Source organism: Camelina sativa, chromosome 5, assembly GCF_030686135.1.
Source record: "Camelina sativa cultivar CO46 ecotype springtype chromosome 5, ASM3068613v1".
Taxonomy (NCBI): domain Eukaryota; kingdom Viridiplantae; phylum Streptophyta; class Magnoliopsida; order Brassicales; family Brassicaceae; genus Camelina; species Camelina sativa.
Window position 1 is genome coordinate 4,079,000 of NC_141884.1, and position 106,191 is coordinate 4,185,190.

A 106,191-nucleotide genomic window follows, 5' to 3' on the forward strand; every position below is an offset into this window, starting at 1 on the left:
AGTATTTTCAAATCTCTACTAAATTACTGAGTTAAGAAAAGTAAAAAAAAAAATACTGACAGAAAAAAGTTCAACAATGGAAGAGTGAAAGAAAAAAATGTTAAGTAGTGTGAATTTAAAATCTAATCATAAATTAGTTTGATACTTGGCCAATCCATTCATAGTTGACGCAATGAACCATAGTCCATAGAGTATACATTGTTATCTAAAGTAAAACAATAATTCTTTTTTTCACAATCATATAAATTCACATAAAACAGCTTTTTACATATCAATGAATGTGTCACATGGGAAATATTGTTTTTCATAAAAGTGGAGGTTTCTTCTTTAGGGAACCAATATCCTCGTTGACGTCTTCCGAGCATAGACCAAGAAGAATATGACATTGATTACTAAAAACTTATTTAACCAATTAAATAAAAATGATAGTATTGGTGAAGAATAAAGCTGAGTTGTTCTCAAATCGAATAAGATAAAGTAAAAAAAAACAGTACAAATAGGAATTTCAAAATTCTACTCTCTTTTTTTTTTTCTTTCTTTGCTCAGAACCTATAATAAAAATCCTAAAATAAACTCAATTTGAACTTTGTTGTAGTGTGATTTGGCCAAAAAAAAAAAAAAAACTTCAGTTGTTGTTACACCATAGAAAATCGCACGAATGTCTCGCACACTCAGTAAAGAAAAATTGATGGATTTGACCAAAATGGTCACTAATTGAATGAATGGGTGGATAAGTTGTCGGGCCTCCATGAATTCTTTCAAGAATTCAATTCGATGCACCAATGCCACCAAACACCAGGAGAATAATAGTAACAAAATAGATATTCTATCACAAAGGAACCTAAGTTTCTCTTTTATTAGCACTTATTGGTTAACTGATAACATATGTATTTGCATAAACAATACTAATAAGTTGCATGTGAGCGGTGACCCAAATTGAAAAACATAACTATCCTGAAAGTGTAACAGAATAAGAACTATTAGTCAACTTATGTTGTCGAATCTGAATGGTCCAGATGTTTAAGTCCAAACGTATCTTGTTGAGATCCCTGTTGAACCAACAAAAGGAAGGCAAGCGTGGCTAATCGAATAAAGAAAGATTAATGGTGAAAATTTGATCAAAATATGAAAGTTTAGTGGAAATCCAAAAATAAAATAACTAAAGAGTAAGTGGACCCATTTTGCCAATGGACTTTGATTCAACAATTCCTATTGTATTCCATCTTCAAGTATGTCGTTTACATAAGTATGAACATAAGTGACTTCTAATGTTTTATCTATCTTTTCTTGGTACATCAAACATTAATGACACATTTGTTCTTGTAAACATTAATATCAGACTTGTCAAACATTATATAGACCATAACAGATTAACAGATATCCTACTTTGTGATAGTTTTGTGTATTACTATAACGTTGTATAATGCATGTTGTTGACAAAAACTTACATAAAAATATACTCACATGATAAATTATGTAAAATAACTTCACAATTAGCATCAAAAGTTAAAATATCAATAAGGATATATCGTCAGATATGTATCTAGATATACAATGCTATGGAGTTCTTGTCAAAACTGTAGTGAACTAGTGGTGTGTCGTCTCTCTCTTTTCTTGGGACTTCAAGATGAGTTAAAGCCCCCATACGAACGGTCACTTTAGAATTTGTTTGCTAATGATCAAATTCTCAATTGAGAACCAAGAATACTACTATTACAATCAATAGACAAAATAATTGCACATAAAAAGACAAAACAAAAATATCAAAAACATGACGAAAAAAATAGAGAGGGGAAAGAATGACATTTTGAAAAGTTGGGATTTGAAGGGTCGGTCAATCCATTAGGGGAGGTGGGGAGCAATGTGAGATAATATTAGATTATAGAAATGATGAAGTTGCCATTATATGTGTAAGTTGTATTTTTGATGAAATTATGGAATTTGAAGAAACTTTTAGTATTTTTGTGGGTCTTTAATGTCATATTTACGATACTAATCACTCAAAAAAGTTTGGAACATTATGAATCAAATTTCGAAGGGCAAGATATGTTTGTCTCTTGTCTAAAGTATAACGACGGGACTTCACCCATCTTTTTTGCTTTCCAATATTTTTGATTCAAAGTTTTCTATAAGTAAATAAGTATAAGATACACTCCTTTTTTTCTTCTGGCGGCTAGACGTTATTGTTATAATAAGAAAATAAAAAGTTGAAGCTAGCTAGACAACAAATAAAAGGTCACTCTACATTTCAATATTTCATAGGGGTCGAAAAAGTGTAATAGTATTCTAAACATGATCGATGGAATTATATGTCTAGCTTATTTACTCATATATCAAATGAATGGACCATTCAGAATGGTAAGACGATGAATCGTAAGTTGAAGAAAAAATAAAAATTAATGAAGTTAAATAAACTAAACTTTATGCATGATCGATATCACATAACACACGAAAATTTTGTTTTTAGTGCATCAATATAGCTTTCATCACAACATTTTAAAGGCAGCAATACATAAATGCAATAAATATTAACATTTCATCTCTGTATACCATACAGTATATAGCATATATGTACATGAAGAACTTCAACCATAAACCTCAACTGATATTTGAAACATTTTTGAAAGAGTAGTCAACTATTCTTAGAATTTAAAACATCCACACAATAATGTTACATAATTGAGAGCGCAGTACAAGAACTCCGATGATGTCTTTACTGAAAGAATCATAGAAATTACTATTCATATATAACTAGTTATACTACTATAGTAGAGACTAGAGACTATATATAGAGGTATACTACTCGATTGCATATTGTTAGTAATTTGGTTTATAGTTTGAAAAGAGAGAGAGAAGAAGACAAGACACCAATAATAAAGGCCAAACCCACTACGGGCAGAAGAATCAAGACTGTTAATATACAATCACGGGGACCCTATAATCACGAGCCCTAAAGAACAAATCACGAGCTCCACTTAGCATCTTTACTTTTCCCATATATGGTACACTTATGTTCGTTCTCTCGCCTTTTTCTTCTTTGCCTTTTCATATCTGGTAAACTGTGACCCTAAGATATGTACGTAACACTATACATAATGGGATCATTGCAAAAAAAATAACGTCGGTTTATATATTTAGCCATTTGCATTTTAACTGTACTGTACAACATCGGTTTCCCCATACTATCTTAAAACTATCATGATCATATTTTTTTTTTTTTTTTTTTTTGAATAAAATGTAAAATTTATTCGAAAAAATATTTTTTTACATCAAAGTGCATCGTTTAACATAGAAATATTTTAGAGAATATCAAAAATATGGTAGAAGAGTGATCATCTGCTTCGTGTGGCTGTCCAGACGTCCGTGGAGTAGGAACAGGCAAAGAACAGGTGGTCACGTGTTTCCTGCGAGTTACGGCAAAGAACACAAGTTCCATCAGTCTGTATGTTCCACTTCTGCATTCGATCACTTGTTGTAAGTCGGTTTAAAACCGCCAACCAAACCGTGAAGGAAAACTTTGGAGTGGCATGAGAGAACCAAACACCCGCAGACCAACTCTTTTCCGGCTTAACAACTCGGATGAAATCCCATGTGTCTCTTGTGTGAAAGGACGTTTTGTACTAGTGGAATGACACAATATCAAACAAACACTACAAGAAAATAATTTTATTAAGACGAAATATTTAGTCACAATACAAAGTATTTAGTCACAATATAAACATTGTTACGAATTTATGACGATTTTTGAATGGTTGCAATACAATGGTCACAAATTTTTATTTGTAACAAAAACGTCTCAAGAGTTGCAACGAATATATTAGTAACTATTTTGTCATCAATAACTACGACACCAAAAAGTAACAAAACTGTCTTAATTACAGACTAACAAAATGTCTTTAAATCGTCACAATTCGTGTTTAAAAAATAACGTTTTAATTATGTATCTTATTGTTACGAAACTATAGTCTCAAATGGTCACAAATGATAATTAGAAATTTGTCACAAAATTTTAATAAATACTCAAAAATCATGATATTTTGTGACTATCATAATGTCCAATTTTATCATTAGAAGTTATTTTCAAATGGTGTTATTAATAAAAATTCATTGCATATGCTAAAAATTATAACTAAAAAATCAATCTCAAAACAATATTATTTTTTAAATTTATTATCATACAAATTTTTTACAATCATAAACATTAGATATACATTATAAGCTATCTTTATTCTTACAAAAAAAAAAATCACAAATTCGTCCAGATGAACATATTCGATGATAATTTCCATGTTATAACTCCTATGGAAACGGTTTCAGGCTTTCTGGAAAGGTAAGACTCAGATCTTTCCAACGGTTGGTAGATCAGCTTCTGGTTCAATTTGTAGCAGTGGGAAACGATTTCACAAGATGATTGATGTTAATTCGCGGATCTGCGCAGAATAGGTTTGAGAAAACATGTATAACTTTTAATCTACAAAAAAGGTTACAAAATCCTTTGGGGAAAACTTACATCTATGGGTTGGAAAATTGCTCACCAAAATTCGTCCATAAAAGAGTCCGTTCACCCCTTATTTTCCACCATCTCCTAGAGCATGTAAGATCTGTCCTTAATCTCAATTGTGACTTCTTGTTCTCTTTCTCTCAAATGGTTCACTCTCTCTCTCTCTAGGTTATGGAGGCACGAAATTATAAAGAATAAAACCCTAATCATCTCTTAAATAAGTCTTGTTAAATTAGGGTTAGAGACTTGGCTTAATGGGCTTTGTATAAATGACATAACAATTTATACTATTTTATGACTAATGTTTACTCATTTTTATGTCACAAACTGTGACTTGCATATCTTTTATAAGTTCATAACTAATTTGCAACAACATATTGGTCACAATGTAGTTATAAGAGTGACGATTAATATTATCGTAGCATATTCGTCACTAATTGTGACAAACTTTTGTTACTGAGTTTTTTCGTCATAATATAGTGACGAAAATACTATGAGTTTGTTACAAATAAACTTAGTCATAATATCGTATTTGTCACAAATTTGTGACGGAAATTTTTTGTCTCAAAAATACGTCTCAATAAACTTATTTTCTTGTAGTGAAAGATAATGAAAAAAAAAATATATATGTGCACTGAAATGAACTTTCACTAACGTACAATATAGGTGTAATAGATGTACATTACTATTTTTAACTTTTATATTGAAATTATGGCACATGATACTACGAAATGAAGCGAATAGCTAGAAAATATCATTTCATAATTCTTTTATTTTGTTGGAATGCTAAATATCATTACATAATTTCATATATCTTCGTACATTAATTGGATGTTTATATATACGCTAATACGCTTACGTATACATCCTGTCACATGGGATCATTATAGAACTCCTCTTTTCTTCATCTTTTTCCACAATTTGGCTTGTGTTGATTATGCTGATATGCATTCTGTAAAACAAACAAAACATCACAGCGCTGATTTTGAAAGTCAGAGCTAAACTAGGATCAGCGCAGTTACGAGAGAGGTCTGGGAGAGATCTCATGATTTTTATATCACTTTTAGAAAAGCAAAACCTTTGACAAAATAACATATCATATCGTGGATGGGTTTATTTTCTGCATGACACGTAAAATAGTTTGTTCCATGAGTGGGAGTCCCGTTGTGACTTGATAAAGACAACTTCGCTTAAATATTTGTATGATGATGACAAAATGAAAAGGTTAAACAAAAAAATGGGACAAATTAAATGACTGTATTTATATTAAGAGTAAATCATGTCAATTGATTTGATCAATCACTTCCTGATTACATGTTCATATCTTCTATTTATGTAAACTAGATCATGTAGATATTCTCTTCTCAATAATCTAGCTAGGTTTGTCCGTGTATATAAGTCTACTGTCTGTACATCATATCAATTATCAATTCAATAAACATTTACATGGTATCAAGAGCAAACGATCTCTATATATAAATTTTTCTTTCTCTTCTTCCTCTCCCAAAATTCCTCCGCCGTCATGGCTGCTCCCACCATAACCGATACTCTCAACCCCAATACTCCTTTTCTTCTCACGATCAATATGACAAATGTTACTAAACTAAGTTCCACAAACTATCTTATGTGGAAACTACAAGTTCAGGCCCTTGTTGCTGGCTATGGTTTGGTAGGTTATCTAGATGGCTCCACTGTTCGTCCTGCTCCAACGGTAACAAACAACAGTGTGTTGTCTGTTAACCCAGAGTTTGACTTGTGGAAACGTCAGGATAATCTCCTCTATAGTGCTCTCCTAGGGTCCATATCACTTTCCGTCCAGCCGCTACTCTCTCGAACTACCACCGCAGAGGAGATCTGGAGCACACTTGCTGCGACATATGCAAACCCCAGCCGAGGACATGTTCAACAGTTGAAGGATCAACTGAAAGTTTGGAAGAAAGGAGACCGTACCATTGACGAGTATTTTCAAGGCCTCACCATACGTTTTGATACTCTTGCCAATCTAGGTAAGCCCATGGAACACGAAGATCAACTTGAGTTTCTTCTCGATGGTCTGCCTGAAGAGTATCGACCTATCATTGATCAAATTGAAAGTCGGGATGTCCCACCAACCGTCACGTACGTTCACGAACGTCTACTGAATCGAGAAGCTCGGCTTCTCTCTGCCGCTGCTGCTGTCCCATCGCTGCTTCCGGTCACAACCAATATTGCTACGCATCGTCACCACACCAACAACAACACTCACACTACCAATTCTTCGCGTCACGGTGGTTCCCACCATTCCACCAAGCAACGCTCTAACTCCTCCAATTCAAACTGGCAGTCACAACAAAACAACAACAATAACACTTCTGTCAACAATTATCGTGGATCTCGTCCGTATTTCGGCTGCTGTCAGTTCTGTAATGTCCAAGGACACTCCGCAAAAAGGTGTCCTCAGCTTCAACAACGTTTGTCTTCTGCTGGTCCTTCCCAAGCCAGTCCCTTCACTCCTTGGCAACCTCGTGCCAATCTCGCAATGGCCTCTCCTTATAGTCCTGACCCATGGCTCCTGGATAGTGGTGCTACACATCATCTTACATCTGATCTACAGAATCTGGCCTTACATCAACCATATACTGGTGGTGAAGATGTCTTCATTGGTGATGGTTCGGGCCTCCCTATCACTCATACTGGTTCCACAACACTTTCTTCTCCTACAAGAAATTTTCAATTAGATAACGTTTTATGTGTTCCTCATATACACAAGAATTTAATTTCAGTATATCGCCTATGCAATTCTAACCAAGTCTCGGTAAAATTTTGTCCTGCTTCTTTCCAGGTGGAGGACCTCAGCACGGGAGCCAAGTTGCTCCAGGGCAAAACTAAAAACGAAATGTACGAGTGGCCGGTTCCATCATCATCCGTTGCATCCTTCTATGCGTCTCCTAGTCCTAAAACGACAGTCTCGTCCTGGCATGCTCGTCTCGGTCATCCCTCTGCCTCGGTGTTACAAACTGTTTTGTCACAATTTTCTTTGCCATTGTCTTCTTCTGCTCCTGTCCCTTTGTCCTGTTCGGAGTGTTTGCTTAATAAAACGCATAAGTTACCTTTTCCTTCATCAACCATTACCTCCGTCAGACCGCTTCAATATTTGTTCACTGATGTATGGACATCTCCAGTTGTCTCCGTTGACAATTATAAGTACTATCTTATTTTTGTGGATCATTATTCACGGTACACATGGTTCTATCCGCTATGTAACAAATCTGATGTTCACAGTGTGTTCATTGCGTTCAAAGAGCTTGTTGAAAATCATTTCCGGGAAAAAATTCAAACCTTATATTTGGATAATGGTGGAGAGTATATTGCTCTTCGTCGTTATCTCTCTGCTCACGGCATTTCTCACTACACGACACCACCGCATACTCCAGAGCATAACGGTATATCTGAAAGAAAACATCGACATATAGTTGAGACTGGTCTCACCTTGCTCTCCCAAGCCTCAATGCCTCTACGTTACTGGTCGTATGCCTTCTCAACCGCGGTATATCTCATAAATAGACTACCAACTCCTCTTCTCTCCAACACATCACCATACCATAAGTTGTTTCAGAATCCGCCAAACTACAACAAGTTGAGGGTGTTTGGTTGTGTTTGCTTTCCTTGGTTGCGTCCCTATACAACCCACAAACTTGATGCTAGGTCCAAACGATGTGCTTTTCTGGGTTATTCATCAACCCAAAGTGCCTATTATTGTCTCGATATACCCACTGGTCGGATATATGTGTCAAGACATGTTCAGTTTTTGGAATCGGAATTTCCTTTCCGTCGTTCTCTAGCTGCTCCGGTTGCTTCTGCTGAGATCCCTTCTTCACCGTCTCCTATTCCTCTTCCACTCTTACATTCGTTGGCTCCCAATCGCTCAGTCCTTCACCCCTCTTCATCAACAGATTCTCCGATTGCAACTGCTATGGCGTCCGATGGTCACTCTACACATTCACCGGCATCCACACAAACACCGGCTCCTCCTTCTCCGGCTGCATCGACGGTTCCGTCGCCGTCCCCTCAGGTACGAAATTCTTCATCTCTATCTTTCTCTTCGTCGACTTCTCCAACTTCCTCTGAGCCTACTGCTCCCACAGAAAATGGGCCGAGACCCACGGCCCAGACCCAACAACCAACTCCAAACTTAGCCCCAAATCCAAATAACCAAGACATGACCCAAACAGAAACACGATCTCCCTCTGAAAATTCAGTCACTAACCAAATTGAACCAGAAACACAATCCCCTACCCGGTCTGCTACATCGTCTTCATCTTCTTCCTCGGCATCGTTACCATTACAGCCCGTCGATCCGATTGTTCAGCCACCGCCTGTCAATGATCACCCAATGTCTACAAGAGCAAAGTCGGGGATTTCCAAACCAAACAAAAAATATATGTTCACTGCTTCTCTACCGTATGCTGCTTATGAACCTCAGACGGCGATTCAAGCCTTGAAAGATGAGCGATGGAGGCGTCCATTAACAGATGAGATGAATGCTCAATTGCGTAATCATACATGGGATCTTGTCCCTCCGCCTCCTTCCAGTGTCACGATTGTTGGTTGTCGTTGGGTCTTCACCACGAAATACAACTCGGATGGCTCGATCAGTCGACATAAAGCCAGGTTAGTGGCTAAAGGATACAGTCAACAACACGGTTTAGATTATGCAGAGACTTTTAGTCCAGTTATTAAGTCTACAACAATACGAGTTGTTCTTGGTGTTGCGGTGGATTGCGGCTGGCCAGTCCGACAGCTTGATGTCAATAATGCATTCCTTCAAGGTCACCTAACAGAAGAGGTATACATGTCACAGCCTCCAGGCTTTGTTGATCAAGACAGGCCTCACTATGTTTGCAAGCTCCGCAAGGCGATTTACGGACTGAAACAGGCACCGAGGGCCTGGTATACTGAACTTCGAAATTATCTTCTTGCGGTGGGTTTTGTGAACTCTATGGCGGATACGTCATTGTTCATTTTGCGTCGTGGCACCTCCATTGTCTATATGCTTGTATACGTCGATGATATCATCGTTACGAGTAATGATAATGCTCTCCTTTCTTATACGCTTGATGGTTTAGCTCAAAGGTTCTCTGTCAAGGATCATGAAGACTTGTCTTATTTTCTTGGCATTGAGGCTACCAGAACTTCCTTAGGTCTACATTTGAATCAACGGAAGTATACACTCGACTTACTTGCTCGCACAAACATGCTTCACTCCAAGCCGGTTAAAACACCTATGGCGACGTCTCCGAAACTGAAACTTCTCTCAGGGTCCAAACTCCATGATCCGAAAGAATATAGAAGTGTTGTTGGCAGTTTGCAGTATTTATCATTCACTCGCCCTGACATCTCCTATGCAGTGAATAGATTGTCTCAGTATATGCATGCTCCGACTTCTGATCATTGGCAAGCAGTTAAACGGTTACTGCGATATCTCAGAGGCACCGTTACTCATGGTATTTTTCTTAAACGCCACAACTTTCTTTCTCTTCATGCCTATTCGGATGCAGATTGGGCTGGAGATTCTGATGACTATGTCTCTACAAATGCATATGTTGTTTATTTGGGTCATAATCCTGTATCATGGTCGTCCAAGAAACAAAGAGGGGTTGCTAGGTCCTCCACAGAAGCTGAGTATCGTTCTGTTGCTAACACCACTTCTGAGCTTATTTGGGTTTGTTCTCTTCTTCAAGAACTAGGACTTCGCCTACCTTCTGCTCCGATAGTGTATTGTGACAATATGGGAGCAACTTACTTATGTGCCAATCCAGTCTTCCACTCAAGAATGAAGCACATCGCTTTGGACTATCATTTCATTCGCAATCAAGTTCAATCTGGTGCCTTACGTGTGGTTCATGTTCATACCAAAGATCAATTAGCCGATGCCTTAACTAAGCCACTTCCTCGTACGTCTTTTCTCCATCTGACTAGCAAGATTGGAGTTACGCCATGCCCCTCCATCTTGCGGGGGCATATTAAGAGTAAATCATGTCAATTGATTTGATCAATCACTTCCTGATTACATGTTCATATCTTCTATTTATGTAAACTAGATCATGTAGATATTCTCTTCTCAATAACCTAGCTAGGTTTGTCCGTGTATATAAGTCTACTGTCTGTACATCATATCAATTATCAATTCAATAAACATTTACAATTTAGTGGTTCTATTTCCGTTTTTTCATTCTCGAAACAGTTCATTTTGGTCAGATAGACTTGCATATATCTATATACATTTTTTGTTTTATAAGTTAATAGATTAGTGGTTTTATGGTTATAATCGAGGTAGAAATTTATGATTACTGTGGAAACATGAAAGTATATGAATATGATTACCCAACCTTATTACATATACAGTACTACTTCTCCTTCAATTCTATCAATCTTGTAATTGAATACGTTACAAAAGAGATAAAGGCAATATCATGGGCTTGTCCCATAAACCTTTTATCAACAATTAAGCCCATTAGTGTTATATGGACATGTCTCATGAGTGTTCCATGTTAGTCACCAAAATTAAAAATTGTAAACAAGAATGAGATATGGCATTGGAATCAATAAATTTGAACACGTTACAAGTTAATATTGGGATTTGGAATTTCATGTTCGCCGATTATAAAATAACGTGTGTCTGCACTGCAGAAAAGCTGGTCAAATTCCTAGTATAGTTCGATCGTTGTAAACATTTGGATTTTCTACTTTGTATACATATATGTTGTAACATTTGACAATATTTTGAATACTTTTTATATTTATTCTTTTCATTTTTTTTCGCCAAGCCTAAATGAGTTTAGAACTTATGCTGTGTACGTCAGACCACCAACTAAAAACAATCTCATCACCGGACATAGAGAATGTAATGATGAATAAATTAATCTTTCAATTAGCAAAACCCTAAATTCTTTGGCGAAAAAAACAGTTCTGAAAATGGGGTCACGTGGAAAAGCTGATATAGCTCACAGCCTCACACTAATGGCTTTGGTGAGAAAACAATATAATTGTAGTCGGTGGGGGTTCAGATCAATTATAGCAAAAACATATAATAATGATGATTATTTACTATAGAGCTACTAGTAAAACCATGATTAGTCACCCACCACATGGACGTCGTACCAAATCCTTTGTTTCTAAAAGCTTTCTTTATATTATTATCACTCTCTAAAAATCTTGATTTTTCAGAGGTTGGCTCTAGATTTTAAAATAAGAAAAAAAAATATTTGTAACTCTAATTAGGCTGTTATCAAATTAAATTCTAATAAGAAACAAATGTTGACCCCAAAAAAAAAAGAGAGAAACAAAATAGCATCTATAAATAGAGAAACTAATACTCTTGGACTCACAAAAATTAAAATCAAAATTATTGTTGGTATCTTCATGTTTATGTTGTTATGGACAGGAGAACTGTGAACTAACTTGGACTTAAAGCAAAACAATTATGAAATGATTGTGGCTACTCGGTTCAGTGTGTTACTTACTTATAAAATAATCATAAAACTTAAGAGCTAAGAGTTAGATTAGTCCAAAAACGAATGATCCGTTACAAATACAATAAATTGAACACTTTACACTTTGCTTCAAAATTTGGATAAATTATTGAATTTAAGGTTCAATTCGATTTTGTTTGGGCTGAATACTCTTTAAGCATATTAATTCTAGGCTACATTAATACCTTTGGTTTGGTCATTGCTTTTTGTTAACTTGCTAGTACTCCAACCCTACCTATCCCAAACCATTTGGTAATCACTATTTACGGTATATTATTGTAGTCTCAGGCCGAATCAAAATAGTACTTACTTGTTCAACTTCCTAATTCGATTATACGGTTCCATGTTCACAAAAAGCAAAAAAAAAAACACACACACACATACACACAATGGTCCATAAAGGCGTAATAAAACATTATTCTAACGTTTCCACGGATTTTCAGTTTGCCCTTTCAGCTGTCAACTTTATTTTGATTTTTGTCTTTATCCTGCTTTACTTGAATTCGCCTCTACAACTACAACGTTCAATTTCTGTAGTAATAGGTTTAAAAAGGTATGTATGTGGGAAGCACTTTAATAGAGAGTAGAAAAAAAAAGGCAAGAGTAAAAGCAAAAAAGTGAAGGAAAAAAAAAGAGACACAATCTCCTATTGAATTGCTAGAGATTTATCATAAAGTCATATGATCATTTTTTTCCCAAATTCATGATATACTCTTAAAGTCTTAACTACCTTGCCTCATCTAGCATTATATGGACCAGAAGACAACACTTCTCTAAACTAAAATCAACTACAACAATATCTATATATACATTTTTTAAGTACATTTTGGGTTCTACCTTTTATTTATATTTATTTACAAAGTTAATCCCTAAAAAATTTCTAAAAATAGCATTACTCCAGATTTTGTTTCCTAAACATTTCATTCCAACTAAAAAAAATTACAGCAAACAATATGGAAACAGAAACTATGATATATTTAACCACATTTTCTATATGTTTTGAAGAGTATTCCATCTTTGAATCCTTTGCAACAAAGAAAACAACAATTTGATTCTTTTTTTGTTTTCCAAAATCTGTGAGTTTTGATTCTTAACGTAAGGAGAACATCGATTCATATTTATTTAAATATTATAATTAATATATATATATATATAAACTTATTAAAATTTTAAAATATTACGAATATGTAAAAAAAAATACAGCAATCAATATGGAAACAGAAACTATGATATATTTAACCACACTTTCTATATGTTTTGAAGAATATTCCATCTTTGAATCTTTTGCAGCAAAGAAAGCAACAATTTGATTCTCTTTTTGTTTTTCAAAATATGTGAGCTTTGATTCTTAACGTAAGAAGAACATCGATTCATATTTATTTAAATATTATAATTAATATATATATATATATGAACTTATTATAATTTAAAAATATTACGAATATGTAAAATTAAAAAAAGTTTAAAATACTATATAATATGGTTATGTAGTAGATGAAGTTATAAAGAGGATATGTTGGAATTAATAAAATATCATTAAATTTATGCTAACACGGGTTAAACCCTTATTTTATTATTTGTCAACACTATTAATATTAGAATATTTGACATATAAAATCAAGTTGATTTAATTAAGATTGTGTAAAATAATTTAATCATTAAGAAAAATTTGACTTAATTATAGCGTATAAATGATTTATTATGTATTTAGATTCCTTATTTTTTGTTATAATAATTAAAAATTAAAAATAGAATTTCAAACACTAAACAAAACAAACTAAATATAACAAAAAAATGGTCATTAAGTATATTGCAGGTTAAAAAATTAATATAAAAATTTAGCCGCATAAACGGCCAGAAAATTTGGTTATTATTCTATTTACATAATATCCAATATTTAACAAATAATACAATATAAAATATAAACAATAATAAAAATTATATGCACGTGGTATACCGCGAGTTAAAATCTAATTTTGTAACATTTGATAAGTCTTAAGAAAAAATTAGTCTATTTAGATTAGGTTAGTGATGAATGATGATGATGATGATGTTGAACAATTGATAGATTCGCTTTCTTATAAATTAAAATAAAATAAAACCACAGTGGAAGAATTAGAGATTTGTTTAAGTAGAATTAATTAATAACAATCATCTGAAAGATTCTTCCTTTTTTTACAATATTTTATTAAACTTTTGAATTCGATTTTGTCCCAATTCAAGACCAAAATATAATGTTTATAAAACTTCCGTCGGTTCAACATTATAAAAAATAATAAAGTCAAAATACGCCAAAAAATAACAGTGATATCATTTACACATGTCAAACAACGATTAGTACACGTGTCAATAAGGTGAAAAAGAAAAGGAAGAAAAAGAAGAAGAAACCACGAACGTTGAAACCTATCAATCCCGTAACCTGAAGAAACCGGTAAGACAAGACATCGCACCATGTCCGTTATTGTTAACTTTGGTCCTACAGAGCCAACACAGAACAGAAAACGATGAAGAAGAAGAAAGATAGAATCATAGAAAGATCAGAGATTTAGATTAAGTCATCAGAAACCATGCGAAGACTTTAAGAAACTTATCACCAATGGGTTTTAGTTTTTTTACTCGATTCTCGATCACGTGATTGCAAGTTTCAACCTTTCTCTTCTCTTACCTCTCTCTCTTTCTCAGTCCGTGTCTCTCTCGCTTCTGAAACTCTCTCGTGAGTGTGTGGTTGGGTTTTTGGTCATTGGGTCAATGGCGGTTGATGTGAAATCTGTTCTTGAGTTTCTCCGGAGGAATGGTTTAACGGAAGCCGAATCTGCTTTGAGAGACGATATCAACGAGAAGAACCAACTCGCTTCTTTCGATTTCGAGAAGTTTCTTTTTCCTATTCCTCCTCCTATAAAAATCACGGCGAGTTCTCGTCCTTCTGATTCCACCGGCGAAGATTCCGGTGGTGGTGCTGATGCCTTGAAGTCTTCTTCTTCTGACGACGACGACGAGTTTGTCAGCTTGGACTCCTCCTCTTCTGGCTTCTGTTCTTCTTCCGGTGAGTCTTTTACTAACTTCTCCGATCTTAATGAAACAGAACTGGATGGTGATAGTTTGAATCTTGATCTGTATAAATGCAGGGTTTGTGAATCCGTATGGAGATGGTTCATCATCTGATGGACAGTCTCAATTTGGGACGGCTAGAACATATCCGGAGTGGAGCGAGTTTTACTTACACAACAACAATGAGACTGAAGATGAAGATGAGTTCATGTCTCCTGCGTTTAGAGAATCTGATTTCTTCATCTGTCCTGTAACTGCAGAGGATAAGTTCATAACAGATAACCAATTCAAGAACACGGTTGGTGTTTATGATAAGTCATCATCTCAAGGGTCTCAAACTGAAGCTAGTCTTGATTACTTAGATAAGTCTTTTCTTCTTAGCAATGTGGAGGATGTTGATGATGACTCAAAAGATTTCATTCGTCTGGATGATAAAACTGATGAGTTTAGCTGTGAAGAAAGGGATACAAAAGATAATGGTGGTGATCAGGGGAATGTAACAGATGAAGAAGAGGTTGATGTTGTTCATGAGTTTGAAGATGAATATGAAGTCTTTGATCTTAGAATCATTCACTGGAAAAACAGGTATGTGATCATTTGCATTGGTAAGTCTTAAATAGAAAGAAAGATGGATTTGTAATCGTTTCTTTACAGGACTGGATTCGAAGAGAACAAAGATCTACCAATTGTGATAAACACGGTGATTGGTGGAAGATACTACATTACTGAATACATTGGTTCTGCTGCATTTAGCAAGGTGGTTCAAGCACAGGATCTACACAACGGGGTCGATGTTTGCCTCAAGATTATCAAGAACGATAAAGATTTCTTCGATCAGAGTTTAGATGAGATCAAGCTATTGAAACATGTCAATAAGCATGATCCTGCTGATGAGCATCACATCTTGCGCCTCTATGATTACTTCTACCACCAGGTAAGAGTTCTTGAAAGACTGAATTATCAGTTTCACTCAACCAAGAAGTTTTCTAATTCTTGAAAATAAAATATGTAACAGGAACATCTGTTTATCGTTTGTGAACTTCTCCGTGCAAACTTGTATGAGTTTCAGAAATTTAACCAAGAATCAGGAGGAGAACCATACTTCAACTTAAGCAGACTTCAGGTTTGTTGTTTCCTAGACTCAAAAGAATGCCTAAAAATATGTTTTTGTTTATCTCTATTGATGTTTTTTTGTTTCCTCAGGTTATAACTCGTCAGTGTTTGGATGCGCTTGTGTTCCTCCACGGATTAGGAATCATACATTGTGATCTCAAACCTGAGAATATACTGATAAAGAGTTACAAAAGATGCGCGGTGAAAATCATAGATCTTGGAAGCAGTTGTTTCCGGTCTGACAACTTGTGTTTGTATGTACAATCACGTTCCTATAGAGCTCCTGAAGTGATTCTCGGGCTTCCATATGATGAAAAGATCGATATGTGGTCACTTGGGTGTATTTTAGCAGAGCTTTGCTCTGGTGAGGTACTGTCTGGTTTCCATCTATATGTTTTATCCTACATACTAAAGAAACTAGTAACACAAAATGTAACAATGTGTGTATGTCTGTGTGTGCATCAGGTTCTGTTTCCAAACGAAGCAGTAGCGATGATATTGGCTAGGATTGTTGCGGTTTTAGGTCCTATAGAAACAGAGATGCTAGAGAAAGGTCAAGAGACACATAAATACTTCACCAAAGAGTATGATATCTACCACTTAAACGAGGTAATTTTTTATTTGATATAAACCGAAAAGACTTGATCAGACTTATTTGCTTGAGTGTGACTCGTAGTTGTTGTTGTTTTGGTGTGACAGGAGAGCAATGAGATTGAATACATAATCACAGAAGAATCATGCTTGGAAGAACAATTACAAGTTAGTGATGAATTGTTCGTAGATTTTGTAAGGACTCTACTTGAGATCAATCCATTGAGACGTCCAACAGCTCTTGAGGCACTTAACCACCCTTGGCTCTCTTTGTCTTCTTCTTACGATTGATTGATTTTGTATTTTCTTTTTTGGCTTCTTATTGTGTTGTCTGTTTCTCTGTTTCTCCTGCTTCTTTTTTTTTTTTTTTTGGTTATGAGAATATGTGTATAGAACTGTTTTTACATTGATTTCTTCACATTGTAAGTAAAATGCTTGTGTTGTGCAATAAAAGAATTTTGATGCTGCATAGTTCAGTTACCGGTTGTTGGGTCTATATTGATCAAAAACTTAAAAGTTAAAACTAAAATATTGGACCACCATGATGTGCATTTTATGATGACCAAATATGGTACATTATTTTTGTTACCTACTCCTTGTACCAAATACCAATTACCAAATGCCAATTATGGATTTTAGTAGTTGGAACAAAATTCCAATGTTCCAACATATTGATACCCTTCCATACATCTCATAACCAATCAAGATACACAAAGGGAAAATGTCAAAATTAAAAAAAAAAAAAAAAAAAAAAAAAGTGAAGATGTCATTTAAAAACTTTTCTTAAAATTTTAAAACGAAATGTTGACCACTATATATTGTTATATATAAAGAAAATTCCAGATTTAATAATTAATATGACATGATATCATGTTTAATTATGATAGTTTATAAATTTATAATATTCAAAACTCATAAATTTACATTAAAAATGTTAGATTTTGTGCATCTTAAATAACAAAAAAGAAAACATATAAATGGTGGAAAATTTGATTTCTTTATATTTATGTAATACGAAATCTAATTTTAATTATGAATTTATTCAATCAACACGCATATTAAATAATTAGTTCATAATTTTAAAATAATATTTGCAAACTTTCCTTTTTCCAATAATGTTTTCCCATTATAAAAAAAAAATGTTAAAAAAGGAATGAACGCAGCACTTTCTTCTCTTACAAATCTGTCTCTTCCTTAAAAACTTCCCCAACCTTCATTTCTCCACGCGTGTCTTCCCACCTCACTTATACATTCGACGTGTTTCTCAGATTCCAAAAGAAGCGCGTGAATCGTATGTAATTAAAAAAAAAAAAAAAAAGAATTGACGTTTTGCCTCCTTTCATCAAAAAGCTTTGCGTGAGCAATCTTTGCTCTGTTTGTTGAAACTTGAAAGCTCTCGATTAGTTTAGTTCGATTCATGGCGGAATTGAGTCAAGCCGATTTGGTTTACTCTCCTCGTTCGGTTCAACTATGGAACGTTTTGGTAAACTGGCTCGATTTTTTCTATCGGTTCTTTCTCAAGATCCTTCGTTTTGATGCTCATCATTCACTTCTCTCTACCTCTCCTTCGACAAAGGATGGTTTCAAACCTTTGTCCGTCATCGATTTACCGGAGATTGCGACGGAATCACCTGTTTCCATTCAAATCGCCTCCGAGAAAACCTCCACTGAAGGCCAAGTCAGTACCATCCAGAAACTAACGGTATGCTCATATGCTCTTGTCTTTTGATTTCTCAAAATGTTAGTGTGCTTCAAGAAACTGCGATCATTTCTAGAATCTTTTAGCTTGTTTGGTTTGGATTAGCTTTGCTCAATTTTGATGAATCATTCATAGATTAAGCAATAACTTGTGTAGTTGCTGCCACTAGTATGTTATGTTATGGTACTTATATATGTTGGAAGCAAATGGTGAAAGATGATTATGTTATTGGTAGTGTTTTGAGTTATTCCGAAATATGTAGGTAGTTCTTGACTTGGATGAGACACTAGTGAGTGCCTATGAGACATCTAGTCTACCTGCTGCATTACGTACACAAGCTATTGAAGCTGGATTGAAATGGTTTGAGCTGGAGTGTGTATCATCAACCAAGGTGATTTTACTACTAAGTACTAGCTATCAAGTTACTTAACCAAGATTAATTTGGTTGATATGCAAATAATTAATCTCATTTTTTTTTTGCGTGAAGGAATGCAATGGGAAGCCTAAAATCAGCCATGTAACAGTGTTTGAGCGTCCAGGATTGCACGAATTCTTAGAAAATCTCAGCCAATTTGCACATCTTATTCTTTTTACTGCTGCTCTCGAAGGTCACTCCTTGAGTCACTTTACTACTTCTCTGTTTTATCACTCTGTTCTCGGTTTAAGCGTTTTTAACATGTTTATCAAAATCTGCAGATTATGCTAGACCTCTTGTGGATAGAATAGATACAAAACATGTATTAAACCATCGGCTTTATCGTCCTTCTACAACCAGCACGTAAGTTGTTGGTTTGAACAAATGATATGATTTTAGTATTTTACCTTTCTTTTTTTAAGATATGTTGTGAATGAGTGAGTGTATTCTCTGTGTTCCCAATATCAGGCACTATCGAGATCATGTGAAGGATCTGTTATGCGTATCAAAGAATATGTATAGGACTGTTATTGTCGACAACAATCCTTACTGCTTTCTATTACAACCTGTAAACGGGATTCCATGTGAATCGTTTTCCGCAGAACAGCCAAATGATACTCAGGTATGTAAATCCAAACTCAATTTAGTTCATGTAATACTGAAAACATGGTTTGTTCAATCGTTGGAATCTATCTAATGAGATCTTATGCAACCAAAAAACACATATGAAGCTACTAGACGTTGTTCTCCCACTTCTTAAGCAACTTTCAGAAGAAGAAGATGTAAGACTAGCACTTTACGATAGATTTCACATGCCTGAATGGTTTGAAAAGCAAGGCATACCACAGTCTTGCTGGACATCATCATCACAGGTACCTGAATCTAGATAGGTGGAATCTCTCTCTCATAGCTTACATATATAAGTGGAAAGTGTTTGACAAGTTTGGTTGGGACCAACCAACTAAATTGGACATACTACTGTGACTGTGTATTCATGTTTTGATTAAAATAAAAATAAAGATCAGAGTCTGATTTCGTCTATTTATGATCAATCCATTACGATTTACTAAACATGTCCAACATGTTTGTTTTTGCTTCCTATTTTATGGCAACTTCATGTTGGTCGACATGAAAACATGGCCATATCCAAAAAAAATTACAATCCACAATCTATCTTTTTTCAAATCAGCTCATGTTTTTCATATACCAAAATACAAAACCTATAAATACTAACCTCAAAAGTATCATGGTTTGACATTGAACGTTTTGGCATGTGTAGCCATGTAAAGTTATTGTGATGCACTAAAAAAATTCTTGTTACTTGATTTATAGATTACCATAGCATTTGGCTTTGTATGATTATAGGATTTGTATTACGTATCTGAATCCATCAGTCACCTTGACTCCTATTGGTAATTTAGTATTAGCACCTAACCTGATAACGTATTCTCTTACTTATATGACTTATCATAAGATCCTCGTGGATTGAATAGCGAAACAAACTCCCTAAAGAACCCTAGTTAATAACCCTGATAAATCCTTTACTAATTAACACCTTTTAAAAATAAAAATAACCCCAAAAAAAAATAAAGAGAGACAAAAACCCCAAAACACAAAACCCTAATTTGGATTCAAGAAGGCCGTCTTCAAGATCATCCCACTGGTTGATCTATCAAAGAAAATCTAACATAGTCAATAGCGAAGCAAATCTTTTGAGTCATTATATGCCTAAACATCCAAACAGTGATAAAATCGGAAGTCATCTTAAGACCATAATTTGCCACAAACTCCTTCCATCCCGAAGTTAAAACAGGTGTTCTAACCCCATTCCAGATCTTGAACTTCATCTGTTGAACTTCCCCGTCTGGTCCGTAGACCGAAACATCAAGCCCTAAGCTCGGATTCTCTGATTCTTCTAGAAAAGGAAGCATCGTCTCCTCCACTAGCTGCCTCGGTAACAAGAGCCTGCTTTGATATTTATCCACGTCGCTCAATATCAACTGCTTCTTTAGCGGTTTGCTGAATCGCCTCGTCACCTCAGCATCCTTGAATATCTCTACTGGATCAGGGTCATCTCTATACCATACCTGAATGAGCCTCAGAGTTTCTTCTGAAAAGAGCTCCTCCTTATTTATTTTCATCGTATTCTGATTGTTGTCAGCATATTTCCTCTTCCTAGACGGCTTTTGATGAGCTTGGCTTACTTGTGATAATGGAGTCGACTCAACCTCATCATCTATATCGTCTTCTTCTGGTGACTGATTTAGATATTGAGCTTGAGCTTGGTGTATGTAAATCAATGTCCAGGCAGCCACGTGAAGGTCTTCATCTTCTTCTTGTGTGAAAGCCATGATTTCTCAGGGTCTCCCTATCTTACCTTGCGGAACAGTCAATATATTTAGGGTTGTATTTTCTTTCTTTCTTTGATCTTGTATGAACGCTTAACTAAATATATTTTCCTTATATACTTAGGTTTTCCATTTAAATTGTATTTTCCTTTATTAAAAAGCAAATAAAACATTTATTCATGATATTGGGTAAAATTTAATTAAGAAGGTAATATAAAGCGAAAGTTTCTTGGTGTTATATATCATATATCAATTTAATTGAGTGATATATCACATATATCATATATTTTTTTGATAATTATATCATATATGATATATATATATATATATATATATATATATATATATATATATATATCACTCATGCATCTCCTACTTTCTTCAACGCAGAACACTAAGGCATTGAAATGTATGTATAGAAATATAGAATATACGGAGCCTGCTACGTCGTCCAAACACTATGTCCCAGTGCTGGAGGAACTTAGGGCTAGAGACTTGTCTTATGCAGTTATGCTCTCTAGGTTCTACATCTTTTCATGGAGAGAGTCTGGAGTCAAGGGCATTGGTCACTGTATTTTTCCTAATGAGTCCCCAGCTTACCAGAACTCAAGATTGATTTTGAGAGATTGTATATGAAGGAAAGGTGAATCCCTATTTTATCCATTGATATGCTCTGTTTCTTATGTAACTTGAGTTCTTGTCATCTCAATACAAGTTATGTTTGTTCATTATCTAGGGGAAAGCCAAGAAGGTTCTTGAGGCGCTGTGAAATCTTTACTTCCCAGCTTGAAACAGTAACGCCATACATGCTTTTCAAGGTAAAAAAATATTCATGACTCTGTAGTTATATGTTGCCAACATATAACCCACTAGTTCTTACTGCTACTTTTGATACTCTACTGTAGAATTCATGCAACCGCAAAACTTCAAACATGCGTGATAGTCTGATAGACCTACTGATATTGGTGTACAAAAGTCTTGCAGATGCATTTGTCTATTTGAATCTCCAGAGGTACACTTCTTTACGTAATGATCAACCTTAGGAAGTAGTTCTGTTTCCTCTGTTTTAAGAAGTTTGGTTTTGTTACTCAGGGCCAACAACTAAATTAGGATGTATTTGAAACCATATATAATTATATACTACCATGCACTCAAAAGCATCTCAGAGTTGCTGCAAGTGATGGTGCCTATGAGACATACAAAGGTAGCTAGTCTAGTGATAAAGGTATACATCTCATTCGGTAATTATTTCTATAGCCTATGACTAAACTTCATCTGATGATTCTCTAGGAATTCTTTCAACCTGACATGTGGAATAACAATTGAAACATAATTTTCGTAAAGATAGTTAAAAATATAATGATGCAATATATAACACAGTTATTTTTAGTTTGAATTTTCAAATTTAAAATCCACATACCAGTTACCGCAATATATATCCCATGAATTTAGTGATTTTGCATTTAACTGATAGTTCCTTAATATTTGGATACTAGTTACAACTTACAATTCATTTTTTTCATATAAATTCTTGTGAAGAACGTTAACTTTTTGTTAGATCATATCGTTGGGTTTTTGTTGAGTTAAAAAAATGGTGTCCTTCCCCAATCTCAACTCTGATGCTGGATTGAAGAAGCTCGACGAGTATCTTCTCACTCGTTATTACATTTCTAGGTTAAACTTAATTTTCCCTTTATTTTCACTGAGCACCAAAGATGTTTCAATTAAGTAGTGCACAAGCACAACACTAATAGATCAGATTCTACTTAACCTTTACCTTTTGGAACAACCAGTACGTTGAAGATTTAATACGTTTAAGGTATTTAGTTTCCCACTATGTATACTCTTACAGTTACAAGGCTACAAAAGATGATATTACTGTCTACGGGGCTCTTCTAAATCCTCCAACTTCACAGTATGTGAATGCATCTCGTTGGTACAACCACATGGAGATCCTCTTGAGAAGAGGTATCACGTAAGTTTCCTCCACTTGCCTTGTATGCATAGATTTTAATTTACGTATAGCTGTTTGGATTTATTTTAACTCGTGTGTGTCTTTATTTGTAGATGTATCTCTTCTGAAGAGAGTTGTGTCACTATTGATGGATCTTCTGCTATTGATTCTAAGGTACTCTATTGTTTGTTAGTTTGTCCAATGGTTCCATGGAATCATGTTTGGCGCTTATGTAAGATTATACTCTAGTTAGTGAGATCAATATCTTATCCGTTATTGGCTCATTTCTTCCATCATATTGTAGGATGGTTGGGAAGTTGTTGATGATGATGATCAAGATATTGACATTATTAAGGAGGAACCCGAAGAGAAAAAGAAAGCTACTTTGGAGGCGTCCACAAGGAAGGAAAGTATGTTATGGTTTGGGGACACTCTTTGTATAAATTTCTCATCATTTGTCTTAAATGGTCAATAGATCAAACGGGTTTGTTTCATCCTTTGGGCAGCTTGGCAGTCAGGGCTAATGGTTATCACACCGCGTAATGATGAGATGGACATGGAGAAGCTAAAGGATGATATAAGATCTATTCAGATGGAAGGATTGATTTGGGGACCATGTAAGTTTGTTTCATCTCTAGCACCCTCAAAATGTTTTTAAATTTCGGGAAGGTAGTATACTAATAGTAAAACTCTGAAATCTCTCAGCGAAACTTTTCTCTGTTGGTTATGGAGTCAAGTTGTTGCGTATCATATTCATCATATATGATGATGACCTTTTCTGTTTCGACACCCTTGTCGAGACGCATATATATAACTGTGGGCGTGTCAGGAGCGTTGAATTTTCCGACTTCGAGTGTTGTCCTAATGATGATGGTGACCTACTCGACGAGGAGACTGAAGAGGAAATGAAAGCTGCCGGGAAATCAGGGCTAATGCTTGCCCGGTGTGGTGGTAAGAAGACCGACATAATTAAGAAGGAAGAAGAACGTTTAAGATCCATCCAGATGGAAGGAGTGTCTTGGGGAACAAGTAAGTTGGTGGATCTCTTACACCCTCAATATCTTTTTACAATCTAATATTCCAATATCTCTCTATTTTATTTTTCAGCAAAGCTTTTCAACCTTGGCTATGGACTTATATATAAGCGGACCATGTTCACCATTATTGACGACCGTGTGTCTCTTGACACCATTCGCCGAAAAGGGTTGGGTGAAATTCCCTTGAACAGAATATGAAAGTGTTTAAAATACTTTTTCAAATCCTTTGAAACTGCAAATTTTTATATTGTGTGTTAATGCCAAAGATGTTTGTTTGGTATTGAATCTCAGCACAGAGCCGTCTTTTTGCAATTCTGAGAATCGAATCTACCACCTCTTACTCCTCCACCTAGCACTTAACCAGTAGAACTATAAGAGAATTTTACCAAAAATAGGGCCGAAAAATTGATAAGTAAAACCGGGCCGCAAGCACATGCTTCACCAGCTTGTGGCTTGGGCCGGCTCTCAGCATAACGCAGAAGCTTGGAAAAAAACTCCCAAGGGGAAGCGTTAGGGTGTACTAGTTTAATTTCTGTTTTACTGCTTTTAATTTGCTTCTGTAATGTGTTGCTTTTTGATATATATCATCTCTTTGTTTCCTTCATGAGTTATGAATAAATACATTTTTCCTTCTACCAAATCTCAAATATTTACTAAAGAGAAAGAGATAACAACAAAACTTAACCAAGTTGTTTTGTAACTCTAATTACTTGGGATAACATGAATCGTGTGGGTTAAACATGGATCATGATATATTCTAAAATTTGATTGCTGGACTTATATAATCCGTTTCTTTAAAGTTTAGCTCCACTTAACCTTGGCGAAAATCAGTTTAGGGAGGGATAAACTACACAATACTCGTAGCGTATAATACAAGTCACAAGAAATTAAACAAAGTGATAAAGCAGTGAAATCCACCTTGGCATCTTGCTATCCTTAAGGAAAAAGAAAACTTGATAGATTAATATCGTGTTTATAGAACCTGAAAACTCTCTTTATTAATGATAACACCTTGTTTTTTTTTTATAACACCTTGTTTTGTTTTTAAAAACACCAAACAAAAAAAAGAAAGAAAAAAAAAAAAAAAAAAAAAACCCTAAAAACACTTACATGCACACAAAACCATACTATGAATTCGAGAAGGTAGCTTTGGATATTCTTTTACTCAGCTTACCATCTACAGGATACGTATGCCTATCGATAGCGAAGCAAATCCGACGAGTCTTTTTGTGTCTAAACATCCAAGATGCTGTTCGTTTTGTGATCTAGAAGCAAAATCTGGATTTTGTATCTGGACGCAGCATCCAGATACTGTTCGTTTGTGTTTTTGGTTGATGCATCCAGAAATTGTATCTGGATGCAGCTATGTTTGTTTTGTTAATTTGTATATGTATCTGGATACAAAAAATGAAAAATGACCAAAAACCCCTTTATTTTGTGTTGAAGATGTTAGTGGTTTTGGCTATTGATATATGTAAAAATAATTCTTTAAACATTCAAAAATGAAATCAAATTTTATAATTTAAAAATATATTCTTATTTCTTTTTTTTATATAATTTAAAATCATTTTGATCTAACATTTCTAAAATTATATCACTTAGTATCACTCAACATTTTTAAATATCCTTACACAAAAAATAACACAAAAATAATTTCTTTAACTTATGATCCAACAAAACCTTATTACAATCAACATTTTGGTAATCTTATAGTAATCCTTTAAACAATCATAATTTTGAAGTATTAACTAGGATACTTTTTGGCTAGAAACGATTACATAAGTTATATGATACCACAAGAACACACAACGATCAATCACGGTTCACGGACACCTCTACTCTTCTTCCTTGAGACAAGAGTGACATGGTTCCCCTGCAACAATCAGAATTCATCATAAGCCATGAGATCCAAGTTCCCATCAAAACCAAACAAGTTCCTATCAAAACCAAACAAGAACCAAAACCAAACAAGTTCCCATCTGAAATGTAGTACTATAGTCTTTTTGAAACTGTTGTGATGCTAATACGGAAGTTGACGTCCTCTTCCTATCTTTTCAGTTATAACATCACGTAGAGTCTCCATTGCTCTATCACCAGTTGGAATGTAAGGAGTATGTTCAATGTTACCTTCTTCTTCATTTTCTACAGCTTGGTCACCATGATTCTCATAATCATCTACCACCTCCCAATAAGCAAAATCACGGTCTTCATAGTGTGAATCTCGAATAAAGTTGTGAAGTGCCATAGTTGCTGTCACAATCTTTATCCACTTCTTCAGCTCATACTTAGGATGTTTCCTATCTAAAATCCTCCACTTTGCTTTCCAAACACCAAATGTTCTTTCTATCACATAACGCAAACTAGAATGTCTACGGTTAAACAGCTCTCTAGTGCTAGTAGGTGGTCTTCCCCTTGCAAACAGATCAAGATGATACCTAGCTTTACGATGAGGCCCTAGATAACCGGTTCTAGTTGGGTAACCTGAGTCTACTAGATAGTACTTGCCATTTGGTGGATGAGGGAAGGAAGGTTCATGAGTAGCACAATGTGTTAACACCTTGGTGTCATGTGCTCTACCAGGAACTCCAACATAAGCAAATATAAATCTCATGTTGAAGTTACATATCGCTAGAACATTTATTGTTGGCTCAGATTTTCTACCTCTATATGCTTCTGCACTATTAGATGGAGGGCGTGCAGATATATGAGTTCCATCCAAAGCACCAATGCAGTTTTCAAAAAAAGGCCAATACCTACCATCTTTTACTAGCTTAGGACTAGGTTTTGCAAACTCACCTCTGGATGGCTTCACTATATCTGCTGCAAGCTTCAACAGGACCCCTAAAACATCATCTAGCTTTCTTTTTACTGTATCCAGAGAATGCTGATATCGTTCAGCTAAGACTCGGACTGTTACATCTTGTGCCACCATTTCGATAAACATTGCTACACTCTCTTCAAGATAGACATGGCATGATTCTTCAAGTTTATATTTCTGTGATAGCACCTGACATAAACTCAGAAACGTACCTTGATTCATACGTAGGATATCAAAACACTGTTTCTCAGACTCAAACATAAACCGTTGCACCCTACGCCAACCTCCACCTCGATCTGTCCTTTGCATCTCTCTATGAGTATTAACTCCATAAACTTCTTGTATTGCAGAATACATATGTTCTTCTTCCTCTAATATTAAGTCGATGTCATCATCCTCAAATGATGGTCTAAATATATCCTGCAATAAAAACAAAAGAAACAATTGTTTTTATCCAATCTCATAAAGAAACCAGATCGAACATATAATGGAAATACAATAACGAGCTATCAAGAATGTTGGCAGCTACAAAAGAAAACAGCAGTAAGCAGTAAGCACTATAGACCTGCAAGAGTATGGCTTCAACTCCATCAACAGATGTAGACTATGTTCTTATCAAAGTCAATGAAAAGATAATAGAGAGAGAGATAGAGAGAAGTGACCAAATATGAGAAACAAACAAGAACACTTAATATGAGAAACAAACAAGAACACTTATTTCATCATTATCGATAAAATACAGATTATGTTCTTATCAAAGTCATACACACACACCAAACTACACATACACCAAACTAAAAAAAAAAACAGATTCTCTAACACACCAAATGTTCATATTCTCTACTTCCACTGGTCTTTGCTTTATCCAGTCTCTGCTTTCACCAGTCTCTGCTTTCACCAGTCTCAAACTCCAAGTAAAGAACTTTGTTCTCATCATCTTCAAAGCTTATGAACGTTTGACGGTTGGTAGCGTCTTCCTTGAGATGTTTCATAGCTGTTTTAAACAATGGAGACCACATTCTTATACTAGACAGCGAATTTAAAACCTTCATAGCCCTAAGCTGACTACAACTATAGTCAGGGTGACTCTCCATGAGTTGATTCTTGTAGGAAAGTATCTCATCACGTGATTGAATACTATCCCTTATCACATCTGCCACTGCTTGTCCTTCCACAGCTTGTCCTGCACGTCTTTTCCGAGTAAACTTTGGTACATTGGAAGCTGAGGGAGCATTGGAAGCTGAGGGAACATTGGAAGCTGCGGGAGCATTGGAAGCTGCAGGAGCATTGGAAGCTGCGGGAGCATCAGGTTCTTGTCTTGATTCAGATGCAGCCTCATCTTCATCTAACATCATGTTGTTGTCTAAATGGCTTTCACCCTGTTGAGCACTCCAACCCTCGGCTCCAGTTATATGAATTGACCCTAACATTTGTTCCATTAAATCAGAGTTTGGCACTGGTTTATCCTTTATCTTTCTAGCTCCAGGCCACTCCTAAAATAAAAAGGATACTTAATAAACTAGAGACCACAGAAGAAGAAAACAAATTCTAAAGATGAAGCTATATACCTTATAACGCTCATCCCACCAATCATCACTCATGTCTATGGACCCATTGGGATGATAGCTCATTCCAAATCTATGAGTTAATTTCTTAAAACATGCGTATTGCTTCTTACAAGTATTAAACTTGTTCCTAAATTTTATCCAAGTATGCTTCTCTCCAAATGTATCATAGAACTTGGATATAATCGTTTGTCTCCCTACTTCATTCACTATGTGTTTTCTTATATTGCCTTTTAGATTCTCTTCAAGTCGAAGTTCAAGGTACAACCGGGTTTGTTCATCACTCCATATTAGATTCTAGAAACACATAAAGCAAACAACACAGCTCATAAAGCAAACGAAGATTTATGCACTCTCAATGGCATCAACACAGCTTATAAAGCAAAAAAAGATTTGGCAAACAAACGAGTACTTATAAGCAAAGCCATATTACTTGGCCAGTAACTAGACTAAGCGACACTTCAACAACAAGCAAAGCAAACAGCTAATCAAACTAAACAGAAGCAAACACAGCTAAGCTAGTAAGAGAGAATGCAGATAGAACCATAAAAAGCAAGGGCAGAAACAAAATAAATCAGATCACAAATCACAAATCACAAATCACAAACATAAGTAGCAGAGAAGTAGAAGATGATACTTACATCAGTGCCTGGTATAGATGTCATAATTTTCTCCTTGTGTCTGCGATTAAAAAAAAGTAAACCTTAGAACAGAACCTTTGCTCATATAAAACTAGAATAGCGAGACTACAGAACCTTTGCTCATATAAAAATTTAACAACCCATTTCAATAGAAGAGACTACAAAACCTTTGCTCTCTCACCCTTGCTCTCTTATATACAACATCATTCTACTAAAAAAACCCATAGAGAAACCACAAAAGATATTGAACAGATTCATTCACAAAACCAACATAAAACGTAAAGTCACAAAACCACAAACGTACGTAAAGTCACAGAACCAATATACAACATGACAGAGAGATCCACTCAAATCAAAAACTAAAAGCTCACTAAAAGCTCACTTATTTCCCCAAATCTCAACTAAAACTTGAAATATACAAGTTGGAATCCATCGCTAACAAAGAGAAGAACACAACTAAGAGAGATTGTGGAAAGGATGAAGGATTTAAAAAGTCTTACCTCTGGAATTCAAAGAAGCAAGCGACGAGGATGAGATGTTTCAGTGGGAGCAACTCAATGAAAGATGTTTCGTTCTTCTTCCGAGACGAGACGTACAAGGAGGAGAGAAAGCCCAATTCGTTACAGGTGCTATGGAGAAGGAGAAGAGGAGAGAAGCGTTGAGAATCGTCGGAGATCCATCAGAATCCGACGAGTCTTTTGTGTCTAAACATCCAAATAGTAAGAAAATCGCTATGCATCTTGAGATTATATGCCTCCACGAACTTCTTCCATCCCGCACTCTTCAAAACAGGTGTGTCCTGACGCTTACCCCACATCTTGAACTCTATATCATGAGTACCATGTTTCTTGACGTCAGGTCCATACACTTCAACATTACGCCCACCAATCCCAAGTTTATTTGTTTTTCCCAAAACATCAGCCATCATGGTTTTCCCCGGCTCCTTCCCTAACAGGAGCCTGCATTGACGGTCCCACACGTCGCTCTCCATCAACTGCTTCCGAAACGGTTTGCTGCAATCTCCCACCACATCTGGATCACCGACAAATATCGATCTCGGAGGTTTTTCCGGCGTATTGGCTTTCCATTGGAGCATAAGCTGTAGGGTTTCTTCGGAATCGTCTTCCTTCACGGTTTTATTCTTCTTACGATCCTTTTTTTTCTTTGTTTGGCTACACATTTTCTCTTCCAATTCATCCTCACTTACGAATTCTTCTTCCTCATCTTTGTCTTCTGAAAAAACAAAAACAGGGTCTTGATAACATAGTAATAGTAATGCTTCCATAGCCTCATATTCGTCTGGCGTTACACTTTCAGCCATCATTCCTGATCAAGCTCTCTTTGACGATGTAATTGGTGTTATTCTTACAAAACCTTATCATATATATATACTACAAAGTATATATATATCCACCACATGCACCATTCCTTTTTCGTTTAGTACTAGGAATTATAAAAACAATTTTTTTTTTTTTCCTTAAAGTAGATGGAATTAAATTGGATATAGAGTTTAATTTTTCCAAAGATATATCCTCACCCCTGTAGTAAAAGTTATGCATATCTCAATTATGAAAAAATTGAAAAATTGCAAGTATGGATAATCATCTTACATTAGATTTTACATATTGAAAAAAATATATAGCCTCTATATAAATTATATTTTCTTCAATATGGTAGGTAAATACATTTTTGGAGATATCAGAGCGAAGATCAATTCGATCATTCAAGCTACATTATACAATATCTCAAATCCTTTTTGAAATGGTGCAAATCCTTTCTCAGAGACACACATTTCTATTAAGCCAAATCATTCGAAGATGAAACGCATAAGAAGCCGTACTGATTTCATTTTCTCACCCTTCTTATCATACAAAGGCACAGATCGAATCCCCGGTCTTAATTCTGATACAGGCAAGCATGTTTGTCCCCCAAAATCATCCTTCTCCGACATATCATACTCTCTTACTTCGATCCTAAGCAATGCAAGCTCTGGAACGGTCAATGGGAAACTGAATTCCTCATCCCAAATTGGGTACCAGTTGTCTTCGATTATTTTTGTCTTCCTTTTCGCGTTATCCGCTGGTACACCCACTAGATACATCTACAAAGCTCATAAGTCAGCAATCTAATAAGCTTTCTGATGAATTTAAAGATTGTTACAAAAACAGTCCCTATATGTGACATTCATATTACCTTAGTGTAGAAATCGGGAGGAGAGTATGCGTCAAAGTGAGTGTGACTAAAGTCCATACGCCATCCATCTCCCATATACACTTTCACCTGTTGTAAAAATCGCAGCAAAAAGATAAGGCTAATGACACTTAAAATGTTAAATCATCTTATAAAGTATTATGTAGAGGTTGTTGTTGGCTTGCCTTTAACGTTTCTTTCACAGGGAGTTTCTTCCTAGGGTCAAAGACTTCATCGTGAAACCCTTTCTTCATCAAGAAGTTAGGTTTCTTGACATAACCACAACCTCCATTGGCTCTAAACATGCCGTGCATCAACCACAGAGATTTCCCATACCCCTATAAATCACCAAATGTTTCATTTGTTATACATAGATCTTTCTAGTCTTTTTGTGTATAAAGGCTCTATCCATCACCAAAGGTGGCTTAAGAGTCAAGGTATCCATAAATTGTTACCTGCATGTTGAATGCAATCATTTGTGCTCCATGAGTCCAACCGATAAGCGGTTTGTAGTTGGAGGAGTTAAATCTTGTCCCTTTTGGGTATATCCGAAGCAAATTCCGCTGTGTAAACCTAGAAAACATAAAGAGATCAAGATGCAACCTAAGCATAGTATAAAGGGTTTTAGGATGGTATATAAATTAATATCACCTTACAACATCCTGACTATTGGATGAACAAGTCCTGTCAAGTTCCTGCTCACTTAAACTCAAACGTCTCACTTTATCAACCACAGCTTTCATCTCTTCTTTCACCGCTCCCTTTGGTTTCCCGGCATGAATTGTGATCAACCGTTTGTATGCAGGTTTCTGATCTTCACTAGCTTCGTCATCCTCTTGATCACTATCACTCTAATTCAAAACTCAAAACGTAAATTATAAAACAACAAACAATGTATATATGAATTAACTTCCTTTTTTGTTACCTTGCTTTCACAATCTTGGTCAAACAAAATACTCTCTAGTGTCTGAACCTCCTCTGTTCTAGGTGTTTCGTCCTCGGAAGATGGAGATACATTATCCTTCTGTTTAACAATCGGGTTCCTCGATTCAAGATACTCTTTAGGTGGTTTGGTTGAGATGATTATCCGATGAAGCAGTGAAGCAGGAGCAGGAAACTCCGATAAGCTATCTGATTCAGGGTAATACAACATCTGCCCAAAAACCTGCGTAGCCATCTAAAAAACAAAAATCCAAAAAAAAGATTCATACAACATCTGATTGATTCACAAGATAGATCAATATATGTATGTTTACCTCAGCAACTTTGGCTTGAAGATCAGATGTAAGATGATCCTCTAAAGTGATAATAACCGGATAAGGCGAGCTAAAAAACGCGTGATCTCTTATCGATTTCAAGCATATGATCAGCGGTACAGGCGTTGTAAGCGTCCTAAAGAATCAAGAAAACCGCGGTTTCTGAAAATGTTTTTTTGTTTAAATAAAGAGACAGAACAAGAACAAAGAAGAACAAGGCTTAATATACCTTCCGTGAAGGACATTGATATCTGTTCCAGTAGAGTTAGGCCAAAGATCAAGCTCAATGACTCGAACACCTCTTTGCAAGGCTTTAATGACAGGGACTTCGCTACAATCGCTGCTTAGTTGATTCCCTGTAAGATACGAATTGTGTCCTGTGTATATAAAGTAATGTGACAATGGAGCTGTCATGTCTTGATGCACCTGTTTCATCATCAAAACAAACACAAATTCACATAAAGTTTCGATTTTTATTTGGTGGGCATAGAGAAAGATTTGATTTTTAAATCATTACGTGAGGGGTAATGGGAGGGTTGAGATCCTCGTAGAAGAGGAAATTGAAGAAATCGTCGAGATCAAGGCCGTGACGGGTGAAACGCGTGACGTGGTGTCTACGTCGTATAACCTCGTCGATCAAACGTTGAGCCTCCTCGACGGTTGTTCCTGATTCGCCTTGATGATCATCGAGGAAAGAACAGAGTTGCTCTGCGCCCATTACGCCGGATGACCCGTCTCCGTCGCTTGAATCTCCGTCGACGCTTCCTCCGCCATTAGAGACAGCGAATTGACAGAAAGCGTCGCGGACGTCGTCGGTGGGTGTGACTTCGTTGATTTTAAACTTACGGTTGAAACATTTGAACATTTTGTAATTGTAACTACCGCTGTCGTTGTTATACGACTCTGTTTTCTTCTCCTTCCCCATTGTTAGAAAAAAAAAAAATCGAAAGTTTCGATTTTTATTAAAAAAATTAGGGTCTGTGTCTTCGAATCCAAGAATTGTTTGATTGTTTCGTGGGATTCGAAGAACTGAGATTTGGGGATTGAGAAGAGATTGAGAGGAGAAAGAAGACGACGAGAGAGAGTTTCCTATAAAAGAGGAGGCTTTGAAGCGGGATCGTTTGTCTCCTCTGTTTTGATTTTTTTTTCCGACTCTTTTGAATAATTTCCTAATTCTTACCTATTCGTTTTTTTTTTTTTTTTTTTTTCTAAAATCAAAAATCAATTTCTTTTTTATATTACGTATCATTTCTTCATTTCTTAGGGAAGAAAAAGAGATATATGTTAAATAACTAAAAAGAGTAATTCTTAATTTTAGACTTTTTTAGTCTTGGTTCTTTATCCTTTAATTTAGTAAAGATCCTTTCTTTTTTACACTTTTTAGGTTAAACTTGTATTAGTCTAAGAAATACTAAGGTTATATATTCTGTTATATGTCCAAAAGTATTATTACATTTGGATTTTCTAGTCTTTCTTTGTCTTTTTTTTTTTTTTCCAGTTAGTTGATATGGATAATATAGATGCTTTATGAATTATGATCATCAGCCTTTTTAGTAGTTATGTTTGATGTTTATTTATGAATTCGTCAATTAACGAAACGAAATCATGCATACTTCGTCTACATCACGTCGACCTTGGATCTCTGACTTATAAAATTTTGTCGAGTTGCGTTGCAGTAATATTTTGTTTAGATTATTTTATTTTTTCAGAATATGCAATGCATGTAGGACGATTCTTTGGGTGTTATCTCACCTAATTTAGTCTCTTTGTTTGGTTATGGTAAATTTAGTTTTGTTCAGTGCTTCCTGACATTTCATTTGGGTCATAAGTATGAGATGCAATTACACTGTGTGAAACTGATAAACAATGTAAAGAGACTCAACTCGGTTCTGTGACTTAAGCGCCAGCTAAACAAGTGAGGACCACAAAATACACAAGATGGAGTATCTGTTTTTTTCATTTTGTTTGTTCTGATTAAAACTTGTGTTTACATGTCGGTTTTATGAGGTTGGGATGATGTTTTTGAACTGTGTCCATGTAGCCTAATCGTCCCTGAGGTGTAGACACGGAAGCCATTTTTGGAGGAAAGGAGTTTGATGCCTTTGTGTGTATTGGATTTGTAGAAAGTGTGATAGCATCTGTGATAGTGCTTAGGCACATGTATTGGTTTGACGAAACATGCCTTTTCGAGTTGAGGAATTGCGTGTAGATGAGAAGGAAGATGGATAACAAATTCTCCAAAGTCATCAGTAACACCTTTTACCCATTTTGATCTCTTTTTTAATCCAGTATGACACTTGATAGCAACTGTTGCACCTATAAGATCATGTAAACAAAAAAGCATAAGACTTGGACGTAGGGACGTAGAGTAGAGAGTGTTAAGGTTCATGAGCTTCCAACTCAAAACACATCCAACTTTTGATGTGGAATCTTAACAGAGAATACCTGAAACAGGGGTGTTGCAAAGAACAGAACCGGTGATAACTACTGAGGAGAGTTTGTGTTCCCCATAACCAGCCATCTCCGACATCTCCCTTATGCTCCATAACTTGCCTCCAGCTGCGAGTGCTCCGTTAAAGAAGAAGAAGAATAGCAAGAAGCAACGGAGGATGAAGAAGCTTTCCATGTTTAAAATATCACAATATGATGGTACTTTTCTTTACTAATTGATGTGTGTGAAGATGATGGATTTAAGGAGAGCAAATGGTCAACTGGTCCAACTCCATTCGACTATTCTTTATTTTAATCTCAATGTGTTATCTCAGCTAACTACACTTAGAGAAAGAAAAAAAGTGTAGTAGTTAGCAGGAAAAGAAGAAACAAGCCAAGCCTAACATCACAAAGAAGACTGATCAAATTGACTTTTGTGGGTTTGGTCAGTAAGCACTAAGCCACCATTGGTTAAAGGATTTGTTGACCAAAACCACATTTTCTCACCTTTTATATATATAGGCCTTCAAAATTTTAGCATTTGACATCTTTTTACGACCCGTTTAGCTTTCCGAGTTCTGTCTGACTATTCGATGCATTTTGATGGTACTAAATCGGTAACTCGACCCAGATTCCGTACAGTTCCAACCAAAACATCATTTGGTCCAAATGGAGAAAGACTGTTGACTTTCAAATCTTTGCGTTGACTGAGAAAAGTGAAAGAAAAAAAATGTCAAGTGCTAACTTAATGAATACTCTATACTAATTATTTCCAAAGGAAATGTGAATCTTACCATCCAAAGCCTATATACCTCATTTTTTTGTTTAGTAAAACACATGATACAAAATTTAGATGATGTATATAATAAGCTTTATTGTAATATGAAGTATTAAGGTTTAAAATGGTTTCACAGGAAACCATGAGAATAAATCATTTCATTACACAAGAGTCAAATTTTATTTACTGAGAAGTAAATAATGTAAGAGAAGGAGGTTTTTGTTAGTCTTATTACAACAATTTTTTTGGGTTGGCGGTTGAAGAATTTACATTTACACCAAATGTCAAATCAGGGAATATAGAGAGATGGTTTCAAGCATCATCTGCATCACTTCCACCAATATGCCTTCCATGGCTACTCACCCAATAGTTGCTCCCATCAGGACCCGATATCTTAAATCTGTCAGGACAACAATTTCATAAATCAAAACCCGGTGTTCTTTGTTACTCAAGTCCTGATATGTTGGATATATAACCTTTCAAGAACAGATTTTCCTTCTTTGTACTTTTGATTCTTCTCATGAGCAGTCTCCTGGTAAAACAGAACACAAAAGTTAAAAAAGGTTAAAACCACCCGAAGAATTCGAACACGGATAGGTTCTTATTAGAATAGTTGATATCTGTCTAGCTTACATATCTCCAGCCAACGATTGATCCACAAGATACACAGTAAATGTCAGCCACAGTATGTTTTCCAGTGATCATTAGTCTTTCTTCAGTCTCTCCCATTGAAACATTGGCACTAAACCAGATCAAATCATCATCAGAAAACACATCCCAATTCAAGAAGTATTGGATGATGATCATCATCATGAGGTGCCTTAGAAATAAGAAACACTTACACCTTATTGAAGAGATAAGCTTTCCCATTCTTGCAGTGAAAAGACTGAACAAGAAACATAGAAACAACTAATCAGGGAATGCTCAGTACTTCAAATCTCTGTTATTCTCAAGAAGCATAAAGATAACCCCATCTTAGACCACAAGGAGAATAAAAAACGATCAAATCAGTTTTTCAGATGATTAGATCATCAGCTCAAGGGGAGCTCAACGTTCACAACTATAATTTGAATTTTACAACCAATGAAGTCATTCTCTGCTTAATTAATAGGAAAATTAAACCATAACTTCAACAATGTAGTAACTCAAAGTTCAAAATTCTGAAAGTTATCTAAGCTTTCAAAATTACAAATGTTCTTAAATAGCATGATCCCATTAAAGAAGAATCGAGTATTTCTCATGACTAAAGCTTATCAACACACCACCAACATCTCTTCTAGAGAACTATCTATCATTATATAATTCACTCAAATTTGATAAGCATGCAGAAGAACAACAACAACAAAAGAAAACAGATTAATCACAAAAGCATAATAAATCATCTCCACAAACAAAAGTCAAAGAACTGAGAGAAGGGACAAGAAAAGAGACAAAAACCTTGGAGATAATGTCTTCATAAGTAGCAAGATGGGTCTTACAGTGTTTGCAGCTATAGATCTTCCCTTCAAGATTCACAACAAACAACCTCCCCATCTTGAATCAAATCAAGAACTTAAAATCTGCTGAACAGAGTTTTCGATCTTTTCAAGAAAAACAAAAAAAAGAATCCGGGACAGAACAATTTAGACTCTTTCCTGTATAGACACGAATCAAAACTTGATTGGGTTGAATTTGGTGTTTGTTCTGCAGTTAAGAAAATGAAAAATAATGTGGATGGGGAAGGTATAACGTCTTTTCTCAATTATTCACTTTTTTTTTTTTTCTTCCTCAGCCCAGAAAAGTTGGACAACGTGTACTCTTCACCAATCGCATTTTCTATATTCATGTATATTATATTGCTTTCTTTACACTTTCTTTATACCTTTTTTTTGTCTATTCATTTCAAGATTTTCTTGAAATTGTAATTTTCTTCATGTGTTATAAAAGTAACAAATACTAATGTACATGTATATTATGAGTAATCATGCAAAATTTAAACGGGATGTCATATAATAAGCGTATGATTCCTTACTTAACAATAGTTTTCTCCCTTCTATTATTTAATAATCAAGAAAAATATATATGATATCTTTGCTTTTCTTTTTGGCTCCGATGTCATATCTTATCTTTACCAACAACACAAATTATACAGTCTATCGTATTATCTTTAAGAATACGACAAGGAGTTTGTTTATTGTAAAGGCAAAAAAATCAAGTCAAGCCATTATTTGGATGGTCAAGTAAATCGAGTTTTGGTATGATAATCTTTTAAAAATGCCTAGATATTAATTCCGTGTTAGGCCAACTAGCTACCCTCTAGCCCAACAAGGTTGCTCTCACAAGTTACACCATTGGGTCTTTTGTGGGTTCAATCAAAATGAATGATGGATAAGATATGCAATATGTTATATATGATGACTTCATTAGATTTTGATTTGTTTTAACAACATCGTCCAATATATTACATAAGTTTGGTTTTGACAAAGTACTTACTATCCACTTTGCAAAATAATGATTAGTATCATCACATCAAACAAGTATTAAAGAGAATAATATGTGATTGTAATTGCAACGAAGTTTAACCTCAACGAAGCCTGCTTTACACGCAAGATCAACATATAGCGGCTTTAAACATACGATAAACCAGTTCCAACAACACCAAACAAATAAACGACCTCTGATATAACATACATAATACAGTTTTAAAAGTAAAAGATTGTTTTTTTTAAGATAAAATAAAGATAGAAAGGCTCATAACTTAACTGCTAAAGGTGGCAAGGAAGCTGATGGGACCTTTGCCTGTAAAGGCCGCCTGAAGAGCAAATATGAGAAATGCGACCATAGCGAGACGAGAGTGTTTTATCTCCGCTAGCTTCAATGTATCCGCCTTCTCTGGGTCAGACGCGAGTCCCAGCGGGTCAAAATACCCACCCGGGTAAATCCGTTTCTCCGGTTCCAGCTCAGCGTTACGTTGGAACTCGATGTACCCGACCACTAACACTTCTATCCATATCAACGTCGTCAACGAGAACGGCAATGGCTGTCCTAAATACGACGACCCTTCCACCAATTCAACCTAAGACGAACCAAACCGAAACGCATCAATCCAATACCGAACCGAGATTCATAATAATAACACTGCATGCATGTTTCCACCTATACCTCATATTTTACTTTTTATTTTATCTAACAAAATTTAATTTTAATGACGCACGATTGTCCACGTGGAAGCTATATTAGTGACGACTATTATGAGTGTACCTTTCCGGCGTCTTGCCATGCGATTCCGGTGAGACCCTCGACGGCGAGGGCGCCAAGAGTACCAAGCATGGCCCACCTTCCATGGATCAGCTCACATTCTCTGAACCGTTGGATCCCAAAGACTTCAGTGTACGGTTGAAACGGCGTCGGGTTGATCTCCGACGATTCTCGGATGACACCGATGACGTCACCGGCCACGTTCTTGGCAAGGTTTTGGTCAAGCTCGTCGAAATCGAACTGAAGATACTCAGCCGGTTTACCTAAACCGAAAGGGTCGAAACCACGGTCTCCGATCATCGATCCGTCCAACCATTCAGGCGGGTTTGCGCCAGGGAACCAGACTAGTCTGTCTCCGTCGTCTTGGACCTGCTTTGACTTCTTTGGCGGTGGAGCAGGTTTCTTTTTCCCGAAACTAAACCCCCCAAACCCGTCTTTGACCTGCTTTGACTTCTTTGGCGGTGGAGCAGCTGGTTCCTTTTTTCCGAAAGGATTAAACCCCCCAAACCGGGCTTGGACCCTACCGGTTCCAGGTCTAGGATCTTGAATCCGGATCCCAAAGATACCTGAGGCTGCTGCTGCAGTGGTAGTAGCCATATTTGAGTTTGGTGTGAGACTAGAGACTGATGATTCCAATGTTATAATAACATATAGTTTTTTTTTTTTTTTTTTTGGAATAATAATGACGTTATGTTTATATGTGATGGTAAATGTAAGAAGCCTTATCTCAGCGTTATCTCCTGTGATTGGTCTCTCTCTTTACCCTCTTTTTCTTTTGTGGTGTCGCTACTTTTTAATGACGTTGCACTCTCTCTTTCGTCCTTATGGTTGGTGTCTGTATTTAAGGTATTTTCTTTCTTTTGTTTTCTTTTGGTTTTTAGGATTTCTTTTGTCGATTTCACAATATAGAAAAGACTTTGGTCCCAGTTAAAAGTTCTGTCCCCATAAAGCCCGTTTATAGTAGCCCATTACACCGAAACTTCAAAATATCTCTTATATCGTGTTTTTCCAAATTTTGTCTAGTAGTCAGACAATTAGTTTGGTAATATAACTTTAGCTTTGGTATAATGTATTTAGGCCAATACTTTGGTTTTGGTGTGTTTTATCATATAGAATAGAATGTCTTAATTTGAATGATTTTCATAATACAGATTGGTTTCGGTTTGAGTTCTTCCATTTTCACACATTTCAATTCCAAAGGTTTTTTATAATCAAACTATATAGGTAGAACTGGCTAACTGAAACTAGAATGCCGCTCAGATTTTAAATCGGTGTTTGGTTATAGTAATCAAACCGAATTAGGGTCTATTTCTCCTTATGCTTGGTAAGGTTTTGTTATAGACATTCCCACAGTCTAAAGTTATAACTTATAAACACGATAACGTAGAACGTTAGAGTTTGCAATAAAAAAATTAGACATACGATAAGATAAAGAAAACTGAACTTGAGGAGGACTTGAAGTTTTGCTTGAGAAAAATTAGAAGTTTTCGCCATTCTAGAAAAATTCAGTGAAAAATTCATACGAATTCCACAAAGACTTTCTAATTTGATTATTAAGTAAAACTGAGATATCTTTGATTAATCCAAATATCTAGAATGTAAGTTAAAAGATAATGATCGTAAAAAGGTTGCTTTACGATTCGTATATAAACTTTTTTGGTGACGTATAAAGAAATTCACGCGGACAGATCACATACTATGTGCTTTATTTATGCTTACAGTTACACACATATATCAAAACCAATAATAAAAGCACATACATAAACATGTATATAAAACGGAGAGACAAAAACAAAAAAGATGCCTTAGGCTTCTTTTGTCATTGATGTACTCTTGGATTATTTACAAATCGCCCTAACTAATCCAATGTTAAAAGTTAAAGCTAACAACTGCCAATTCATATGAGTTGTCTCAAATACAAACAAAGCATAGGTTATATATAATCTTCATTCCTGATTTGTTCCTTCCGCTTTGGATCCTTCTGTTAACCAAATAAACAAACTTTATCAGCAAAAAGGGTACTAACTTTGGTTCGTCCATTATATCACTTCCCAATTAAATAATACTAACAAACACACACTTATAGAAATCAAATTTTATTCAATAAAAGAAAATACATATACTACTACGTACGCAAGAAAAGTAGAAGAGGATAAGATTTAGGTTTGGTTACCTGAAACTTAAAAGCGAAGGATCGTTGATGGGTCAACGCCGAAAGGCAAACGAAGAAGCTACATTTTATACGTCGTATTCTTAATAACTATATTTACATGTTGACGTATGTGTGTGCGTATACATATTTACAAGTATTAGTGATTCTCCTGAAAAAAAAATACGTCTCTATTTGAGTCTCTCTTGTTGTAGGATCTTTTGATATCTCGGGTACACGTTTTTACAAGCCGAAACCTGAAAAAACGGATCAATCAAAACACACATAAACCCTACTGTATTAGTTTTCCCATTGGATAATATTATATTATCAATAACTATAAACTAAAAAGAGGATGATAGATTTGTCTCGATGACAACAAAATCATGAAGCATGCGTGAGGCGTGACGTGTTCTGTCGGATTTTTATAATTAAATATGTTAATATTATAAATGAATAAAGACGAAGAAAATTAGGTTACACACGGTTTCCACATGAGATTCTAAACCTATAAACTAGTAAGTATATAAGAAAAGTCTTTAACTCAACTTCAATTTTGTTTACTTTCATCCCAAAGCTTTCTACCCAAAATAGAGTATTCCCTAACCAAACAAGTAGGAAAGACAAATCTCATCGAGTTTCTAGAATCACAAAAGGACCAAATATGACAATATGTAAAATATTCAACATTGACAATTACATTCACATGCTATCTCTGACCGAGTCTGATTACGATATCTTAGCGTAAAAAGAAAAAATATAAAATCTAATATTCGTCCTAGATTTGAAAAAAAATAATAATAATAATGCAACTTGGTATTATTGGCCCTATCTATTAATGTAATCAATCAATCAAAATTAGTAAATAATAAATTTTATGTAACGGCGGAATTAACAAAGGGAAGAAGAAGAAGAAGTGAACTTACAGCTTCAATGTCGATTTTGAAGACGAGAAGCTTTTTTCTTTCTCTACAGCTAGTTCGATACGCTACAACGATGTGACCTATTGCTAAAACAGAGGAGCAGAGGAACAAAGCTACTTCCGCCGCTCTGAAGTAACTTCCTCCGCCGTCTCCGATTTGTGGCTCGCCGAACACAAACGCCGCTTTTAACGAAACGTAGATTAGAGATGAGACTGAGCATATCATTGTTATCGTCAGATACGGTCCTCTAGACAGTTTTGGTCCGTCACAGAGTCCATACACACCTGTTTACACGTTAAAATCAAACTAAAGGAATGAGTTTTTCGATTTCTTCAAAAACAGAGTAATTGCTCTGTTTTTTTTGTAAAGTATGAATTTTTTTTGGTACTCACAGAGTATAACGGCGGATCTAATGATTGAGATTAAGGGAATATCGATGAGAGAGTGACGGAAATCGTAGTTGGTGAGATGAGAAGAGAGGTTAGCCGGAGAAGAGAGACGGTGGAGGAGAGCGGAAGGGAGGAGAGCATCGGCGATGGCGAGAAAGATAGGAGCAGAGACGAGGAGAAAAGAGAGGAACATTGTGAATAAAACGAATACAGTTTTGATTCCTCTCCATAGAGATGACCAAAGCTTTCTGCTTTTACTAATCTCTTCTTTGCTAAAACCCATTGAATCAAATTTACAGAGAGATGATTTGTTTTAAAAGAGAAGGAGACCTTTGAGACTTGAGAGGGTTTTTAAGAAGGACGACGAGAACGAGGACGATGATGCGAAGATAAATACTCAAGGGGATTAATTTATAAATAAAATAATAATAATGATTTTTCTCGTTGGACTTTTGGAATATTTTATTAAATATAGAATTATTGGATTCGTTTGGTAAATTATCTTTCTGTATTTGTTTTTACCCCCCTGGATTTCTATATATAATCATAATTATTATGTTATAGTATTTGAACATAATATATTATGATTATATATAGAAATCCAGGTGGTAAAAAAATATAGAAAGATAATTTACCAAACAAATCCAATAATGATTATATATATATATATATATATTTTTTTTTAATTATGTTCTTGTCCTTGAATTTCTTTTTACTATATGTAAATGAAATTTTACTAATTTTTAAAAGATCGTGAGATGAATTGAAAATGTTGATCCATGATAGTTAATTTACATATTTTAAAAACTTATATAATAATTATTATATTTAGTACGACAGTTTAGTTTGGATGAATATGGGATTATTGATTCAGGATGCTGATTTTTAAATGTCACTAATATTGAATATTTAGTTAAGTTTGATAAACCTTAATTTTTTAATACAAAGCATAATTTACTAGAAGGTCCACGAGGCAATATAAGATGATGACGGACGATCGATGTTGATCTATTATAATTAATCTACATTTACATATAAATACATTATACTCGAAATTTACATTTCTCAAACTTGAAAGTTTTGATATATATATATATATATATATATTATTTTTTTTTGGTGAATAGCTTGAAAGTTTTGATGAATATAAGAGTTGTAGCCGTTTGCCAAAAAAATAAAAAAATAAATAAAAAGAGTTGTAGCCGTTAGTTTGTTTTTTTGCCCCTTTCTAAAGTGAAGCAATCTAGAAAATATTGTTGAGAGAAACTTCCTGGTCTTGGAGTCCTTTGACTGGCGTATCATCGAGAGAGCTGACTATGACTTGTAATTAAATTAAAACCAAAATAGTGTTCGGAGTTTTCAGATTTTTCAGCTTCCGTATGATAATAACGGTAAAACCTAAATAGCGTGAAGCATATATATATACAAATCTCAATAATTGGAACATTCTATTTTTAATTTCTTGATTTTCGTTTACATATAATGAAATAGAGTTGAGTTTTTGAAAGTCATCACAATGTATATAGATCATATGGTTAACGTTAAAGTCATCACAATGTATATAAATCGTTACTAGTAAATTATTGTATTTTAGACCCATCCCTATCCCGCCGAAGAAAATGAACCGAGACTCGTTAAACACAAACACATACGGGAATGAAGGAACCCACCGACTTAAGCCATGTGACCACATGCATATGCCCGTTTATTTTATTAACCTAACGTGTACTAAAGCGATTATTTTTATACTTTGTTTCATTGTACATTTTTTTTTTAAAACGAACAGTGAACTATTGATGAATCCAATATTTTTAGAAGTATTTTACGTATTGAGATCTTAAACGTTTTCTTTTCTAATGCTTCCAAATCTGAAGATAAGATATAGACGCATTGTAAGAAATTGAAGCTTTCATTTAGACTATGCAGTATATGATAGAGCATGACTACTACGATGTAGTGTCTTTCTACAGCGGAATATTCCCAAAGAACTGATTGTTTCTCATATCAAGCGTAGCAACATTCTCTGACAACTTCGGAATAACACCTAAGAAACGGTTGTTCGAAATGTCAAGCACAAATAATTTGATCAAGCTTAACAAATCTTCTCCAATCTTTCTTGTAAACAGATTGTTATTCATATACAGGATACTTAAATTAGTAAAGCTGGTTGATTCTTGGAAAATCTCTCCATTTAAATAGTTCTGTGACATCTTCAAAATATACAATGAATAACATCTCCTGTATAAACTTCTCGGTAGTTTCCAATGGAATTCAATTCTTTCCATGTTACCAAGCGAAGATGGCAAACTTCCTTGAAAACTATTATCGGAGAGATTCATAACTCTCCACTTTTTTCTCTATCTCTAATTTATAGGAATGCAAATGTAAGTGTAGATTCACTGAAGTGTAAAGCGCGAATATCTTTGCATCATGTGTGATACATAAACTAATTCTTTCACAATTGACTCTTTTGAACTAATCTATTGTTGATAAAAAAAACTATAACGCAATTTGCTGGGGCGTACGTTGATATCATAAACCGTCCAATATTTAATAATTAAATTATATATGACATATTCTAAGATTTTTACAGTTAATATTATTGAAAAAACTAAAATTTATGCAATTATTAAGTAAATTTTGAGCAAATGGTAAGATAAGTTTGAGCAAAAATGATGCAAAATACAGTAAAACCTCTATAAATTAATAATGTTGGGACCATGAAAATCTATTAATTTCATAGAGGTTTTAATTTATCGATAAATTAATAATTATTAATTTATAGAGAGACTTTCCTACTTTGGTAAAAAATATTTAAAATAAATTTTAATCGTTATAACTAATATATTTCTAAAATCAATTACCAGAAAAATAACAATTATCATGTTTTGAAAATATCTCTCAAAGATTTTTATATAATAAAAATAAACTCTGATAAATGTATATATATATACATATATTTAAATAAGTTTGTATAATTATTAATTTATATTATTGATGAGATCATATATTTACAAAGGATTTTCAAAAAAAATATTATTTTATTATATTATCGAATAGTGTCCAAAATTCCACTAGTTTTAACTTGGAACTGGATAAATTTATTAATTTATAGAGATTATTAATTTAACAAATAATAATTTATAGAAGTTCTACTGTATTGATACAACTATTTTTAAAGATATAGTAATAGATTTATTACCGAACAAAATTGCTTGTTTTGTTATTTGTGTAGCAACGGTCAGATTTGCATCTCAATAATTAGAGTAGGACCATCGAAATAAAAATATGATTTTACACGTAAAAAGAATACCAAACAGTGAAGTGACCTTAGTGCAGTGGCAGGAGGTAAGTCCATTTGTAGAAGGCACTATCACACCCGGGATCGAGTCCCGGCTCCTACGAATGTAGGAATTTGGCTAATGGGCCGGCCAGTTGTGGCCCAATGGTTGACAAAAAAAAAAAAAAAAAGAATACCAAACAAAAAGAAGTCAATAGATTTTTGGCCTACGAAACTGACCGGAAGTTGAAGAAATTAAATTTGTCAAGTCAACATATCAGCCCACAAAAATCATGCACTCAAGCTTGAGTGCACATTGTTATAAAAAAACTTCTCTATTTATTACCCCCCACCAAATCCTCCAAGTTCAGGTTCTTCTTCCTGTTGCACCCCAGAACTTTCCACTCTAATTCAATACGTAATGCAGAATTTGTAATGCGGAATCCTTTAACATCATGCATTACACATCCCATGTCTAAGAAGATGATGTAGGAAATACCCAATTTGTAAATTGATGAGACAAGTTATAATAGTTGGTTACTAATATAATTTATGCAATTATTTTTGATTTTCCATAACTTTATACAAATCTTTCACTGAATTTGGGGACATTATGATGTTTAGTGGATAATTCTTCCTTTCTTTGAGTTGCTATAGAAAAAAAGATTGGATGATTCTTTTATGATTGTTCATCACTTCCTCTAATATGTTATGTTTATGAAAAAACTATTCAATTTTAAATTGATTTACAAAATTTCGTAGGAGTAGCCTTCTCATGGAGGACCATGTGGATGTATTTGATAATTCATGAAATTTTTTATATACGTACCAACCAAAACAGAATCAAATTTTTTAAAGAAATGAAAGTTATATAAACTATTTTTATATTGTGAATATGTAATGTCTCAACAAATTATATAATAAACTGTAAAATAATTATAATTTTATTTGGTTAAAAAGTATAAGTTGGAGATGTCTTTTGTTTTTTGACTTTTTTTTTTCATTTCCTTATTAATACTTTTATTTGCAGAGAAAATATGTTCTTTGTTTCAAATATGACGACAAACAAAGTCATTGCACACAATTAGTATAAGAAACATATTGATTCATTTTTCCACAAACCGTCATTGAATTTGAACCATAACTAGATTTTAACCTGCGGTATACCGTGGGACAATTGTATAACTAATTTTTTAAAAAATTGTAATAATATATATATATATATATATATTTATTGTTTAAGTTGGTGTAATTATATTTTAGTAGTTAATTTTAGCATTTGACTGTAGTATACCACGAGATAGTTTTTTTTTTTACATAATCGTAATTTAATCAATTTAATATTATATATGTAATATTCTCATATTAATAAACCAAACAAATGAAATGATGATTACCCGTATTGGCTCACCATTTGACCCGTCCGCGAGATAGTATTTTTTTACATGATCGTAATTTAATCAATTTAATTATATATGTAATATTCTTATATTAATAAACCAAACAAATGAAATGATGGTTATCCGTATTGGCTCGCCATTTGACCCGTCCATAATAATTTATTATTGATGTAGAATTGCGTATCTTTTGAAATTGTCAACATGTAAATCATCAAAGGATTATCAAAGGTTTGCATTCTAGGATTTACTCCGTTTTGTACCATAAGACAATTTTTGTTCTTTAACTATTAATCTTTAGAAAAACCTATGAAATATGTGGAATAATGATTAGAAAAACATAAAAATACAATAAATGAGGATGTTATATCAAAGTATAATGTAAATCAATAACTTTACTCATGAATTTGACAATCCATAAAACATATTGACAGAATCATGGATCCTAAGTCCTAACACCCTAATATAGAAAAGAAAAAAAAAACGATATTAGAGAAGACAAAATATGAAAACAGGAAAAGTAAAAAAGACATAATAAGTAGCACATAAATCACTTTTTCGTTGGTATATAAGTCGCATAAAATTATTTTGGAATATGCGCTAACATGTATGAGTGTAAGTGCCATAAATAACTATATACCTTTATTATCAAGATATTTCATTTGCTTATCAATTTAGTAATCTATATTACTATTTTTAAATTTCATATCCAATAATATATAGATTTAAAACTTGTGATTAAAAAAGAAAAACAGAAATTAATTTTGTTCAGATATTTTAGGAAAATATTTATTTCTATACTCAATTATTGCTTTTTTTTTTTTTTAAATGTTTAATTATAATGGCATGAGATGTAAATATATCCCAACTCCAAGCCTTCTTAGCCAAAACTACTGCAAAAATAATACTCCCTCCGTTTCAATATATAAGATGTTTTGACCTATTTTTTGTTTCAAAATATAAGATGTCTTGTAACTTTCCATGCAAATTTTATTATATATTTAATCATCTGTAATCATTATTGATGCAATCTTTTTTATTATTGGTTGAATCTTTTTTATTTAAATATATATTATACTTTTTAAAAGAAAAATAAATTATCTTAATATGTGTCTTACCTCAAACATCATATATTTTGAAACGGAGGGAGTAATATAGATTTACAAACATACTGTATTTAGTACATTGGCACATTGCTACAATGCTTAGCTTCTTCTTTATGGACGTCGGCTTTTAACTAAAGTTCTTTGTAACATTTCGTCCTAATTGACCAAACCGAAATAACCAAACCTATGCAGCCGAAATTTTCAATTTGATTTCGGTTACAAAAACAAACCAACTGGCAACCGGTTATCGGTTATTACTGTAACTGTATTAGATTTAAAGGACAGACCCATTAAAAGCCCACTAAGTAAAGCCCAAAGCAAACAAAATCCGAACCCGCTCTTACATCCCAACCAATTCGACGAAAATTTAGCCTTGTCGGAATAAAAATCGTTTGTTATTTCGTTCGCTCGCTTCTCTAAATCTCCCTCCTCCGATCTGCTGGGGCGTACGTGGCTTCCTCAATGGCGGCACGATCCTTTTGGAGAACCCGTACGAAGCTTCTCGTTGTCGGTACCGCCTTATGCGGTGGTTCCGGTGCTGCCTTCGTTGCTTCCTCCGAAGACCCATCAACCACGCTCAAGCTTTGCACCTCCATCCCCGTCCGTCTCTACCGCAATACCGTAACCGCCGCCTCTATAGCTTTTGGTACGGCCAAAAACCAAAAAAAGCAATTAAAGGATAATACTTTACATGATTTGTTTTGCTGCAATGCCTAAAAAATATCACCTTTTTTGTTTTTTCAATTGATTTTGATTTGTGCTTTTTGATTAGCTTGGTGGTGAGATTAGAAAGCTTTAGGCTTGTAGAAGCAAACGTTAAATACGTTTTGTCTATGGCGTTTGGCTGATATTTACATTTGATTTAGTCGATGTATGAACGTTATGTTTTGTGGTTTGTGTTGTTTAGATTATGAATACTCATTGTTGGGTTTGGCTGAGGGAAGTAATGAGAGGGCTAAGGTCAAACATGAAGTCCACCTGAGGTCAGCTCAAAAGCTTCAAGAGCTTTGTTTTAAAAATGGAGGAATCTATATCAAGCTTGGCCAGCATATAGGACAACTAGTATGTTAAGCTAATCTTCTTTCTCTATTGCCATTGAAATGTCTGAAGTTTAGAAATTATTATGTTATATGTTAAGAAAACCAATGGGTTTTACGGTTTCTTGTTTCAAGGAATATCTTGTGCCTGAAGAGTATGTTCGTACTATGAGGGAGTCCATGTTGAACAAATGTCCGGTTTCATCGTATGAGCAAGTATGTGAGGTTTTCAAGAAAGAAGTTGGAGAGATGCCGGACGAAGTATGTGCTTTTTTTACATACCTATTCTTCATGTATTGAACCAGAGTTTTAATGGTTTAGCTATGACTGCATCTCTCTTGGCTTTTCAATTTGGCTATCGTATTTGATCTGCAGGTGTTTGCTGAGTTTGACCCTGTTCCTATTGCAAGTGCTTCTCTTGCTCAAGTTCATGTTGCTCGGACCCATGATGGAAAAAAAGTTGCTGTCAAGGTACTTCTGTTTACTTATACTATTGCGGAAGGGAAAGTTTTTTTGCAAATACGTAATCAAAGAGCAAATACTAAAAAAGTTGCTCTTGAATCTTTTTCGGCAGGTTCAACATGCGCACATGACAGACACTGCAGCTGCTGACACTGCGGCTGTGGGAGTTTTAGTGAATACCTTGCACCGGATATTCCCATCATTTGACTATAGGTGCAGCCACTTTCTCATTTTCTGTGTACAATTCATATAGTGTGAGGCTCTTGCAGTTAGCTAATACTGGCTCATGTATGCAGGTGGTTGTTAGACGAAATGAGTGAAAGCTTACCAAAGGTTGGTGTCTTTAGCTGATTCATAAGTCATAGCATATACGTTGTTTTCTTTGATAGGTTTGTAGAGTCTTGTATATGTTTATCTGTATATTATATTCATTTGTCGGCTAACGGCTTGCATCTTTTTCGATTAATATCTGAGGGACTTTAATGGTTTCTATTCTGAAGCATTTTTGCATGGTCTTTATTGAGTTTTTGCTGTCACTCGTTTGATATTTATGTGCTCTTTTTTTTATTAATGTAAATTTCATCAGGAACTAGATTTTATGGTCGAGGCAAAAAACAGTGAGAAATGTCTGGATAATTTTAGGAAGCTGTCTCCCCATATTGCAGAGTATGTTTATGCGCCAACGATCTATTGGAATTTGAGTACCTCTAAGTTGTTGACAATGGAGTTCATGGATGGTGCTCAAGTGAACGATGTGGCTAAGATCAGAAAACTTGGAATGCAGCCATATGAAGTATCAAAGCTGGTAAGCTGTTTCATCTTTGATCTTTAAGATATCATGCATTTCTTGAATTCAGTTAAATAACACCCAGTTGAAAAGAAAATAGTAATTGCCGTTCAAGTAAGAGTTTGGTAGTTTCAAACTTTGATTTGCTTTAAAATCTTTTTTTGTTGCAGGTGAGTCAAGCTTTTGCAGAAATGATGTTTAAACATGGGTTTGTGCATTGTGACCCACACGCTGCCAATTTGATTGTTCGTCCAGATCCTTCTGGTAAAAGGAACTTATATGGCAAGAGAAAACCACAGTTAGTGCTTCTTGACCATGGCTTGTACAAGGAACTTGACTTCAACACAAGATTCAACTATGCTTCACTATGGAAAGCATTGGTCTTTTCAGATGCTAAAGCCATCAAAGAACACAGCACAAAGTTAGGCGCTGGAGATGATCTCTATGTGCTATTCGCTGGGATTCTTACAATGAGACCATGGAAACAAGTCATCGACACATCAGTGGATCATTTAGTCATCAAAGGCAGCAAAGAAGATGTATCAGAGCTGCAGATGTACGCATCACAGTACTTCTCCGAAATCTCAGAGCTTCTCAGGAGATTGCCACGAGTGATCCTCCTGATGCTGAAAACAAACGACTGTCTCAGGTCGGTTAACAATGAACTAATGCAAGGATCGTCTCTGGAGTCGTTCTTGATCATAGGGAAAGTATCTTCCCAAGCGGTTTTAGAGGCCAAAAGATCTGAAAAAAAATCGTTGATGAAATGGCTTAAGGTATGGCTTGAAGGATTCTCAGTTGAAGCTAGGCTTTGGGTGATGCAATTTGCTCTTTGGCTCTTACAAGTCAGAAAATCCTTAACCCTATAATATAATCTCACAAATTTGATTAAAAGCGCTGCCTGCAGCCAAATTCATATTACACATGTAACACATCTCTCTCACTATTCTTTGGTAAGTGGGGTTCAAGATTATAACATTTATCATTCTTTGTATACATTTACACAGGCTGTTGTTATGTACACCAACAATAAATCAACTTTTCTATACATAATATGATGAGATTTGTATAATTTGTGTTTCATATTATAAATTTCTGTTGGGACATTTTTAAAATCAAATTGAACCGAGAATTGGTTACGTGCGGTTTGGTTCGGTTGGGGATTTGGTTAAGTCGAGAAAACCTTAATTATATTATTATATAAATGCAGTGGTCAGCCACCATCTTTGTCTTTTCGACACTCTCGAGTCTGTCTCTCTCTCATCTCTTGTCTTGTCTCCACCGCACTATTACATCCCCGCCGATCAGTAATAACATTTTCTCCGGTAAAGTCTCTATCTTTCTTCGTCTAATCAGTTCGATTTGTGACCTTAGGAGAGAAATTGAGTACCTTTTTCGATTGATGGGTCTTGGTTTTTTACGATATGTAAATCGATTGGGGGGGGGGGGTTAAAATTGAAAAAGCTGTGATTTTTTTTTGTTGGTCTGATTATTAGATGGAAGAGATTGATGCAGTTCCAAAACCAGTTGTTGTTGACCCTCCATTATACGAAGAAGAAGCTGCTGCTGCTGCTCCTCCTTCGGCTACTCAGCGCCGGCTGGTGGTGAACGCCGCCGGTGAAGAGAACCATCTCATTCAGAGGATTCAGAGAGCTCTTGTTGAACTGCGTGAGTTGAGGAATCAGTTTAATGCCATTCTTAGGGAACTAGAACTCCAAGGTTTGTGTCTTTCTTCTTATTTTTCTCTGTTTGTTTTGTTTTATTTCAATTTCAAGAATTTTTTATGGTAATGCAGTAGGAGAAGACGAAGATCAAGCGGAGTCATCAGTGGAGGATCCAGAAGACTCTGATGATTCTTAGTATTGTGTGTATTAATTAGACTTTGTTTTTGTTTCTTTCTCATTAGTAATCTATTCTACATCATGTTTCTGTCTCTTCTCTGCCCTCGTGTGATTTAAAATCAGCTTTGTGTCACTTTTCAAATCATCAAAGCTAACAGCGTACCAGATGAACCAAGTACCAAATTGAAAGTACAAAGAGAAACTACACTCTAGATTTAATAAAGGTTAGGAACCATACATTCTAGAGAACATGCTATGCTGTTGCCTCTCTTAAATATTTTACCTTGACAACGTTTCTTGCAAGAATCGCATAATGGTCGAGAGATTTTACATTTGCCAAGAATTTGAATCTTCCCCCAATAGTCATAATATTGACCGAGCTTCATATATGGGTCTTCTCCGATTAAGCATTCAATATGAAAAGTGGTGAAGCACTCATTGCACCAGTAGAACACCTTTGTGCTTGTATCTTTTAGATTGCGTTCGCACACCTCACACCAATCTTTCTCACTTACTTCTTCATCACATGAAACTGTGAGAAAGTGTTTGTCGTGCTTATACCTTGCTTTGTATGGTAAAGTAGCACACTTGAAACAAACAACAAAACTGCATTTGATGCAATTTAGTTGTTTTTCACATGTTCTTTTGCATACGTGACATATGAGGTTTACTACTTCTTGGTCTAAAGCTAGGAACAAGGGATCTTCATGACCTTTGTAATCAAACGGCTCAACAATTGAAGCACATCTTACATCTAGATTGAAGGTGCATCCCTCTGTCCGACACTCATAGACAAAGCCACCACATTTACAATCACAAGCATTGCATGTGAAATAACATATACTATGTTCACTGGACTCTTTCAATGTAAGTGGATGAGGATGTAATGCATGTTGAATTCTACGAGGAGCCTTAGCACATTTTTCATGGAGGATGAACTCACACTCCATACAAACATAGAAGTTACCTTCATAAATAGGAAGGACACATGCTTGACAAACCTTATTTTCGTCATAAAGTAGGCTGACTTCAAGCCGAAGATGATGCTCATGAAGAAAATAAAGTATCACTCCTTTCGATATCACATTGAATGACCCAACATCTTGTGTTATATCGCCTTCTTCTGGTACACCTTCGAGCTCCTTTCCATCCCACACATTCTTCCCAGTAGCACATATTGGATGAACAACATAATCACTACACTTGTCATGACAAGTATATGCACCATAATCACCGTTAATTCTTAGACGACAAACTCCACAAAACCATTCTCTGAATGGAGCAGAAGGAATGTAGGAGATACGATGCTGGTGACGTGATATCTTGATGACGTTTGGGAAACTCATACAATCAATATGAGCTACAAAGTTGCATCTGAGACAAACGTAGGTGGGATAAATTTTTCTCAACAAACCACAAACGTTACAAGTTAAAGAAGTTTGTCTGGAGAAAAATGTGAGAGGATGGACATGTTTTTTTTGGTAGGTCTATAAGAAAGGGTATTGGATTCATCGCGCATGTTGGATGCATAAAAGCCTGACATATGGTACAATGATAAACCATATATTTTGCTCTTTTTCCGCAACATAAACACTCAATATTGCGAGCTTGAGGATGATGAAAGGAAAGTTGGAGAGAATGTTTAAGATGGTAAGGATTTTTGATTTTAAGTGACTGTGCCGAAATTTGAACCATGGCATCTGTAACACCCACCGCTAACATCAAATTCTTTATTATTGCACCAAAACAAAAGCATTACATGATGATCATCAGAATCCGTTGTTGTATGAAAGATGTACTCAGGGGAAGAATTGAGTGGAAAAGTTGCTGAAAAATGGACCACGGTTTTTCTACATCGTATCTTAGGGCATAAGAAAAGAGGCTGAAGAAGAAGGTCATGGGAAGAGGTTAGGGTCTGTGTTTGGGGTATGGGACAATATTTTGGGTGATGGTATACCAGAAATAGTTTACTATCTTTTTCCACCTCATGAAAGCCACCGCTAGAATCCATGATTGTGTTAAAAAAATATATTACACATGGATGCTGAGTTGTTAAAAGTGTGCTTCTACTTTATTTAGACTACTAGATCCTTAACGTGAAAACATGATGGTTGTTCTATTCTTTGTAGTGCAATAATGTTCTTCTTTACATGCAACTAAAGAATCAACTTTTCTTTGCATATAGTTTTTGTCATTTCTGAAATTTCTTGACTTCAAGATTCTATGGGCTCCGGTCAATCTTTGTCTTTGTCTTGATCAGTTTGCTTGTGTGTTCCATTAAATCTCTAACAAATCTTATAGAAAGTATGTGCTTGAAGATCAAGTTAAGTGTATCTTGTCGTGGTTTTAGAATATGTAAGCATTCTCTCTTAGTGAATTACTAATTACATGGCATGATGAAAGTGGAAATATTATTGAAACATTTATAAACAAAATAATATGACAACCACAACAACAACTGAAAATTCTTCTTTTTCCCCCTTGTCCAGTCGTTTTTTTTTTATAGCCTATTTTCTAGGTTTTCTATCGCTGACATCGCTGGATTTTCTAGTGGTTGATTTTCAGTCGCAAGTGTGGCACGACGACTCTAAACTTCTTCTCTCTTACCTGAAAACAGTCGTTGGTTTCAGATTTATTTCAGGTCTGAGTTAAAAAAACAGTTATTTTTTATGTCGTTGGATTAGATCGCTAGCGACCTGCAAAAGAACAATGCCTATATCTATAAATCCCAATACTTGTATTTATATTAATTAGAGTTAAGATATTATATTATGTCAAGAGATTCCAAGATAGAGTATAATATAATATGACACTAGCTAATATTTTTAAAAAGTTATGTTTCTCATTTTTCAAATATTTCTTTCCACTCTAAATCATATATATATATATAAAAGTAAGGTTTCACTCTTCTTACCCAAATACACGACACACTTAGCATTTCTTTATAAATCAAAATTATTAGATTTTCACCCGCGGTACACCGCAAGACTAAATTATAAATTATTGTATTTTAAATCATAATTTTTAATTTATTTACTTTTCAAATTCTCAATTAATTAACTTTTATCTAATTAATTTATAATTTTGTTTAGAATTTTTTTTTCTTCTTTTTACGTTTTATACATTTTATAACCTAATTACACTAAATTTGTTATTAGATAGAATATAAAATTTTAAAACACTTAGTTTTGTTTTCTATAATTAAACAGAGGTATATGAATATATGATATGTTAGTGTATATATTTTTTTTTTTGTCAACCATTGTGCCACAACTGGCCGGCCCATTAACCAAATTCCTACATTCGTAGGAGCTGGGACTCGATCCCGGGTGTGATGGTGCCTTCTACAAATGGACTTACCTCCTGCCATATGAATATATGGTATGTTAGTGTATATTTTTATGTGTATACAATTTTTTTTTTTTGGAATATTAAGAATGTGTTGTAGTATGTGTAATATTTTGTAGTTCATATATTAAATAATTTATAAGTTAAGTTTCCAAACTATTACTACAAATCTATAGTATATGAAATAAACTAATAGTTTTAGTGTTGGTTCTATAGTCCAAACCCGCCATGCTAGGCGGATCACGTAACATGTTCAAAAAATTTTAATCTGCAAAAACTCATTATACAAAACCCGTGAAAGTAAAATATAATATGTGAGGCTAAAATTCACTTATTATCAAATCAGTTTTTCAAATATTTATTAAAGAACAATAGCTCTTCACTCACCTCCTTATAAAATAAGGAAATAAAATATGTATACATTTACAATTATGTTTGTTACCTTTTATAACACTTAGTTTCTATAAAAAAAATTGAATATAAATAGAGTTAATTTTGTTTATTAAATTAACTATTTAATATCAATGGCATACATGTAAATAAGTGACAATTTCAGGATTTATTTTATAAATGTCTCCAAAAATGTATATATAGATAGAATTTATTTTTTAATTAAGTCATAATTAAAATTATATGTAACTCCACATTAAATCATGTGTAATTCCTAGCCAATACTTTTTGAAACTTCATTCTCCCACTAAAATATAGTAACTATTTGATTAAAATTATATTATATTGTCCATAATTCATAAATTGATTGGTACATAATTAAAGCATATAAGTCAAAAAAGATTATACAATAGAATACAAATAGACTAAGCATGATCGTCAAAGAGAAACTACAGTTTTATTTATTTTATCTTTTTGAGAAACAATAATTTTTTTTTTTAACATTTGGTCCACAACAGATCCACCCATTAGGCAGACCCCTAAAATCGAAATTTATACAAATTTTCAAACAAATTTTCCATACAGTAATATGAACATGCTATACGACGGCTGTCTAAAGCATATATTCTCCCTAGACAACGGTTCTTGCAAGAATGACATAATGGTCGAGAAGTATTACATTTGGGAAGAATTTGTATCCACGCTCCCTTCATATAGAAATATTGACCAGGCTTCATATTTGGGTTTCCACCGAGTAAGCATTCAATATGACAAGTTGTGAAACACTCGTTGCACCAGTAGAATACTTCTGAATATGTATCTTTTAGATTAAGTTCGCATATTTCACACCATTCTTTCGCACGTACTTCTTCACCACATGAAATTGTGAGAAAGTGTGGGTCATGTTTATACCTTGCTTTGTATGGTAAGGTTGCGCACTTGAAACATAAAATAAAATTGCATTTGATGCAATTTAATGGTTTTAGACATTCTGTTTTGCATACGTGGCACATGGGTTTTATTTCAGGGTCTAAAGCTAAGAACAAGGGATGTTCATGACCTTCGTATTTATAAGGCTCAGAAATTAGAGCGCACCGTACATCTAGCTTGAACGACGACCACATGCCTAGCTCGTATTTACACACATAGGCAAATCCAAGAGAAAGACAACCACAAGCGATGCAACTGTAAGTATATCTCTCATTTAAGCTTCTCTCATCAACCTCCAAATGTAGTGGATGAGGATGTAACGGATGTTGGATTCTACGGGGAGCCTTAGCACATGTTTCATGGAGGATGTACTCACGCGCCATACTAACATAGAAGTTACCTTCATAGATAGGAAGGCTACACGCTTGACAAAGCATGTTTTCGTCATAAACTTTGCTGACCTCAAGTTGGAGATAACGCTTATGAAGAAAATGAAGTATCTTTCCTTCAGATATCACCTCGAACGGTCCATCATCTTGTGTTATATCGTCTTCTTCTGGTACACCTTGCAGTTCTTTTCCATCCCACACATTCTTCTCTATAGCACATATTGGATGAACAACATAATCGCTACATTTGTCACAAGTATATGCACCATAATCACCGTTAGCACTTTGACGACAAACGCCACAAACCCTTTCTCTGGATGGAAGAGAAAACGTGAAAGAGATACGATGTTGGTGACGAGATATCTTGATGACGTGTGGGAAATTCATACAATCATTATGAGCTACAAAGTTACATCTGAAACAAACGTAGGTGGGATAAATTTTTCTCAACAAACCACAAACGTTACAATTTAAGGAAGTTTGTCTAGGGAAAAAAGTGAGAGGGTGGGCATGTTTTTTAGGTGGGTCTATAACAAAGGGTATTGGTTTCATCGCACATGTTGGATGCATAAAAACCTGACATATGGTGCAATGATAAAGGAGATAGCATGCACTTCTTCTACAATAGGAACACTCATTATCACGAAGTTGAGATCTATAATGGGAAAGTTGGAGAGGATGCTTAGGATGGTAAGGATGTTTGATTTGAAGTGGAGACTGAACACATTCTTTGTGGAAAGTTTGATTACAGTGTTCACAAAAGTAATAGTCTGTGCCAAAATTTGAATTATCGCATACGAAGCACCCACCACTGCTTTCAAAAGTTTTATTATTGCACCAAAACAAAGGCATTACATGATGATCACCAGAATCCCTTGTGTACTCGGGGGACGCATTGGGCAGATGAAAGGTTGAATAGATAGTAGACGGTGCGTGTTTCCTCAATCGTATGTGAGGACATAAGAAAAGAGGTTGAAGAGAAGGGTCAGCGGAGGAGGTTACAGTAAGTGTTTGGGGTATAGGAGAATACTTGGGGTGATGGTATACCAAAACTAGTTTACCATCCTTTTCCACCTCATGAAATGCACCGATAGAATCCATGTCACACTCTTTTAGTCTTTCTTTATTGTATTTTGTTAAAGACTCTTTTAAAAGTTTATTTTTATTGTATACAGGATATCAAGTTGTTAACATTTTTCCACTATAAATATACGAAATTTTGATTCCAAAAGTGTTCATCTAGTTCTGATTATTAGATTCTTAACGTGAAAACATGGTGGATTTTTGTTCTTTTCTTTGTAGTTTGTCATAATGTTCGACTTCCGCATACAATTTCATTCATTTCTTAATTTTTATGACTTCAAGATTCTATATTCGTGATCAATTATTGATCCAATTGACTAGCAGAAAATAAATTGAGACTTGATGAACTCAATCAATTAAAGAAACACTAGGGAAAATAAGAAGGTTTGATATGGAAAGTAGAACATTGTTACAGTATGGCCAAGTAGTTTGTAACTTTGACATTGACGATATATACTTATTGAAGAAGGGGTTAGCAACATCTTCTCAACTAAATTTCCTTGAGCCTTCCTCTTCTCTTCTCTTCTCCGATCACATCAAAGCTTTATTTCTTTACTTTCCAGTTTATTCCGGTTTTGTTTCATAAAGCATTAAGTGGAGTTACTATTGATCCAAGTGCTGAGACAAAACTGTGTCACTGTTCTTTCTCACTGCTGGAGCTAATTCTAATGGATAAAAATTTGTCTTGTGGTTTAGAGTTCTTTTTTTTTTTTTTTTCCTTTGTGTTAATGTTTTCCTGCAGCTTAACGAGGCGCTAACGTGGAATTCCCCTTTTGGCATGCTCATGAGTTGCATTTGAGACAAGCTATATCCATTAGCCTTCCTCCTTTTCTCGACCAAAAGTAAGAAAGCTCACTGTGATGTTTGGATTGGATTAAAGTATTCAAGTACTCATAGTGAAAATTTTGATTAGTTAGCTTTGTTAATTTGATTTTTTCTTTCTTTGTGTTTATTTGGCTCTGTGGGATTTGAAAGTTCAGATAACTGATGTGAAAAAAAAGTAAGGAAACTAATTGAATAATAGACGTCCCTAAACTGTTCTTGTTTCTCAGCATCATATCATCTTTGATGATTCGAGTTGTTTGTGCATCGCCATTGTCATGATGTTAAGAATCATTTATTTTAGGCAAACCATTAGCTTAATCATGTGTCACTAAAGGGTGATTGTTATCGTATAACTCTCAAGATGATGTAACAACATAAATCAGGATTGATGCATATAACAAATTGTGATATTTATCGATATGGATTGAAACTAAAACCTAACCATGTGGCCATTCGTGTTCTTGAATGGCTCTTGACAAGATTTGGCTATCGGAATTTGTTCGTTTTGTTATAAGGGAATAAATTACTAGAGAGAAGCGATGAGAACTGAGAAGGGTAGGACCAAAAAGTGCAATATAGTGGTGTTCTTCGTAATGGAAGAACAAAGTAGGGAGGAGAATCGTGTGATTTCACTGTGGTGCTTTTGAATTTTGATTTTGAGTTAGTGCCCAGGTTCCGGGAACCAAATTCTTATCTTAGTACATAAAAATATCTTGCGAATTATATTATAATCTCCATAAAATAATCGAATGAACTAATAAAAAGTTTCTTAGAAATTCTTGTTGCTTGTTGATTTGTTGTTCTCTAAAGAACACTCTAGTTAATAATACAACTCTGTTTAACGTCCTATAAGAGCTAAATTTGGGATTTTAGATATTTTTGTCAGCTAATAACAAAAGATCTATAACGAATAAAAACTCTAAAAAGTGATTATAATAACGCTGACCAAATCAAAAGGCAAATTTAGATATGAAAACATGAGATGATCATGCGTGTGGGAGAATTTGGTTCTGCACGGTGGCAAGTCGTACACCATATACCCTTTTTCCCTATTTTATTCAATCAACCATAAAGGTTATTACTAATAAATATCTCGAGATATTTCTGCACTAGAGAATCACAAGATCCTTATCTCTCTCTCTCTCCATTGTGTTTTTAATCTATAAAAAAATCCAAGAAAAAAGTGCATGAAAAGCTCTGTACTTTATGCCTCTCTCACCCAATCACTTCACAACTTCAACAATAATCCAACCTTCCCTTCACGAGCGTGTTCATTGACATCAGATAGATACGTCTACGGTGATACACACGCTCTTGTTACTCGTGTGGTGTTGAGACAGAACCTTACTCACCCTATATAGCCTAGGTGTCCCAATTTTATCAGAAGATATTTACTATAAATATCTGATTTCTCTCACACTGCGAAAATCCAAAACATAAAAACAAAAAAAAAAACAAAATTATTATGAAGAGGAACGGCGATACGAAACGGCGGAGGAACGTGGCGGAGGAAGCAGAGCATGGAGGAGAAGATCCGGCGATGTGGGAGAATCTTGACCGGAATTTCAGACAAGTGCAATCAGTTTTGGACAGAAACAGATCACTCATCCAACAAGTCAACGACAATCACCAATCCAGGATGGCTGATAACATGTCGAAGAACGTTGCTTTGATTCAAGAACTCAACGGAAACATCTCTAAGGTTGTCAACATGTACTCTGATCTCAACACTAGTTTTGCTTCGGGGTTTGGAAAGAACGGCCACGACGGTGGTGGCGCTGCCGGAACCAGAGCTTGATGAAACCCGGAATCCTATTGTTTTCTTCTTAGTTGGACCGGCCGGTTTGAGAATTTTGAATCGGTCCGGTTCTAGCTATGATAAAAAAGTTATTATATATCTTAGTTTTTATTGCAATGATTGTCGTTAGAATAATCCGTGTGGGAGCAAACCCATCTATTGGGTTATTTTAATTATGGTTTCGAGTCTTTTTCAATGTGTCTCTACTGCAATTTCTCTAATGATAATAATAAGAATTAGATTGCTTATCTTTTTTCTGGTTTGATTCCATTTTGAGACTTTTCTCATGTGGCCTCGATAGCAACGAATGCTTGTGTTCAGATAGTTGCAACTTGGAGTAAGTAATTTCGTCACCTAGTGATGCAATTTGGTATAACATGTATATTGATGATAATGGTTTAAGAACTATTGTTTTCTATTGGCCGTGTGTCAAAAGTGTTTACACGCTGTGACAATACTCATACCCCCTGAAAGAGCAAGCAGAAACTGCAATAAATTATAACAGAGGTCATTATTTAAAATTTAGGAAAACTATTCAAGATTCACTAACAATTAGGGGTGGACATGGAATGGTCTTAAGAAGACTAAAGACCATTTTTACTTTAATTCGAATTCGAATCCGGTACAAACATATAACTGAAGTTAATCAATAAGTGCAATCATGTAATAGAGGGGAAAAGGGGCATAAGCATGTCAAACATAGAAGACTAAACCTAAGTTCCTTTCTATTAGAATGATAAGTCTAGCTAGTGCATCAAATAAGTAACCTCTATTCTAGTATTCTTCCCCCATCACCTTTTTCTGCTTGGGATCTCAGTTTTTGCCATAAGATTAAATAAATACTCAGATCATCATAAAGTAATCAAGTTCTCCCTCTCTTTCTCTCTGAGTGTATATATATAGATAATTTATGTTTGATAGGTTGGAGATCTAGCCAAAATCAAGCGGTTTCTTGTCGGTTTTTATGTTCAGTTTTATTTCCCATAGTGGGCAGAAAAACCAAAACAACAAGCAAGCATGTTATGTCGTGGTGGACACAAAATGTGTTTGATCATAAACATCAATTGATTGCATTATTGTTTATGTTACTGAAGGATACATTTTAGGGTGAATATGAAGAGGATGATGAATAAGTTTTCGTATTCCATTTTTCATTAGATGTAATTGACAAATTAAAGATTATGTGATTATCCGAATTTTGAGCTAACTTATTTAGTTTCAGAAATACACTAGATAATCAAATCTAGGGGTTTTCGATGTTGACATAATACTTCATTTATTACAGACTCTGTACCACCTTGACATCTACTGGCTATGCCTTCTCCAGATATTTTGTTTTTTTTTTGGAACATGATGGTGTTCATCGGTTATGTGATGGTGGTGACTATGACATAGTGCATGCCCTCGACCATATAAATCGTCGGAGCAATATCTTGTCCTTTATATTTGTTGTCTTATTGGACCATTGGATTTTGTTTCTTTCATCAAACTAAGTTATGTAAACCATTTTTCTTCATAGAATTCCCTATCTTATATGAGCTTTTTTTTTTTTAAGAAGTTCATATAGAGGCTAATCGTTTGAATTCTAGGGAAAACAAATGACTTCGTCGTATTTTCCAAATTAGCAACATCGACTGTCGATTGTGGCATAACAGTTTTCACCAATGTGTCCGAACCCCATTACAATTCCAAACCCAATAGTATTTTAGTGGAGTATTGAGTTTTTTTTAGTCTATTTAATCAAACTCGTATGGGCTTCCGGCTTCACTAGTATATCTTATTGGATAATTTAAGGTTAATTAAGCAAGTTGTGTTTGTGTATGTCATCGAACTTGTGTGAACATTTGTTTTAGTCATCAAATTGTAATCAATTTCTCGTTAACAAAGTCGAAATTTTCCATATATTTTTGGTCTAACAAAAAAACTTTGAACTAAATATCCGATAAAATAGGTCTTTACAATTCAAACGAATACGACACTTGCTCATAAAAGTCCAAATGATGTTGCACACAACCACACATATGCCACACCATTTATTAACATGTATGTTGAGGTTTTGATTTTTATGCATTCTTCTTCTGCCACACGAGCGCTCTCTTTTCCAAAACTGATATCAGAATGACTTGCGTGTGTTTGTGCATAATTGATAAACCTAGTTCTATGTCAAATAAAGACATTTTAACTATCAAAATGTACTATACACTTTCTTTGTAGCCATGATCCATCAACGTTGGACTGAATCTTACATCTTATAAATTAGACTTAGACACCACAACTCAATAATACATCGAGTGACGAACTATCCAATTGAAGAACAATCCAACCAACCAACTTTTCAAAAATGTCAACCCCTCCCAAAATACCATTACCAATGATTAGCTAAAATAATAAAATAAATATATTTAGAATATTTTAAACTTAAAAATCATTTCTAAAACTAGAAATTTAGTATATACTTATATATGTACATAATCAGTAGGTAATTAATGACAGACTAAAACCAAATAATTTGTGGAAAACCTGATTTCCAATTGAATCAGTTAGCCTTGTCTCTAGCTATATATTTCCAAAATTAATAATCAGGATTCAATCAAAGGTCTTACCACTCCAAAACTATTTCTTTATATGGTTCAACAAACCTGATTATATATATAAATACAACAATCTCAAGATCATTGTTCATATGGTTGAATAATAAAATATTAACTCCATTCAAAGATATCTGACAATATAATCTTAAAAAAAGGAAACAAAAAACATTGGAATAATCATTGAGTAAACAAACTCATAAAAAATAAAATAAGATAGCAGAAGAGCAGAGGGAACAGAGAATACTGAATCCCTTAGGCTTCAAGCGATAGAAACAATTGATAGCACATTAGGTACCACCACAGTCCAGATGTCATGTCCCGTCACTCATCTATATGAAAATTAAAACTATTGAAAAAAAAAAATTTCTCATCAAACCCCAAAAAAAAAAAGTTGTGAAAAAGTTTCCAATTTAACCGATCACAAAGCTTAGTAATTACACTCAATGCCACTCCTCTTCACACTTTCTCTCGCTTCTCTCTCTTCTCTCTCTTCTCTCTCCCAATTCCTCCTCAATCTCTCTCTCTCTCTCTCTCCCTCGATCTCCCAAAATCTCTCTCTGTTAGGTTTTTTTCTCCAGCTTCTGGGTTTTTATCTCCGTAAACTGTAGTTAGGGTCTTGAGCTCCGTTCCTCGACAATGGCGGTTTCTTTGAGAAACCTCGTGTCTTCATCTTCTTCTTCTTCCTTTTATTAAAAAAGTTAACTTTACTCTTTTTCTTCTTCCCTTTCAACTTCTTAGTACTTTCAAATGAGAAATTGCTGCAAAATGTATTTGCAAGTTAAAGTTTTTTAAACTTGTGAAAGTTTCGATTTTTCGTTTCAATTTGTAGAGACAAAAAAAATAATTTTAACTTTTTTAGGATAATTTTTTTCCGTTGGGAGTAAATTGGAAGCTAAGTTAGGTTTTTTTTTTTTTTTTCTTAGTCTGTGTCTATTTGATCTGTAAGTTTGGTGAGAAATGAATCGAAGTTTTAGGGCAAAAGAGTCTCTATTGCTTGATTCAGCAGAGAGGCAAAGGCAACAGCTTAGAGCTTCTTTGATGGCTGAGAAAGATGAAGAGCTTTCTATGTTTCTTGAGATGAGACGTCGTGAGAAAGAGCAGGAGAATCTTCTTCTTAACAACAACCCTGATGAGTTTGATTCTCCTTTAGGTATGTGTCTGATATGATATGTTTTTTGTTTTGTTTCTTTCTAAATTTGTGGCATCATGTTGTTTCTGAGTTTGGTGAAGAAGGTTGTTGATTAGGAATTGATGGGTGGTTTGATCTGTTTTAGGTTCAAAGCCTGGAACTTCACCGGTTTTTAACATCTCAGGTGGTGCTCCACCACCTCGGAAGACTGCTGCTCCTGATGATTTTCTTAATTCTGAAGGCGATAAAAATGACTATGAATGGTAACTTTTTTTAGTTGCAATTTTTCATGTTGAGATGCTATGGTTCATAATTTCTCAGTGTGTGAACATATTCACCGGTGATGGTTTGAATTTTCTTAGCCACCTTAAGTGGAAGCGGTTTAAGTATTCTTTGTGATAGTGTTAGTTAGTGATTTGCTGTATCTTAACCATGAGGTTCTGAAGTAATGTATATGTGGTAGTATTGTTGATAATTGATGTATGTTGCCTAGTAGTTTTGTTTCCTTGAAGTTGTGTTGTTTCTTCACATTTTATCATATTGTCTATGTAAGGCATCTGTTGAATCTAGTAAACTCGAATTTGGGGTCAGTCCTGCACTGGATGCTTATCAAGTTTAGAATTTTGCTGCATAAAGTGATCATCATCTTTGTGAATGATGCAGCATATTGTGTTATGTCTTTCATATGCTTTCTTAAACAGTATATCATTTATCTGTTTATTATTTCGACTCTAACTTCTCCTTGTGTCTTTTGAAGGCTTCTGACCCCTCCAGGTACTCCTCTGTTTCCATCGCTGGAGATGGAATCACATAGGACTATAATGAGTCAGACTGGTGATTCAAAGAGTCGCCCGGCTGCATTGACTTCTCGGGTAAGGATGTTATTGCTTATTGTTCTGACCTCTTTTATCAACTCCTGGATACTAGATAAACAACCTAAAGTAGTGCAACCAGTGTTATAATAAAGCTCTGCTATTATTGTTTTTATGAACCGCCACTGCTGGTTTAACCTGCCGCATCAGCCTGTGACGTTTACATCTCAAGTTTCATAGATTTTTTTTTTGTTTAGAGTAGCACACTTTCAGTTAATATCCTTAATCAATTGTTTTATGTTACACAGTAATTGAATGTTTTAGTTGTTCGATCTCGGAACCTTTTGTTTTTCTATATATAGAATCATTACTTCGTTATGGTAACCTATGATTTATCTGTCGTAGCTGGCGAATTCCTCAACAGAGCCTGCAGCAAGGAACCATTTAACATCTAGGCAACAAACTTCTTCTCCTGGATTGAGCTCTTCCAGTGGAGCAAGTCGTAGACCTTCATCATCTGGAGGACCTGGATCAAGACCTGCCACACCCACTGGAAGATCATCAACACTGACTACAAATTCAAAATCCTCAAGGCCTTCAACACCCACGTCGCGAGCCACCGTCTCCTCAACTACTCGACCTTCTTTGACTAGCTCTAGGTCCACAGTATCTGCATCGAGTAAGCCTACACCTATGAGTAGGTCAACAAGTCTATCATCTAGGCTCACACCTACTGCATCTAAGCCGACTACTTCAACTACTAGATCTGCTGGTTCAGCAACTAGATCTACCCCCAGCACCACCACAAAATCTGCAGGTCCTTCAAGGTCTACAACACCTCTGTCAAGATCAACTGCCAGATCTTCAACACCAACCTCAAGACCCACACTTCCTCCGTCTAAAACCATATCAAGGTCATCTACACCAACTCGTCGTCCAATTGCTTCTACAAGTGCTGCAACTGCTACAGCAAAGCCAACGATATCCCAAATCAAGCCTTCTTCTCCAGCGCCAGCAAAACCTATGCCAACACCATCCAAAAACCCTGCTTTATCTCGTGCAGCATCTCCTACAGTGAGGTCAAGACCATGGAAGCCATCAGACATGCCTGGTTTCTCATTAGAAACTCCTCCAAATCTAAGGACAACATTACCCGAAAGGCCACTTTCAGCAACAAGAGGCAGACCCGGAGCTCCTAGCCCTCGTTCTGGTTCTGTCGAGCCAGGGGGTCCTCCAGGAGGAAGACCAAGAAGGCAATCATGCTCGCCATCAAGAGGAAGAGCACCAATGTACTCAAGTGGTAGCTCTGTTCCTGCGGTTAATCGTGGATATTCCAGAGCCAGTGACAATGTCAGTCCGGTGATGATGGGCACAAAAATGGTAGAGAGAGTAATAAACATGCGGAAACTTGCTCCTCCCAGATCAGATGACAAGGGTTCTCCTCATGGTAACTTGTCTGCAAAGTCTTCATCACCAGACAGTGCAGGATTTGGAAGAACGCTCTCCAAGAAGTCCCTTGATATGGCAATAAGGCATATGGTATGCATTTATCTCTCTTCTCTCTTCCTCAGTGGTGGGAATTGTGTTTTTAACTGATGATCAAACGTTTTGAAAACAGGACATACGTAGAACTATTCCAGGGAATCTGAGACCACTAATGACGAACATTCCAGCATCATCAATGTACAGTGTGAGGTCTGGACATACACGTGGTAGGCCGATGAATGTATCAGATTCTTCTCCACTAGCAACAAGCAGCAACGCTAGCTCGGAGATAAGTGTCTGCAACAACAATGGCATTTGCTTAGATGCAAGTGAAAAGGAAGACGACGCAGGCAGCGAGAGAGGTTGCAGGTCCCCTGCAAGCTTACAAGGGAGATGAAGGAAGAAAGAAAAGAAAAGCCTATTGTAAAACGTTCACCTTTGAGATTCTCTTTTCTTTTATTGTTTGTGAGTTTTTATTATCACACGAGTTTGATGATGATGATATGTGAAGTAGCGTTTTAACGTTTTATGTAAACCTCTCCACTCTCGTCTCTACGTTTTAACCCTGAAATGGATGGATCCTTTAACCTATTGATTTGAGATATTTACCACATTGGTTTCAGATTGGATATAAATAAACATGTAAATATCACATGGACCATCCAATCTCTCAGCTGTTTATAACACATCATAAAATGCAAAGACTGAATTCACACATATATGTCAGTAATGAAAAACAGAACCAAAGAGGGTTTTATAAGCAGCAACAACCGCCTCCGTTGGCTTGGTGAACCAAAGAGGGTTTCAAACCAATCTTGATATGTGAAGTAGCGGTTTGACGTTTTACGTGTACCCCTCCTTTAACCGATTCATTTGAGATATTAACCACTTTTCAATGGCTTCTGATTGAATTTAAATAAACATGAAAATATCATTCAATACGACACAGTTATGTTAATAATAACACGCATGACCCATAACAATCTCTCAGCTGTTTATAACACATAATGAAATGTAAAGACCGAATTCACACAGATGTAAACAATGAAAAAAAGAAAACCAAAGAGGGTTTTTTTTAAGCAGCAGCAACCGCCTCGGCAGGTTTGGTTTCGGGAACATTCTTTGGAGGAGCAGCCGCATCAGAAGGAGGTTGAGAAGTGAGCTTCAGGTGAGAAGGTGGGTTGTGTTTGAGCTTCACCAATATTTGTCTCATTCTTGTTAGATCAGTTGGCTTACCAGGCTTTGGACCTTGAATGACAGAGACCGTTGGCTTCTTAGGGTCTTGCTCTTTCTTTCCTCTTCTTTTCTCTATTGTAGGAACCTCTTTAGGAACTAGCTCCGCTATTGCCTTCCAGTAATTCTTGCTGGATTCCCCGTAGAACTTCTCTTGGTTCTCCAGATACAGCTTCAAGTGTTCAAAGACAAACAAACACATAAAACTTAGAATCCATTCAACTTGACAATGCATGAAGACAATCAATTACAGTTGACTAAGAGTCTACTAAGACTAAAGATGGTCAAAGTTTGAAAATCTTGAATTCAACAAGCCATTGGACTTTCCATTGACAATTCTCCACAAAACGACATGACAACAACAACACAGATTATGATAAAACAACAATCTTGTAAGCAAAAAGAACATACCTTTTCCTTCTCCCTGTTAGCTGTTTTGTTGTTTTGACAAGTTACTTCAATCTTCTTATGGAACTCTTCTTTGTATTGATGAGCTTCCTCAATAATCTGATTCAACAATTCCTTTTCTCTCTTCTCCTTCTCTTCAAGTTGAATTGCATTTTGTCTACACATAAACATAAACCATAGCACCACCACAAATACATCACTCACAAGAACACATTCATCACGTTGCATCTAACAACAGAACACATAAGATTTTCATACAATGAGATCAGATCTACACATCCTAATCAACAGGTAACTGCAGAACATACGAATCAAGCAATAACCTCTAAGCAAAAGCCACAGATCAGATCTAATGAAACTGATTACTTCTGAGAACAATGGACACTAACTGTGACTAGTAGATAACTTCAATTGTGAATTCAAAAATGAAACCCTCAGATTAAACAAAGAGAGAATATACTAAAGTTATCTGCTTTAATCCAAAATTTCTTCAGGAAGAAGAAAGATCAAAACTTATTTTTTTTGCAGGAGATCTAATCTAACCTTCGCCATTCTCTAAGAGCAAATCCCTCATCTGATTCCATCTCCGACGGAGGTGGCAAGATAGGACCGTCGTGTTCACCGTTAGATCCGAAGAGGCCATCGTCACCGTTCGAGTAAGCAGCACCGTAGTCAGAAGACGGAGCTGCAAAGATATCGTCGACGGAGTCATCGACTTGAACTGAGCCGTCGAAGGCTGAGAAAGAGTCAGTGGCAGCGTCAAAAGAGCCTGAGACTGGAACGGACTCAGACGCATCATCGTTGAGTATAACGAAGGAATCTTCTTCAAAGACAGACATCTCTCTCCAACACAAAAAAGCAGAACGAACGAAGAACTCGCGAATCTCTCTCTCTCTCTCTTGTTTGTCTTTTCAAAGCTTTGGAAATTAAAATGGCAAAATCGGTAATAAAAGGAGATTTGTGTTTTTTTTTGTTTCTTGTATTTTCTTATTGGGCTTAAATTGTTGAGCCCAAAACTTTCAAGTCCATTACGAGTTTTCCAGTTTAGTTATATGGTTTAGGTTAATCTTATTAATCTATTTGGCACTAATTAATTGATCGAGAACCTCAAAGAATCGGAAAATCTTAGCGAAAGCTAACTGCAAAGAAAAGTTATTCGAGGTCAAAAAAAAAAAAAAAAGTTATTCTTTGTTTGCATGCAAAGAAAAAGAAGAACATTATTTATTATACCACTAGAAGAAAACTTTTAGAATCAAATTTTCAATTATTTATAGTGAAAAATTGTTAAGAACTTGATATCAATCCTGTTTGATATACAAATAATTTTAAAAAGAGTCCTGAGCAGACATACAATAAAGAAAGACTAAAAGAGTGTGTGACATGTATTCTAACGGTGCATTTCACGAGGAAGAAAAAGATGGCAAACTATTATTGATGTACCATCACCCCAAGTATTGTCCTATACCACAAACACAGTCCCCAACCTCTTCCACTGACCTTCCTCTCCAATCTCTTTTCTTATGCCCTCGAATGCGACAGTTGAAAGATATGTCTTCTAGAAGTTCAAACATTTTTCCGTTTAGTTCTTCCCCAGAGTACGTCTCTCCTACAACAAGGAGATCTGATCATCATGTAATGCCTTTGTTTTGGTGCAACAATAGAGAATTTGATGCCGATGGTGGATGCCACATATGCAAAGGCTCAAATTCCGGCACAGACTATTATTATTGTAACTATTGTGGCGTAAAATTACACAAAGAATGCGTTCAGTCTCCACCTAAAATCAAACACCCTTTCCACCCTGATCATTCCCTCCAACTTTTCTTTCATGATGATTCGTCTCGCAAAATTGAGTGTTTGTGTTGCGGAAGAAGAGCACATTGGTTGGTTTATCATTGTACCATATGTCAGACTTTTATGCATCCAGTCTGTGCGATGAAGCCAATCCCCTTTGTTATAGACCCACCAAAAAATCATCTCCACTCCCTCACCTTTTTCCCTAGACAAACTTCCTTAACTTGTAACCTTTGTGGTATGTTGAAATTTTTTTATCCCACCTACGTTTGTTTCAGATGTAACTTTGTTGCTCATAATGATTGTATGAATTACCCACACATCATCAAGATATCACGTCATCGCCATCGTATCTCCTTCACTCTTTCCCTTCCATCTAGAGAATGGTTTTGTGGAGTTTGTCGTTCAAGTATTAGCGCTGATTATGCTGCATATACTTGTGACACGTGTAGCGATTATGTTGTTCATTCAATATGCGCTACTGGGAAGGATGTGTGGGATGGAAAAGAACTCGAAGGTGTACCAGAAATATTGGATATAACACAAGATGATGGGCCGTTCAAGGTGATATCTGAAGGAGTGATACTTTATTTTCTTCATGACCATCATCTCCAACTCGAGGTTAGCAAATTTTATGACGAAAACATGCTTTGTCAAGCGTGTGTCCTTCCTATATATGAAGGTAACTTCTATGTTTGTATGGAATGTGAGTTCATCCTCCATGAAACATGTGCTAAAGCTCCTCGTAGAATCCAACATGCGTTACATCCTCATCCACTTATATTGGAGGTCTCCAAAAGAAAAACTTACAATAATGTCCATTACGACGTTGTCCATTGCGACACTTGTGGTCATCGTTCTCTTGGCTTTGCCTATGGGTGTAGGATAGGGGTATGTGACTTCAAGCTAGATGTAAGGTGTGCTTCAATTTCTGAGCCGTTTTATTACGAAGGTCATGAACATCCCATGTTCCTAGCTTTAGGCGCAGGCATAAAACCCATATGTCACGTATGCAAAACAAAATGTCTAAAACCATTAAATTGCATCAAATGCAATTTTATTTTATGTTTCAAGTGCGCAACCTTACCATACAAAGCAATGTATAAGCATGACACACACTTTCTTACAATTTCATGTGGTGAAGAAGTAAGTGAGAAAGAATGGTGTGAAGTATGCGAACGTAATTTAAAAGATACTTGCACAAAAGTATTCTACTGGTGCAACGAGTGTTACACCACTTGTCATATTGAATGCTTAATTGGTAGAGACCCATATATGATGCCCGGTCAATATTTTAATAAATGGGTAATAACGGCTCAAGTTCTTCGCAAATGTAATACTTCTCGACCATTATGTGGTTCTTGCAAGAACCGCTGTCTAGGGAGAATATATGAAATATATGATTTAGGCCACCGTATAGTATGTTCATATGAATGTATTTAAACATATTTATCCATCCCTCTGAATAAAGTATATATATATAAGTTTCTCTTTTACTCTCAGTTTGGTATTTATTAACTGATAATGGCTTTGGTGATTTAAACGTCAAAAAAGAAGCAAATGAGATTTGCAAATGCATTGCTCAATAAATATCCTATATATAATAGCACAGTCTTCTCTCATTTGAGAGTGTCCACATCAGCAGCATAAATTAACAAATTTGTTGGACTGGAGAAATTAACAAAAAGGCTTCATCGATATGTTTGTTTAGTCCAATTGAAATAAGCCCATTTGAAATTAAATTCGGCCACGTTGCATAAGTTAACCATAAAGCCATCTTTGATCAGTCTTCCCCCATAATTGCTTCGTAACGCATCTCTTCTTCTCTAACCTCTTCATGTCATCTGTTAATATTCTTCTTTAAAGTTCTCTCCTCACCTTCTTTTCTCTGTTATAGTCTCCGTCCAGATTAAGATCTACTAACCTTACCCAATCACGCATCTCTCTAAAATCCGGTTGAGTTTGAATTTCAAGGAGGAGGATACAGGGATCGAATCATTCGAGTGGGTTTTTTTTTTTTGCACAATACGGTTGTCAAGCGAGAGCTAGCGGAAGACGTGTTGTGAAGATGTTACTAAATTTGATATCATTATATTACTATCTCAAGTTTTGATATACTGACTTAGAGAAACATATAGGTTAGTATTTTTTTAAATGTCAGCTTTATGTTTTCTAAACTGTAACAGCTCAAGATCTGATTGATTCGTTCTTTACAATGGATGAGTGTAAAAGCAGATGTGAGAGGCTCTGGTAACGATCAAAAACTGAGCACACCTAGGTCTAAACTTTCTGCTACAGAGCAATGAAGAAGGAGCAAGATCAGATAGGGTAAGTCTTGAATATATACTCATAGATATATGATATTTAGCAAAAGCGGAGTTGGTCATAGAGTTTAGCAGAGAGACGAGACTAATCAAACATTGTTAATGGATTCCTATTGCAGATTTCAAATGTTAAGACAACTAATACCTAACAGTGACCAAAAGCGGGACCTTTCTTAACAGAAGATTCAGTCTCATCATTTTCTAACACTAAAATATATTCTTTTAAAACTTTGTACATGTTATCGAGTATATTCATTTCTTACCGGAGAAAGCAGACAAGTATGAAACCTCTTACCAAGGATGGAACCACGAACCTGCAAAGATATTGAATTGGGTAAATACAATCTAACATTTTCCAACCATACCTCATTCTCTTTCTACCGGGTTGGAAACTGAAAACAAACAAACCTGTAGGAACCGTCGCTTTTACTCCAAAATTGGAAGAAGAGAAGAACACTGTTCCGGTACCGGTAGTTGCAACAGCACAAGGCGTTGTTATCGATCATCCTACAGCCGCAACATATGTGAAGACGAAGATTGGTCAAGCTCCAAGGCACATATGTTTCGCTAGAGATAAACGACTGATGGTGAGCTACGGTGGTGCAATTAAGTATCCAATATCGAACAAAGAAGATGTCTCATGTGACCATTGGAGTTTTAATGTATCCTCTCCTCTGTTTTCGTTTAACCTGGTGGTATAACGTATTGTAATTCTTACCATCTTATGCAATTATTGTTAAACATATATGTTGATCCATTTTTTGCTTCGAATATTTTGAAGTGTTTGCTTTTTCCATACAATTATTTTATTGACATTGTTTATATATATCTTCCTATAGGTAAGCATTGATACATCTGAAGACTATGCACAGTAATACGAATCTCAATGAAAAATTTGTGACTCAGTTCTTTAAATCCCTTTTTGATTCAAATAGTGTGACTCAAGCAAAAATACAACATTGGAGCTTGGAGGTCTTCCCAAAATCATATATACATTTATCGTTACCTTTCTTTTTTATAATAAAATGAGGAAAGGAAAATATCTTCTACATGAAATTTTGAAAAGTAAACATCTTATAAAAAATATTATTACTAACTATTACCAAAACATCTTAACCATTTATAGTCCGCAAATTCTTGCATCTATAATTAAGAAACTAAAAATAGAATTAATAGCAAAATAATCAATTTAAAAATATCAAATATATACCCGGGTGTAGCCCGGGATTATCCCCTAGTTATATGTCAATGTCAAACATCATTACAATGCCGCTGGACTTTAAAACTTAACCAGTCACCGAAACCTAGACCTGATTTTAGGACAAACGATCTGCAACTAGAGAACTGCATTTACACATTGTTTTGCACTTCATATCAGAGTCTTTTTTATGATAAATAGAAACGGCCATTCGCTCCACACTTTATGTACATCTCAAAACCAAAACAGTGGAGACTGAATGGTTTAACTAAACGAGCCATACCTTCTTTGGTTCAAAATTGAAAATACAAAGATTCAGGTCTACACATCATTGAGTATATAACGAAGGAATCTTCTTCAAAGACAGACATCTCTCTCTCTCTCTCTCGCTTGTTTGTCTTTTCAAGCTTGGAAATTAAAATGGCAAAATCGGTAATAACGAGCTTAATTTTTTGAGCCCAAAACTTTCCAATCCCATCGCGAGTATTCCGGTTAAGTGATTTGAATTTGATGTTTTTGTTCAAACCTTATTTTGATGTGTATTATAATTTAACATTTATTCAAAAAAAAAAAAAATGTGTATCGTGATTGAATTCATATATAAAGTCTCATATTATCTCATCTATTTGGCACCAATCAATTGATCGAGAATCTCAAAGATTCGGAATTTTTCACAAATGAAGAAAACTAGATCATGCAAAGAAAGGTTTGGTTGAGATTCTTTATTTGCGTGTTAATAATTGAACATTATTACGTCATTATATACAAAAGAAAATAACCAAAAAAATGCATGCACCATGTTATCACGTTAAGGATCTATTATAGTAGAAACTAGAAGAACACTTTTAGAATCAAATTTTCATATATTTTATAGTGGACATATATTGACAACTTGATCCAGCTAGCTACTATATATAACAAATAATTTTTGTTATACAACATTTATGGATTCCGACGGTGGATTTCATGAGGTGGAAAAGGATGGTAAATTAGTTTTGGTATACTATCACCCCAAGTAGGAAGTAATCTCTAATACCCCTATTCATCAAAACAATTTCTCAAAAACCCCTCAATGGTAAAAAGACAATATTACCTTTAATGAAGATTGTTAAAGGTTAAATATAATTAAATCGGTAAATGTTCAACGAAAAACACAATAGCTCAGTGGTTGCGAGTTCCATGCGCACCCGCGCACCCAGAGTTCGAATCCCACTATGCGAGGTACAACTAGGATGCAACTGGTACAACTAGGGTGCGACTAGTACAACTAGGGTGCGACGGGTACAACTAAGATGCGATGGGTACAACTGGAGGTACAAACTAAGGGATAATATCCAGTACAACTGGATGTAGTTGTACGTTCAATTTTCTTTTCAAAATTGTTAGAGGGTAGTTTCGTCATTTCATTAAAGAAGGGGGTAGTGAGAATAAGTGGAGGTGATGCATAAAAGAATTTCTGGTATAGGGGCACCAGAGAATTAAATCCCCCAAGTATTGTCCCATACCCCAAACACATACCCCAACCTCCTCCGGTGACCTTCCTCTTTTTTTATGCCCTACACGACGCAGGCGTGTCAATAACGTGTCTTATTTACACATTTCTCCGTTTACTTCTTCCCCCGAGTACGTCTTTTCTGCAACAATGTCTTTTGGTGATCATCATGTAGTCCCTCTATTTTGGTGCAACAATAAAGAATTTGATACTAACGATGGTGGGTGCTGCGACATATGCCGTCATTTAAATTTTGGTACTGACTATTACTTCTGTAACAAATGTAATGTAAGATTCCACAAAGAATGCGTTCAATCTCCACCTAAAATCAAACACCCTTACCATCCTGAGCATTCTCTCCAACTTTCTTTTTGTCCTCCTAATAACGCTCGCTATTTCGAGGGTTTCTGTTGCCGGAGAAGAGCTAGTTGGTTGTTTTATCATTGTACTACATGTCAGGCTTTTATCCATCCAACATGTGCTATGAAGCCAATATTATTTGTTGTAGACCCACCAAAAAAACATAATCATCCACTCACCTTTTTTCCGAGACAAACAAGCTTAACTTGCAACGTTTGTGGTTTGTTGAGAAAAACTAACCCCACCTACGTTTGTGTTAGATGCAACTTTGTAGCTCATAATATTTGTATGTATTTCCCACGAATCATGAAGATGTCACGTCACCACCATCGTATCTCCTACATTCCTTCTGCTCCATCCAGAGATTGGTTTTGCGGAGTTTGTCGTCAAAATGTTAACGGTGGTTACGGTGCATATACTTGTGAAAAATGTAATGATTATATTGTTCATTCAATTTGTGCTACTGGGAAGGATGTGTGGGATGGAAAAGAACTTGAATGTGTCTTAGAAGAAGATGACATAACACAAGATGATGGGTCTTTCGAGATGATATCAGAAGGAGTTATACTTTACTTTCTTCATGACCATCATCTCTGACTCGAGGTCAGCATATGTTATGACGAAAAAAAGCTTTGGCAAGCGTGCATCCTCACTATCTACGAAGGTAACTTCTATTCTTGTATGGAGTGTGAATTCATTCTTCATGAAACATGTGCGAAGGCTCCCCGTAGGATTCAACATGCGTTACATCCTCATCCACTTATTCTGGAATATCTCAGAGTAGATTGGTTCAGCTGTGATGCTTGTGATCGTGGTTGTTGTGGTTTTCTATATCAGTGTCGCACAAAGGGATGCTACTTCTATCTAGATGTAAGGTGTTCATCAATTTCTGAGCCGTTTGACTACAAAGGTCATGAACATCCCTTGTTCTTAGCTCTAGACCCGGAAGTAAAACCTATATGTCACATATGTGAAACAGAATGTCAAAAGCAATTAAATTGTGTCAAATGCAATTTTATTGTATGTTTCAAGTGCGCATCCTTACCATACAAAGCAATGTATAAGCATGACACACATTTTCTCACATCTTCATGTGGTGAAGAAGTACTTGAGAAAGATTGGTGTGAGGTGTGCGAACATAATTTAAAAGATACTGGCACCAAAGTGTTCTACTGGTGCAACGAGTGCTACACCATTTTTCACATTAAATGCTTATTTCGATGGTGAGCCATATGTGAAGCCTTTCTTGGTGGAAAGAATTTTAAACTCTTCGCAAACGTAATATTTCTCGACCATTATGGGATTCTTTCAAGAACCGTTGTCAAGGGAAAATATTTAAGAAATGCAACATCATAGCATGCATGTTCTACGTACGTTGTCTTTTTGGAAGGTGAATTTGTAAAGATGTATGAGCGAGCATCTATCCCGTTAAATAAAGTGTTGTTTTTCCGTTCACTATCAGTTTGACTTTTTAAACTGTTAAGCATTGGCTGTGATGATTCGAAAAAGAGAAAGCTAATACACGCAAGAAATTATCAAGGTAAAAACATGATGAAATAGGTACTATATATAGTGAAGAACCAAAAATATCAAAATTGCTGTGAACAAAAGAAAAAGCTTTGTCTACGCTAAAACAGAAATTTGACACAAATACTGAGTTGAAAGTTTAAGAATAGGCGTGACTGTCCCTTCCTAAACAGACTTCTTTACATAGTTTCTATGTGTTTTGTAGTTTCGTTCATTTTTTACGTTTGGATTATATATGCTCAGGTTTTTATTTCGGTTAGTTTTGGTCGGGACAGATTGAGAGATATATATGACGGGCATTGAAGTGAAGTTGATAAAATATTCAAATTGAAGTTTGAAAATAAACTTCAAACAAGAAGCAAATGAGATTTGCAAATGCATTAACTACTCAATCACTACATTGCCGCTAAACTTTAAAACTAAACCAGATCACAAATGCATTTACACATTGTTTTGCAGTTCACATCAGAATCAGTAATAACGGAAATTTGTGTTTTTTTTGTTCTACTGTTTTTTTAATGGGATTTTTTTTCGAGCTCAAAATTTCCTACTTCATCACGAGTATCCCGGTTTAGTTATGGTTTATGTTTCAACCGATCCACGATTTTCAACCCGAGATTACAACAATTCTTATGTCGTTGAAAGACACTTTCTAATCTTTTTTTTTTTTTTTTTGACAACAACTTTCTAATCTTTTCTTATTTAAAAATTAAAACGTTTTGCAATTTGGTTTTGGTTCGATTATCTTACTTTCAAATTCAAACCTTATTTTTGTGTGTTTCTTCATTCTTGATTGAGTTCATTAAATCTCGAATTATAGTCTCTTTGGCATTAATCAAGAGTCGGAAATTTTCAAAAGTGACGAAAACGATATGCAAAGAAAAGTTGATTCTTTATTTGCATCTAAAGAAAAACATTATTACCACTACAAAGAAAAGAACACTATCCACCATTTTTTTTTTTTCACAATCCTTTATGTTCTTACGTTAAGGATCAAATAATCAAAACTAGAAGAAAACTTTAGGAATCAAATTTTCATATATATTTATAGTGGAAAACTGTTAACAACTTGATATCCTGTATGACAAAAAATAAAACAAAAACAATCTAAAAGAGCTTTTAATAGAATTACAATAAAGAAAGACTGAGTGTGACATGTATTCTAACGGTGCATTTCATGAGGAAGAAAAGGATGGCAAACTATTACTGATGTACCATCACCCCAAGTATTGTCCTATACCACAAACACAGTCCCCAACCTCTTCCACTGACCTTCCTCTCCAACCTCTTTTTTTATGCCCTCGAATACGACGGTGGAAATACATGTCTTCTAGAAGTTCAAACACTTTTCCGCTTAATTCTTCCCCAGAGTACGTCTTTCCTACAACAACAAACTCTGATGATCATCATGTAATGCCTTTGTTTTGGTGCAACAATAGAGAATTTGATGCCAATGGTGGATGTTACATATGCGAAGGCTCAAATTTCGGCACAGACTATTACTTCTGTAACTACTGTGGCATAAAATTACACAAAGAATGTGTTCAGTCTCCACCTAAAATCAAACACCCTTTCCACCCTGAGCATTCTTTCCAACTTTTCTTTCATGATGATTTGTCTCGTAAAATTGAGTGTTTGTGTTGCGGAAGAAGAGCACATTGGTTGATATATCATTGTACCATATGTCAGGCTTTTATGCATCCAATATGTGCGATGAAGCCAATACCCTTTGCTATAGACCCACCTAAAAATCATGTCCACCCTCTCACTTTCTTCCCTAGACAAACTTCCTTAACTTGTAACCTTTGTGGTATGTTGAGAAAAATTTATCCCACCTACATTTGTTTCAGATGTAACTTTGTTGCTCATAATGATTGTATGAATTTTCCACACATAATCAAGATATCACGTCATCGCCATCGTATCTCCTTCACTCTTTCCCTTCCATCTAGAGAATGGTTTTGTGGAGTTTGTCGTTCAAGTATTAGCGCTGATTATGCTGCATATACTTGTGACACGTGTAGCGATTATGTTGTTCATTCAATATGCGCTATTGGGAAGGATGTATGGGATGGAAAAGAACTCGAAGGTGTACCAGAAATATTGGATATAACACAAGATGATGGGCCGTTCGAGGTGATATCTGAAGGAGTGATACTTTATTTTCTTCATGAGCATCATCTCCGACTCGAGGTTAGCAAATTTTATGATGAAAACATGCTTTGTCAAGCGTGTGTCCTTCCTATATATGAAGGTAACTTCTATGTTTGTATGGAGTGTGAGTTCATCCTCCATGAAACATGTGCTAAAGCTCCTCGTAGAATCCAACATGCGTTACATCCTCATCCACTTATATTGGAGGTTGCTGAGAGATATACTTACAGTATTTTCCATTGCGACACTTGTGGTTGTCGTTCTCTTGGCTTTGCCTATGGGTGTAGGATAGGGGTATGTGACTTCAAGCTTGATGTAAGGTGTGCTTCAATTTCTGACCCGTTTTATTATGAAGGTCATGAACATCCCGTGTTCCTAGCTTTAGGCCCAGAAATAAAACCCATATGTCACGTATGCAAAACAGAATGTCTAAAACCATTAAATTGCATCAAATGCAATTTTATTTTATGTTTCATGTGTGCAACCTTACCATACAAAGCAAGGTATAAGCATGACACACACTTTCTTATAATTTCATGTGGTGAAGAAGTAAGTGAGAAAAAATGGTGTGAAGTATGCGAACGTAATTTAAAAGATACATGCACAAAAGTATTCTACTGGTGCAACGAATGTTACACCACTTGTCATATTGAATGCTTAATTGGTAGAGACCCATATATGCTGCCTGGTCAATATTTTAATAAATGGGTAACGAGAGCTCAAGTTCTTCGCAAATGTAATACTTCTCGACCATTATGTGATTCTTGCAAGAAACGTTGTCTAGGGAGAATATATGGTTTTGACCATTATGTGACCTCCGAATATTTTAATAAATGGGTAACGAGAGCTCAAGTTCTTCGCAAATGTAATACTTCTCGACCATTATGTGATTCTTGCAAGAAACGTTGTCTAGGGAGAATATATGGTTTTGGCCACCGTAAAGCATGTTCATATGAATGTATTTGGTGAACAAAAAAAGAAAGAAAAGAAGAATGTATTTAAACAACTTATCAATCCTCCGAATAAAGTGTAATTTCTCTTTTACTTCAAGTTTGGTATTAACGAATGATGTCTTTAAACTATTTATAAGGTAATGGCTTTGGTGATTTAAACTTCAAAATTAAAAGAAGCAAATGAGATTTGCAAATGCATTGCTCAATAAATAAAATATGTCAAAGTCAAACATCATTACAATGCCGCTACACTTTAAAACTTAACCAGTCACCGAAACCTAGACCTGATTTTAGGAGAAACTAGAGAACTGCATTTATACATTGTTTTGCACTTCACATCAGAGTCTTTTTTATGATAAATAGAAACCGCCATTCGCTCCACTCTTTATGTACATCTCAAAACAAAACAGTGGAGACTGAATGGTTTAGCAAAATGAACCATACCTTCTTTTGTTGTCAAGTCAGAAAGAGTTTATGTCTGAGTCTGGGACGGGGACTGAGTCTGAGAGGGAGATTGAGCCTGAGTCTGAGACGGAGATGGAGTCTGAGTCTGATTCTGAGACGAAGACTGAGACTGAGCCTGAGTCTGAGATGGAGAATGAGCCTGAGTCTGAGATGGAGACTGAGCTTGAGTCTGCCGAGGTTTCGGAAAGTATTTGTCTATGAATTCTTCAGCGCGGTCAGGGTATGTCGTCATCAAATAGTTGTTTAGGGATTTTCTGTATGAAAAGTCCTGTTTGGTCCCATCAGTTGAAACAACAAAGAAGCACCTGCTATCTGAGAATGTGGTGTGCTTATCAACCTACATTGTTGTTTAACCAAAAATTTCACATCAGAGACATAAGGCGAAGTAAGATTCAAAAGAGAAGCTAAATTTGTAATCGAGCATCCTGGTTACCGTGATGAAATCAACACCGGAGCCGAGCTTTTTCTCTTTTTCGGGATGGAAGTTCAAAATCTTCTCCAGGACAAACGTCTTGTCATCATCAGAAATTGGGTCTCCATCAGGGTACCTTCATTGAAAGAACACAGTTTTAGAAAGATGAAGCATAACAAGTATACGGAAATGCGAAACAGCATAATAATTGTACATAATACTGGATATTGGATAGACTGAGCTTAAGAACTAGAAAGGCATACCCAGACAGATGCATTATTTTCCTGAGAGTCCTCATGACTGGCTCAACATCTGAGAGAAGCTCTTGCTCCTCAGAGGTGAATGAGTCCAAGCGCTGTCTCGTTGCTGTAAACATGGGAGCCAAATTATCCTCAGATCTAGGTGGCCTAGGAGTATGGTTCCTTTTTCCTTTCCAGTCTGCACCACCACCATTGGACCAGCTACCATGTGAGCCATTAGATGGAAATTTCTTGGCTGGATTTCCCCACTGAATTCTCTCCTTAACATCATTCTCTCTACTTTTGGTCTCCTTCAAGGAAACCCACGGATTTCCATCATCTTCATTGGTATCATTGTCTGCTGCAGTGGGACTTGGCTGTCCCCAAGCACCCCAAGCAGCAGGACCTGATTCAGTTTCAGAATTCTTTTTGTCCCCGGTACCCCAACCAGCAAGACCTGATTCAGTTTCCGATTTCTTTGTGTCCCAAGCACCCCAAGCAGCAGGACCTGATTCAGTTTCAGAATTCTTTTTGTCCCCGGTACCCCAACCAGCAAGACCTAAGTCAGTTTCCGATTTCTTTGTGTCCCAAGCACCCCAAGCAGCAGGACCTGACTCAGTGTCAGATTTCTTTTTGACCTGGGAACCCCAAGCATCAGGTTCCGAGTCAGTTTCCATGTTTTTTCTGTCCCTAGAACTCCATGCAGCAGCACCTGATTTAGTTTTGTCACTAGAACCCCAAGTAGCACTATCTGACTCAGTTTCCAAGCTCTTTTTGTTCCAGGGACCCAAAACACCAGCACCTGACCCAATGTAAGAATTCTTTTTGTCCTTAGAACCCCAAGCAGCAGCATCTGATTCAGTTTCCGAGTTCATTTTGCTACTAGAACCCCAAACAGCAGCATCTGTTGAACCCCATGCAGCAGGAGCTGATTCAGTTCCCCAGTTCTTTTTCTCCCAAGATTTTTCTGAAACAGATTTGAGTCCCCAATCGTCAGAAGACGGCTCAGTATTTTCTGGGACAATAGAATCTGTATGAGCTGGTCTTGTTCCCCAGTTTGGTGTTGTATTTGCATCATCATCGTTTGTCTTTAAGCCCCAAGCACCCCCTGAATCTGACTTGGAAGATTCTTGAGCATCTTTTTTAGTGTTCCAACCAGACCAAGCATCTTCCTTCTCAACATGTGTAGTCTTTTCCCAATTAGACTCCGGGTCTGCCTCACCCCCTGTGTTTTTTGAGACTCCCCATTCTGGGCCACCACTGCAACCATTATCCCACGAAGAACTTTTCTCCCAGTTGGATTCTGACTTGGAAGATTCTTGAGCATCTTTTTTAGTGTTCCAACCAGACAAGGCATCTTCCTTCTCAACATTTGTAGTCTTTTCCCAGTTAGACTCCGGGTCTGCCTCACCACCTGTATTTCTTGAGAATCCCCATTCTGAGCCACCACTGCAACCTTTATCCCACGAAGAACTTTTCTCCCAGTTCGATCCTGATGGCTGGCCTTCTTCATATATAGTTTGGAACTCGGCACTGTCCTCAAATTTAGGCTCTCCAAGGGCAGAGTCTCGCTCCGGCGATTCAGCCCATTCAGCCATTTCTTCCTCTGTAACATCAAAACCAGGGGAAGACACATATGCATCTGTATTTGTCGTGGATCTGACCATTTGGAGGAAGCCGTACACATCTGTTTCTTCTTGATCATCTAGACCAGTCTGGAGATAGGTTGACAACAAATTACATCAAATTGCATAACAACCTTATATGAGAAAACCTCAGTCAATTGGTATATGATTCCCAGTGAGAATGTATACCTCTTTTTGGTTCCATAGAAGCTCAAACTGTGAACCTGTACCAACATCCACGCGTTTTCCCCAAGAACAAGACCCAACGACTGTTGATAGAGAATCTTTATGACATTTCTCAGCCGCTTTCTCAAAACATCTTTTTGGTGTCTAAAAGCACAAAAAGTAATTCCTGTTAACATGGAGCCAGTATAAAGCCTTACAAAATAATTTGTACTAGACAATTAAGGATCGAACTACTAACAATCAGAGTTGCTTCTGTGAATGGAGCCTTAATGTTTAAGGATCGGGTCAAAGCTTTGTAACCTCCAGAATTGAAACCCAACATATTCCCTGAACAAGTCATGTTGTTTGCTAGGAGAATGATGTGTTCTTTCAAGACTCCTCTGGAGACCATTCTCACTGAAGCTGATAGACGCTGCAGATCAAATCAACATCTTAAATTTAACTTCGTTAAACAAACAATGAACAAACATGATACCAAACATATAATATGTCAGAAGTATCATCCAGTGCACGGATCACGTCGTAAGTTATTAAGTACCTGTACTGCTTGTTCAAAAGCACAGGATAACCCAAGCAATTCTTGGACTTGCTTTATAGAATAAGGGATTGACCGTTTTGTGTCTATCAGATGAAGCACTGAAAGACATGAGTCTATCACAACCCTCCATGCATCACCACTTTGCTTGACAGCAGATTTTTCAACAGTGACATCCAAAACCCATTCCCCCCGGCGGGATGCATGACGATTCCGGATCCACGTTGTCATGTCTGAACTATGCCAGATTATATTTGCTGAGCAAATCCGTGGATCACCTGCTCAGTTTAGATACAGGAGTATGATCAAAAACATTTATCTAGAAATCTTACTAGAACATAGTCTTTCTTAATAGCACAGAATTTCGATCACAACTTGGAGGACAAATCAATCAGACTAGTTGAGAAATATTTTGGTTCATTAAACTTCTGGCAAATAACAAATTTTGCAAGCCATATAACTAGAAAATTTTGAAAGGAAGACTCAATCATATACACTGCACCCCCATCAAAGAAGAAACCGACTGGTACGGAAACAAGAGAAATAAACAAAAATGAAAGTGTTATTCAAGTACCTTTGATCACTGTATCCAGCAGAACCGGGTAAATTGTATTGCAAAGAATATCAAGAATTCTTTCTAGATCAGGATCGGTGGCATTGTAGGAGAACATCAAACAAGGCATATCTGAATCTTTGCTCCCACAAGGATCTCGGAAAGAGCAGCACTCACTGTTCATTGGAGAATAGATAATTACAATCAGGTAACAGAAAATAAAGTTAAACATGTAGACATAATGATATGAAAGAACAAAATGGGAAGAAAATAACTGGAAACCTAGAAATCAACATCAGACTTGCTTCTGGAAAAACTATGCATAACATTCAACAAAAGACGACATTCAGAGGAAAAGCGAATCATTGTACAAACCTGACAGACAAACTTGTTCTCTTGAAGTCGTCAGTAGCTTTCTTCTTTTTCTTTTGTCCAAGTGAATTGATTACATCCTCACACTTTTGAAGGACATCCTGCATACTGATGTTCCAATCTTGCAACAATGTCTAGTAAACCAAAAACACCAATTACACAGCAAGAAAAGGATAATAGTAAAGTGTTTCTATGACAGGTAAAGGCTTCCATAAATATTCAACAGTAAAAGAACCAGAATTCAAACCTTATTAAGATGAATATGGCCATGTAGGCATGAATCAATTCCAAAAATTTCTGATATAGTTTGTTGCTTTCTGTATCTGCATGCAAGTAAACAGAAACCAGATTGCAAAGAGGTTTAGTAAAACCGAAAAAAAACAAAAATTAACAAAGCAACATACGAAAGTAAAACCCAATTCTTACTCGACGAGGAATTCCACTGCAGTATCTTTAAGACTAACTTTCTTCAGCTTGTTCCTGACTGTGTAAGCAGCATTTTCCTGGCAAAACCTTTTTCCACAATGGCATTCATTTAAATATAGGATTACGCGCCGATCATTAGTAGTGTTTTGGAAATTGACTTTGCAGAGCAGAACTTCCTGGGAAAAAGACAAATACAGAACACAATTATACAACAATACAGATGATCAAAGCTGTATTAAGGAGGCAGCTTTGATATTGCTATACCTTCATTAGCTCCCATGATGAATTACTATTTGGAGTGGAATCAAGCACTGCCTTATACGCAGGATTTGACATGGCAGTAGCTGCCAATACTCCAACAGGTTCTCCCGCCTCAAAAAGACCTTGATGTCCATGTTCAGAATCAACTCCATATTTGAACTGGATGACTGAGTTACTACAGGTGTTTCTTACAGTTCCATCGTTTGTAATCACGATATCCCGAAGAACAGCCATCAGATTCTTAAAGAGAGTTCCAGGCTCAGCTAACCCCCTTGAAGAGCGAACAATAACCTCCCTTGCTGCAATTGAATGAGCCATCTCTTCATATGGATCCAGCCCATGAAAGAAGCAGCCCTTCACTATTCCAAAATCGCCAGATGAAGAAATCCTGCCGTACTTTCTCTTACAAAAGAGAGCCATGTCCTCTACCAGAGTCTTCGTGTAGAATTTCTTCTTGTCAGAAAGCTGAAGACCCAAGAAGCCTGTCTGCTGCACCAGCTTGTTGATTGCTGAGTTACTCTTGATGTCGATCAAGTTCCGCATGGAATATGACTTCAGCATAAAGTTAGCAGCCACTTCCTTCACTTTGTGGATGCTGTTCTCTAGTTGCAATTCATCTTCATATGATAATCTCAACCGAGACACCATGGGTGAAATCTCCCGGATTATTAGGTTGTGAATCACATCCATGTCTGCCCTAGACATGGATAAGTCTTCCAAACTTACACTAAACCCCTCAGCAAAAAGACTTTCCATCAAAAGAGGTTGTAGCGAATCGAAGAATCCAAGTGCCTCCTTTGGACCCTTCTCCAGAAAGATTGAAGTTACAATGCCATTGATGATGGATGCCATCGCATCAACCCCGAAATCAAACCTCAGCAAATCACTTCCATCAACCATGAATCTGTCACCTTTGCAGGTCAGACGCTCTGGAAAGGCAAGCTGTAGAATCTGAAAAACTGTCCAAGCTGGGCCAGATTTACTGGACTTCCTTAGTGCTGGTGGTGGCAGAGACAGAGAGCCATACATAGCTAACTGTTGAGCAGTTGCCTTGTCCAGAAACACCCGCTCCAGCAAAACCCTCAAAGATAGTAAAGAATCACAACCCATCTGCAAAATCAGCTGTCCAGTATGGGAGCTAAGCAGTTGCTTCTCCACAGAGAAGAGCTCCATAACCTCTGCCTTAGCACTAAGTGACTGTGGGTAGAACAGATGGACACAATCACCATCAAAATCAGCACTGAGGGGACTACACATCAGAGGGTTAATCTTCACGGTGTTATCTTCATGAACATACACCCGAAGCGCTTGAAGAGAATGCTTATGTGTCGTCGGGGGTCGGTTGATAAACACAACATCCCCATCCATGACCTTGCGATGAACAACCTGCCCAGGTTTAAGCACAGTGTGATCCTTGGCTCCATCCCTTAAAGAATAGGTCGTAGAACCTTGAGTATAACTCAAACACAACTTGTTGTCTACTAACTCCTGTAGATAACTTATGTTGTGGACACTAACCCTTTCCTCAAAAGTGATTCTCTGCGCAATTTCAATTGGGATGCCTACCTCATTCACATCTCTGTACGCATCTCCAGTGATGACGCTACGGGAAGAGAAACCTGAACCCTTTCGGATGAAAAGTGTTCTCATTTTTTCTGTCCAAGCTTTTGAAGATGAACTATCCGAGATCTTAGACACCCCGTATCTCATGTCAATGTTTCTTGTTGCTTTGGCAGTACCCCTAACCTGCAGATAGGTATCCACCACTCTAAACATTCCATTGGCTTCAGCTAGATGCGACTCAAAGTTTGTCTCGCCAGACCTAGAGCTTGTTATGGCTATCACTTTCTTAAGAACGTCTTTTAGCTCAATTCTGGAAGGATCCTGGAAAAAAGAATGACACAAATCCAGGAGTTACAACATAATCCAAAGCATTCAATAAACTCAACACAGGATTTTAGTGTCAACTGGCTTACCACTGACATGGAGCTGAAACCATCAGAAACATCTGGCACTGACAAACAGTTAGGCGGGACTGGAAGATATTCTAATATGTATCCTTCTTGAGGAATATGTCCCTTTGCTGTGAGTTTCTTTTTTGTTTCTTCAGGGATCCGTTTTAGAATTTCCTTTACCTATTTGTTTTCCCAGCATATGGAAAAGGACACGGAAAGAACATAATCATCAGTTTCCAGAGACAAAACATCTTTAAAATAGAGAATGAATTTAAACAAACAAAAAGAATGTAACCATAAAATCCTAAATAAACAGAAACATAAGCACGAAGAAGAAAGTAAAAACCTCTCTTGCCAGCAGGGGCCGCGTATAGTTGCTTCCATAGCGGTAACCATATCTTTCCAGGAAATTCCAGCAACCCGCCTGCAGTCTTGACCTAGATGGGAGCTTCAGTTCTAGATATGAGGCCCCATCCGATGATCTATCTCTGATTGAGATGTTTGAAGCTTCCTAATACAATAACTCAGCAGTTAAAAATCCAAGACGTTCAGCAATAATACATATAACCAGTTAATGTTTCATGGTGCCACAAAAATACCAATAACTACTGCTTCGCGATAATTAATTATTGTTACTTTCATTGAATGGATCAAAAGAAGCACAATTACTATATAGATTTGACGGAAAACTTGGACAACTAACTAAATGCTGAACAATCAGAATGTATATGGTCCCATAAGAAACATTTATCAACTTCCTTTTCAGGTAAAAGGAAACAATCAGAATGTATATGGCATTACTCACCTCACAACAGACACCTAATAAGCGCTCCGCCAGACCACCACTTGTGCTCTGTACTCAAAAAGGTGAAAAACATTGGTCGAGATTTTATATGGTTTATGAAAGATTTTACAAAATCATATCACATGGACTTTAAGAAAACTCAACGAGGTAATACCTTTGCCTTCTTTATCTTCAGACATTTCAAGCACAGAAGGCTCAGCATTTGTTTCAGTTCATTAACATGAGCAGGATGGTATATTGGCACTGGAAGCTGAATATAACCAAAATGACCTGAAGATGTAGAAACAAAGATCGATACCTGAAGAAGTATTCCAACAAACAATGGCAGAAGAAAAATATAGGAAATACAGAACTGGATTACCTTCACATTTATCTGGCTCTGTCGCACCGCACGATTCACACCTGCCAAACTCCAGAGGCAACCCCAAGAAGGGGTTAGAGAGTTGACTGGCATGATTGATTGAAGATTCACTAATCGATGCTACACACTGCAACAAAGAATTAAAGTCCAGTGAGAAATAGTAGAGTGGCAGAGGATATATCGCAGAACAACATATATATGCAAAAGTGTAGCACTTAGCATTACACAGAGCTGAGTAGGATTATACTAAAATTCATGAATTTAGTGGCAAGCATAACCAAAACATAGAGGGTTTTGGCTATTCGCAATCCTTAGTTCTGATAAAACTCATGATGAACAAAGCCGTACATGCAACTTTTTATCACTCTTGGAACCACATTCATCAAATCCACGGAGGGTAGGTATAAAGATGCAGAACAAAATGGATCAAGTCCAGAGAGTATAACTCTTATAACTTACAATCTCATGGTTACTCGCAAGAGCAAATGTGATTCCAACAATCTCTCCTTCTTGAATTTCTGATGAAGAAGATCCTTCCTCCATGACACAAAACCCTAAAAATTGAAACCAAACACAAACAAAACCGAGTTAGCAGTTGGCAGATGTAAAGCAAACAGAGAAACAAAGACATTTTGAGCTCTTTAACTTGAGAAAACCCATAAATTTCCAAATAAAAATCGAGTCTTTGAACAAAAAAAACAAAAAAACAAAAATCGAAGAACAACTTCTCAAATCTGGAAAAGAAACAATTTTTCCACTCGCTTACACAAAATCGAAGCAGTAGTAACACATAGCAAACCAAAAAAACCGAAATTTCAAACCTACATTTGAAACCACAACAAACCCACAAAACCCCCAAAAACACACACTCAACGGAGTCATGATCCAGCTTTGTTTTCCCAGTAAACAACGAAAGAAACGAGTTGGGTAAGAAGAAATACCTAAGAATCGAAGATTCAACAGAGGATTTGACCCGGTTTGGTTCCTGAACCCGGAGAACAAACGAAACAACGGGTCGGGGAGACGAGGGTTTTCGCAGGCGAAGAAGAGGGGAGAATCTGAGTGAGAGAGAGAGAGTGAAAATGGCGGAGCTGAGAGAGAGAGACCCAGAAAGAAGAAATTGCGAGAGAAGGAAGGTTTTGAGTGACACTGCTCTCTCCCAAAATCTTTTTGTTCTTCAGTCTCTCCAAGCTTCCGTCTTTATAAACCCAAAATTGCATGCAAAGGGGGAAATTTTTCAGTTACCTAAAGATGTCAATTTTATTTTCTCTACTCTTTCTTTGTCACACTTGGGGAAAATGCAATTATGGTGATAAAATGATTAAACAAATATCTTTCCAAATACAAGATCATATTTTGACAAAAAAAATCTAGAAGAATAAAGGATTGCAAAACCACAAATTTTGTAGTCAAATAAAAGATATAGTGTAAATTCTACAATTGACTCTCTTTTTTTTTTGGATTTAGTCTCGCTATTATCTATTTTAATCGATCGCCATAAATAAGTATTTCAATTTGCAACACGGTATATTTGATGAGCGGAAACGATGTTTTAAGTAGATAAAAATTATTTTATATTTGAAAAAACTGTAACAATTGCGTTTTTTGTTTACAACATGCTATGTTTAATTCGATTAGAATCTGGCGGGAACGACGTGTTAAAAGATAAATCGATCGCCATAAATAAGTGTTTCCATTTGCAACACGGTGTGTTTAATGAGCGGAAACGATGTTTTAAGTAGATAAAGATTATTTTATACTAAAAAAACGGTAACAAACACAATTACATTTCCGTTTACAACACGCTATGTTTGATCCGATTAGAATCTGGCGGGAGCAACGTGTTAGAAAAAAAAAAAAAAATTGGTTACCTGAAAAACCGGTAACAAATGTGTGGATTAATTTTGTAGATAAAAAAATCAAAAATGCTAATAATAATTGTGTCATTATATGTTCATCTCATGTAAGGGATTTTTTTAATTAACTAAATAAACTAATTCTTTAAGTAGAAAATTAACTAGATAACTAGTTATATTTAAGTATATAATTAAACATAAAGCTTTGCTATTGTAGAAGCAAAACATACATTATACATTTCAATATTTATTATGTAGATAAAAGGAAAATGTTAAACTGATATTATTCCAAATTTATCACTCTATTTTAGGTTGAAAATATAGTGTTATTTGAAAATATGTTTTTTCTAAATTAGTGTTAAGATTGAAACTTGGAATAATAAACGTTAATGCAAGGGAATTTTGTAAAATCTACCACATTTGCTTTCAAACTTTCTGAGTTCTACCACAATTGAAAACACATTTTCTGATATACCATAACAGGAAGAGAAAATGACCAAACTGACCTACATGTAATAGGTTGTAAATATCATGTGTATAAGTAAAATGAATCTATATTAGAAAGAGGAACTTATATAAAAAGACAAATAGCTAAATGACAAACTTTATAGACAATAATTAAAGACACTTTTCTATGTTTTTGCAAAATAAACAAGTGGGAGAGTTATAATGGTCATTTTTAAATAAATGTATGGTAGTTTTTAAAAGGTGTTTTGCAATGTGGTACATCTAAAAATAATCAATTTTGAATATGGTAAACTCATAAAATTCTCTTAATGCAATATAGTTTGACAAACTGAATTTTTTTTCACAAATAAACGTTAATGCAATATATTGTAGTTTGACTAACACATTAGATGACAAGTTTGGATTGAGTGAAGGATACATTTTATTTCGTTAATAATCACAACAAGTGGTCAGCCGTTCACTTACTTCCAACTTTTATAATAAATGGAAGTGATCAAAAATTTCATTGAATTCTTTAAAAAGAAAAAAGAAAGGAAGAAAAAAACATTGAACGGCTGACCACTTGTGCTTACTAACGAAATAAAATGCTTTATTCACTCGACCCAAAATTGTCATCTAATGTGTTAGCCAAAAATTTCATTTGTTCTTAAAAAAAAAAAAAAGGAAGAAAAAAACATTGAACGGCTGACCACTAACGAAATAAAATGCGTTAACGTTTATTTGTGAAAATAAAAAATCAAGTATTATGAATTTTAAGCTCCTATTGATTTTGGTTCTTTTGCATATACCTAGAAGGGATCTTTGCAATTAAACCGACTTTCAGATTTGGTCCAAATTTTAAGGCTATTCGGTTTACTACTTTTACTATAGAGTATAGATGTTGATGAAATGGTTTCGACTTTGGATAAGTGGGTTTCAGGATATAATATTGGTACTGATACAAGTAAGTGATAAAGAAAATTTGCATTTCAAGTTCATCAATTACTTATATTAAAACCCAATAATATCTCAAGAAGACCCACCCAAAGATGCCAAGATGGGTCATTTCACCTGTTTACCCCCAATACTAACTTGCTAGAGTTTAGTAGTTACTACTTCTTAGCTTCCTAATATGTATTTCAATTCTACTTACACGAGCTCATGATTCCTTTACTTGTCCCACCTCGTTTCTCTCCTCCTCCTCTTCTGCCCACGTACTTGCATGAGAAGCTCTTTTAGTTCTTCACAAAGAGGTTCTGGAGTTAGTTGAATGATCTCATCATCATCACCATCACTATCCTCCTTTGGTTCCGTCTCCTTCTCCTTCTCCTTCGGATCCGTCTCTTCCTCCTCAGCATCTGTTTCCTCCTCCTCACTTAGCCATCCACAGTGAAGATTCTCGACACCTAATAAATTATTTCGACCTCAGTAGAAGAATGTTTCATGTGTTGAGATTGTTAATGGCAGTGAGTAAAAGCTTTTACTACCTTCAACAGGACATAATGCAAAATCTGCTGATGCTTCTCCCAAATGAAAAGTTGCAGATGATGGGTCTATGACTGCTTCGCTAGTGATTGATAACTCATGAGCTTGGTCTCTTTCATGCTCAACATCCATGTCCTGCACCTGCTCCTGCTCCTGTATTAGAAAAGATGGATCATGCTCCAAGTTAAGTAGCATCTGGGTATACCAAGTTCAAGAAACCAGTAATAGTTACTCATCATGCAAGCAACACGAATCACAACAATGAAGCAACAAATCACATTTTCTTCTTCTTGTTCTTGAACCAGTTGGTTAGGTTGTTCTTTCCCAGCTATTTCTTGGTTCTGATCCTCAGCCATCTCTTCAATTTGATTCTCAGGCAATTGGTTGGCTTGTACCTCAACCAGTTGTTGGTTTACTTTCTCTTGCTTTTCAAGACAAATAGAAAGGAGGGAAGCATAGCTATCATCTTCAATCAAAAACCATTGGTCTTCACCATAGACCTGAAACCCAAAGTGGGTATAAGCGTTATTTTCAAAGTTTCAAGGTAAATGTTATCAACGAAGGAAAAAAAAAAGGAGACCCTGAAACTAACGAACAAACCTCTAGCAATTCCTTAATACTCTGAGTGATGACACGCTCCTCAAACCCAAGATCTCTCATGCGGTCTCGTGCTGCATCCTCTCGCATCAATCCAGCCTTCTGCAAGAAAGGGGAAAGAAAAGTAGCAATATGAAACCATAGAAAAGAGAGACACTCATAGAAGGAAACAAACAAGAAGAAAGACCCATCAGACATGATTTCTATTTCTCCCTGAGAATCATTTGAACAAAAGAAACAAACACCACCTCACTGTTCTGAGAATCATTAGAGTCTACTAAGATATCAAATCACTAATTCTCTCCTTTATCTCCATAGTTATTTTACCCTAATGTCTATGCCTATGTTTTTCTCTTCGTTTTCCCACTATACTTTCTAAACAGTTCATAACCTTACTTGCTACCCTGCATTTTAAAATTAAAAAAAAAAAAACAGTAAAGCTTATACCTTTCTTCTTCCTCTGGGAGCCATTTGTATCCCTCTGTAGCTTCTGGACACATTGGAGGACAAAAGTATTAGTCTTTGGGTTAAAATCAACCAAACAGTGGTCTGTTTTTTACAACCCTATGCAACAAAATCAACTGTCGACGAACAAACTTGGAGCACAAAAGAAGAAACAAAACATAAAGTTCAGCTTTTTCCCCAAAATTCCAAAGCAGTAACACTAGATATAAATCATAAGTGTCCTAAAAATTTCAAACCTAAAGAAGGGAAATACAACAAAACCCACAAACACCAGCTTCATGACGCAGCAGAGATGACAATGTGATAGGGTTGTTTCTTACAGATTTTGATAAGGAAAGAGAGAGCTTACGGCGGAGAAGATACAATCGGCGTGCGACGGAGGAAGGATTCTTAAGAAAAAGCCGCCAATCACCTCTTCGTCTCCCAAGTCCCAAGATGCTTCTTCTTCTTCTCTTTTTTGACGAGTTTGTAGAATTAAAAGCAAAAAAATAATCAAAATTAATAATTAAAAATAGTGGAGAAAATTTAAATAAACAAGTAGACTGTAGTAATAATGTAATATAGTATTTGTTTTCTCATTCAAGTCAACCATTTTCTTATTGGTTACTACTACACTACTACTAACCTACCGGTCAGGTTTTGCGAATAAATTTAATAAACCCTCTTACATGCCACAAATTCTTCTTACTTAGATATTTGTCCCCAAAAAAAGACATTTTTAGACAAATCAAATACTATATACATTAGCAAAAATAAGATAAAACAAATAAATATATACACATATATATATATATAAATATTGAGCAAATTTTCAGATCATTTCAGGTAGAAAATGTTCTATGGATCGAGAAGAGAAAAAAAAATTATTAATCGAAGATAATTATTATATAAATTTTGTAAATTGAATAGCTTTTAATAGTGTATATATATAAATGTAGTGAAGATATTTTTTGTTATGACAAAAATTCATTTCGGATAAGAAACGTTCTACGGATCGAAGAGAAAGTTCTTTTATTAAGCGAAAGTGACGATAATTTTTTTAAAACTACTTTGAATTACAATGAATTGAATAGGTATAAGAGTTACCGATGAAAAATTCTTCAATGATTTAGATGTCGGTTGTCACGAAACATCGAAGTGGCGTGAGTGAAAATGAAAAATACTGGATTCATTTAAAATAGGGTGAGTGTTTCTAGGGTTTTCTCTTACATTATTTTTTCCATTTATGCTTTACAATGACTGTATTTATAGATCTACATCAAGCCTCCATTTTTTTTGTCAACTATTGGGCCACAACAGACCGGCCCATTAGCCAAATCCCTACAGTCGTAGGGAGCGAGACTCGATCCCTTATGTAATGGTGTCTTTTGCATTAAGAACTTACCATTTACCAGTGCACTAAAATCACTTAACAAGCTTCCATTTTTTTTTTTTAATTTCAAAAATATTAATTTTAATAGCTATTTTTAAAAAATTTCCACATATGTTGTCTATTTGCAATTATATCTCTTTTATAAAGTTTTATATAGATATTTAAAGGTTTTATAAATGTCTTAGAATATTATATTCTAAAATGTTTTATAAAAAATGTTATATTCTAAAAGGTTTTGTAAAAAATGAACATTTTTGAAAAGGGAATAATTGAAAATAAACGAACATTTTTGGGGAAAAAAATGTATTGTAAAAAGGATATTTCTCAAAATTCTCATTTTGTGGGTATAGGACTGAAGTGTACTAAATCATAATGTTAGAAGAATTTAAATTAACATGGCACTACTATTTATAATTAGTTAATGGTTTTTATTTCACCTAAAGTTTCTTGCAACTGTGAAAGAAATTAAGATTGTATTATAAGGTTTGACATATAAATTGAGATTAAATAGATAGTTTTGAGATTAAATAGAAGTACGTTTATGTTTTTTTTGTGTGTGTAACAGATTAGATGAATGGGTGTGATTTTATATTTAATAGATGGTTTTTCCTACTTGTTCTAGTTTCTAATAGATCAAATATAACTCGTTATCCGTATAGATCAAAAGAAACTAAATAATTTGAAATTTGTGACTAGTATCAAGATTCTATAGGTTAGAAAACATTATTAAACATCATTCATGTACTTCGTGATTGTCCGGCGATGTCAGGACTATGGAGCCGCATTGTTAGTCTCAACAGAAGGCGTCAGTTTTTTGAACAGAGCCTACTGGAGTGGGTTTCAGGGAACTTGGGAGACACGGTAATAAGACATGGTGTCCCTTGGGCTATTTTATTTGCTATGACTGTTTGGTGGGGATGGAAGTGGAGGTGTGACAATGTTTTTGGGGGCCTCAGTAAATGTAGGGACAGGGTTAAGTTTGTTAAGAACCTAGCAAAGGAAGTGCATCATGCCAACCTGACTGGTCGAGGAACGTTAACCACCGTGGCTCGAGCGGAAAGGCAGATCGCGTGGACTCCGCCTAGGGAGAACTGGTTTAAGCTTAACACTGATGGTGCCTCTCATGGGAATCCTGGTTGTGCCACGGCCGGGGGGTTATTCGAGATCGTATGGGGACGTGGGTTCAGGGTTTTGCACTGAATATAGGCCATTGTACGGCCTCTCTAGCAGAGCTCTGGGGGATCTACTATGGTCTGCATATCGCATGGGAGAAGAGGCTGACTCATGTGGAGTTAGAGGTTGATTCTGAGTTAGTGGTGGGGTTCTTCAAGACAGGGATTGAGGATACTCATCCCTTGTCCTTCCTAGTACGTTTGTGCTATGGCTTTCTTTCTAGGGACTGGTCAGTCCGGGTTACACATGTGTATAGGGAGGCTAACCGTCTTGCGGACGGGTTAGCAAACTATGCTTTCACTCATCCTTCTGGCTTGCAGCTGTTTGATTCTTGTCCGGACTGCCTTCGGTCTGTTTGGATGGAGGATAATAGAGGTTCTGCAACTTCGAGATGGGTGGCTGTTTAATTTTGTTTCTGTTTAATAAGTAAGGGAGGGTTTGTCTCCCTTTGTTTTACCAAAAAAAAAAAAAGAAAACATTATTAAACAAATCTATCGTTGCAATAGCAACTATATATTCAATTGGGACTTGGGAGTGTAGAGACTTTTTAAATATATATATATCTCAAGTTGAAAATTTAAAGTTCATTGTGCATAAAACACTAAAAAAAAAGGAAAGAGTACATTTATTTTTCTTTTCAAGATCATTAAAACAAAAAAAAAAATCATTGTTCATGTGGATTTCCCAACAATTTGTTGTTGGCTCAGAAACACTCCCTTGTCCAATGGGCGGAGCACAAATGTCAGTGATGCGGCCGTGGAGGAGGACACTGATAACATTTAGCAAAGAGGCCAAAAGTATCAACTTGTTTAATGAAATTAGTCATACTCGCCCATCCTCCTAACCCAAAACCAACCACCAACACCCAAACGACCACAACCACGTTCACCACATACGCACCTCTCCAACCGCCTATCACTGCCGGTGGCTTCTCCGCTGCGTTTTGTCGGGAATAAGCAGAGCGGTAGGTGAGGATGTGAGCGAGTGATGGGATAATGTAGACGGTGAACGTGACTAGAAGTGCACCAACGGCTGAGTTAATGGGACCAAAGAAAGGGAAGATTATGGCTAAGAACCAAATCGGTATCACCACAGGCAATCTTGTGACCGCTCGTAGCAAAATACTATTTGTCTCGTGCATTCCGATCACTTTCTCCCACACGAAGTATAGCGGCGTGCACGCGAACCCGAATGTTATAAACTGCATGCATTATATTAGAGAGATTATCACCCCAAAAAAATCAAACCAAACCGGTTTGGTAGATCCTGGTTTAGACCTCTTATTTTGAATTGAACCCCAAAAAAATACAAATGTTGGAAACTAACCTGGTGAATGAGCATGAGGATAACTGCAGCATCACGCCACGGTGAGTTAGGAAGGAGGGAGAAAGCATTAGCATGTGTGAGAAGCTGATCTCCAAAGGCCCAGTAGACAGAAATAGCCGATGGAACGGTTAAGGTGAAGACATAAAGTGTAGCCAATAGATATATGTACTTAAACTTTCTTGGCCTCCACATTGCATGCATTATCTCTCTGTGAATTCGAATGATTTGTATGTCAAACGTGAAACAAATGCGAACATACACAATAAAGGTTTCTAGGAATACTCACACCGTAACAGCATGGCCACCAAAAGTGTACAATATATTAGTGGCTCCTGTGAAATACAGAACCAACTTGGTTGGACCGGAATGAGTCACTCCTTCGACTTGACCGTGTACAAGAGACGCGATGGTGAGGTACCAAGCGGTGTAAGTGGTCATTCCAAGACCAAGAAAGGACCATATCCTATAGTTGTGAAACGAGGGTATGAACACTGTGGTTGCACAACATGCTCCGAATATGTAAGTCCATGTCCTCTTGTCTAGCTTGTCGTTTATGTAATATATGTTACTGTCCATTATTGTTACCCATACGATTAAAATCAGAAATCAAATATGGTGTTATATTTAATATATATCGAATAAAAAATTTGAGATCTTAAACCAACCTTGCACAAGCGATGAGTTGGATAACAGAACCAAAGAGAAGAAATGTACAGTTGAATGTTAATCCAATTGCTTTCCAATAAGGACCAAGCAAACCATCTAACACTTCGAACCACTGCGATTAATGCATTTAACGAGATATATAACAATCGCGGTATCAAGATATATCTAACGGTGGAGATTGAATTCAAGAGTTTTGTGAGTGTGAACCTGAATGACATGGTTGTTGAAGTTAACATTTTGTTTCTCTTTTCGGCTTCTGTACTCAACGTAGAGAACACTGATGAGATAAGCTGTCCAACTTCCCATAAAACCATAGAGGATCTGTAGAACTACACCTGATGCCATTCCCATTTGTGAAAATGAATAAGGTAGTGTCAATAAAACTTGAGCAACCTGCCAACAAAATTACAATTGTACATGTTTAATACATAACATGACCGATAATATAGTGGTTTTAATTAGTGTAAAAAATTCGATTAAATTAAAACCTGGTTCGATGCACAGCTGAACCAAGCATCATAAACAGAACCACCATGCCATAGAAAGCTCTTCATGCTTGACTCATCTCCTCTCTCTTCAGTCTCATTCTCCATTATTCCCTCTTCTGTTCCCTTAATCGACATCTTCAAAATCTGCTTCATAAATCAAGAACCAAAAAAGATTTGAAAACTCTGTTTTTTTTTTGAGTTTGCATCTTCTATGCAACTAATTACAAATGGTGTTTGATATGAAGATGAGTGACTAAGGTAAGGTAAGAAGAGAGAGTGAAGAACAGTTACCTAATTACTCTTGTCTACTAACAATGGTGCTTCTTCTTATACCTGAACAAAGAAGTTAACTACATTTATAAGCAAGACTTTGTATAAAAGTTACATTAAGAAAACGTAGACAAATGGGCAAAACAATGAGAAATTGAGGGGAAAAAACTTTTTTTGGTACCTTTGGACAAAGAAAGAAGGGAGAATCCTCGATTCCTCTGTGTTTGCTTAATTGAAATTATTAAGTAAGGAAATGAAAGATTTATCAGCGTATCGGTTTGAAAATACTTCCTACTTTTTTATGATTGTTTTTGGTCAAAATCAGAGAGATACAAAAATAAAAAGATACCGTTCTTGTTATATTTGTTACCTATAGTAACATCAATTGTAAATTCGAGATATTTACTTGTAAAATACAATCACATCCTAATTCATAGGTTGCAGTGTAATTATTTTCCCATAAGATTTTTGGATTCTTTATTTTAAAATTTATATTTCTTTCCTGAAAAACAAACTTTGTTCCCCTAAACACAGGATTTAGAGCTAGATTACGGTCAACTTTGTGATAACAATTTCCGGTTTTAACTTCTAACTTTTAACTTTTTCTGAAATTAAGCGTAATCATATTTATAATTTTCAAAATTGGGGATGTGCCATTATGCTGACCGAACTTTTTCGTTTTAATTACTGTTTTCTGTTAACGTTTAAAATAAATCTTTTTTTTTTTTTTCACTTTTTATCTTTTAATATTTGTAGGGTATAAAAGAATTTATATTTAGCACTCCCTATCTTCTTTTTCTCTTTTCAACAACTTTTTGTATTGTCATTATTACAACCAATTCGCAAGATGGTTTGATATTTCTTTGTCTTTTCCTCTTTTTCTAAAAAAAGTGTTCGGATAAATATTTGTTATTTAATCTTTATTGAAAATTTTGGTTAAACTGTGCGATTGATTGTCATCATTTTATAATCAGCCAGTTTTGGATACAATTATAATATGACTTAAGTTTATATTTCTTCGTTTGAATTCATTCCCAAGAGCTAACTGCAAAACATATATGAAAAAGCATAATACATTAGAATCCACAACAATTGTAATCATGGTTTAAATTCAAAGAGTATCCTATATACACATCATCATCATCATGCTCTTCTTTTAAAAAAGGCGAGCATTCTCATTGTTTTGGACACTTTAACGATTGATCTCTAAAAATTCTTCGGTAGTGTTTATATTTGGGCTGGCTTATAACTTTCTCATAATAAATAAATGAAAATACATAAAGAAAAAAGTAGAGGCTTCAGCTTCACGATCAATTCTTTTTCATATAATTGGTTCTCATATTGCGAATGAGCTAAATAAGTTAGCGTCTCAAACATGAGATTAATATATATATAGGAAATAAGCATTAAAAAAAAAGGAGAAAGAAGTAAACAAATTAAAGTTCGTTTAGCCATGCCAAGTGTGTTTCCAAATCCTAAAAAGAACCATGTTATGTTCTGCATTCCAACACACCCTCTCTACGCTCAAGGTCCTTAAACTTCATGATGCTCTCTATCTAACCATATGTGTGAATTCTAAGGCGTAAGGATCTTGCGCCAAAAGGGATAATTCACAATTACAAACATGTGTAAAGATTATGAATCTTTAAGTATGCACTATGCGCACCAACGTTTAATCAATGGTAATATTGGGCTAAAAAGCTCATTCGACACACAACTCAAGCCCAACTTAGATAAAGATCGCGTATTACCACAAATCCGACAAATATAAACCGTTAGATCTAGGTCATCCCACAAACTAAACCCTAATCGTTAAAACCTTCCGTACACCGGAAACTATATAAACCTAAAACTTCTCTTCAACCTGTCGCAATCGTACACAGTTTTTTGTTTGTTTGTTTCTCTCTTTACTCGTAAAAAACAGTGACAGAGGTTAAAGAGACGGCGCCATTTCGCTGTCCGCCTTGTACGAGCTCCAGCTTCGTCTAGGCCCTCGTTTTTTCTCTACCCAAAAATTTAGGTTTTCTAACTCAGTTTAGCATTTTAAGTAGCAATGGCGGTTAAAGCAACAAAGGCGGAGAAAAAGATCGTTTACGACTCGAAGCTTTGTCAGCTTCTTAATGAGTACCCTCAGATCCTTGTCGTTGCGGCTGATAATGTTGGATCCACTCAGCTTCAGAACATTCGGAAAGGCTTACGAGGTGACTCGGTTGTTCTGATGGGGAAGAACACTATGATGAAGAGATCTGTGAGGATTCATGCTGACAAAACTGGCAATCAAGCTTTCCTCAGTCTCCTTCCTCTTCTTCAGGTTTCAATTTCTCTCCTCTTGGATAGTTGTTTTCATTTGGATTAAAGTATTGGTGTTTGGTTTGCTTTGATGAAAGATAAGGTTTTGTTAAGTGGAGAGTTTGATTTGGGTTGTTGTTGAAATGTATGAAACAGGGGAATGTTGGGTTGATCTTCACCAAAGGTGACTTGAAGGAAGTCAGTGAAGAGGTTGCCAAGTACAAGGTTTGTTTATTGACTTCATTAGATGTTATTGTTGTTGTTAAGTTTTAGTATAGTGCAAATTTGGTTAGTTTGATGATTTATCTTGCTCGATATTATTAGCTTGGAAAGTGAAAATTTTGCATTTGGGGGTTTGATCAAATGGAATCATATGCATTCTCTTGCTTAAAATGCAGCCACGTTCAATAGGGTAATTGATATTATTTTGGTTTATTGAGCTTTGAGGAGACTAAATTTGTAGTTTCCCTTTTGTGTGTTTGAATATTGATTGGGTTTACTCCACAGCTTGTACTGTTAATTGATGATTTGGTTAGTATATGATCATCCTCTAACCTATTGCTTTAGGTTATTGACTAGTAATGTGACAAAAGTTTGTATGTTGGTTTAAACTGATATTTAAAACCCCTTTTGTTCTGTCTTGAAATGCAACACATTCAAAACCTCTATGCTCACATTATGTAGCTCCCCTTTATTTTGTTTGATTGATTTATGTTATAATGAGAAAGTCCTTGTCATGTTTTTGACAGGTTGGAGCTCCTGCTCGTGTAGGTTTAGTCGCTCCAATTGATGTGGTTGTGCAACCAGGAAACACTGGTCTTGACCCTTCACAGACCTCTTTCTTCCAGGTGCTTAACATTCCAACAAAAATCAACAAAGGTACGGTTGAGATAATAACCCCTGTGGAGCTCATCAAGAAAGGTGACAAAGTCGGTTCATCCGAGGCTGCGCTTTTAGCCAAGCTTGGAATCAGGCCGTTCTCTTATGGCCTCGTCGTTGAGTCAGTCTATGATAATGGCTCAGTGTTTAACCCTGAAGTGCTTAACCTAACTGAAGACGACCTTGTTGAGAAGTTTGCAGCTGGTGTCTCGATGATCACCGCACTTTCTCTTGCAATCTCTTACCCAACCTTAGCAGCTGCGACTCACATGTTCCTCAATGCTTACAAGAATGCTCTTGCTGTTGCCTTAGCTACTGAGTATTCTTTCCCTCAGGCAGAGAATGTGAAGGAGTTCCTAAAGGTTTGTCCCATTAGCGTTTTGCGTTTTCAGATTTTTGGGATTAGTAGTCATGAAAATGTAAAATTTTTGCATGGTTCTTCAGGATCCAAGCAAGTTTGCGGTTGCTACGGCTGCACCAGTTTCAGGAGGAGATTCAAGTGGACATGCTGATGCGATAGCTGTGGAGGAAGAAGCTGCAGAAGAGTCTGACGAAGACATGGGATTCGATCTGTTCGGCTAATAATAACACGCCGCTCCTTGCTTTTGCCATCTTTTTATGACATTTAAATTAATGATTGAACCTTTATAAATTAAATTTGACTTTGAGATAATTTCACTGTGGATTATTTTGTTTTTTTTAATAAAAAATTCCTATTCTGGTTTAGAGTTTCATTCATTAGTACACGTATTTAAATGATGTTTATCTATACTTTTAATTTTGATTTATTTTAAAATATAGTATTACTATTATTATGAGTCAGGTTGGTTGTGTTCTGTCGAGAATTTGATTTAATTTGTTGTTGACTTCATGTAACAGGGGAATGTTGGGTTGATCTTCATTAAGTGTTATTCATTGATGTTATAATTGTTGTTATATATTGAAGGAATCCAATGAAGACGTTGCCAGATACGAAGTTTATTCATTGATGTTATAATTGTTGTTAAGTTTGATGATAATGTAATGTAAGTATGAATATTGACTATTTGCTTAATCTAAAGTAACCTATTGCTCGAGACTATTAACTTGAAGAGTGAAAGTTTGCATTTTTGGGTTTAGAACAGAGATAAGCTTCAAATTTTAAATTACTCGATTCTAAATTACGAATTGGGATAATGATTCTTAGTAAATTCAAAATCGAGTAAATTAGAATTTGAAGCTTATCTCGTAAAACCGCGGTTGGTGTTTTGGGTCTTCTATAAGGTTGCATATGGGTTTTCAAATGGTTGTTTTGAAAACCAAACCTCACTTATAATATAATCTCTGGTTTATAATTCACATCACGCTCTCCTTATTGGTCTATTTGACATTTCATTTTTAAAAATTTAAAATTTTATTTTTAATTAAACAACACATTTAATCATATACATTAATGCATACTTTAAATTCATTGTTTATTACTAAATTGTAACTCAAATTACATAAATTGTGATTTGACTTTTTCTTCTCCATTCATTTTCATTTAAACATACTATTAATTATAATTGTAACTCTTATAATTTAATTATTTTAGAAATGTAACTTCCATCATTTTTTATCCTATAAATAATTATTCTCACATCCTCCTCCACCATATCCCAAATCCTAAATATTTTCTTAGTTTTTTATAATGTTATTGCATAGGTTGAAAACCCAATTAAGGGTTTGATTAGATTTTTGTTTACTATATATTTTACTTTTTTTTTTTCTTTTTTTTTTTATGTACTTCTTTTTTTCTTATATTATTTTGATTTAAAATACATATGTATTCTAATATGTATGATAAAATTTTGATGACCATAATAATATTTTGGTTATAACCATCTCAAGGGAATCAAGCTAAAGAAAACATCTTAATTCTTTACTTGAGATGTTTGTTTAGTTCTTACAAATTCATGTATATTTATTTTGTTCTTCAAATTTGAAATGTTCTCATGAAATAAATTTTTGTAATATAATTATCAAATTAATTTTTCTTACCTCCAACAAAATTGTAATAAATATATTTTAGAATACTCATCATTATATTTAGTTTGTGATTCAACATATAAAAATCATTATTTTAAAATTTAATTCAAATATGTACTTTAAGGATTTTGCTATATAAAAAAGTAATTTGATATTTATTTTTTTTCTATCTTTACTACAACGATGAAAAATTAAAACAAATTCTAGCAATATAAATTAAATTAAGGGGAATATAAAAGATTGTAATATAATTATCAAATCAATTTTTCTTAACTCTCACGTACATCCAACAAAATTGTAATACATTTATTTTAGAATAATAATTTTTATATTCAATTTGTGATTCAACATACAATGATATAAAAATCACTATTTTTAAATTTAATTCAAATATGTACTTTAAAGATTTTTCTATATAGAAAAACAAATTGATTTTTTTTCTATCTAGCTTTTATTACAAGGATTAAAAATTATAACTAAACCTATCAATATATCTTAAACTAAGTGGAATATATATAAAAAAAATCTTGGGGAATCTTATTTTAAAATTTTGATTGTATTTCATATGATTTTACAGGAAATATGTATTTTTCATAATAGTATAGTTTTTAATTATTAAATACTTTAGATTATGTGTTAGTTTGTATGAAAAACTTAAATTATATATTTAATTTATATAGTAAAATTTTGTTTTTATTACTAATAATATTTTATTACTCAAATGTTTAAAAATACTATGAAAATTATTATCAAAATTGAACAATAAAAACACAAATAACTTTAACAGATATGTATAATGTATGTATGATTATATTTAAAAAAAAATTAAATATTTTGATATTGTATGATTTGAATAAATAAAAATCAAAAAATGTTAATGGCATTTAAATTAATTTGTATTATCTTTTTATGATTATCAAATAAAATTTAATTAATTAATATATATTATTATACAATAACTCGCGTATTTGCGCGGGATATTACCTATTTATCATATAAAAACACATTTAAAAAATTGCATATCTTCATGATAAATTTCGTACTAACTTAATCAAAATCTTACGTTTTCTTTATAAACAGTTCAAAGAATAATTAAAGGGGATAGACATGCTTTTCCATCCGGTTAAAACAATAAAACACAAGGCATGCTTTTGTCAAATGATTGTCAAAAAAAAAGGAAGTTTATATGGAGAGAACAACATGGATTGACGAAAACAAGTTGGTAAAAATACCTAAGCAACACAAAATATATAGCACGAATGAAACAAAATACCGTAAATTTAGCTAATTGGTGGTGATTTCGAAACGATATAACCATTAGCAACTAGTTGTGTTCTTACAATTGGATTAATCAAATATTTAGATTATTTAAGAGGTTTTTTATTTTGTATGAAAATCAGGAGAGAATATAAAAATATAGCTAGGAAAAGAATGTCCCATCAAAAGAATTTTATATGTGTTATTGGAGTTTGATCTCATCCACATGCAAATATAATTTGATATCTTCTCAATTCCGGCATTTATTGAGGAATTTAGGCACTGTGATATGTGATGTGTTCCCATACCAAACTTTATCCGAATCATTCCATCTACTATTAAGTTAAAACACAAGGTACTGAAAATTCATACAACTACCAAGGAAAATTATATACTACTGTAATTGATTGTTCAGGTATCGTTGTCTGTTGAAGTCGTCTTTTACTAGTATTTGATATTTTCGATTTAAGTATAGACAATTAAATACTACTACTACTTTTTTTAGAGGAGGCTCAACTAAAAGTCTAAACCCCTTATAAATTTAATAAAACTGAGGTTTTTTACCTCTTGGAGTAGAAGCCTTGTTCCGTAACAACACCCAAATTAATTACTGCTAATCATTTAATTTATACTATTATTTTGGTTTCTTGATTAAAAATCAAAATAAAGAAAGAAAGGAATGGATAATGGTCG

General features: G+C 35.3%; 21 protein-coding genes, 1 long non-coding RNA gene and 3 pseudogenes across 31 annotated transcripts; 12 read left to right on the top strand and 13 right to left on the bottom strand.

Annotated features, from left to right (window-relative positions):
- The first annotated feature begins 14,124 nt into the window (after positions 1-14,124).
- Positions 14,125-17,233, top strand: LOC104785399 (serine/threonine-protein kinase ppk15). 2 transcript variants are annotated; one of them, XM_010510603.2, is made up of 7 exons: positions 14,125-15,055; positions 15,138-15,645; positions 15,715-15,994; positions 16,076-16,183; positions 16,264-16,542; positions 16,639-16,782; positions 16,873-17,233. In XM_010510603.2, exons 1-7 carry the CDS (start codon positions 14,761-14,763, stop codon positions 17,053-17,055), a joined length of 1,797 nt encoding a protein of 598 aa, XP_010508905.1. In that variant the 5' UTR covers positions 14,125-14,760; the 3' UTR covers positions 17,056-17,233. The 2 variants fall into 2 exon arrangements, with proteins under 2 accessions (XP_010508905.1, XP_087308121.1); XM_087451995.1 differs by having other exon boundaries at positions 14,652-15,055; positions 16,264-16,537.
- Positions 17,234-17,775: 542 nt separating this feature from the next.
- Positions 17,776-22,383, top strand: LOC104785403 (uncharacterized). Of its 2 annotated transcripts, XR_015558223.1 has the most exons (10): positions 17,990-18,466; positions 18,726-18,854; positions 18,951-19,071; positions 19,160-19,241; positions 19,347-19,500; positions 19,610-19,750; positions 21,617-21,869; positions 21,963-22,044; positions 22,132-22,238; positions 22,319-22,383. XR_015558223.1 is itself a non-coding variant. In XM_010510608.3 (6 exons), exons 1-6 carry the CDS (start codon positions 18,182-18,184, stop codon positions 19,766-19,768), a joined length of 930 nt encoding a protein of 309 aa, XP_010508910.2. In that variant the 5' UTR covers positions 17,776-18,181; the 3' UTR covers positions 19,769-19,919. The 2 variants fall into 2 exon arrangements, 1 of the variants encoding a protein (XP_010508910.2); XM_010510608.3 differs by lacking the exons at positions 21,617-21,869; positions 21,963-22,044; positions 22,132-22,238; positions 22,319-22,383 and having other exon boundaries at positions 17,776-18,466; positions 19,610-19,919.
- Positions 20,490-21,303, bottom strand: LOC104785402 (putative B3 domain-containing protein At4g03170 pseudogene; annotated as a pseudogene). The gene has a single exon (XR_015558224.1). The product of XR_015558224.1 is annotated as a putative B3 domain-containing protein At4g03170 pseudogene (transcript).
- Positions 22,384-22,817: 434 nt separating the features above from the next.
- LOC104785400 (elongation factor 1-delta 1-like) lies at positions 22,818-24,529 on the top strand. The gene is made up of 7 exons (XM_087452731.1): positions 22,818-22,900; positions 22,986-23,201; positions 23,294-23,354; positions 23,485-23,590; positions 23,687-23,797; positions 23,886-24,209; positions 24,288-24,529. The coding sequence occupies exons 1-7, from the start codon at positions 22,818-22,820 to the stop codon at positions 24,413-24,415; spliced, it is 1,029 nt and encodes a 342-aa protein (XP_087308857.1). The 3' UTR covers positions 24,416-24,529.
- Positions 24,530-26,237: 1,708 nt separating this feature from the next.
- On the bottom strand, positions 26,238-29,953 carry LOC147943252 (uncharacterized). Of its 2 annotated transcripts, none has more exons than XM_087452754.1 (2): positions 29,933-29,953; positions 26,238-27,344 (listed from the first exon to the last, which is right to left on the bottom strand). In XM_087452754.1, exons 1-2 carry the CDS (start codon positions 29,951-29,953, stop codon positions 26,238-26,240), a joined length of 1,128 nt encoding a protein of 375 aa, XP_087308880.1. The 2 variants fall into 2 exon arrangements, with proteins under 2 accessions (XP_087308880.1, XP_087308879.1); XM_087452753.1 differs by lacking the exon at positions 29,933-29,953 and adding an exon at positions 29,242-29,265 and having other exon boundaries at positions 26,238-27,455.
- An 854-nt stretch (positions 29,954-30,807) lies between these two features.
- Positions 30,808-33,942, bottom strand: LOC104785404 (phosphoinositide phospholipase C 6-like). Its single transcript, XM_010510609.2, has 9 exons — positions 33,205-33,942; positions 32,917-33,113; positions 32,688-32,823; positions 32,357-32,608; positions 32,083-32,282; positions 31,887-32,004; positions 31,617-31,769; positions 31,435-31,521; positions 30,808-31,342 (listed from the first exon to the last, which is right to left on the bottom strand). The coding sequence occupies exons 1-9, from the start codon at positions 33,610-33,612 to the stop codon at positions 31,049-31,051; spliced, it is 1,845 nt and encodes a 614-aa protein (XP_010508911.1). The 5' UTR covers positions 33,613-33,942; the 3' UTR covers positions 30,808-31,048.
- Positions 33,943-34,518: 576 nt separating this feature from the next.
- Positions 34,519-35,366, bottom strand: LOC104785405 (uncharacterized). The gene is made up of 2 exons (XM_010510611.3): positions 35,133-35,366; positions 34,519-35,003 (listed from the first exon to the last, which is right to left on the bottom strand). Exons 1-2 carry the CDS (start codon positions 35,311-35,313, stop codon positions 34,675-34,677), a joined length of 510 nt encoding a protein of 169 aa, XP_010508913.1. The 5' UTR covers positions 35,314-35,366; the 3' UTR covers positions 34,519-34,674.
- Positions 35,367-35,971: 605 nt separating this feature from the next.
- LOC104785406 (protein yippee-like) lies at positions 35,972-37,724 on the bottom strand. Of its 3 annotated transcripts, XM_010510612.3 has the most exons (5): positions 37,333-37,724; positions 36,738-36,781; positions 36,529-36,637; positions 36,372-36,427; positions 35,972-36,295 (listed from the first exon to the last, which is right to left on the bottom strand). In XM_010510612.3, the coding sequence occupies exons 1-5, from the start codon at positions 37,426-37,428 to the stop codon at positions 36,208-36,210; spliced, it is 393 nt and encodes a 130-aa protein (XP_010508914.1). In that variant the 5' UTR covers positions 37,429-37,724; the 3' UTR covers positions 35,972-36,207. The 3 variants fall into 3 exon arrangements, with proteins under 3 accessions (XP_010508914.1, XP_087308123.1, XP_087308122.1); XM_087451997.1 differs by lacking the exon at positions 36,529-36,637; XM_087451996.1 differs by lacking the exons at positions 36,529-36,637; positions 36,738-36,781 and having other exon boundaries at positions 37,333-37,594.
- Positions 37,725-38,414: 690 nt separating this feature from the next.
- LOC104785407 (chlorophyll a-b binding protein CP29.3, chloroplastic) lies at positions 38,415-39,992 on the bottom strand. Its single transcript, XM_010510613.3, has 2 exons — positions 39,136-39,992; positions 38,415-38,950 (listed from the first exon to the last, which is right to left on the bottom strand). The coding sequence occupies exons 1-2, from the start codon at positions 39,727-39,729 to the stop codon at positions 38,633-38,635; spliced, it is 912 nt and encodes a 303-aa protein (XP_010508915.1). The 5' UTR covers positions 39,730-39,992; the 3' UTR covers positions 38,415-38,632.
- Positions 39,993-40,807: 815 nt separating this feature from the next.
- LOC104785408 (uncharacterized) lies at positions 40,808-42,981 on the bottom strand. Its single transcript, XM_010510614.2, has 4 exons — positions 42,597-42,981; positions 42,208-42,488; positions 41,306-41,538; positions 40,808-41,113 (listed from the first exon to the last, which is right to left on the bottom strand). Exons 1-3 carry the CDS (start codon positions 42,874-42,876, stop codon positions 41,473-41,475), a joined length of 627 nt encoding a protein of 208 aa, XP_010508916.1. The 5' UTR covers positions 42,877-42,981; the 3' UTR covers positions 40,808-41,113; positions 41,306-41,472.
- Positions 42,982-48,729: 5,748 nt separating this feature from the next.
- On the top strand, positions 48,730-51,734 carry LOC104785409 (putative ABC1 protein At2g40090). The gene is made up of 8 exons (XM_010510615.2): positions 48,730-49,022; positions 49,284-49,438; positions 49,549-49,674; positions 49,789-49,884; positions 49,988-50,088; positions 50,172-50,208; positions 50,462-50,680; positions 50,833-51,734. Exons 1-8 carry the CDS (start codon positions 48,839-48,841, stop codon positions 51,529-51,531), a joined length of 1,617 nt encoding a protein of 538 aa, XP_010508917.1. The 5' UTR covers positions 48,730-48,838; the 3' UTR covers positions 51,532-51,734.
- A 149-nt stretch (positions 51,735-51,883) lies between these two features.
- Positions 51,884-52,597, top strand: LOC104785410 (uncharacterized). Its single transcript, XM_010510616.3, has 3 exons — positions 51,884-51,987; positions 52,159-52,381; positions 52,458-52,597. Exons 2-3 carry the CDS (start codon positions 52,159-52,161, stop codon positions 52,520-52,522), a joined length of 288 nt encoding a protein of 95 aa, XP_010508918.1. The 5' UTR covers positions 51,884-51,987; the 3' UTR covers positions 52,523-52,597.
- An 18-nt stretch (positions 52,598-52,615) lies between these two features.
- On the bottom strand, positions 52,616-54,517 carry LOC104788858 (uncharacterized). The gene has a single exon (XM_087451998.1). It carries the CDS (start codon positions 53,847-53,849, stop codon positions 52,719-52,721), a length of 1,131 nt encoding a protein of 376 aa, XP_087308124.1. The 5' UTR covers positions 53,850-54,517; the 3' UTR covers positions 52,616-52,718.
- A 2,156-nt stretch (positions 54,518-56,673) lies between these two features.
- LOC104785411 (uncharacterized) lies at positions 56,674-58,735 on the bottom strand. Its single transcript, XM_010510617.2, has one exon. It carries the CDS (start codon positions 58,659-58,661, stop codon positions 56,781-56,783), a length of 1,881 nt encoding a protein of 626 aa, XP_010508919.2. The 5' UTR covers positions 58,662-58,735; the 3' UTR covers positions 56,674-56,780.
- A 1,966-nt stretch (positions 58,736-60,701) lies between these two features.
- Positions 60,702-61,516, top strand: LOC104785413 (protein EARLY FLOWERING 4). Its single transcript, XM_010510618.3, has one exon. The coding sequence runs from the start codon at positions 60,934-60,936 to the stop codon at positions 61,264-61,266; it is 333 nt and encodes a 110-aa protein (XP_010508920.2). The 5' UTR covers positions 60,702-60,933; the 3' UTR covers positions 61,267-61,516.
- A 2,651-nt stretch (positions 61,517-64,167) lies between these two features.
- LOC104785414 (uncharacterized) lies at positions 64,168-67,874 on the top strand. The gene is made up of 5 exons (XM_087513090.1): positions 64,168-65,007; positions 65,132-65,249; positions 65,744-65,858; positions 66,204-67,337; positions 67,417-67,874. Exons 1-5 carry the CDS (start codon positions 64,815-64,817, stop codon positions 67,678-67,680), a joined length of 1,824 nt encoding a protein of 607 aa, XP_087369216.1. The 5' UTR covers positions 64,168-64,814; the 3' UTR covers positions 67,681-67,874.
- Positions 67,875-68,194: 320 nt separating this feature from the next.
- On the bottom strand, positions 68,195-69,872 carry LOC104785415 (clathrin light chain 2-like). The gene is made up of 3 exons (XM_010510622.3): positions 69,468-69,872; positions 68,928-69,081; positions 68,195-68,688 (listed from the first exon to the last, which is right to left on the bottom strand). Exons 1-3 carry the CDS (start codon positions 69,761-69,763, stop codon positions 68,359-68,361), a joined length of 780 nt encoding a protein of 259 aa, XP_010508924.1. The 5' UTR covers positions 69,764-69,872; the 3' UTR covers positions 68,195-68,358.
- A 370-nt stretch (positions 69,873-70,242) lies between these two features.
- On the top strand, positions 70,243-72,218 carry LOC109133061 (uncharacterized). Its single transcript, XM_087451999.1, has one exon. The coding sequence runs from the start codon at positions 70,305-70,307 to the stop codon at positions 72,159-72,161; it is 1,857 nt and encodes a 618-aa protein (XP_087308125.1). The 5' UTR covers positions 70,243-70,304; the 3' UTR covers positions 72,162-72,218.
- A 309-nt stretch (positions 72,219-72,527) lies between these two features.
- Positions 72,528-73,815, top strand: LOC104785416 (uncharacterized). Its single transcript, XR_767353.3, has 4 exons — positions 72,528-72,856; positions 72,954-73,046; positions 73,162-73,376; positions 73,457-73,815. It is a non-coding gene; the product is annotated as an uncharacterized LOC104785416 (long non-coding RNA).
- Positions 73,816-75,770: 1,955 nt separating this feature from the next.
- LOC104788859 (uncharacterized) lies at positions 75,771-77,374 on the top strand (annotated as a pseudogene).
- Positions 77,375-78,710: 1,336 nt separating this feature from the next.
- On the top strand, positions 78,711-80,248 carry LOC104788860 (uncharacterized; annotated as a pseudogene).
- A 664-nt stretch (positions 80,249-80,912) lies between these two features.
- Positions 80,913-90,272, bottom strand: LOC104788861 (DNA-directed RNA polymerase V subunit 1). Its single transcript, XM_087513091.1, has 18 exons — positions 89,863-90,272; positions 89,381-89,475; positions 88,922-89,048; positions 88,715-88,830; positions 88,561-88,608; positions 88,102-88,266; positions 87,777-87,935; positions 85,804-87,684; positions 85,540-85,715; positions 85,361-85,436; positions 85,117-85,247; positions 84,763-84,917; positions 84,192-84,466; positions 83,892-84,065; positions 83,657-83,797; positions 81,867-83,557; positions 81,625-81,739; positions 80,913-81,528 (listed from the first exon to the last, which is right to left on the bottom strand). Exons 2-18 carry the CDS (start codon positions 89,462-89,464, stop codon positions 81,199-81,201), a joined length of 5,844 nt encoding a protein of 1,947 aa, XP_087369217.1. The 5' UTR covers positions 89,465-89,475; positions 89,863-90,272; the 3' UTR covers positions 80,913-81,198.
- A 1,921-nt stretch (positions 90,273-92,193) lies between these two features.
- Positions 92,194-94,357, bottom strand: LOC104785417 (uncharacterized). 2 transcript variants are annotated; one of them, XM_010510623.3, is made up of 6 exons: positions 94,121-94,357; positions 93,754-93,796; positions 93,310-93,408; positions 92,988-93,209; positions 92,712-92,862; positions 92,194-92,630 (listed from the first exon to the last, which is right to left on the bottom strand). In XM_010510623.3, the coding sequence occupies exons 2-6, from the start codon at positions 93,775-93,777 to the stop codon at positions 92,395-92,397; spliced, it is 732 nt and encodes a 243-aa protein (XP_010508925.1). In that variant the 5' UTR covers positions 93,778-93,796; positions 94,121-94,357; the 3' UTR covers positions 92,194-92,394. The 2 variants fall into 2 exon arrangements, with proteins under 2 accessions (XP_010508925.1, XP_010508929.1); XM_010510627.3 differs by having other exon boundaries at positions 93,310-93,405; positions 94,121-94,333.
- A 2,494-nt stretch (positions 94,358-96,851) lies between these two features.
- On the bottom strand, positions 96,852-99,399 carry LOC104785418 (auxin transporter-like protein 2). Of its 3 annotated transcripts, none has more exons than XM_087513093.1 (8): positions 99,248-99,399; positions 99,088-99,129; positions 98,797-98,940; positions 98,516-98,701; positions 98,308-98,420; positions 97,929-98,210; positions 97,643-97,850; positions 96,852-97,517 (listed from the first exon to the last, which is right to left on the bottom strand). In XM_087513093.1, the coding sequence occupies exons 3-8, from the start codon at positions 98,929-98,931 to the stop codon at positions 97,059-97,061; spliced, it is 1,383 nt and encodes a 460-aa protein (XP_087369219.1). In that variant the 5' UTR covers positions 98,932-98,940; positions 99,088-99,129; positions 99,248-99,399; the 3' UTR covers positions 96,852-97,058. The 3 variants fall into 3 exon arrangements, with proteins under 3 accessions (XP_087369219.1, XP_087369220.1, XP_087369218.1); XM_087513094.1 differs by having other exon boundaries at positions 98,797-98,943; positions 99,248-99,382; XM_087513092.1 differs by lacking the exons at positions 99,088-99,129; positions 99,248-99,399 and having other exon boundaries at positions 98,797-98,949.
- A 1,467-nt stretch (positions 99,400-100,866) lies between these two features.
- LOC104785420 (large ribosomal subunit protein uL10z) lies at positions 100,867-102,960 on the top strand. Its single transcript, XM_010510632.3, has 4 exons — positions 100,867-101,377; positions 101,512-101,580; positions 102,105-102,596; positions 102,679-102,960. Exons 1-4 carry the CDS (start codon positions 101,120-101,122, stop codon positions 102,814-102,816), a joined length of 957 nt encoding a protein of 318 aa, XP_010508934.2. The 5' UTR covers positions 100,867-101,119; the 3' UTR covers positions 102,817-102,960.
- Positions 102,961-106,191: the final 3,231 nt, after the last annotated feature.

What these genes read in the sequence shown, in the direction of transcription:
- LOC104785411 (XM_010510617.2), bottom strand. Translation starts at nt 58,661, where the DNA reads ATGGATTCTATCGGTGCATTTCATGAGGTGGAAAAGGATGGTAAACTA.
- LOC104785405 (XM_010510611.3), bottom strand. Translation starts at nt 35,313, where the DNA reads ATGGAAAGCTTCTTCATCCTCCGTTGCTTCTTGCTATTCTTCTTCTTC. An exon ending in TTGCAACACCCCTGTTTCAG is followed by an intron (nt 35,004 to 35,132) that starts GTATTCTCTGTT and finishes ATGATCTTATAG; the next exon opens with GTGCAACAGTTGCTATCAAG.
- LOC104785409 (XM_010510615.2), top strand. Translation starts at nt 48,839, where the DNA reads ATGGCGGCACGATCCTTTTGGAGAACCCGTACGAAGCTTCTCGTTGTC. An exon ending in GAAAAAAAGTTGCTGTCAAG is followed by an intron (nt 49,885 to 49,987) that starts GTACTTCTGTTT and finishes CTTTTTCGGCAG; the next exon opens with GTTCAACATGCGCACATGAC. An exon ending in CATATGAAGTATCAAAGCTG is followed by an intron (nt 50,681 to 50,832) that starts GTAAGCTGTTTC and finishes TTTTTGTTGCAG; the next exon opens with GTGAGTCAAGCTTTTGCAGA.
- LOC104785420 (XM_010510632.3), top strand. Translation starts at nt 101,120, where the DNA reads ATGGCGGTTAAAGCAACAAAGGCGGAGAAAAAGATCGTTTACGACTCG. An exon ending in AAGAGGTTGCCAAGTACAAG is followed by an intron (nt 101,581 to 102,104) that starts GTTTGTTTATTG and finishes TGTTTTTGACAG; the next exon opens with GTTGGAGCTCCTGCTCGTGT. An exon ending in ATGTGAAGGAGTTCCTAAAG is followed by an intron (nt 102,597 to 102,678) that starts GTTTGTCCCATT and finishes ATGGTTCTTCAG; the next exon opens with GATCCAAGCAAGTTTGCGGT.
- LOC104785417 (XM_010510623.3), bottom strand. Translation starts at nt 93,777, where the DNA reads ATGGCTCCCAGAGGAAGAAGAAAG. An exon ending in CTCCCAGAGGAAGAAGAAAG is followed by an intron (nt 93,409 to 93,753) that starts GTATAAGCTTTA and finishes CCTTTCTTGCAG; the next exon opens with AAGGCTGGATTGATGCGAGA. An exon ending in TGCATTATGTCCTGTTGAAG is followed by an intron (nt 92,631 to 92,711) that starts GTAGTAAAAGCT and finishes ATAATTTATTAG; the next exon opens with GTGTCGAGAATCTTCACTGT.
- LOC104785414 (XM_087513090.1), top strand. Translation starts at nt 64,815, where the DNA reads ATGAATCGAAGTTTTAGGGCAAAAGAGTCTCTATTGCTTGATTCAGCA. An exon ending in GATAAAAATGACTATGAATG is followed by an intron (nt 65,250 to 65,743) that starts GTAACTTTTTTT and finishes TGTCTTTTGAAG; the next exon opens with GCTTCTGACCCCTCCAGGTA. An exon ending in CGGCTGCATTGACTTCTCGG is followed by an intron (nt 65,859 to 66,203) that starts GTAAGGATGTTA and finishes TATCTGTCGTAG; the next exon opens with CTGGCGAATTCCTCAACAGA.
- LOC104785399 (XM_010510603.2), top strand. Translation starts at nt 14,761, where the DNA reads ATGGCGGTTGATGTGAAATCTGTTCTTGAGTTTCTCCGGAGGAATGGT. An exon ending in CAGAGCTTTGCTCTGGTGAG is followed by an intron (nt 16,543 to 16,638) that starts GTACTGTCTGGT and finishes TGTGTGCATCAG; the next exon opens with GTTCTGTTTCCAAACGAAGC. An exon ending in ATATCTACCACTTAAACGAG is followed by an intron (nt 16,783 to 16,872) that starts GTAATTTTTTAT and finishes TTGGTGTGACAG; the next exon opens with GAGAGCAATGAGATTGAATA.
- LOC104785418 (XM_087513092.1), bottom strand. Translation starts at nt 98,949, where the DNA reads ATGAAGCAGATTTTGAAGATGTCGATTAAGGGAACAGAAGAGGGAATA. An exon ending in TCAACAACCATGTCATTCAG is followed by an intron (nt 98,421 to 98,515) that starts GTTCACACTCAC and finishes CATTAATCGCAG; the next exon opens with TGGTTCGAAGTGTTAGATGG. An exon ending in GGTGGCCATGCTGTTACGGT is followed by an intron (nt 97,851 to 97,928) that starts GTGAGTATTCCT and finishes TCGAATTCACAG; the next exon opens with AGAGATAATGCATGCAATGT.
- LOC104785407 (XM_010510613.3), bottom strand. Translation starts at nt 39,729, where the DNA reads ATGGCTACTACCACTGCAGCAGCAGCCTCAGGTATCTTTGGGATCCGG. An exon ending in CATGGCAAGACGCCGGAAAG is followed by an intron (nt 38,951 to 39,135) that starts GTACACTCATAA and finishes GGTTCGTCTTAG; the next exon opens with GTTGAATTGGTGGAAGGGTC.
- LOC109133061 (XM_087451999.1), top strand. Translation starts at nt 70,305, where the DNA reads ATGTATTCTAACGGTGCATTTCACGAGGAAGAAAAAGATGGCAAACTA.
- LOC104788861 (XM_087513091.1), bottom strand. Translation starts at nt 89,464, where the DNA reads ATGGAGGAAGGATCTTCTTCATCAGAAATTCAAGAAGGAGAGATTGTT. An exon ending in TGAAGATAAAGAAGGCAAAG is followed by an intron (nt 88,609 to 88,714) that starts GTATTACCTCGT and finishes TTTTGAGTACAG; the next exon opens with AGCACAAGTGGTGGTCTGGC. An exon ending in GCTGGATACAGTGATCAAAG is followed by an intron (nt 84,467 to 84,762) that starts GTACTTGAATAA and finishes TAAACTGAGCAG; the next exon opens with GTGATCCACGGATTTGCTCA.
- LOC104785413 (XM_010510618.3), top strand. Translation starts at nt 60,934, where the DNA reads ATGAAGAGGAACGGCGATACGAAACGGCGGAGGAACGTGGCGGAGGAA.
- LOC104785404 (XM_010510609.2), bottom strand. Translation starts at nt 33,612, where the DNA reads ATGGGGAAGGAGAAGAAAACAGAGTCGTATAACAACGACAGCGGTAGT. An exon ending in ACCAAGATTGTGAAAGCAAG is followed by an intron (nt 32,283 to 32,356) that starts GTAACAAAAAAG and finishes GTTTTGAATTAG; the next exon opens with AGTGATAGTGATCAAGAGGA. An exon ending in CTCCCGATTTCTACACTAAG is followed by an intron (nt 31,343 to 31,434) that starts GTAATATGAATG and finishes TGAGCTTTGTAG; the next exon opens with ATGTATCTAGTGGGTGTACC.
- LOC104785403 (XM_010510608.3), top strand. Translation starts at nt 18,182, where the DNA reads ATGGCGGAATTGAGTCAAGCCGATTTGGTTTACTCTCCTCGTTCGGTT. An exon ending in GTACCATCCAGAAACTAACG is followed by an intron (nt 18,467 to 18,725) that starts GTATGCTCATAT and finishes CGAAATATGTAG; the next exon opens with GTAGTTCTTGACTTGGATGA. An exon ending in CGTCCTTCTACAACCAGCAC is followed by an intron (nt 19,242 to 19,346) that starts GTAAGTTGTTGG and finishes TCCCAATATCAG; the next exon opens with GCACTATCGAGATCATGTGA.
- LOC104785410 (XM_010510616.3), top strand. Translation starts at nt 52,159, where the DNA reads ATGGAAGAGATTGATGCAGTTCCAAAACCAGTTGTTGTTGACCCTCCA. An exon ending in TAGGGAACTAGAACTCCAAG is followed by an intron (nt 52,382 to 52,457) that starts GTTTGTGTCTTT and finishes ATGGTAATGCAG; the next exon opens with TAGGAGAAGACGAAGATCAA.
- LOC104788858 (XM_087451998.1), bottom strand. Translation starts at nt 53,849, where the DNA reads ATGAGTTTCCCAAACGTCATCAAGATATCACGTCACCAGCATCGTATC.
- LOC104785400 (XM_087452731.1), top strand. Translation starts at nt 22,818, where the DNA reads ATGGTGTCCTTCCCCAATCTCAACTCTGATGCTGGATTGAAGAAGCTC. An exon ending in CTTCTGCTATTGATTCTAAG is followed by an intron (nt 23,355 to 23,484) that starts GTACTCTATTGT and finishes ATCATATTGTAG; the next exon opens with GATGGTTGGGAAGTTGTTGA. An exon ending in GGCGTCCACAAGGAAGGAAA is followed by an intron (nt 23,591 to 23,686) that starts GTATGTTATGGT and finishes TCCTTTGGGCAG; the next exon opens with CTTGGCAGTCAGGGCTAATG.
- LOC104785415 (XM_010510622.3), bottom strand. Translation starts at nt 69,763, where the DNA reads ATGTCTGTCTTTGAAGAAGATTCCTTCGTTATACTCAACGATGATGCG. An exon ending in GCTCTTAGAGAATGGCGAAG is followed by an intron (nt 69,082 to 69,467) that starts GTTAGATTAGAT and finishes GTTTATGTGTAG; the next exon opens with ACAAAATGCAATTCAACTTG. An exon ending in CTAACAGGGAGAAGGAAAAG is followed by an intron (nt 68,689 to 68,927) that starts GTATGTTCTTTT and finishes GAACACTTGAAG; the next exon opens with CTGTATCTGGAGAACCAAGA.
- LOC104785408 (XM_010510614.2), bottom strand. Translation starts at nt 42,876, where the DNA reads ATGGGTTTTAGCAAAGAAGAGATTAGTAAAAGCAGAAAGCTTTGGTCA. An exon ending in TAGATCCGCCGTTATACTCT is followed by an intron (nt 42,489 to 42,596) that starts GTGAGTACCAAA and finishes ACGTGTAAACAG; the next exon opens with GTGTGTATGGACTCTGTGAC. An exon ending in TCAAAATCGACATTGAAGCT is followed by an intron (nt 41,539 to 42,207) that starts GTAAGTTCACTT and finishes CCGTTTTTTCAG; the next exon opens with GTTTCGGCTTGTAAAAACGT.
- LOC104785406 (XM_010510612.3), bottom strand. Translation starts at nt 37,428, where the DNA reads ATGGGGAGGTTGTTTGTTGTGAATCTTGAAGGGAAGATCTATAGCTGC. An exon ending in CAATCGTTGGCTGGAGATAT is followed by an intron (nt 36,428 to 36,528) that starts GTAAGCTAGACA and finishes CTGTTTTACCAG; the next exon opens with GAGACTGCTCATGAGAAGAA. An exon ending in GGAAAATCTGTTCTTGAAAG is followed by an intron (nt 36,296 to 36,371) that starts GTTATATATCCA and finishes TTGTCCTGACAG; the next exon opens with ATTTAAGATATCGGGTCCTG.
- LOC147943252 (XM_087452753.1), bottom strand. Translation starts at nt 29,265, where the DNA reads ATGACATCTATACCAGGCACTGAT. An exon ending in CATCTATACCAGGCACTGAT is followed by an intron (nt 27,456 to 29,241) that starts GTAAGTATCATC and finishes TTTTTATTGCAG; the next exon opens with GATATATTTAGACCATCATT.